The sequence below is a fragment of the Durio zibethinus genome, chromosome 6, assembly GCF_047325235.1.
Source record: "Durio zibethinus cultivar Kanyao isolate XHJ-2024 chromosome 6, ASM4732523v1, whole genome shotgun sequence".
NCBI classification, from domain to species: Eukaryota; Viridiplantae; Streptophyta; class Magnoliopsida; order Malvales; family Malvaceae; genus Durio; species Durio zibethinus.
This window is the reverse complement of record NC_143167.1, coordinates 6,513,464-6,633,647: the sequence shown is the minus strand read 5'-3', so window position 1 is coordinate 6,633,647 and position 120,184 is coordinate 6,513,464. Positions and strand designations below refer to the sequence as shown.

The following is a 120,184-nucleotide window of genomic DNA, read 5'->3' as shown; positions in this document are numbered from 1 at the left end:
TGATGGATCCTTTTCTTTTATCATATGATCCAAATCCATTTGAATCTTAAAATTTACAAATATATAATATATAATTAAATTAAATAATAATTTGTTCAATATCAAAACAAAGATTATAATTGTAAAATTTTATAATAAAATTAAATATTACAAAATACAAATTATAAACATTCACAAATTTATTTTTTAAAAAATCTCTATATGAGTTGCTCAATTGAATTATAATTAAGAAGTGATAGTGAGTTTATCAATTGTGTTATCATCTTTATTTTCATCAAACTCAATTGTTTAATGGATTGCTAAATTTGTTCTTGAAATTTTTATTTGAAAATTTTTATAGTAAATTTAAATTTTTTGACCTTATTATAAGGTCATTGAATAATTATAATTAGATATAAAAAATTAATATAAACCATAATTTTTTTAATTGTAAAAATAATTAATTCCCTGTTAACATGTTAATCTAATTTTAATTAATTATATTAAATATTATTTATTAAATAAAATTTAAAAGAAATTTAACAGATAACTACAATCTATTTAAAATTCTTAAAAAAATAGGACAAGATAATATAATATTTTAAAAAAATTAATTGAAAATTGGTTAGCGTAAAAAAGTAAGAATTATCATGAAATTAGTATTATTTAACATAAAATATGTTAAAAGTATTGTTATACATTGATAGAGAATTGTAATAATTTTAAACGTAATTAAGGTAAGAATAAGGGTAAAAATATATTATTGTAACGTAAATAATTAAGTTTACAATGTAAAAAAATTATTACCTGAAACCTAAAGAATAATTTTAAACCAATAAATAAATGTTAACGTAAAAAATTGAGAATAATCATAAGATTGATGCTATTTAATATAAAATGAGTAAAAATTATCATAACACCCTAACAAAGAGTTGTAATAGTTATAGACATAATGAAAAGAAATAACACGTATAAAAAGATATTATTGTAACAAAAAGAATTAATTGATAACAAAAAAATAAATATTATTACAAATAAAAAAATAATTTTAAACCAAAAAATAAAATTCAATGTAAAAAAGTGAGAATAATCGTAAAATTAGTATTATTTGACGTAAATAATTATAAGTATCGTTACACCTTAATAAAATATTGTAATAATTTTAAATATAATAAAAAGTAACAACAAGTGTAAAAAAAATATTATTAAAACATAAATAATTACATTGGTAATGTAAAAAAACTAGCATTCTAAAAAAAAAAAATAATCTTACACAAAAAAATAAGTGTTAACATAAAAAAATAAAAATAATCATAAAACTAATTTTTTTTAATGTAAAATGATTAAAAATATCGTAACACCTTTAAGAAAAAGTTATAATAATATTAAACATAATGAAAAGTAACAACAAGCAAAAAAATATTATTATAATGTAAATAATTAAGTTAAAAATATAAAAAATTATTAAATAAAAATAATTCTAAATAAAAAAAAAGTGTTAACGTAAAAATGTATGAGTAATTATAAAATTAAAATCATTTCACATAAACGTGTATTAGAAATGTCGTAACGTAACAAGTATAAATAGTTGTAAAATTTATGTCCGTCATAATGATTTTGGGACAGTCGGATGTAAAGTGTTTTAAAATAAAAAAAAATAAAAAAAAGTCACCACCAATCTTTGTTAAGGTGTGATTGGCTACCCAAAAGTTCATCTTTTTTAATAAAACTGTAAAAACGAGTTTAAAGTTTATCAAAAAGATAAATTTTGGTTTACGAAATCAGGTTGAGTTCGAGAGTCAGTTACATGTGGGGAATGATTAGCACCCTCATAACGCCCATAAATTGGTATCATTTAATCATGCGCTATTTTCGGTATTAGATAAAATGGTTTTGACTTGAAATTTAATACTAATTCCCTTCGTTTAAAAAAAATATTTTTGCTAAAATTTGTATTGAGAAAATCTTTAAGTTAAAGAATTATCTTAAAATTCTCTAACATCTAGGCAGAATTTAAAATGACTCTTTTCGCTTAAGATTTAACACAACAATTCTTAAAATGAAATAACAATCTTTATAGAATATAATTGTTAGTGACTCTCCAATATCTAGGTAGAATACCAAGAATTATTTCTTTCAGAATGTTATTTTTATTTTATTTTATAATATCACAAATTTTTTAAAAAAATGTATTATTCTTTTTTATTATAAAATATTTTATCATCAAATAGTAAATAAAAATTAAAGAGAGAATAATGCAGACAATTATCGATGATAACACGTCAATGTATGTATGCTAATGAATATCATGTAAAATGAAATGCAATTTAAAAATTGGGTTCTTAAGTATAATGAGACCACCCCGACTGTTTATATTTAAGATCTCAATTTACTATCATACTTTTTATTTATTAATTTGATTATTAATGCGAATTAAGAATTCATGTGAAAAAACTTAATGAAATAAAGTTTTCTAAATATCCCATCATCTAGGCGGCATTCGAGAACAAATTACTTCAAACGAGATTTTTACACATGTCTTTAAGATTTTCAGAATGTTTTAAATAAGAGCTTGAGTAGAGGTTTTAAAGGTTAGGGTTTCAAGATTTTGAAGATTCGAGTTTTAAGGTTTTGGCTTGAGTTTTAAGGGTTTTAGGGTTTGATTTTTTAGGGGTTTAGAGGGTTTTAAGGCTTGGATTTTAGGATATGGAAAGTTTAGGATTTTGATTTTAAAGTTTGGAGATTTTAAGGTTTTAATTTTAAAATTTGAGGTTTGGAGTTTTGATTTAAGGGTTTGGATTTTAAGGATTTTGGGTTTTGGGGTTTGGATTTAAAGGTTATGAAGTTTTAGAGTTTTGAAATTTAAGAATTAGCATTTAAAGTTTCGTTTTGTTAAGAAAAAACGAATATTTCTAAAAATTTTCAACATCTAGGTGGATTTTCGAAGCAAGTTCGATTTTAGTGATTTTTTAAAACTAATTAAAAAATTTTTATATTTTTTTATGAAAATTTATTAATAATAATTTTCCAATATCTAGGCAAAATTATTTTTAGGAATATGTTTTATTCCCTCCAACATCTAGGTAAAAAAAATAATAAAATTTTATTACTTTTTTAAAGCATTTTTAATTATTTTTTACTTGTTTTCATTTTTATTATTAAAATAATTAAAAAAATTACTCTAAATTTTTTTTAAATTTATCATGCATAAATATATTAAAAAAACTCAAAATAACAAAAATAATAATATAAAAAAAATTTAAAAATTCAAAAAAAAAAATTTTTTACTTGAACCGAACCGATCAACAGCGGTTCGATTGGACCAAAAAGGGTTTCGTTTGACATGTGATTCGGTTAAGCCAGTTGAGGAGTGGTTCGGGTTGATCTGGTCAAACTGATTTAGAGTTGCTGAAGAGCCAAGTTGGCAGGTCATTGCACGGACCCCGAGTCAGGTCCGGGTCCACGCGCGGATCTTCTTTTACTAAAATGGCGTCGTTTTGGTTTGTTTAATTTTTTATATATAACAAAAAAAAATTGGTTTATTTATCTTTTATTCCAAAAAAAAAAAAAGGGTTAGAGCTCTAGGGAGAGCTCCAGAGCTCTAGCTGTCTGGTCGTCGAACCGTCGCAACGATCGTCGCTTGGGTCACCATCGATGGTGATTGTCGGTGGTCACCAGTGATCGAAAAATACCAAAAATACCCCTAAAAGTGCATTTCAATGCACTCTTCATGGATCTGACCTTCTTTTTATCGAAAATAACTCTGATCAACGTAGATTAAGGCTCAAAGTTTTTGTTTCTTTATTTTTTTTATGAAACAAAATTGATGTGATTTTTTTTTATTTTATAGGTAGCTTTGGCATTGGGTTCCTTCCTACGGGGATGACTGTTTGTCTTTATTTTTTTTGTTTTTGTTTTTTTGTTTTTGTTTGGTATAGGGATTGAGAAAATGTTTAGGGTGCTTACATTCTTCTGATTGTAAAAGCCTAGGGATTTTTTTGTTTTTTTTTTTTTTGGAATAGATGAGTTAGGGTTTCGAGTGTTTTTGAATTTATCCAAGAGAGGTCTTAAAAGGAAGAAGCCGAACGATTTTTAAGGAGCTTCAAAGGGGGGGACAGTTGGTGGTTGTAGGAGTGGCAAGGTAACTGTAGGGTGACTGTATAGTCTGGTGGTTGGAAAAGGGGCTGGAAAAGGGCGGCAGCGGTGTCGTACCAACCTTTTATTTTCTATCTCTCTTTTTTATTATTTATTATATTATTAATAATATTTTTTAATATATTTTATTATTATTATTATTAAAATTATTATTGTTATTATATAAAAAAGAGAGACCGGACAAAATCAGTGTCTATAGTGTCACTTGACATAAATTGGATTAAAATTATCATAATACCCTAACAAAGAGTTGTGAAAAATTTAAACATAATAAAAAGTATAAAAAAAGTATAAAAAATATTATTATATATTTTTAGCAATGTAAAATAATTATTATTACAAATAATTAATAATTCTAAACCAAAAAGTAAGTGTTAGTATAAAAGAAAAAGGTGATAGTAATCATAAAATTTGTATTATTTAATGTAAAATAATTAAAAATGTAGAACATCTTTAAAAAAAAAGTTGTAATACTTCTAAACATAATTAAAGATAACAACAAGTGTAAAAAAATATTATTATAACATAAATATAATTAAGTTGGCAATATAAAAAAACTATTATTACAAATAAAAAATAATTTTAAATAAAAAATTAAGAGTTAACGTAAAACGATGAGAATAATTATAACATTGATTTTATTTAATATAAAATAGTTAAAAGTATCATTACATCTTAAGAAAAAAAAACTATAATAATTTTAAATATAATAAAAAGTAACAATAAATGTAAAAAGATATTATTGAAATGTAATAAATTGATAACGTAAAAAAATTAGTATTATAAATAAAAAATAATTCAATCAAAAAATAAGTATTAACATAAAAATATAAGAATAATTGTAAAATTTATATCATTTGATGTCAAATATATTAAAAGTATTGTCATACCTTAAGAAAAACTTGTGATAATTATAAATATAATAAAAAGTAAAAACAAGTATAAAAGATTTTATAGTAACATAAATATAAGTTTACAATATAAAATATTATTATTATTATAAATAAAAAATAATTCTAAACAAAAAAATACAGGTTAACATTAAAATATGAGAATAATTGAAAATTTGGAATTATTTTGTATAAAATATGTTATAATGTCATAATGTAAAAGGATAAAATAATTATAACATTAGTATCATTTAGCGTAAATTAGATTAGAAGCGTCATAACACCTTAACAAAAAGTTATGATAATTTTAAATATAATAAAAAATAAGAACAAGTATAAAAAAATTATTCTAACATAAATAATATTTTTGGCAACATAAAAGAATTATTATTACAAATAAATAATAATTCTAAATAAAAAAAAATAAGTATTAATATAAAAAATGTGAAAATAATACTAAAATTAATATTATTTTGTGTAAAATAATTAGAAGTATCATAACAACTTTAAGAAAAAGTTATAATAATTTTAAACATAATGAAAGGTAACAACAAGCATAAAAAATTTATTATAACGAAAATAATTAATTTGGTAATGTAAAAAATTATTATTACAAATAAAAAATAATTTTAAACAAAAAAAAAAGATTTAACATAAAACGATGAGAATAATCATAAAATTGAAATTATTTTATGTAAATGGTTAGAAGTATCGTTATATGTTAACAAAAAAATTATAATAATTTTAAATATAATGAAAAGTAACAGTAAACGTAAAAAGATATTATTGAAACTAATAAATTTATAACATAAAAAAAATTAGTATTACAAATAAAATTAATTCTAAATTAAAAAATAAGTGTTAAAGTAAAAAGATAAAAATAACCGTAAAATTAGTATAATTTGACGTAAAATATGTTTGAAGTGTTGTAGTACTTAAAAAAATTATGATAATTCTAAATATAATAAAATATAATAACAAGTGTAACAGGTTTTATTGCAACATAAATAATTAAATTAACAACATAAAATATTATTATTATAAACAAAAATAATTCTAAACCTAAAAATAAGTATTAATGCAAAAATGTAAAAATAATCGTAAAATTAGTATAATTTAATGTAAAACGTTTTAAAAGTATCATAATGTAAAAATGTAAATTTTTAGAAATAATATTATTTGGTGTAAAATAAGTTAGAATTATTATAACACTCTAAGAAAGAGTTGTAATAATTCTAAATATAAGAAAATATAATAACAAGCATAAAAAAATATTACTTTAACATCAACAATTAAGTTAACGACATAAAAAGTTATTATTATAAATAAAATATAATTTAATTAAAAAATAAGTATTTGCGTAAAATGTGAGAATAATTATAAAATTTGTTTCATTTGACATAAAGTGTATTAAAAGTGTTGTAACCCTTTAAGAAAAAAGTTATGATTATTCTAAATGTAATAAAATATAAGACTAAATGTAAAAATATATTATTATAATGTAAATAATTAAATTGGTAACTCAAAAAATTATTATTACAAATAAAAAATAATTTTAAACAAAAAAAATAAGTGTTAACGTAAAACATAAAAAAATAAATAAATAGTAAAATTGATATCATTTGATGTTGTACTATCTTAAAAAATAATTATGATAATTTTAAATAAAACAAAAATTAAGAACAAACATATCAAAAAATTAAAGTAAATAATTAACTTGACAATATAAAAAAATTGATATTTTTGAATTAAAAGATTATAAATAAAAATTTGTTAACTACAAAGATGAAAATAATTATAAAATTCATAACATCATATGTAAAATGAATTTAAAATGTTTTATTCTTGAAAAATATTTAATAATTTTAAATATAATGATAAAAAAGTATAAAAATATATTATTAAATATAATTAATTAAATTGATTTTGTAAAATAAATTGATATTATAAAATTAAAAAATATATTATTTTATTTATTAAATTAATAAATAAAATAAAATGATGTATACTTTTTTTAATGTTTACTTGTTAACATTTTTTTAAATTATATTATTTTCACAATTTATCATAATATGTAATAAGATACCATGATATTTCATACTTTAATATAAAATCAAATTATAAAACAAAACCTTTTTATTTTATTATGTAAGTTTGATTTGTTTTAGTTTTCAATGGGTAGCTGATAGGGTTTCGAAATTTTTGATATATGAGTTTTGATATTTAGACAACAAAGCATGATTAGACAAAAATCAATGAATTGATTTTTTAAAAAATAATTAAAAAAAAAGGTTTTCCAATGTGTTTGTGAAAGCGAATCTCTCCTTGGCCTATCAGATATTAACATTTGTCCATCATGAAGAGAAGCTATCCAATATAGTTCCCTGTTACAACTCCAAATCTAAATTCACTTCTCAACAACAAAAACCTTATCGTCTTAGTTATTTTTCTAATCAAATAAATTAATGACAAACAAGTTATTTCAATCCAATAGCTAATTAGGTAATTAGGACATAGATGTTGGAAATTAATGAGACGAAGTAATAATCAAGATAATTTGGCATGGGTTTTTTTTTTAAGCTTTGACCAAACAAAGTTTCAAACTTTGGCCATGATGGTATTGATAGTAGTATACCTGTGATTTGTCATGGGGAAATTTCAATGGGTTGAATATGGAGGCAATGCTCTCAAAAGTTTCTCTCCTATGGTTGTATGAAATTCAAAAATCTTCTCTTTATTTGAGGTCATCTTATGGTTTAGATCGCAAATATACAAAGAAAATGGGTGTTTTGGCATCTACACAATACGAATATTATTACATACTCTTCTCTTAAGAATCATTATTATTATTATTATTATTATTATTATTAAAGTGGGGTGAAACCGTTCATGACCCACTTCTCTTGAGACAGAAGAAAAGATTCTGTTTTTACTCGCTTGCTTACCAAATCAATGACGACCAAACACAAAATACTTAAAAAAAAAAAAAAAAAAGTCAGCGGTCGGCAGCTACGTAAAACTATCCTCTTTCCTCGAATACTCCGACGTCGTTCCTAAAAACCCAAAAGAAAAGTTAATACTAAAATCCCAACTGGAAAGTTTTTCAGTTGATAAAAAAAGAATGGGCAACTCTAAAGCTTTATTCGGCCAAATGGTATGTGGTCCACGCTATAATTCGCTGGCTATTCTTTGCATTTATTCTCGTCGCCATCACAATTGAATTTTCCTTTTTAACCCAAACTCTGACGCATCCCTTATATCATTCTAATTATCTTCCTTCCCGTCTCTTTGTTTTCCCAGAAAAAGAAAAACATAGTAGTTTCTTTTATCTCTGAATTTGCCTGCAACTTCCAAGGAGTTTTATTGATTATTCAAGAGAAATGGTTCAACTCAAGGAATTGTATCCTTTTTCCTAACCTGGGTTTTTCTTTTTATTTTTTTGGGTAACTTTCTTTTATGAAGGTTTGGTTTTTTTTTTCCTTAACTGATGATTTTTTTTCTGTGGGAATAACTTGAAGTCGAATTGTCATGCCTATGTCTTTAGAAGAGGTAAACTCTAGCAAAAGAGTTTCAAAATTTGTGATTCAAAAATAAGATATTGAATTCTGGGGGTTTCTTTCTTTGTTTGCTGATCAAAGTTTTCTATGTTTGATTTGCAGTATCAGATAGCTCAAATGTACATGGTAATGAAGATGCAGCAGCAGAGTACTAATGGGTCTGAAGGTGTTGAAGTCTTGGATAATAAACCTTTTCAAGATGATATATTTGGAAAAGGTCAATACACTTCGAAAGTTTACCGTTTCCAGAGGTAATTCTTTACTTGTTCTGCTAGACTGCTTAGGGACGCTGAATTTTTACCTTTGTATTGTTAATTAAAGTAATTCTTTACCATTAGCAATGAAAATATAGATTTCTTAATCCTCTAATGTTTCTCTACATTGCTACATGACATCGGTAAATTTATCTAAATTACTATGTGTGTATGTATGTATGCAAGTTATGGCCTTTGCTTTATCTGTTTACTATTCATTGAGATGAAATACTGGATTTGTTGTTTTCTATTTGATTTCTTATTTTTGCACTAATTTATGCAGCAAAGCACCTGTTTGGCTTACAACTATTGCACCAAAAGATGCTCTCGTCATGGAGGAGGAAGCATGGAATGCATACCCAAGATGTAAAACAGGTTTGCAATGTCCTTTCGCTCATTTGTTTTTTTTCTCTCTTTGCTTGAATTCATTGTATAAGTTGTATTAACAGTTATCTTTCTTCTGTTGTCTACAAATTGGATCTCATATTTCTCAGTGATCAAGGTAACTATTTTGTTTTCCTCAGACATAATTTCAGGACGTTTCTGACTAATGTTTTTGATTTCCTGGATTGTATGCTCATAGATATTAAATTCTTGCAGTGCCCTTACTTTACCAAGTTCTGTCTCACAATTGAGACTGTCCATAGGGCAGACAATGGAACATCGGAAAATGTAAGTTTCTTTGAAAGTCGTTTTAATTAGCTCTTTTGTAAGTTTCTTCAGTTTTTTAATTAGGATCCTCTCCAGTCAGAATATAATTTTTGTATTAGTAACTTGAATGTTTTGAAAATGGTCATTTCAGGGGAAGTTGCTTTGTATCCTGTTATTCTTTCTTGTCACTTCTTTTCTTTTTTGTGTTTTTGCATTTCTTAACTGTGAGGTTTACAAGCAGGTGCATGGTTTAAATGAAGAACAACTGGCAGCTAGACAGGTAGAAATCATTGATATCGCTTCAGCTGCAACAGATTACTGGAGTTATGCTATTGGAAGTAGCAGTTTTGACTTTTCCAAATTCAAATCAGAAAAATCTGGCCGTGGTCCACTTTTGGATGGATGGCAGGTTGGTATCTTATCTGCTATGAGTTAATCATCTAATACATACATACATAGATGAATCTACTCAAGGCACCTCTCCACTTCCAGTTCTATCAATTAGTAGTGCTTCTTGCTGTAAGCTTATAGCCATGTCATTCTCTTCAACTCGACATATCATAGCTTTTGTGCGAATTCCAATCATTACTTTAGAGAACTTATGTTTGCCCCCCCCCCCTCCCCTCACTTTCTCCTTTCTCTTCCTCCTGCTAAAGACCCAGTCACTAACCTTACTTGTAACTAATAATAGTATTCATGAGGTCTTTCATATGGTTGTGTATAGACAAGATGTTCAGCCTCATTATACAATAATGGATCTAAGTGACTGGATCTTTCTTGTCATATCTATTAAATCTTCAACCAAATTTAATTTGTCAATGATTACATGTGATATTAATATTTGCAGGACAATTGCAATCCAGTAATGACAGCATATAAGTTGGTGACAGTAGATGCACCATACTGGGGTTTTGGTTATCGACTTGAACAAGCTTTGCTAGCGGTAAAATTTCTTAGACTCAATCTTTAGATGTTAACTTTAAAGTACAGACCATTCGGTTAAAGTCAGGTGCCTTGTAGATACCATAAACACTCTGACAAAACTGGTGCATTTCAATGTAATCATAATTTTGAGAGTGCATTTATTTGGCATATAATCATGTGAGTCTAGTTTATGATTTTACTGCAAAATCATTGAAGGGAACTCAACTGTTGGAAACAAAAGGCAAGGGACTAAAACTTTCATCCAATCTCTGGCATTGCATTAAGCATGCATCATTTGCAGGAGTGGACATTGAATGAACATCTTGCCTTGGAATATTTGAAAATTCAATGCCTGGAAAAGCACCATAACTTACCACCACTCTACTAAGTTTTAAGATGAAAACAAAGAGGGTCGACACTGGGTATTCCTCTCAGTGAAAAGGACATGTAAAAGTCACTGTTGATGAACTTGCATGAGGGATTCTTTTTGATATTTCATGGTTCTAACACTGTTGTCAATCACAAAAGCAGCTGCCTGGTTCCTTCTTCGTTGGGCTGTGCATTTGAAACACGTTGGGTTCATATGCACCTTCACATCGATAGCACAAACCTGTTGAGCATTGGATTTGCTGCTCAAATACTCATTTGGGCCCGTTAATGTAACATGAATGAGGCCTTAATTTGAAAGATATTTTCAATATTAACCTAGAAGTGACTTCCTTATAAATGAGCATATGCATCCATATACTTCTCTCCCCCACCTCCCCAACCCACCCTAAAACACAGACACGCTAACACACTTGTTAATATGCAAAGCTGGTACCAACTTTACATCATTTATCTCTTATATAGGGTGAAAGGGCTCTCTTCTTGGAAAGTCACCGGAATTGTTTTGGTTGGATTGATGAATGGTTTGGGATGACAATGCAACAAATGCGTGAACTTGAACAACAAGGTGATTGCTTATTAAATGAGGTAAGACTCCTCTACTTTACGGTGCTTATTGATAGAAATTTCATAAATAATAAAAAAACTATGCTATAGCATTCGTCAAACATGTGCATGTGTCACGGACCTAAGGAGGAGTCATAAATCCCACATCGGCTGTATACTAGAGTTGGTCATGGGATATAAGGATTCACACATTCCCCTCCTTATGAGGCGTCTTTTGTGAGATAAAACTGTGAGGCTAGAAGGGTCAAAATGGACAATATCACACAAAGTGTGAATCGTGACAGGTAGGTTGATTTGGGATATCGGATGAGTGCATGCCCGGGTCTTGGAGCCTCGTGGGCCTGGAGGTTTAGTGTCAGCCCGTAACACATGCATGTGCATGTAGAAAAAGTGAAAAACAGGTTAAGATTAACTTTAAAGCTCCATTTCCGTTACAGTCTTACCTTATATGTTTGTTAAAATGTCGAATGAACAGTATGTGTCAAAATTCAAGTGTTTGTTCCGCGAAGATGTCAAAATGAATTTAACGTAACAAGCTGCGCAGAATTATTATTATTAGCAGCAGCTTGCTTATGGCATGTCTGTATGTGTCTTAAGTTTTTCTGAACTCATGGGTAACATTATTTGCTGGGGCAAATTTGAACACTACAGCATGAAGTTTTTCCACTCTTTTTGTAGTGGTCATTAAAGGCACTTTTCTATCCTTCAGATTGTACAAATGAATATGATACAAAGCAGAGATGAAGTTGTATCTTTTAAAATTTTAGTGATGCTCAAGTCCTTAATATTGAGATTGAGCTTTTCGGATTCATGAGAAACAAAAGGGGGTGATATGTGAAGGAGCAAATAAATTCTTAAGAGACCTCACAAATATAATCTAAGAAAGGATGGCCTCCTCCAATGTTTTTGGTGTGTCATTTCTTTTGACTTTTAAAGACCTTTCATGTGGGAAATATATTTGAATAGTGCTTCTATGTATCAATTCAGAGAAGCTTTCCTAAATTCTGCATATAAATTTGTGTATATTTGGTTGGCCCCTACATCTGCATTAGTTTATAATTTAATCTTAAAAAACCTAGTTATCTGCTACTCTAGCAATTGTTGTTGTGTTGAGTTGAATTTGAATCTGGCCTGGCTTGTATTGATGTCTGCTTGATTTGGAAACTGAAAGACCACATCCCATTATCTCTCACTTTGTTTTCAATTTTTAACAATTTCATATCATCACTCTCTGCATATGATATCATTTCCACTTTCATTCATTGACTTCATTGGATTGACTGGTTTCCTTTGCATTAACAGAAAATTAGCAAGCCAACTTTGCTGACAGACACAGAGGATTGCGATCAAACGTTTTCCCACAACGGCGAAAGATACGTACAGCAAGTGGTCCATACATGATTTTGAAGTAGAATGATGTTTCTTTGTTGGTAGTATAGGCATGAACCAAGTTCTATTTGGATATGCATTACAACAGCAGAGTCAGGATCAAAGAGCCAGAACCCAACACTTGGATTCTTACACCGTAGTGACCTTATAATTTAAATATTTTTTCATTCATGTTTTTGTTTAGCATAAAGTTGTATTAATGCGAATATTATTTATCAGAAACTGTCCAAAATCTCTTCCTTACTCAAGTTTGATCGTACATTAGTTGAGAAGCAATGTTATCTTGACTGCGTACCAGCACTCACAAGCCTCTTTAATGAAACATACAGAATGGTCATTAACACGGCATGCACAGTTTCTTACATACATATATACATGTGTTTATAATATATATATATATATATATGTATGTATGTTTGTATGTACGTATGGTTGTATGCATGTATATGTAATTATGTGCGAAAATAGATGATCAACTATGGATCTTGTGGTCCTCTTAATATGTTATATTTAGAGATGACATTGGGTTGTGGCGAGGCGGGTTTTGCTCAATCGGAATCCGATCCGTTTTTATATTCATAATATTTGAATTTGATTTGATTTAAATTTTTTTTTATACTCAATTTGATATTGTATAAATTCATATATGATTTAACTTAAAATTAATAAAATATTATTTTTTAAAATATAAAATATTATTTTTTAATATAAATATAAAATTAAATAAATAATTAAAAAATAATTTTATATATTGGGTCTGATTAAAATGTGTTTATCTAAAATTCGATCTTAACTCAACTTTGAATTTTTTTTACTATTACTTGATCTGAAATCCGATTTAAAAAAAAAAATTACTTTAAAAGGTTGGATCAAATTGAAACTCATTGGGTATGGGTAAAGCTGTCATCCCTAGCTATATTAGTTATGACTATTTGATATGTACTAGCATCTCTATATTAAAAAGCAAGTAAATTCTTTTCTTGGTAATATTGTAGGATTTATTTAGGTTAAAATAATAAATTTTTTTTAAAATTTTATCATTTTATTTAGATAAGTCTATATATTTTTATTGCATTCAAATAAATTTTTAACTTTTATTTTACATCCAAATAAACTCTTAAACTTTAATTTATATTCAAATAAACATTTAATATAAATCAATTTTATGTTATTTAAACACAAGTAAAAAAAATGATTTATTGGAGTGTAATAAAAATATAAAAAATTATTTTAAAAAGGTGAAATAGTATAGGGATTTTTTTAATATTTTATATCATTTATTTATCAAATGATATTAGCGTATATATATATATATATTTTATATATATATATATATATATATATATATAATCATTTAATGTCAATCTCTTTAATTTATTAAAATCAATAATTAAAAAAAATATGTAAAATTAAAAAAGTTTTACACTATATATGTTGAAAGGGAGAAATGATCAATTTACCTAATGTAAAACTAAAAAAGTTTTACGTATTTTATTAACCATTAATTTTAATAGATTCAATAGTTGAAAAAAACAAATAAAAAAAAAAAATAATTTAATCTCATCCATTAGATTTATTGAAATCAATTATTAAAAAAATATGTAAAACTTTTTGTTATTTTATACTATATAAATTAATCTTTTTCATATATATATATATATTTTAAGGGGGTGTTTGGTTTTCAGAATTTTAGATTTCAAAAAAAAAAAAAAAATTTTCATGACATCTCGTTTTTAGATTCATATGTTTAGTTTGAGAAAATATAAGATTATTTAATCATATACTTTTACTATAATGTCTTTGTCTACATAATAAATATAATAATATGTTAATTAATGCGTTAATATCATCCAAGAAACACATGAAATATAGTATTCGAGTGGCCAATTAAAAAAAAATTAGTTTTTAATACATTAATTTTATTCAAAAAACATTGTGTTTAGCTTCAAATGAACATAATAATTGACAGACTAATAATAAATACTCATTAAATCAAAAGCTATCAAGTCAAACAAATGAAAAAAAAATAAATGTCAAATACTATATTTATGTTTAAAGAAATGCAATAATTGCCATATTTATAATAAATGTTCATTAAATCAAAATTCATCTAATCATGCAAAAAAAAATTAAATGCCAAATATTGCATTTATGTTAAAGAAATCAATAATTGTTATACCTATAATAAATTCTCGTTAAACCAAAAGCCATCAAGTTAAATACTATGTTTCTTTGAAAATGCAATAAATAATCATGATTACTGTATTTCAAAACCTACAAATACAATATTTGAGCGAAAAAATATATAAAAAAATTTTAAATTAAAAAATTTTTAAAACAAAAACAATTCACAATTACTTAATTTTTAGACATTAATTTTCATGAGAGTAAAATTTAAAGAAAATATTTTTTTAATTAAGATCAAATATAAGACAAAAGTCACTTCCTCTTAAAATTTTAAAAGATTATGAGAGTAATGGGTTTTTTATTCCAAAATTTTTGATATTATTGAGAATATAAAATTATCTTCAAGAATCTGATATCCTCAAATCAAATATAAAAATTTAAATATCTGACAGTAACGTTAAAAAAAAAAATAGATTCCTTGTATACAAATGCCCCCTCACATTATATTTTAGAGGATGAAAAGTAAAAGAAATCTTTTTTTTTCTTTTCATTTGCTCGGTAGAAAGCAAATAAAAAAAATAGTGGATTTACGTATTTTCTTTAATTTCTACTTTGATCTTTTCAAATGTGAAAAAAAAAATTCCACTTAAATTAATCATTTTAATTATAATTTTACCCCTAATTATCTCTTTTTTTCTTTATTTTCCCTATCAATCATAATAAAGGGAAAGTAAATTCCAAGACTCCATCAACTCAACAAGAACGGCACCGTATAAGCTGTTTGCATGAAGCTGGAGTTTTTTCCTTGCCTCTGCTCCGTTAGACTTTGCTTGAAAAAGAAGATGAAAACTGTTAAAAGATTAAAATTTTATTAATTTAATAATTGAATTATAAAATAAAAAATAATTTTAATTTTAATTATTAAATTAACAAAATTTTCATTCTTAATCTTTTTAATCCTTTTCTAAGTTTTATCATACCAAACCTTAGTCATAATTAAAGGCAAGTAAAATGCAAAGCATTTTAGTAGTTTTTGTTTTCTCTTTCCTAACCCAAAAATTTTTTTTATCTTTTTCTTTAGAGTTTAGACTAAAGGCTACTTGAACTGTTTGCGAGATTCCATCTTCTTAGTTCGGCAAGTGTTCGACGTTATTTCTCAACGAGCAAAAGCAGAAGCTTATCATCTCTTTCTATTGTTTGAAGCAACCGTCATTCTCTTTCAAGTAAGAACAAACTTAAAGTTGTCTTCTTTTTATTTGTCTTCTCTCGCTCTATCATCTATCTTTGTTATGGCAATTTAGAAGCACAGTTATGCGTGAAAATTAAAAAAAAAATGTTTTATTATATTATTAATTCAGCAAGTAGGCGAAGAATAAGAAAAAAAAGACCCAGATTGTATATGGCTGGTTAAATCTTCCATCAATGGGTTTTAAACTTTTTGTCACTTGTAAAATTTCATTACCAGTAATGAATTTCTTTTTGAGTTATTGCAGCTGTTTAATTTGTAAAATCCTTTGTTTCTTGCAATTAGGTTAAGACTTAAGAGTGCATGAGTCTTTACTGTGATACCTCGGCAGTTAGAACTTATGTTTCTAATTTAGAGGTCTCATATTGGAATTATGGAAAAGGAAGAGTTGGGTTTATAGGAAGGGGGAGAATTACTCCTTTTTTTTTTAGCTCAAAGCTCAGTGATTTTCCACATTTATCAATAATCATAAAGAAAAAAGTTTCAATGAGCATGAACCCTAATTATTTTAGTTTTTGATATACTGAAGGATTAATGAAGCCTAGATGGAAAGGAAAAGGCTCAGAAGCCAAAGCTATGGCTGATCCCATGTCAATGATAGTCTCACAGCTCCAATCCTTTTTGATCCAATCTGAGACTCGTGGTTTACTCTCAAGCTGCAGTGTACTGGTTGAAGTAGATGCAGAACTGGCTGATCTTCTCAACCGTGCATGCTTTGGAAGACCTAGAATTACCGCTGAGAAGGATAAACAATGGTTTCAGTTGGATATGGAGGAAGCCTTTTATTTGTGCTTTTCACTGAAATGCCTCAAGGTCGTTGGTGAAGATGGTTGTATAAAGAGTAACGAAGAGCTATGGGAGCACTGGAAATCCAAAAAGGTGGTGTTTCCTGTTTCTTTCAAGGCTTATTCTCATCTTCGGCATAAAAATTGGATTGTGAGATCAGGATTGCAGTATGGTGTGGACTTTGTTGCCTACCGTCACCATCCAGCTCTTGTCCATTCTGAGTATGCAGTGCTGGCAGTATCAGAAGGAAATAATGATCAAAATGGTAGATTGAGAGTGTGGTCAGATGTTCATTGTACAGTTCGACTTTGTGGAAGTGTTGCAAAAACATTATTGATTGTTATCGTAAATAATAATAGCCAGGGTGCTATCTCTCCATCATGTTTAGAGCACTACACTGTTGAAGAGCGTACAATCACAAGATGGAATCCAGAACAAAGCCGTGAGGATCAGGAAATTCTTGAGAATCGAGCAAAGTAAGGTAAAATTGGAATCATCTTTTGTGCATTACCCTTTATTGTCGTTGTATGTGTAGTTTACTTGCTCTAATAAAGCTTTTACCATTTCTAATATCTTCTTACCAACATAGCTTATTCTATGCAAAACAGATCATGAAATAGAAATTCATTTTCTAGTTGATGCAGGAGAATGATTTCCAGTTTCTGAAATGATCATCAAGACCACTTGTTTTACATGGTACTTGGAGGTTGAAGTACTTTGTAGTTTCTTGAAATAAAATATACCTGGCGCCAAATCAAGAAAATAGTTTATGGTGGTTTAATTCACAGTAGTTATTTCTTATTTTTGTATCCGGCTAATTGGACTTTCAATTTTTATTTATATAACCTACTGTTCAATTGATATTTGGGTGAAAATTGATAAAACCACTAGAAAATTGAAACTAGTTGTTGATATAGGATAAGGGGCTGGAGTTGGAAGAAATCCTTTGTCCTCAACAGAAAAATAGTGGGAGAAATACCCACATATAAAGAAAGAGGGAAAGTGATTTTATCATAATTTTTGAGAAAAAAATAAAAAAGGAAAAGAACAAAACTAAACAGAATGTGCTTGATTATAGGAAGAATCAGCTATGTCAATTGAACTGGCACAGCATCTTATGATGGTGGATCCTTTCACAGCAAGGTTATCGGAGGCAGGAATACAGCTTTAAACACATGGGAAACATGCTAGAGTATTCTATTGATGAGTGAAAAGGATAATCATGTTGACTGAACTGATGAGGCCATAAAGATATGTTGATATGGTTAAGTACTTGGAGAAAGTTATATTACCTGATATTGTAGCTAGTAGTTATAAACATTAGACACTTATAGTCCTCCAAGATACTATCCATTGCCTTTCGAAACTATGGTTCTGGATGCAGAATCCTGTAGCTATAGCGAAATAGGTTAGGTCATGAATACAAATCGAAGTAGGATAAGTAAGAAACAGGATAGTTATAAAAATATGCCCCAGTATGGATTCCTATGGCCATAATGTGCTGGAAACTGATCCTCCCTTCTGAAAGAGAAGTTCAGTCCAAGTATGCAGGGTGTTTTACTTGTATGCGTCACCAGAGTCTATTTTGGTCTATATCCATAGCGAAAACAGGTGGGAATAATTCATAGAAAAAGAGAAGAAACTTTCCACGTTTTCAACAAATTTTTTGTCAAAGCAGGGAGCTTAGGCAGCAAGGCAAGAAACGGTTATTAGGGTGACATCACCAAAAATTTAACCTTGATTGACGCGGCTAAGTTTTCAGAGTTTTATCTACTCAAAACCAGTAATCATTTTCTCTGCCTTGCTAAATATATTCTGTTGCATTAATTGCTTTTGTGTCATGTTGTGTACATCTTTTGGTATAGTGATTTATACAATTTTCTCCATTTCTTAATTTGCACTGACTTGCTGGCATCTTGTCCTTTCATTTTAAATGGACTAGATCTGCATTTGATACTTCTCTTTCTCACTTATGTCTATGGTGTTGAAATGAGGAAAACTATTTTTTTTAAAATTATAAATAGAAGGAAATTTACAATCATAATCAATTATTACATTCATATATAATGTATCACTGAATGATCAATCAACAAACTCAAAAAATTAAAATATACCTAAACAATCAAATTTATACATAGTGAGACTTGAACAAAAGGTTTCAGGGTCTTTTCTTTGTCACTAAGCAAAGGCTTTATCGGCAGGAAAATGAAATGTTAAAATCACATAATTTGTTTATTATAAATTTCAGTTATATTATTTTGAAAATAGAGTAGAATTCATTTCAACATAAACCAGAGCATTCAGCTGTGATTACATCATGAATAGGAGTTGGACATTCCCTAACCAACACATGGTGTTTTTCAGACTTTAAGCAAATCTAGCTAATGAATGAGCAGCTTCATTTGCTGTCCTCCTCACGTGGACTACTCTCACCATTTCCATACTGTCCTTGATCAACTGCACATCTGCTATCAAGTTCCCTACAATTGACAGGTCCGTCCTTGCATTGATACTTTTAATCACCTGCAGAGAGTCCCCTTCAATGATGACTTGAGCGTATCCCATTTCTTTCGCTATCTTGACAGCTTTGAGGGCCGCCAGAGTTTCTATCACTTTTGGGTCTCATATATCCTCTAACTGCGCTGCAACAGCACCAAGACAGTAGCCTGCATGATCTCTTATCACAACACCAATACCTCCTCTAGCTCTCTGGGATTTGAGGCTCCCATCAAAATTAATTTTAACATGTCCATAGGGAAGTGGTTGCCAACAGACACCTTTCACCAAATCGTATCCCACCGTTTGTTCATTTGCTTGCTTATATTCCTGTAAGTAGTCTTTTGCAAACTTTACTGTCTCTACTGGTTGACATTTTGTTGCTGACTTGACTTCCACGTTCCTGCTGTGCCAAATTGACCAGCAAACCGCCAACCCAAATTCCAAGCTCTCATAATCAGAGCATCTTCTATTATTCTTGCCAACCATCCTCTGTCGTATCCTTGGTCCGCAGTTCTCCATTTGTCTGGCAATGAGGTTCGTTCCCATACTTTCATAATGTCAGGATCTACATTAACCTGTGAGGTATTATTCATTTTGATCCGTTGGTCTCACGATTTTATGAGATATTATTCGTTTTGATCCGTTGGTCTCACAATTTTATCTCACAAAAGATGTCTTACAAGTTGAAGGGGTGTGAACCCTTATATCTCAAGATCAACTCTAATACACAATTGATGTGAGATTTATGACTTATTTTTAGGACCATGAGATCTTTTCTCACTCTAACGGAGTGGCATATCTAGTACCTCAGAGTCAGTTTTGATATCAAATGACATGATTTACACTAACTTATAAAGTATTATCCGTTTTAACCCGTTAATCTTACAGTTTTGTTTTGCAAAAAATACCTCACAAGTTAAAGGGGTGTGAACCCTTATATCTTAATATCAATTTTAATACACAATCGATGTGAGATTCATAACTCCTGTCTAGAATCATGACACCTGGCATGCTCACACGTCCATACTGCGTGAGTAATCGTTTCATCATCTTTCCCACATCTCACACACACCGGTGAACATCTATGTGTCTTTTTCGTAGGTTGTTGAAAACTGGTAGGAAACCATTATTCAGTTTCCAGCCAAAAATCTGGACCTTGCTTGGAATTTTTGTCTTCCACAGTTTTTTCCAGAAACGTTTTTCCCTTCCCCTGCATGAATCTTCCCCTTGATTTCCTGCCCCCCCCCCCCCCCCCCCCGTTTCTGTGCATAAATATCGATCGGCGCTCCTGACCGTAAATGATCCATTTTCCTTCAAACTCCATTTTAAAATGTCCTCATGTTGGCCGCTGCTTAATGGAGTAGCGCATATCAGTTTAGCTTCCTCCCCAGTGAAAGTTCTATAGATGACATCTTTCTTCCACTCCCTTGTGCCGTGATCAATTAAGTCAGCAACCAGTACTACTCTGTCATCTAGGCTATTGGTGTCGTTTCTTGGATTGACAGTCCTGTTCAGAGGCAGCCATTTGTCTTCCCACACTCTAATCTTCCTCCCATCCCCTACCCTCCATCGCAATCCAGCTCTCAATATCTCTTGGACTGACCATATACTTTTTCACATGAAGGACGGCCAGTGGCCAATTGTAGCTTCCAAGTAGGACTTGTTTGGAAAATACTTTGCACTTACAACCTTGCATACCAAAGATTCATTGTTCATTTGCAATCTCCATGCTTGTTTGGCTAGGAGGGCTCGATTGAATAATTCAAAATTTTTGAAGCCCATCCCTCCTACACCCTTGCGACGGCACATCTCTCCCCATTCCATCCAATGCAATCCCTTCCCCTCCTTATTAGACCTCCACCAATAATTGCTGATCAAGCTATTAGCTTCTTGGCAAAAGCTTTTTGGGAACAAAAAACATCACATTGCATATGATGCGATAGCTTGAAGAATTGCCTTGATGAAAATTTCCTTCCCCCCATATGATAACATGCGGCTGCTCCATGTACCTATCTTTGATCGAATCTTGTTCTTAATATCTCTGAAAGCTTTCTTCTTGTTTCTACCCACCAGTGTTGGTAATCCCAAATATTTTTCCGGCCTGCTTGTGACCTGGATCCCAAGCCTCTGTTTGATGTCCTCCCACCTCGCCTCGCCAGTATTACTGGTGAAATATGGCAAGGATTTTTCTAGGTTACCCTGTTGGCCTGAACCATTTTCATACCTCTGTAACAAGATCCTCAACCGTTCGCATTCGGCCTGATTCGCTTTTATAAATAAAAGGCTGTCATCTGCGAAGAATAGTTGGTTGATTCTGGGCCCGTTCTTACTGGCATACACCCCATTAATCAGTCCTTCCTTTTGGCGTTCAATCAGCATTGCTGAAAGTCCCTCCACACATCGCAGAAATAGATATGGTGACAGAGGGTCGCCTAGCCGTAGGCCTCTCTCAGGATAGAACTTGTCTGTGATTTCACCATTCACAAATATAGAGTAAGAGACCGTGGAAACGCATTTCATTACAAGAGACACCCACTGGTCATGAAAACCCAACTTCCTCATTATGGTATCAAGAAATATCCATTCGACTCTATCATACGCCTTAACTCGTATCTAGTTTGAGGGCCACAAATCTCTCTCTCCCCGACCATTTGTGCCTAAGTTTGTGTAAGAGTCTGTTTACTATAAGTGCATTATCAGTAATCAATCTTCTAGGCACAAAGGCGCTTTGGTTTTCACTAACACAATAAGGCAGAACTTTCTTGAGTCTATTGGCCATTGTTTTTGCTATAATTTTATACACCACATTACATAAACTAATAGGTCTGCAGCTAGTGATTTTCCTTGGGGATTTCATTTTAGGAATAAGAATGATATTGGTGTTATTGATCTCACCAATATTCCTTCCCCCATTCAAACGTGCTAAACACAATGTAACAACATCCTGACCTACAATATTCCAGTATTTCTGATCGAAAATTGCAGGCATGCCATCCGGCCCCGGGGCTTTTGTTGGGTGCATCATCCTCACAGCATCATAGATCTCTTCTTCCTTGAATTCAGAGATAAGTGCCTCATTCATCCCCACCGTGACACTACCATCAACTGCTTCAATGATGTCTTCCAAAATTTGTTGGTCTGCTTGTCATGAACAGGGTCTTAAAATATTGCATGGCAATTTCTTTTATTTGGGTCTCATCCTCACATCATATGCCTCCTTCATCTTCAAGTCCACTGATTGTGTTGATCCTTCTTCTGGCTGAGGCTTGTGAGTGGAAGAAACTGGTATTTTTGTCACTTTCTTTGAGCCATAAAATCCTCGACCGCTGGGCCCAGTACTCTTTCTCTTGTTCTACGGCTTCATTTAGCTCTTCTTGCATGGGGCGCGACTCCCTTAGCGTTTCTTCATTTGGTGTTTTGCCCATAATATTCTCATACCTCTGTAATAAAATCTCCACAGTGCGAGGCGCTCTATTCGTGGATCTATCCCAGCTCTCAAGACTTTTCCTCATGCATTCCAACTTCTCGCTAAAACTCCCCTCCCTACATTCCTCTATGCATTATTGGATGATGCGGCCACGTTCTTTATCTCTTGACCAGGACGCTTCAAAATGGAAGCGTTTCTTCCTCCGTGAGCCATTCCTATTCTTTTTTCCTCCCTCAATGTCCACTAATATCGGATTATGGTCCGATATTGGGCTTACCAAATTAATCACTGTGTACCCAGGAAAAAGCCTTGTCCACTGCCTATCTCCCAGCCCTCGATCAAGTCGTTCTCGTATTATTGACTGTTCATCCTTCCCCCGTTCCCAAGTATATCAAACCCCCTAAAAACCGAGATCTTCTAGCCCTGTTTCATCCAAGGTCCTGTGAAATGCTTCCATCAATCCTTCAGCCCTCATGCATCCTCCTACCTTCTCTGCATCCCTAAGAATTTCATTAAAATCACCAAGGCATAACCACGATAAGGAAACCTTCTTTGCCAACTGTTTTAGTAGCTGCCAAGTTCGGTATCTAAGATGGGTTTCCGGCTCTGCGTAGAAACCTGTTAATCTATCATTTCTTGTTAAAGAGAACATTAATTAAATAAGAAAGAATTATAACAAAGGTTGGTAATCTTGATGTACATGTTACATACTTAAATTTATGTCTGTTGTTTGTTGTTTGAGGTGCATGGTTTCTGTTCCCAACGCCTACTCTCATCGATGGCCGCTTTCCAAGAAAAAGTATCCATATGCAGTTGACAAATTTTCTCGTTGGTTTCTGCAATATTTCTGAGGGCATGCATCTTTGTTTTCATTGACAAAGTTCTAGAAGCACTTTTACTCGTACCTAAGAATTGATTATTAGTGATCTTGTAATTGAAATTAACAGAATTTAAAGTTGAAAGTAGTCTCTGTTCTTTCACTAATAGTAAGTGAATTGAGATTTATTTTAGCATTCAGCTAATCTGCAATATCTTGTTCACAACATCCTAGGAAAGTTGTTTCCATGAGAGTAGGTTTTGAAGATTTCAGATTCTTTCTGCTATACAAAAAGTACTGTTAAAGCCACCATGAAAGCCAACATATACAAAAACAACTGTTAAAAATCAAACCAAATTCAAGTTCACTTGTCTCACACAAACCAGCCCTAAAATGGTATACAAAACCTAAAACATACATTCTCCAAAATAAAGTACAGCTTCCATTTATGTCTAAAATGTTCTTGGTATCTTTCTATAGCTGAATCCTACTTGGTTGTGCTTTTGTCATCCTTGCCTCTCCGTAAGGTTCATCATTATCAATCCTCTTATTGTTTCTGAAAGCAGCACAGCCGATGACATAAAAGATCACTAGGAGGATCAGCACAACTATGTTGATCACCGAGACCTTCCCCCAGCTCTTCTTGAGGCTGCCAAGCACACCAGCCTTGCAGGAATCACATTGATAGCACAGCAGCTGATGGTCATTGCTCCATCTAGAGCAGTCGGAGTCAGTTCCGGCTGCCCCTCCTTGGTCCCATTGCGTCTCGTTGACATAGACAAAGCCACAGTCTGTAGGGGGCTTGCAGCAACCAGACTACAAAGACAAATTCAGAAGTTTTGCTGTCACTGATTTTTTATTTTTTTTTGGCCACCCTCTCATTAGTTACTTATGGGACATTCTTCTGTACATTGCTCGTAACTTTTTCTTTGGTTAATATGATGGGCATAGCTACGGGGGAAGGAGCCTTGGTTCGAAACCATCTCCTTCTAAGAACTCCTTAGCTACCAGGTTAAAGAACTGAGGACTTGCTAGTAACTTGCAAATTATATAAACCCTTGGGATACTTTGTACTTAATTAACAAAAATTAATAATAAGATTAAAATTTCTCGATATACTTCAATTTCCTTATTATTAGTAACAAATTTGATTGTCCTTTTTGTTCTTTTAATTGATAACAAGAACTTGGAATTCTAGTTGGCAACAATAATTCCTCACAAACATTAGCAAATAGCAATAGCTACCAAACCAAGTGGGTCCAATTAGTTGGCAACCCACCATTAATTAAACTTGATAAGCATGGTGTGTTGCTGTCCATTCAATAAATGATATTCCAACAGCATTTAAAGGGACCTTCCCACCTAACTCTGCCAAAAACCAAAACCAGAAGAAAACCCACTGAAAGCATTGATTTTACTTATGTTTCCACCTATCCCTCCCGCTGTCATTCTTCTCTTCACGATTTACTATTTCAATTAAAATATTTTTTTAATATATTGAAGAGTATTATTATGAAAATAATTACTATATTTACTACTAGTATTTTCACAAACTATATGTTTCAGTGAAAGGCAATTATTTTTCTTGAATCAAATATTTTGTTTTAATCAATAATTATTAATTTTTTTATTGGCCAACAAAAATAATTATTAATTAAAATATTATTTAAAAAAAAAAAAAAACTCCACAAAAAAATTCTGAGCATGCGAACAATGAAGGATCATTATAGCGGGAATCATTCCATAAACTTCGGTACATCAACTAAAAGCATTCAGCAAATAAGTCAAGGGGGTGGGGTTGGCACCCAAGAAAAAGAAAATGAAGAAATTTAAGATTCCAAAATCTTTTAAGATAAATATCATAGAATTCCATCTTTTCTTTCGTCTTTTTTCTCTTTTTTAGGTAGGGAGCATACAAAATAAAATTAAAAAAAAAAGTGATGAACCAACAAAAAACAAATCAAAGTATGGATAAAGCAATATGAGCTAACCCCAAACAGAACATTCTGTCTTTAATTATTTGGCACCTATGGTTAAAAGGCAAATAAGACAACCATTGCTACTTTATTCATAGGAAAAAAAATATTCTAGTCTTGTGGTATATTGGTTAAATTTTATATAAAAATTAATAGTTAAAAAATTTAAACTTCAGCCCAATTAATTCATATAATTATTTTTAATAAATGAAATTCGATAATTTTGAATTCAAATACTAACCCCTATAATTTATTTTCTTATCATCAAATTATGATATCTTTTATATATAAAAAAAAAAAGATTTACAAAGTAATTATTTTTTAATTTGAGAAAGAGATTAAAATCCAATTTTTAGAGTAACAGATGCATTTTTTTTTATATTCAAAAGATGGTGCAGTCTAGGAGAATGAGTTGTAAATGATAAAATTTAAATTTTAAATTTATTAAATATTATATTTTATTATTGAATCAAAAGCTCCAATAATAAAGTTTAGTATTATTATTATGATTAATTAATTTATATCCTGATATAAAGAGGGAACCGACAACGTTTTGGGACGTTTTCATATTTTTCAAATTAAAATAAAATTCTGCTGGATTTTTAGAAAAATAAATAAAAATGAGATTGTTCCCACTTCCCATTGTGAGAGTGAGATGAAGGGTGAGACAGACACAATTATTGGGTTAAGCACCATTGCCAACTGAAGCCACCGTCCATTGGGGTTCTATTCAATTTTATATCATTACAAAAATAGGAAAAAAATTTTCGGTGTTTGTTGGAACAGTGGATTTTTAAATAATAATAATAAAAAAGTTACTGCTACTACTTTTTAATTTTAATGAGAAACATTGAAATAATTGAAAGTTGTTTAGGATACGATTTTTTATGAAACCTATCAAATTGGAAAAAAAATATATATTTAATTAAAAAAATTTTATGAGGCCAATGAACCGCAATAGACGGGGCCTGAATTCAGCTGGGCTTGGCCCCTCAGGCTCACATGCCTTGGTTTCTTCCATTAACAAAAATTACAGATTAAAATGGATCTACTTTGGATCAAACTACTCAATCCAGAAAGAACTATCCCCTTTTGTAAAAATATAAAACCATGAACTCTTTTTTCGAGCCATTATTAGAAAGAAAACATGAAAGGTTTAGACAACATAAAAATTTCTAAATTTATCTTATAAGGTCCACCAAAATAATTTTGCTTAAAATGAATTTTTGTTTAACTAAAAGATGTTATAATTTAAAATAAAATTTAAAATTACAAAGGTTGAAATTTAAATTTTAAATTTATTATATATTTATTGGGAATGATTGTTGAGATTATTTATTATATATTAAAAATTGCATGAACTGATTTAATTTAACTTTTTTGCTATATGGATTAGTAACATAATTAAACATTTAATTAAGTTCTTCAAAATTCAAATTTTTTAAATGAATTCAGATCACATCGCTTACAAAGTTGAAAAATCTTTTAATTAAGGGAAAAAATTAAGAAAAAATAGAAAAAAAAGGGGGAAAATTGTTTTGTTGTTATTAGATTTGAAATATATGAGTAAATATCAAAACCATGTAGTAATAAAAGTTTGAAAAATTGCATACCTGAATAGGGTTGAGCTTCCTCATAGAAAACATGTCATAAGTTTCAGGAACACCATTATAAGTTCTTCCCATCTTGCTACAAACTTTAGAATCCCTGATACAAGAGCTAATCTTTGCCCAATACTTCTCATCCACTACTCGATCTTTGAGCCAGCCTGAGTAGTCCTGCAAGTAATACTCCGAGTAACCTTTGTTCATCACCGGCCGTTTTGACCCTTTATCGGTCACAGCATAGGCAAAGATTATGAACCCGATGAGCGCAGCAATGATGAAGAACATTACAAAGAGGTAAAGCCACATCAGGAACGTGTTTCTGTAACACGCGCCCGCGAAACCTGCTAAGGAAACGACCATGATTGAGGCTCCTATGACGATCAATGGCCACTGTAAGAACTTGAGACAATCTGTGCTGTTGGCTCTGCTGCTTAGCCATATTCCACCACCCAAGATTACTATTGACAACAAAAAAGTTAAGAAGTTTAGTAATCCTATCAAATGGTTGCTGGCTCTCATTTTTCTGGGTTTTTTTTTTTTTTAATCTCTCTGGTAGTGTAATCAGTTTCTTTTACAGTTTTATTTTGTAGTTGGGTTTTTTTCTCTACTCAGAGGAGCTGCTTACAAGTTGATGTAATGATATATTATGGAGTTGTTAGAGACAGGTGTTTTTATCATGTATATATATAGGATTGGTACTCGCTTTGGGTTTTTGACACGTGTCTTATTTTATGAAATGGCAAGAACACCCTTAGATTTCTTATATAATATTATATTTTTTGAATAATAAAAGATTGATTGCTTAACTTTGGAGTTTATTGAGTTGTCAACTTGTTATGTAGTTTGAGTGAAGCTACTGATTACTTATTAATATTGCAGTTGCCAGGAAATTGCTCGAGGAATGATGAGAAGTTATCATTCCCATGTGAGCTCTAGGTCATGAATAGTGAAGCAATTGATGTTTTGAAACTTGAAAGGTTTGGTTCGGCTCAATTTCTCTCTCATGTTGCTTTGACTATTAGTGGTAATTAATTTGAATTCAAGGCTTTTCTGGCATGTGCATTGTGGTGGACGATTGTAATTGAAAAATAGCTAAAACTGCTGGCAAAAACGTTAAAAAAAAAAAGAAAAAAATACTAACAAGTCCTTTTAGGAGCAGTTGCAGATATCTGCAAAACGTAAGGCCAAGAAAGGGTGTTTAGGCATATAACCTTACCTCAATTTTGCTCTTCACATATCCCTGTCAGTGCCAATGCCATCACCCAGAGTATTATTAAGGAAATTAAGCATCAATCTCAAGATATCATGCATCAATGCCCGCAATCACTCATGATTAGTAGGGATGGGAATTCAACCCGATCCCGGTGGGTTTCGACTCGACCCGACCTTATGAGGTCGGGTTTTTTTTTTTTGAATTTTGGGTTTCGGGTCAGGTCAGATCGGATAATGTTAGGAAATAATCGGGGTCGGGTCGAGGTCGGGTTTTAGGCATACCCGACCCTACCCGACCCGATATTATTTAAAAAATTATTTTTTAATTAATTATATATATTTATATAATAATATTTTTAAATATTTATATTTAAAAAATAATATTTTTATTAATTTCGGGTCGGGTACGGATTATATAATATCGGGGTTGGGTATGAAAAAATAAAAAAATTTCGGGTCGGATCGGGGGTCGGATTTATTGATGATAAAGTCGGGTCGGGTTCGGGGCGAGCAAAACCCGCCCCGAACCCGACCCGATGCCAACCCTAATGATTAGAGATATCAAAGTTAACATGCATAATTCATGCAAGTCAACCTGCATCACCTGCATTGACCTTTATTAACTCGAAATATCAAATCCCTGATCCTTTGTAAATCAAATCATAGACTTTACAACTTTTTACAGGCTCTCACATTGCACAAATTGGTTAAATCCTTTTATGGTATCAGAGCTCCGAGCTTAACAGCATCTCGACCATGTTCTCACCAATGGCAGCTGAAAGCAATTCATCCATAATCACCCTTACAAACCAGACTACCACCTCTGTTCTTATATCAATTAATGTTGCAGCTCAGCTGCCTTTGAAACTGAATTCTATGAATTTCCCCCTTGGCAGATTCAACTCAATTATCTTCTTGCAGGCTATGATTTTATTGGCTATCTGACAGGTAAAACTCCTTGTCCAGAAGCAATGATCACTTAAGAAAACTACACAAACACTGAACTCTGCATATGCATTATGGCAAAGGCAAGATAAATTCATCTTGCATGCCATTGTTGCCTCAGTAATAGAATCCATTGCCCAACAATGACAATTAGCGAGTGTAAAAATATATTTATATATTTTGTTATCATGCATATTCGAATTAGCTGGAATTAGAGGGAGCAGTTGTATAAGTAAGGGTTAGCTAAAGTATAATCCCCAAGAAATATGGCTTTAAGATTCTGTCCTGTTGTGTCTGTCTTCCATAGCTGGATAAAAAAAAAAATACTATTAAAAGAAAATTTTTTAAAATAAAATTGTTTTTTGACTCTGCCCTGCAGGCTGTAGCTGCTCCTTCATATCTGGATTTTAAAAAAAAGTAATGATTTAATAACTCAATAATTAATTAGAAAAGAAGAAAATAAAGGAATTGAAAAAAGAGATGGCCAAGTGATGGGAAGCCCAACTTTATCCAAGTCTTGTGGACCTCATTCCATGCTGCTTCCCATTCCCATCCATCTTAATTTATTCAGCATGCACAACATTAATCAATTTTATCTGCTCTGTTTTTTAATATCTTACTTAGAAGAAGAAAACTGTATACTCCTGTGTTTTGACTTGAATCAAAGGATGCCCAACAATTTTTTTTCTCTAAACATTATGTCTGAATCTAAAATTTTTTTCCAATAGGAAAATAATTTTAATTTGATAGTATTTTATAAAAAAAAACTATATTTTTAATTAGATTTATTAGAATATTATCTCATGTTCTATTTTATCATAATAATTCTAACTTTTTGACATTCTTTTATTTGGAAGTTCAAAAACCCCAATAATGATGTATTAGATAATTTTTTATGCATATTATTTTTAGAGTAGAAATTTACTTATATTAGTATAATTCTTATTTTTTTAAAAAAATTTTAAATCAAAATTAAATTTATTAGTTATTTGAATTAAAATAATATTTTAAATTTAATAATTTTGATTCAAAAATTCAAAAAAATTAAAAATTACATTAATATAAGTAATTTTTTTTATTTTTAATTTAATTAAATAATATTTTTTATATCTGTTAAATTTTAAATTTTTATAATTTTATAATTAAGTTATGGTGGACCTTTCCTATTATTTAAAACGGATACTTAGCCATTTCTATCATCAAATCACACAAATTAGCCCAGTTTTATTAAAAAGAAAAAAGTTAAAAAGTTAGAGATTGAAAACAGCAATTTCTATTTGGTGCGATTTGGGCGGTTACCTTGAAGTATGAAAGAAAAAGTTTGTAAAGGAGGGTAGCCTGACTCTTGTGGCAGTTTGGACGGTTAAGATTCGGACAGGGGTGTATCTGAAACCGCGGTTGTCTAAGGAGAGCCAAGGAAAAAGTTGATATGACGAACAAATCAAAACGTCAGGATTGGAATCAATGAACACCGATAGCGGACCCCATTCCTAACCTACCCGACAAACCTGTCCTGTCGGTGTTATACTCCTTTTAACACTTTTGCTTGCCGTTGGTCAAAGGTCGGTTTATTTTGCCTGTCGCTTGCTCAGTTGCTCTACCTAAAGTAAAGGCGCTGCAGGACGCGGCAGGAGCTTCTCACAGTTTTTTCTTGGCTCTTTCCCTTTTTTTTTTTTTTTTTTTCAATAGAGAAGATTGTCGGTTTAACATTGTCATTGGAATTAAAAAAAAGTTAGGAAAAAAAATTGTATTTAAAAAGTATGATTACAAATTTAATTTTTTTTTATTATTGTGAAATATATTTTTTATATCAATTTAATGAATTTAAAATTTTATTTTTTTAATATTCTTCATAATAATAATCAAACCTAAATTAATTAAAATTAAAAACTCATTTTTAACCAATTTGAATAACTCTTATGGATATTTTAATTATTTAAATAAATTCATATTCATATAATAATATAAAAAATTAAACAAAAAATCAACATATAATTAAGCAAAATTCAATGAGAAATTAGACAAACTCCATAGGAGAGGAGACTTGAACTTTAAATCTAGGAATTTCATAAACTCCTTCGTATATGTTATTGAGATCAATGCCTCGTCGCCATCACATAATCTGTATAAAATAAAATCAACATCACCTCTAAATCATGCACCTTTGTATAAAGATAAGAATCTCATAAGTCACAGAGGTCCACGGATCAAAAGATATCATAATGCATGTCTAAAAAGATCAATATTCTTTCCTTGTATCTTAGCTAATGTTGTCCTATTAACAACATTAACCAAACATTACATTTAAATTTATTTGGACCTATACAGCCAAAGCAAAGACATGAAACTTGCAATATACATGCCTATACATGGATCATGTCGAATTAGGTTGAACATCTAAAATTCTTGCTTAAGACTCGATCTAATTTAATGTAACAATTGGGAGGTTCAAAAATTTTAAATTAAAATTATTTTTTATTAATTACATAATAATTCAAATTAAATTGAATCAAGTTTGAGTTTAAAAAGTAATGTCTAAAGTCAAGCTCAAATTTGACTATACTCATGAATACGTTTATATTTATATTTTCATTTTTGAAATCATATGTTATAAACAAATAAACAAAAAAAAAACTCATAAAATTATTGTTTACATTTTTTTTTATGATCTCATCCAAAGAAAAGTCATTGTTTACTTTCTATATTAAGAAGTAAGTATTTGTTAGGTTGGTTGAGGATTTGGTTTAGTGACAATGAAAAACCTTTAGAACTTTAAAGTTTTAAATTTAAATCTTATCATACGGGGATTTAATTGTTTGATTATATTTTAATTATTAAAAATTTAATCATAAATCACAACTCCAACGGATAAAAAGTGAAAAGGATTTCTACCACGGCACGGTATCAAAGGGATTCGAAATTCTATTTCTTGTCTTGAATTTTCATTGCTAAAAAGGTGTGGCCTTTTTCAGGAGATGAACTGAGACAGGCCAGCCCAATTACAACAGTCCAAAACTGGAATGCAATCCTCCCTATGAACTTGAAGGCTCACAAAAACAAAAATACATAAGTAAAAACTTTTGAAGGCCAATTAATTTAGGAAGCCCACTCCATAAAAGGTCCATTAATTCCAAACTCCGAAGCATTATATAAAAGTTTGTTAAAGGTTTTGATTTATGATTTTTTTTTTTTTTCAAAACCTGGCAAATAAGATAGTAGTAATAATTATTAGATTTTATTATTAAGTGGTTGATTTAATCGATTAGATTTATTTTTTTTATAAAAAAATTTTAAATTTAAATTTTATTAATGATTATTTATTGAGATTATATCGAATACACGACTTATAATTATTTATTTTATATTATTAAATATGACACATCTTGTTTTAATTTAAAAATTAATCAGATTTAAATTTTCAAAACCTAAAAAAAATTATTAGATTTTATTAGCAAAATTAAAATATTATCACCTATGTTTTAAATTTGTATCATATTAATTATTTATATCTAAATGTAGGTAATTATAAAAAAATAAAATGAGCAACATAGAATAATATAATTGCAAGAAAAAGTTTTCAAATTAAAGTAGACTAGGGGCAGTTGTCCACACGCTTCTGTAAGTACTATACATTCTTGAAAAAGAGAAATTGGAAACACTGAAAGGGGAGAGAGAAGAGTCAGTGTCAAAAGTTTTCAAGTTTGAGGCAAAAAAATTGCAATAATAATAATAAAATTCAAGTAAATTTTATCCAATTCACAGAGTAAAAATATCTTCCAGCTCCAGACAGGGTGAAACGACAAATCAGTACACACTCTGTTCTCTCCAATTTTCTCTTTTGTTTATGGATACATCTTCTTTTCCCCACTGTGCAAAAGAAACTACTACCAGCTACAAAACAAAACCATAGACCATAACATCTGTAGCAAAGAAGACCAACACTCTACTAACCCAAGGAAGAAAAGAATACAGCCTCTCCACGACTTCCATTGTCGGCTTCTCACCCCATGTTTTCTTCTTTGCCTTTTACCTCAACAAAAGCACTACATTTTCTAACAACGCTTTAAACTTTTCTCATTTCCTTAATTCCTTTGCTTGTAGTTGTAGTAGTTGTGTATTTACTTCACTTGGTAAGTTAACTTTATTTTACACTATGCTTTTGCTTTGTTCTGTTCTGTTCTGTTCTTTGGGATTCCCAAGAAAATGCTGTAAATAAAAAGACAAATTTTTCCATTGTATGTTTCAAGTGAGGGTTTTGTTTGTGTTGTTGTGTTTTTTCTGTTCTTTAGGGTAATGATGTTACTTTTGAACTTCTTTTGTCCCTCTGGAACTGATGAAAAAAAGGGTTTCTTTTCTAAGTCGATAATAACTTAGCTCTGTGTTCAATTCAGGGGCTTTGTAATGCCAGACTGCCTGGCAGACTTTATTCGATTCCTTTAATCAGATTTTATAAAGGAAATCGAATCTCAAAAAGGTTTTCTTTTCGGTTTCTTCAGTCTTTTTTTTTATAGAAAAATGAGTAATCTTTTCTTTGTTTTATAAGGTGCAGTATATCTTGTTTTGAGGGTGCTTTGAACAGTCTGAATGCTGATGCTTTTATCTTCAAAACTTGTTTCTCCTTTTCTTTTGCTGAAAGAGTTTTCCCAGAAAATATTTTCCTGAGAAACAAACGGGTTAATACTTAATATTTGTGTTTTTGGCCCAAGATAAACAAAGGTTTGAGCGGCATTTGAAATCATTATTTCCTGTTCTAAATTTTGAACCCCCAAGTTCTGTTCTTACCTTTTTAGTGTCCTCATTTCAAGGCAACAATGGAGGAGGAAAGTTCACTTCCTAGATTACAATAATGCCCCTTTTTAGTGTTGAAATGCAGTGAGTTAGGAAAACATGAAAAAGGGTACTTTATGGAAATTTGTCTGTTGTCACTGTAGCCGTAGGACCCTTGTGAATATAATAATGTCCGATTGACCATGAACCAAGGTAGAATTTGTTGGAGCATTGAATGGAGTAAAGATGAAGAGTTGCTCTTACTTTCTGGTTAATTAGTCATTAGTGGATAGCTTCTGCTTTGACCTGTTCTTGGAGATATTCTTTTACGATTGCTTTGATTCTTTGGTTGGTCTTTTGCCTTTATTGCTTCAATGTGATGATAGAGAAGTATCTGTCTTTCATATGAGCTCATTAAATTTTTTCACGCACATTCACATTGGATTCTTCTGTCTCAGCTTGTGATATATTTTTTTTCTGATCTGTTGCAGGCCTTGTGGGTCTGGGAAGCATTGAAGTGGTGGAGGATAAATAAACTTAAACTTGTTTTTAACTTTGTGACAGGGGTCTTTAAATTATGCAGACTCCAAAAGCAAGGTAACTTCTATTGCCTTTATGACTGCTCATTCTTCCCTTATTAGAGGTTTCTTAGGTTCTTTCCTGGATCCATTTATGTATTTATTATTGAAAAATGAGCTTAATTGGTAGTTCTGTCATTTAAAAGTAATGCATAGGTGTAATGTTTCCAACTAGTCTTAGGTTGTCAAACCTAATTATTTGTTGCCATATATGATCATCTGGGTTGTCTGGGTTTTAAACAACGCCTAAAGGGCACAGTGAAGATCTTTGTTGGAATTTCTTTCTTCCGAATTTTTATCTTTAATTTTACCTTTTATATTTTGGCACTGGGGTTGTCTTCTTTGGTTAATTTGTATTGCACTGATAAATAAATTATAGGAGTTCCACACTGTAGCTACAATTGAGGGCCATATTGTCTGTTAACCATTTTGAGCTGCAGTCTCTTTCTGCATGGAAGTAAATTTTTTCTGTCTCCTACCTTAAGGATAGGAAAAGCCAAGGCCCTTAATGGGACCACCAGATCCTGTAAGTGAGGCACTTCATCCTTCCAAAACAAAACTTTATTTGTGGTTTATCATCTGTTTGAGGCCATTGCCTGATTTGTTCCTATGGTTAGTATACTCTCAGTAATCAGCTTATTTCACAGGAAACATGATAGTGTAGAATTTAAAGCTTTAGTAGTTTTGTTCAGATTTAGGACATTTGTGAGCAAAAGATATATTATTCAAAAATTGGACAAGGATAGAACTAGGACGAACTATAGTTTTAAAAAATTTAGGTGATTTAGGATTTGATTTTTACCTTCTAGAAAATTGTTGTGTGGCTACATTCTCTCGGGCTCATGGCTAAATTTTAACTGTTTGGTCATTCATAATCAATTGGTTTTAGTTCTTAAATGGTTCATAACTACTCCATGGACAATTAGATTAATCAAACATTGGGTGGTCTAACTAAGGGATTGTTCTTGTTCTTGTATCCTTTGACTTGGACTCTAGTAGAATGTATCTCACTTTTATGTTTAATGTGAAGTAACATTTTGCTGTCAAAGGGAAAAAAAAGAAAAATTCTTACCCCTTTTTATCAGAAAAAACACTCTTTAATCTTATATCAGAAAGCTGGTCTTTCATTTCTGACTACTTATATTCAAAAATTTGCCTGCCCGAAAGGATAAGGAAATGATGTTCTCTAAAAGTTTTAAGTTTGTCACAAATGTTGGTTTGGTTGGTCCAGCCACCTGGTGGTTAGAAATTTAGGACCTTAACCATTTGCTAAGCTAGATTAATATACAAGCATGTAGAGCTCTCATGAAATTTCAGGTGATAACTGTCAGTTATCTTTCCTAAACTGGAGGAAGATGAAATGTCTTCTTGAGGTTTTTGATTTTAGCATGCTCTTTTCATCAGTACCAAATTATTGATTAACTAATGTTTAGCAGAAATGGATCTTCGGAAGTGCCACGAAGGGTCTCTCCTCGAGCTGTTCGTCAACTCAAGCCAACTACACTAGAGACTGAAGCTGTATCTACTTCAAATCCAGCTAGTAGAACTTCAAAAGAGAAAAGCCCTAAAGTTGTTGAGCGCCGTTCACCTAGAAGCCCAATCTCTGAGGTATACAAAGTAGAGATCATTATACAAAATATGGCTTTGTTGATAATTGCATAAAAATCCAATTATTAAGGCCTTTTGAGTGTTAAAGGCTTCATACAGGGCCACAAAGTCTATCTAGATGCCTGTTCCAACTTAGTATTTATACAACCATTTTCCTCCTTTTTCTAGAAGCATGCCTATAGGCAACTTCTTGATCTCATGAATGGTGCTGGGCTTCTTTTCTACCTTTAAATTGTGACCCATTTTCTGTAAAAACTAATGGTTTGCTTTGTTCATTGAGATCTTGCATTCAATTCATTTTCTAAGCCTTTGTTATGGTGATGGTATGATTGGGTGAAGCAATTAATTTTGGTAGTTAGAAAAGAGATTTTTAATTCTTTTAGAGTGATTCTTTCCAATTTGCTTGTTGATGCAGACACATTAGCCTCCCATAAACATTGCCGTTTTTAATTAGAAGTAGAGTTTAGCACTTAGAATGATGGCTTTTTGATTCCTACGAGAATATTTAAACTTATCCTTTTTTCTTGCTTCAGAAGAAGCGCCCAAGCAGAATATCTGAATTGGAGGTACAGATTTCACAGCTTCAAGAAGAACTAAAGAAGGCAAAGGATCAGCTAAGTTCATCTGAATCATGCAAGAAGCAAGCCCAGCAAGATACCGAGGAGTCCAAGAAACAACTGTTGGACGTGTCTGCGAAGCTCAAAGAGTCTCAAAAGCAGCTTCTTGAGCTGTCTGGTTCTGAGGAAGCTCGTGTTGTTGAGTTCCACAAGATATCGCAAGAACGGGATCAAGCATCGCAGTCAGAGCTTGAAGCTATCCAGAAGCAGCAGTCTCTCGACTCAGCTGCTCTGGCCTCAGCTGTGAATGAGATTCAGCGACTTAAGGATCAGCTAGAAATATTGGCTGAATCTGAGGCTGCACAGACCAAGCAAGCAGAATCAGCACATTTGGAGCTCCAGAGCTTGAAAGTAAACCTGGTTGAAACTCTTTCTCTTGTAGCGAACATGAAAAACCAGCTAAAGGATAGCCAAGAATCGGAAACTCAGGCCCAAGCATTGGCTAGTGAAACTCTGCTACAACTAGAAGCTGCAAAAAAGACTGTTGAGGCACTTAGGTCGGAAGGCATGAAGGCCATTGAAGTTTACAACTCCATTGCTTCAGACTTAGACCGGTCAAGGGAACGTGTTTATTCACTGGAAGGACTTGTTAACAAACTTAAGGCAGACCTGCTTGATGCTGGTGGCAGCCTCTCTCTCGAGTCTGATGGTGATCGTATTGTTGTTGAGCATCAAGCTGAAGAAAGCAAGAAACCTGAGGAATCTCACCAGCTTGAAGCAGAGATTTCTTCTTTGAAGTCTGAGGTGGCATGGTTAAGGTCTGCTCTTGAAACCGCTGAGATTAAATGCCATGACGTACAAATCCAAAGCACTGTACAGATAAAGAGTGCTCATGAACTGGTGGAGAAGATAAAATCTGAAGCAAGCTCGAGAGAGGCTGAGCTGTTAGCTGAACTAGAGAAAGCAAACTTTGATATTACTGACTTGAAAGCAAATCTGATGGATAAGGAAACTGAGCTGCAGGGTATTTCAGAGGAAAATGAAGAGCTACACATGAAGCTTGGAAAAAATCTGTCATGCCAGCGAGAATCAGAACTTGAAAATGAGCTAAAGGTATTGAAGGAAGCTGTTGTTGATCTGAAGGCAAATATGATGGATAAGGAGACAGAACTTCAAAATATAGTAGAGGAGAATGAGATGCTCAGGTTGGAAGTCAGTAAAAGGGATATGGACAAAGGTAAATCAAATGATAAGGCTGCTGCTGAGCTAGAGGTAGCAAGGGCAGCAGAGCGAGAAGCTATTATGAAGCTTGGGCTTGCAATAGAGGAGGCAGATAAAAATAACAGGAGAGCTGCCAGGGTCTCTGAACAGCTTGAGGCTGCACAGACTGTCAACTCTGAAATGGAGGCAGAGTTGAGAAGATTAAAGGTGCAATCTGACCAGTGGCGCAAGGCTGCAGAAGCAGCTGCTGCAATGCTTTCAGCAGGTAATAATGGGAAGTTCATCGAGAGAACTGGTTCACTGGATAGCAATTATAATCCAGTTACCGGAAAGGTTAGCTCACCTTATACCGAAGATATGGATGATGATTTGCTGAAGAAGAAGAACGTGAACATGCTAAAGAAGATTGGGGTCTTGTGGAAGAAGCCACAGAAATAGAACACCATGAGGCATGCTAAATATATTTTTGCCAAAATTGCATAGATTCTTCTATGTTTTCCATCTTTCGCCCTATTTTTCTCTAACCAAGTTTTCTCCCCTTATTTGGACAGATACTTGGGTTACTGGGACCAAGCCAAGTCTTTTTGCTGTGAGGCTCACGGTAGGCTCTATTTTGAAGCTTCCTAGTTATCATGATATGATGGCAGAACACTGGTTACAGCAGATTTTCTTTCTTTTTTCTTTTCTCTTGTTCTGTGGATATGTAAAATGTGGGTGTCAACTGTCATCACCTTGTGCTTACAGTATCAAACTTTTTCCTCTTTGACGATGCAATTTATGGTGGTGTTGGATTTGGATTCCATAGTTGATCAGTTAAGCTGCTTGCTTAATATAATCATCACTTTGTCAGCTGCCCCAACCTCTTCGTGTAACTTGTAACTACAGTTTACTTACAGTTGTCCGACATAAATTTTGCTTAAATCTCCAACTTTGTCTTTTTCATAAATGAAAATCTTAATAGAGTCCATTTTTAACCGCAAGAATTTGTTCAAATTTGGTTTTTTTTTTTTTTTTGGTCAAACAAAAAAAAAAATTTCATAAATAATCTAAAAAATGAATAATATTGATTTAAGTTAAAGCGTGTATTAGGTACCGGGAACCCAAGTTACAGAGAGTCCAGGACTACAATTGCTTTTCATTTGGGTCAGACTTAGACAATTTTTGAACAAATACCATAAAAGTTAAATGGATTGGTTTTAGGGCCTAAAAAAAAACTCCTTTGAAGAAAAAGAAAAGCCCAAATTTACTTGGCCCATGGAAACTGTCCTAAAAAATTTCCTCTTTCATTAAATAGTAAAATATTGTCTAGTCAGATCCATTATTGCTGTGAAAAAGACATGTAAATATACAAGGTTACATGCATGTAGCATTTAAATGAATTTGATATTTTACTTCAAAAAAAATGTTAAATCTTGCCAGTCCAACCTTCTACTCGGAAGAAAAAAAAAAACTTGTCCATATGATTACCCTTCCTCAAGCCAAATCACTATTTGTTTTACTTAAAAAAAGGGGAAATTCAATCCCTGACTTTTAAGAAAGAGCATGCATCAATTATTGTGTCAAATATTCGGGTGTTAAGGTTGAGTAATTATTTGATACTCCTTCAATTTTTATTTTCTTGGCTATAGTTTTTGAATCTCCTCAACATGAAGAAACTGAATCGAAAATTGCAGTTTTAACAGCATTGGAGTGTGAAAGTAACATCAAAATTGCTGTCATAAAAGTGAAAGTAGGCTTGCTCCTCAGACAAGAAGACATTAGCTAATGACCCTTTTTCCCCCCTCTTGTGGAAGAGGAGAAGCATATTGTCAAAAACTGCTGCTCGAAATGGATATTGAACAACAAACATCAATTCATATTTTAATCAAAGTGCATGACATCAAATTCCCAATTAATTATATATTAATAAATTAAATCCTAAATCTAAATTTTTTAAGACGCAATTTCAAGGGAAGATACTCAAAAAGATGGGCATTGTCCACACTCCTATAGGCAAAGACAAAAAGAGTATGTAAACTTGACAAAAAGAATCAAATGGACAGTAATCTTGAGGGGTGAACAGCATTATATAGTAATATATTTATATACCAATTTACTTTCTCTTTTTCTCCATTGTAGAAATTTTGATTTTGTCTTCTTTGGAAATTGAATGATTTGGCTTTATTTACATTACCTTACATATGAATAAAAATTCTTAAAAAGAAAAACAAATAGGTTGGATAGAAGTTAGAATTAATATATATTTTTTCTCAAAAAGGCAATTTAAAATAAAATTTAAATTATGATAATCTTGATAAGTGACATTAAGATGAAAAAAATGATCTCTTATTGTATAACTCAATAATGGCTTTAGATTAAGATGTATTTTTCCAATAAACCCATTATGACATAGGGCAGAATTGTCCTTTCATAGGAAGGCAGAAACAGACATACGGCAGCCAATAGCTTATGTACACTGCAAATATTCAAAGTGTACAAATTGATTGCTTTCTCAAATCCCAAATCCTAATGTCACGGCTCATATAAATCTAAATAATATAGTGGTGAGCTATACAACCATAATCCCACTCTTATTATGTCCAAATGTCAATGGACAAAGAATATTTTAGTACAATGTTTGATCTAATTTCTGACAATTTCCTCACGCCCATATCTTAAGTTAGATTTGGTCTGGTAAGAGAAGAGGAAATTTAGAGCTTTCCTTGTCAATTTAATAATCCGGTGTTATATTCCTAGAATCTACCTGAAAGTAATACGAAGCAGTGATGATAGAATATCTAGGAAACCGAAACACTAACTGGTTCAAAATCCAAAGTCCTGGAACTACCAGGAAACATCACTCTGACTCTTTCATTCTTTTCTCTGAAATGGAAAATCGCAGATGAATATTATATTTTCTTCTGCAACGGCTTTAACTGGTTAGCAAACAAATTTGAAATATCATTAGCTTATCAACCCATGATAGAATGAAAAGGGGATAAAAAACAAGGTAGAAAACAAATGGGAAATACTGACGATTCTAGCGAATCAAATCTCCTAATACAAAAAACTCAAAAAGAGATTAAAAACTGAGATACTATCAGTTTTGATATGAGAAGAAAACTCTATGCCTTTCTATGCTGCTTGCAGACATTAAGAAAAAGAAAAAGAAAAACACTCCATTTTTTTTTCTACATTAGAGGGCTATTAAGAAGTCCATGCCAAGATGAATTGAGTCCATTCCAGCTTTCTCTGCCTGAATCAAGATCACCCATGTTATAACCATCTCCACCAAGCTGCCAGGGTAAACCCCATAAGACTCTATTCTCACTTTCTCTACCATAACCATTACACAACTCTTGCTTCATTGTTGTCACCGTCACAGCTGATGTTGTTGTTGCAATGTTATTCATTTCTTCATTATTGTATGGCAGCGTCATTTCCCCATTAATACGTACACTTCCACCCCCATTATCCACCTCCCCCATGTTCTCATTTCCAAATCCATACTGAAAATTCTGAAAATTGTTCTGGGTTCCTAGAAAGTTGCTTCTGAGTGCATCAAGAAAGGCAGGATTGGCAGCTGAAGCGGTACAGTTAAGGCTAGGGTTTCCAAGAATATCACAGTGGGTATTAGTGGGGTTTCCAAGAATAGAAAGGTCATGATCATCAAACCCTAACTGCCCACTAGATTGTTTTTGGAGCCTAGCAAAGGCCAGGCTGAGGTCATTGGTGTCGTAACTCAAAGGTGGGAGGTGGCTAGTGAGTGGGTTGGTATGGGGTGTTAGTGGTTGATCTTGGCTTCTCTTTGATGATGATGAAGATGATGATCTTTTATTCTTCCTGCACCCACCACCCACTGGAACATTTCTCAGTGTGCCTCCTTTGGTCCAATACCTCCTGCATGACTTGCAAAAATACCTTGGCTGAGAAAGGCTGTAGTTGTTGTAGTAACAGAATTTGGTGTTGGTGGAATCACATCTTGGGCACTTGAGAGCTTGTTCAGGTTGAGGCCTTGGCTTTCTCTCTTGCTGTCCTTTTGAGCAAACCAGCATGTTTTCCAATGAAGGGTTAGACATCTCCTGAATTAATTCACCAAAAAAAGACATTAATTGAAGATATATATTAGACCAAATTACAAGAAATCAAAGATGCCCTTAAATAGATGATTAATTGCATACTTATTTGAATGTGCCGACACTTCGGATATACTATGCACAGATCAACACATACATGATGGAAAATTGCCATCATTAGTGGGGTCATCATACAAGGGATAGTTTAGAGGCTTTTCTTCAATCTTTTCTATTTAATATATTCACTTAACTACAAAAGTTGATTGTAAGCATGAATTATTGAGAAGAAATTCAGGGTCAAGCTGTGGTAGGATTATATGAGATATTATGATTCTTTCCCCTTTCCTATAAGTTTCTTAATTACATCCAAATGAAGCATACGTCTTGAAGAAAGAATCTTATCTTATCAATCAAGACATCAAAACAATAGTAAAAACGGAAAAGAAGAAAGAAATCAAAAACTAAAACTGGTTCCAATTTAAATCAAATCAGAAGAACTGTGACATAGAAAAATAATAATAATACTTATTTTATGCAAGAACATACATAAGCAAAAAGCTTCACAATCAAATTTTCTTTTTCATCCCTTTGCTAACTTTGATCTTGACAAAAAGATATACTCCTAATTAATATTGTATAACTGAAGATCACATCTTTTCGAATATTCAGACAAAAAAAAAAACAAATTGAAAAAGAAAGGGGAGACACCAAAAAATGGGTAAAGTTCACATTTCACAAAGCATTAATTACATTATCATAACATATATATGTGTGTACACTATGATCATATATATGTATTTATACCTGGTGTTGTCCACTTGAAGGATCCATCCATGCAACTAAAAGAAAGCAAAATACCCAACACTCCTAAAGGAATTACAACTTTTTTTTTTTTTTTGCGGGGGGGGGTTCTTAAATTCAACAGGAAGAGAAATAGTAGTACAAAGAAAAGATAGTGAAAAGGGTAGTATGAAAGAAAAGAGAAGAAGAGAGATGGAGCTTGTTTTTGCTAACAGTTCAAGTCATGCAGAGAGCAAAGCGAAGACAAAAGTAAGGACAGCACCTTCCCCCCCCTCCTAACTATATAAAGCAAAAGCTAGCCCCCACACCCCAAACACTCCCAGAGAGAGAGAGAGAGAGAGAGAGAGAGAGAGAGAGAGAGAGAGAGAGTAAAGAAATGAAATTAGTTTATTTGATTTTATTTTATTCAAGGGACAGAGACAGAGAGATATACAGAAGTGTAATGATAGTTTCCGGTACGAGATGGTGGATGCGATTGGCTTGCGCCTAGAAAAAGCTTTCATTAGTTGAACAAAAACCGAAAAAAAAAAAAGAAATGGAGAAATCAGCAAAGATAGAGGGAGAAAGAAAAACCTAGCAAAGCTAAGCTAAGGTATAACATTGCCGTTGGCGCTTGTCTTCGTGGGACCCTTTCTCGCGTGGATGCAACTATGCTGTGGGGTCCACTAGAGTTAGGGGTCCCCACCCTCCACCACCATCATCATGCATCATCTCCAGCCACCAGCCACCAGCCACCATCTCCTTCCCTCCCCTAAATCATATCTGATCGCCAAAAACTCTGCGACTCAAATCACTCCTACGACACACCAAAACATGAAAACACTAGCATAAACCTCGTGTTTCGAAAACACCGGGACAAAAAGCACACTTTTTTTTTCTTTGTTCTTAATAAAATAATCCACAATGTTACTGGCCAAAAAGATCTACAATATTACAAATTAACTTTAAATTCATTTATTAACCTCTATTCTACATAATTATTATTTTATATACATTTTATATTTTCTTATGTCTCAAATTATTAATCCTTTATTGATTTTAAAAAAAGTTTAAAATTTTGATTTTGATGTAAATAATATCAATTTTTAATTTTTTTAAAATTATTTGTTTCATAATTCCTAATATTAAAAATAAAAATTTATGAAAATATTCTTAAAATATAAAAATAAAAATTTAAGTGTTAAAAAAAATAGTTTAAAAACATCTAAAAAACTACTCAAAAAATAAGAGGAGAATATTAATCAATTCTATAATTAAATATTATTAGCTTTTTAATTAATTAATTTTAAACTAATCGAATACTATTACATAATTTTTTATTATGATTGATTAATTATAATATTATAGTAAAGAGAATTGTAAATTAAATATTTCCATTTGATTGATATTTTTACTTTTTATTACTATATATCTTTTGTTTTTAGTTCATTTTGTTTTTTTTTTCACTTTTCATTTTTCTATATTAAAAATAAAAAATAAAAAAAAAATGAAAGCAACAATTAGATGGAGCTTAAATGAATTAAATGATGTTATAACAAGTTCATAAATTTGATTTAAAACAAACTTGCATATTCCCTTTTATCTTAATTATCTATAAAAGAGTGCATCAAACTACACCCTAATAAACAAGTTGTCTTTTGAGTTGCATTAATCACATTCATGAGCTAGGTACCTTTAAATTCAAACTTGAATCCCTATCAATATTAGTTTCATTTATTGGTGTTTTTATTTTGGTCAATAAATGAATTTGAACAAAACTTGATTGATCATTAGAGTTTAATTCGAACAATTTAATTTGGTGATTGCATCCCCAAAAGCTTAAATCTAAATTCACCTTCACATAGCATATCTAGAATAGAAATTAAATCCATACACATTTTGAATTAATTAGCTGATAAGAAAGAAGATTTATTTTTCCATCAACAAAGATTTGATTTTTATGAAAAATTCTTTGAAAAGGAAATTAAATGCATCGAATCATGTCCAAAAGTGCTATGATGATAAGACTATTTAACGAAACAACTTAGATTTGGATTAAATTTGAAAGTATTCTTAATCTTATAAAAATCAAATTCATTGAAGAAAAACACTAGGAACAATGACAACAAACCATGCAAATTGCAACAGAAAATTTGATCACGAAGTTTGAAGAAATGGGTAAGTTATAACTCATGAATTTATATTTAATACATTATTAATATATTTTATATACAATAAATTATATATTTTTAATTTATTATCGAGTAAATATTAATTTTTAATATAAATATATAAAAATTAAAATTTTTTAAAAAAATTATTTATTAATAAAAATGATATTATCTTATTTATTTTTATTAATGATATAAAACCATCTAATTCATGAATAATATAAAAACCTTACACACTTAGAACGGATGAAACATAAACCCATAACTCGTACAGTAAGGTAAGATAGAAATCTAAACAAGTTTTGTCATGGATGAGTGCGGAATTGAAGTGGAGGTGGTGGTGGGGTCCCGCTGCCGGAATTGATTTTGATTGTAATTTCAATAGTTTTTTGTTTGTGTTTGTGTTTGTGTTAGTTGAAGGTTCTGATGACGTGGACTTATAATGATGGCTAGGGACATGGGCAGAGAAAAAACAGTACTACTGGTTGACAACGACAAGGGGATCTTCCATCCTCATTTCTATATTGATGCATAACGTATTTTATACATTACACAGAACTATTACAGCAGCTTAGGTAGCCCACCATGGAGTTTGCTTTTTTTCCCCTTTGCCTCAAATGTGGTCCATTTTTGGAACATTTTTTATATGTATTGTCTCACTCACCTTCAAATATTTAGTAATTAAAATTTAAAATCTAATTCAAATGATTAATTTTTTTTAAAAAATAAAATTTACAAGATTAAAACTTATTTTTAAACGTTTGTAATTTTAAAAAATATTATTCAAAAAAATAATTAAATATAATATTAAATTAAACAATAAAATATAATCCATTCGAATATTTGATTCAAAAATTATACATGAAGCTTAAGAGTTGGATTAAACAGATAATTTTACGATCTTTAATTTTTTGATATAATAATTAAATAATATAGAGTGAAAGTTTAAATTGCACCATTTCATTTTCTTGTCCCTTTGTTAAAAAAAAAAAAAAAAACAGATAATGTTATCTAACTTCATTAAATTGGTCCACAACATCATTATTTGCCAGGCTAGGGTCAAAAATCAATATTTACATAGCTAATTATGGATGCACTGGTCTAAAAAATGACACGTTTTTTGAGCTCAAATCACACAACTTACTGCATTTTGTGGAATCTTATCCTTTTCCTATTTTAATGCATGCATTTCTTTTGGCATTCGTTTGGATTTGGAGACCCCATAGATTGTAAATGTGATTTAACTAGCAACTTTTCACTGTAAATGTGTTTAATTAGTTTATACATTTACTTTTAGAAAATGATAATCTAGTAAATATTACATTTAAATTTTAATATTTATAATTTTTTTTATCCTCAAATAATGAATTCTTTTATATGAAAAAAAAAATTCACATTCGATGTATAATATAAACATTATAAATTCACAAGAGATATTTTAATGGTTGTTTTGAGTTTAAATCTTAAAATAATTAGGATATGGTTTATAATTAAAGATAATATATCATCTTGTTATATACAAATTAAGCAAAAAAAAAAAAAAACTTACATAATTTAATGACGTATGTACTTTAAGTGAATTTGTATGTGAAAATAAGACTTTGTAACTATGTCAATGATATTTAAATGCAATTTTATAGGTTATCTACAATCTATAAAACACCGTTCTTATTTGTTGCCTTTAGTCCAAGGGAAGTCATTTTATAAAGAAAGAATTAGTCACGACAACGGGCAAAAGAGATTACAGCACGAAAATGAATGATTAAAAGATGAATTCTATACGCTAAAAAAAAGAAAAGAAAAGAAGAGAAGCTAGGAATCCACATGCAATCCACTGAAACTGATGATCAGTCAATCAAGGGAAGATCAAATGGCTAAAATCTAGGTATAGCCTAACCCTTTTCCATTTTCTTTTTCCTTATTTATTTTTCCATTTATGGGCCTAGATTCTTGGATTGGCGAGAAAAACAATGTTACGAACCAAAAATTCTAACTTGTCATCATCTGTCGGAAGCTGGAAAATAATAAACAAGACAATGATTGATCCCCACTTCCATGATATCCTTTGGATCCTAAGAAAAATTTTCTTTGGCTATGCTCCATAATCTAAATGTCTAAAATAGAAGAGAAATGTGCATATATGAGAATGTGAAATGTCTTTTTGTTGGATTTATAATTTTTTTATAATTAAAATATAATTTTTAATAGTTTTAAATATAAAAGATATTTCTAAATTCATAAATACTTACATTTTAAAAATAATCAAAATATTAAACACTTTATTAAGTTGCATGTAAAAATAAAATTATGGATTAGTGGTAAGTTTGGTAATTAGGATTTAAGAATAATTTGATGATGAGAAGCATTTTGGGGGAGGGGAGAGGCAAAGATTGAGGTGGGGCAGTGGGGGAGATGAGGTGATGGAAGTGGATATTTCACGTTCATAGGGATGATCCGTCTAGTTGTTTGACTGGTCAAATTTATCAGTCAAAGAACACACTGAATAATAAAAAAAATATATAAATTTTTTTTTTTAAAAAAAGTGAAGGTAGAATAGAAAACTGTGCCAAAGCATGTTCGGTTAAGAAAAGAATCCAGCAATCAGCATTCCCACTGCAAAGAATCCCTATGGCTGTCTAAGATGAATTTTCTTTTATAAAACTCTTAACAACTAACTAAATAATTATAGGTAATGATTGGAATGGGTCAGAAAAGAAGGAATTTTGTTTATTTTTATTTTGATTTGATTTTATAAAACATATATTTTATTTTGATTTTTATGTTAAAATATTATTTTTTATATTTGATTTATATATATATAAAAATATAATTATCTTCATCTGCTTGATTTAATAATCAAATAAACCTTAAAAAAGACATAAGACTGGGGTTCGACCTCAGCCTCTCTTCATCCACTTCTTCTATTGATGTAGGGCTTTATCTCTCTTGAAACAAAAAAAAAAAAATATAATTGATTTAATCTTAATTTAGTAATTTTAATTTAATATAATATTTATAAATTATTATTTTTAATGTAAATTATATTTTAATTATACATAGGTATAATATTTTATTAAGTTAATATTTTTAATTAAAGTATTAAATAATAATTTTATTAATATAATATATAAATATAAATATAAAATTAAATAAATAATAAAAATATTATATATATATACCAAGTTTACCTATTATATCTCAATTTTTTTTTTATAAAAACCCTAATCTAACCCAAAAATTGAATTTTTTGAAAAAAAATTCAATCCAATCCAAATTTTCTTCTATAAAAACTTGATTTAGCCAAAATTTAATTTAATTTTTTTTAAAAAACTCGATCTTATAAAATTAGATCAAAACTCAATAAGTTCAGACCCATTTGCCATCCCTAATTATAGGCAAAGTTTAGGCATTTTGATGCCTTTTTAATCTTCGGAAAAGAAGGCTTCATAGTAGACATGCCTTATCTCCCCAAATGTGTCAATATTGGAAATTGGAACGCTAGTGAGTGTTCCTACCTATTTGCCACCAAATGCATGGCTTCCCTGACAGCTCATTAAAATTTTGCAATCATCATCAGATTATTCTAGTAGAAAATTAATATAATCGATAGTAATTGCTCGAATCTACAAAAACTCTACCCAATTAACTTATTACCTCTTTACCACTTAAATTAAGCCTAACAAGGTCATTTATCTTTAAGTTAATTTTTAAAGAAAGTTGTTCACCCTAGACTTGTACATGGGTTTTCAACTTGAGTTTTTAAGTCTAAGTTCGGCCTAGTTTAGCTCGAAGTATTATTTTATTAATTAAAAATATTTTTATTTAATTTTAATTTTAAAATATATTTAAAATTAATAATAATTTATTTTAGATTTTTAAATGTTTTAATATATTTTTAAAAAAATGACTTTATGAATCCGTGAGTAATATTTTTAATGGCCAATCAAACTTAACTCATGTCTAATTTAACCCATAGACGGGTTTAGTCCATACTTTTCAATTACATATGAAAGTTTTTGAGGTGAAACCGAACTTTGAACCTTAATTCGCTTAATGAATGACTATAATTACTCTTTTGAAAAGAGTAATTGCTACCCCTAACAATAGGTGTATACATTCCTTAATTTATGGAGTTTCTCATGTTTAAAAGGTACTTGTGATCATGTCAATTTTAAATTTTATTAATAATGAATAAAATAATTTTTTATATTTATTATAAAAATATATACACACATCATTATTTTAAATAAATGATTGGTTCAATCGGTTAGAATCGTCCTTTTCGATGAAAAAATTTTGAATTTAAATATTATCGATGATCACTTATTGAAAACATATTGAATACATGACTTACAACCATCACTTATCTTAAACTAATAATATGATACATTTTATTTTGATTTAGACAATTGAACAATCTATCTACTTTTAAATTTTTTCTTACACACATCACCATTAAACACAAGAAAAGAGGTGTGGAATGTGTTCATAAGTTGGTCTATCATAAATGTGAACCTCTCGAAATCAAATTCTAAACTTTTTTTTTAAGACAAAAGAAAATAAAGTAGTAATTAATAAAAAAATAAAAATAAAAGACAATTGGTTTGAAAGCGAAAAGTAGAGGAGGAAAAAGAGAGAGGCAAAAGCAAAGAAGAGAGGACAAGAGGCAGGGGGGGTCCAAACGGCAGATTGTAAGACCAAAGTCGTGGTATATGGTGTGCGACTACGATACGAATATTTCGGTTTACGAGGAAACCAAAGCAACCTCATTTCAACTCAATCCCAACAAAAGAACAATCATCATTCCCTTCATCCACGTTCCAACATATTCCAATAACACATTAACCAAATCAAAGCACTTTCCCTTAGTCTTACCACACCACTCCCAAGTCCCAATCCATCATCCACTCTCCCAAAAGACAAATCCCATATATATGTATCCCTTTCTTCTTCTTCTTCTTCTTCCTCATCAAGCAAAGCATAATCTTTTCTTTTACTTTTTTAATTTTCATTTTTTTATATAATTTTACCATATAAGTAATGAACTAGTGATGATCCTTCAGATATGAATTTGTAATAATTATCACCAAGTTTTGACTACACACAATCAACTACAATCACAAGTATATATCATCTTCATTGATTTTAATAAATTTTTTAAGAAATACTTATGTTTCATTATATTTTTATTTTTAAAATTCTAAATATGTGAAAATACAAATATTCATTTTTAATATTTGTGGATTATAGATGTGTGTGTTTGCATTAGAAAGATTGATTGCCTTAATTTGAATATTGCGTTTTCAAAATTAGATAAAAAAAATCAAACTAAATTTCTTTTTTTATTTTTAACGATGGGTTTATTGTAGATAAAATTTTTTATATTAACAAATAAGAAATTGAAACTCAATTGTTCGAAATTAATAATAAATTTTAAAAATAAATGGATAAAAGTCAGAAGTACGTACTTCATTTGGCACGTTAGGGAGAAATGAGAGAAGAAAGAGAGAGAAAGGTATCACGTCAGATTGACGTCAAGGTCATGGTTGGTTGGTAACGGATTTGATTTAGTCTTGGTTTATAGATAAAAAGACAGAGATCCAGTAACGGAGCTACAAACAAACTTCCGTTATCAAATTATAATTGGTATGCTGCTTTAACACTCCAAAACAACTCATCATCCCTAATTGCTAACGTACGTACGTGCGTCAGATATTGTGCTTCCAAACCTTGTAAGTGCATGCACGCAACTCCAACACATGATTCCAAACTTACGTATAAAATTCTTAATTTCTAGTTAATGCCACGCAATTATCAGCTATGCTATGCGGACATATATATATATATATATTAGTAACGAATTTAATTTTTTTTTTTTAAATTTACTTATAATATATATAATTATCGATAAATTTATTAATTTTATCGACAACACATAATTTCAATTTTTAGAGATATCTATAAATGTCTTAGTGTTACATGTGGATCCCCCTCTATCAGCTTGGCACATGGTTCACATTGTGGCACTTTGTAGATCCAAGGCGATCATTGTGAGTCATAAAGGTGGCTAAGACCTAAGATTAGCATGGCGGTGTAAGCTATGCTAAGCTAATAGCGTGGGCGCAATGTGTTACAAAAAGATATATATGTGCAAACTGAGCCATTGTCGGCATTTTTGGACGAAATTAATGCATAGGATAGGGATCCCGCTACCTTCAAATTTACGACTCTTACATTCTAAGTTATACGTAGTTCAAATGATGGAAAAAAAATTTCAGGAAATAATTCATATTTGACCTAATGGGTTATCATCCCAGTTAAAAAGATTGAGATATAAGATTCAAATTCCCGCTCCCTTTCTACTTTACCATATGAATCTAACAAAAATTTCAGAGACGAAAAGATGGGAAAAAACATGAATTTATATATTAATATTTTTTAAAATTTTTTTATTTTTTAATTTAAGTATGTGTTGTAGGAAACTAGACTTTGATGTTAGACATACAATCTAAATTTGACATATACAATGAACTTGAAGTTTAATTTATTCGATGTATACAGTTATTTTTAAAAAATAATATTTAATAGATTTATATTTATATTTCAGCACTTGTAATTATTTTTTTTATTATTAAATTATAGTCTCTTTAAAAAAAAAAAAACACTGGTGAAATAAGTTAGAACAAAAAACTTAGTAGTGCAAGATTCTTGAGAATAATGAATGTGAAAAAGAAATTTTGTATTGAAAATAACACCCATGCATGTAAAAGGTTTGTTAAGAATAGCTTCAAAATACTAATTTGTCGGACTATGATGTAATTATAACATGAACAACCAAGAAACCTCAGATTGTGTTGGACCAATTCATTTGTCTTGAAAAAGATCAGTTGGAGGTAAGAAGTAGATGGAAGTTATATAAGTGTGAGAATAATTTTCAACTAGACTTTGAATTGGGGGGAAAAATAGAGAGAACATAGATCATTTCAGGTATATTACACATCCACCTTTAGTTAGGCTTTATCTAGCTAGAAAAGTGGTGAAAAAAAAAATAGTATTGAAAACCAATTAATATGCATTTAATAGGAGATTTTCAGTACACAAAAAGTGATCAAGAGGTAAATTGAAATTTTAAAGCAAGAGGACCCAAATGAAAGTTGATGGCTTTTTCATCTACATTTGCATTGTTATTAGAACTAATTAATAACAAAGTGAGATTTTTATTCTGAACTGGCAAACTACATATAAGAATGAGCCATCCTCGATTCACTAGCTAGGGAAGGGGGTGACCAAATTTGTGTAGAATTGGCAAAGCAGATTCTAGAACTTGCTCAATTCGTCCAAATCTAAATCCAACTCAACCCAAATTAATCTGAATTTAATTAACATATATGAGTTTCTTCGATTTAAAATGATACGGCAAAAACCCGACCATCTCAATTGCCACATTCTGATTTATGATGTTTTATTTCTGACTTCACAGCAAACGAATCTTGAGATTTTTTTTAAAGGTATAGAGGGGATTGAAGAAAGAAGGAAAGTTGGGGAGAGTACCATTATCATAACTATTAATAATCTTGCGTTGTCAAAGTGGACTGGACGACGGGCAATTTTGAAATTAGGATTAATGGGCAATGGTCAAGCATTTCATTAAGGCAGGTGGGTGGTGGCGATGTTATGGGCAACAGACTAGAGTTTGAAAAAATGAAATTTGTGATGTTGTGGGTAGGGGACTATTATTGGCAGCCCCCTGGGTTGGCAATGGCGTGCAGTTGTCGGTTGAAAATGGCTCTGGCCGGTGGACCATTAACCCCACCAATGTTGTTCAGAGACTGAGAGTGTGGTTGCTTTTGTTCGAAGCAGATGAGGTAGACCCCTTGATTCTTCTGTCTTCTTCCGAGAGAGTTGACTGCCAGATTCTTGCCGCCTAGTCTACTCTCGTACACATGCAACCATACATATCCTTTCCTTCGTTTACGTTATCAGAAAAAACAAGTGTTAAATACCCATGCTTACTTTTGTTAGCACTTTAATAACTCAATGAATTAAACAAGTGTATAATTGTCAAATTTACTGAATTAATGTCAAGGATTTATTTGGTTGGTATTTGTATAAATTATTTTTTAATTAAAAATGAATAAAAATGTAAATAACAAAAATCTTAATAACACGAAATCTAAGTAAAAACTGTGTTAGTCTTAAAAGCCATTAATTTAAAATAAACGTGTATATATTATAATTCTGTCGCAACTCTCTCTCATATGGGCACACACTCAAACACACTTAAATTCAGACTTCATGCACGAAAGAAATCAAATAATTGTGTAACCTCAAAGCAGTTTTCAGAAGAAAGGACAAGAATGAAAACAATAACTAAGTATACCCACTTAGACCAAAAAAAAAAAAAAAAAAAACTTCTATTGCTTAATCACAAAATGGAAAATTATAGGCTGTACAGCCAAAGTAGGAATGTATCACCATTCCTCCACAGCTCAGTGGCTTTGCTATCAATAGCAGCAAAATGAAAGCCGATTCAACATCTGTTTTCTTATATTAAAAAAAGCCACCTTATGTAATGTGCAATGTAAAATTTTGATCCATGTAAACATATTGACACTTCATATCGAGTTCTGCATCAGCATTATCAAACAAGTGTCAGAAAGAAAAGCTCACTAATTGCTTGACCAAAAGTTAAAAAAAAAAAAAAAAAGCATATTTACACCATTTTAATATGCATATTACTCAGCAAAGTTTTCTAACAGAAACATGAAACCTTAGACAGAATCTACAGCGGATAAAGGAGAGATGAGACTAATGACTAGCAACAGCTACCATGTTTGTCAAGTAATTGAGAGAATTGGGAAGATACAGGCAAAAGGGAAGGTGGTAAGGCACCAAGGTCACAAAACTCCCCTAACACTCTCCTTAAAATGCATCAATAAAGTCCCAAGGACTATACACAAAATATGCCCTAACATCCTTCTGGAATGTTAGCGTACTAAGGCACACATCTGTCCCTAAGGATAATGTACCTTGTTTTAGCAAAATACAAAATATCCACTGCAAAGATCTCACTATAGACTACATTTTTAACAAGGAAGTTGGGTATTGTGTTTCCCAAAAGTGTGTTTAGGTCACAAACGCAAAAAGAAAAAAAAAGTTATTTTTGCCAAAATTTAAACAAACACAACTCAAACACAGATAAGGTTGGCTAGCAGCTTTTGAGGCCTAAACTTGCACTTATTGTCATGTTTGGATCCAAACTACATTTTGAGTATAGCCAAATTAGCATTTAATATTTTATTCAAATTCAAGCTATGCTAAGTTTATTAAACAATTGTGAGTGAAAATATCTTTGAATTCAAGCTAGATTTAGGCTCATTCATTTATAAAAACCCCAATAAAATAGCTTGTACGAGAAATCAGAAAAGGATAGTCTCTCAGACCTTAAGCTTCACATGCTTAGAGGCCCAACAGCAATATCTTCCACAGGAAAATATTTCTTGAGGGACAAAAACTAGATAATCACCATTTATCCTAGACACATATAACATCAAGCATCCATCAATACACACTTTATAGTTCCAACATTCAAGCAGCAAAAAATAAATAAATAAATAAAAGGGAAAAAAAGCAATGTAGATATTCAAAACACTATTGGCTTCAGTTCAAGTGACTGACTGAACATGAATCAACAATGGCTTGATCAATTAATATGCAATGGCAGCATTTCAAGGTTTCAGCGCATTGTCCAAGTCAATTATTAAAAATTTGAGCTCTGCTGTTCAATTGAAACAAGGATATTACTGTATTCCCTCTGCCTTACTCCCTCCCTCCAGCTCAATCGTAAAATATACTCTTTCTTAATGCTGCCACCCATTTTAAAAAGACTAATTCTTATTATAGTCTACCTTTCTAGACAAGAGTCAATGACTTAGTGATTATGTCTCAGGTTAATCAGTAACAAAAAGTTCATGAAGGAACTGAGCAGACATAATGCAGATGATCTTCTTTTTAAGAGATCCAAAATTGTCTTAGTTCTATTACATCTTCAACAATAGTCCTAACAACCTCATTTTAGTCAGCATTTTATTAAAGCTCTGAAAATTAATTTGAATAAGATATATATACAAAGTTGTACGAAATGATAATGATCTAGCAACATTCTGCCATTGAATCATCTTATAGAAGTTGAAGCCTGCCATTAAACTATCCCTCAAAATTTGTTCACATGAATACTTACCATGATCAACAACTTGTTCATATCATGGTAGTATCCACTGGATAACTCCCTAGAACTCGCAAGAAAGTTGCAAACTCCTGCAAAGGAAACATATTATTAGATAGATATCTAACATCTAATTCTCTTGAAAGGTCGTGGAAGAGGAAGAGCAATATACCTTTAGATGTGTTAGGGCATTCTGCGCTCTCTCTTCAGCCATTGATGCATCGAAGTCCACATAGAAAAGGTAGTCAAAGTATCTATTAAAAGACAATGACACAATCAAGATGAAATCTGTTTAAGCGACCCAAATGATTGGTAGTAAGAATCAAATAATGGTGTATATAATTGATCGGTTTTACTAAAAGCCATTTTTAACCCGTCTTAATCTTCATTTAATTGCAAAAAGAGATACATTTGATATTTTACTAAAATTACTTTGAACCATTGTTGCTATCATCAGATGCTCGTAAAGGCTGGTTCCTCAAGGGACGACTTTCAATCTGATCAAAGGTAACATATAAACAAAGGATGTTAAACAACCTAGAAAAACCTTTCAAACACAACTTTTCAAAGTGACTTGAAAAAACCACAGAAAGGAAAAAAAAAAAAAGACAAATACCTTTGTAAGGTTAATCTGCCGAAGAGCAAAAACAGCAAGTGCCTTGAAAAGCACACCAGCACCCTCCTCTAATGAGAAAACTATACTCGTCTAAAAAAATTGCATACATCAGAAAACCTTCATGAGCAACAATGAATTGTAAATGCAGCACAGCATAGGAACAATTATAACCAAGTATTTTGACTGCAAATGATTTTCTGTCATTGAAAGGCAAACCTTGAATGGCTTCTCCATGCCAGGAATAATGGGTTCCCTGGCCAGCATTAGAAATCGAGTAACATTATCACAATAATCCTGCCAAAAAGGGGAACATACCAAACTCAAAGTTCTGATAAATATCCAACATCAAACCACTAATGATCAGACAAAATCGACATAAACCTGAATATCTTGGGCAAGAATGTTCAGTCCATATATCTTTGCAGCCGAACAACTTGCAACAGCTCCTGTATCTTTTAGTTTGTGGAAAGCCACATACTACATAAAAACAGCCATTCAATCAGTCAAAATTGGAAACCATTCATGCAACAGCAGCAATTAATTACAAGAACAACCATGTAATACAAATTCCATATCTTTGATACATCCACACGAGAGAATAAAATACATTTCATCAAGTTCAGATCATCAGGGAAGCCACCTAACCTGAACTAGATAAAATGGCTCAGGCCAACCTACCATATGCATTGCTATATCAAAAAAAAAAAAAAAGGACAAAGAAAAGACCAGAGGGTAAATAAGATCATCTACCATCCTTAGACAATCAAAGCACGTCATGTACATCATATTGTACATTCAGCTACAAAGCTTATAAAACCTTTCATATCAGATAAATTTCTATGCTCCAAATCAAGACTCACCTTTGCTGCAAGGGCAGTATCATCAACTGATTCTCTACTCAAGCCTATCTTTGTTAATGTGTTCTCACACTGAGCTAGAGCCTGAAACGTGATTTGCGTTCAGAAAAAAAAAAAAAAAAAGTCATTCCAAATAACAAGAGAAACTTAGTCAAGAAGCATGTTAAATCTTAATGCAACATACCTGAGGATGACTAAGAACCCTTTTCAAGTCCTCGACTTTAACACCATGATTGGCTATTAAACAATGACGAACAGCAAGCTTAACTTCCCCAACAATATGCAAGCTATGACGAAGCAAGAGATCATAATTCCTATGAATACTACCACCTAAGGAATTCTCAATTGGTAATACTGCTCTATCTACTATCCACTTTTCAACTGCCTAATTAAAAAATAATAATTAAAATCAGTTCTTAATGAAGACTAATCAAAGATGCTAAATGCTAAAGCATTCAAAATTAACCTCATTTTCTAACATAAAAACTAAATATTTATCAAAATGAATTAAAAAAAAAAAGAGTTGAAGTAATTACTTGAAAAGCAGCATCAAATTGATCACAAGGAACAGCTTCACAATTCGGATAGGCCTTCTCAGCTGCTGCTTCGCTATAGGCTCCACGAACTCCCTTTTAAATTAATCAATCAATCAATTTCATTGAATTCTAGTAAAATTTTGTTAATTTAAATTAAAAAATAACCTTGGCCCAATCCCATTCGTTTGAAAAAAATATAAAAATTGTTGTTATAGATGAGTTTTTCCATAAATAAATACTACCTGATATGCAACGCGAAGGCGAGAGCCATCAGAGACGGGATTAGAGAACTGAGTTGACGTAAGTGGCTCTGAAGAAAATGACAAAATAGCCCAAGTAAAATTACAATTTTTATTTAAAATAAAAGATAAACCCTAAGAAAAGCGAAGACGGGGATTTTCATACTGGGATGCAAAGGGGAGTCCTTGGAGACGACGTCGTAAGGTGAATCGACTAAAAGCTTCTCCAACCCGACGGCCTTCTTAATCTTATTGCTTCCGTCGCTGTTGTCGTAGTGGAGGGAAGCGAAAACAGCGGTTAAACGAGGGCGCTTCAAAGGAAATTGCGAGATTCGAACCGGTGGCGTTGGTTTATGATCGGAGATAATGACTTCGCCGGAGAGTGGGGCCGTTGGGGACCGCACATTGGAAGTGGTAGCCATAAGGAGTCAGCTTCAGATCCTGACAAGAAAGGCCGGGGCGATATTTTGAAGACTAAATAAATAGCTCAACAAAATGTAAATTTTTCCATTTTTGGATGGGGACTGTGCACTCACCGTATCGAAGAGATTTCATTTTGGTAAAACAGATATACAGTAATACTATTTTTTTCTGAATATTAATTAATTAATTTATCGAACACTAATTAAGAATCTGGAAAAGAAAAGTTGACATTTTTTTAATATACTCTCTCATCTCAAAATTATTGTCTATTGTTTTTAATAAAATTAAAAATTTTATATAATATTTATAAATTTTGAGTTATAATTTTTTAAACATATTTTTAATTCAATATAATATTTTATAAAATAAAAGTAAAAGTTGAGTTATTTTTAAAAAATTATGCTTGAAAGAAAAATATATATTAAAAAATAAAAAATTTAAGAAAAAATAGATGAAAGAAATAAAAAAAGTAACTATAAAAGGTTAATTAAATGAACTTAAAATTTAATTCGATTAATTCATGTATTTTTTAAATGATATTTAATAAAATTAAAATTCATGAATTTATTTTTATTTATAGGGTGTGATTTTTTTTTTTTTTTTTTACAAAAAAATTACTATTAGGTGTGCGACTAATTTTAAAAATAAAATTAACTAAAAGTATATTTAAATTAATATATTGAATGACATCTTTAACCTTTATTTTATTAATTTATTATAATTTAATTCGAGTTTTGAGTTTATTTTTCAATTGATTTGGTGTCTTGATTAGTAACACCAAATTCAATCAACCAGTTTATTAGTAGTATAAATAATTTTTTTATTAATCCTTTCCTTATATGAAAAATAAGATATATTACATAATTGTATAAATCAATGCGTGGCTTGGTAGGGATCAAAAGATATTTCAAGTTTTTGTTTCAAATAAAAAAGTTAAAATATTTCCAAAATAAACCTTTTTGCATATAATTTATGATTTTATTAAATTTATTATGCAATTTAAATCTTATCTTATCTTATATAAATATATAAAAATCAAAATTTTGACTAAAAAATTATTTCCAATGTAAATAGCTTATACCATTCCCATTTTTGTTTTTGCTAAATTTCTCTTACCAAAATATATAATACGCTTCACAAATGTTGCTTTATTAGGTAAAAAAACTTTATTAATTTTAGGTTCTCCCTACAACACATGACGATAGCACAGATATTGATAAATGATAACCTATTCCAGGTTCTTTTTACTTGATTTTTTTTTATTATTATTGTTTATGGCTTAGGGCATCTCCTAATGGCAGCAGAGGGTTTGACTTTTGAGGCTACAATCTTTTAATTGAGGTAGATAGAGAAATTGTCACGCATTTAGAGGAATAAAGTTGATAGAATTATCGACTGGACTTATATTATTAAATTGATATAAAAAAAAATTTGATTTTTATGAATTATATGGAAGATATTAAATTTTGAATTATAAAGACTGATCGTGTAATTATATTTTACTCAAACTAAAATTTAAAAAGAAAAATTAAGTTGACAATCAAAGATTAAATATAAATCAATTTTAGATTTTACTTGATTTCTAAATGAATTGTTCAAATTTAGTTGTGTTATATGTGCATAAAGCAGTAATGTAAATGAATTTAAGGCTAGAGTATAACAAAATATATATTTCCTCTTTTATCCAATTTATATTGATGGTTTGTACAACTACTCAAAATCCCTTCTTTCTAGGAGTTTTTTTTCCCAAACTAATGTATTTTATAATCTTATTATCTTAATTGGAGTAGTATTAAACTTTATTCCCAAAAGCAGGATATATGTGATTTTGAATATCTTACTGCTGTGCTTGCTATCCCAGCAACTCCTACAAGACGGGATAATTCTCCTTCGTAATAAAAAAAAATATCTCAAGAACTTTCAAGTAAGAAAAATGGTTATTGGCTAGATTATTTGGATCTTCTTGATCACAAGATTTTTTGGATGGTAATGAAAGTATGTTACCATTCACCAAATTCTTCGCCCATTATCTCAAACCAGAAAAGTGCTTTTCAAATTTTGTTCAACAAACTTTTTCTTGTCTCAAAATTTTTCATTCTTTTGTTTCGTTTAATTTTTTGGTTCTAGTTTTGAATTTGATCTTTCTCACTTATTTTCTGTAATGTGGGTTTTTGTATCAACAAATCTTTTAGATTTTGTAGGTTTTTGGTGAGCCATGGGATCATTTCCTTCGCTTAACTCTTCTCCAAATCTCTCTTTAAATTTAGATGGAGAAGAAGCCAATCATGCAATGAGTAAAGGTTTTAAAGCGGTAAAGTAAATTGTATGAAAAAAAAAGCCAATTAAGTTATGGTTTGATTAGCAAATACCCCATCCAATCTAAAACGAAGAAGTGCGTAGCCCCCATCGTCAGTACTTTAGCCACTTTAGTGCAAGCACGAAACACTTTTACTCTCTTTATTAAAGAACTTTCTTTCCTTTACTTTCCAACGTTGGATTGATTCCCACAGATATTTTCTGCCGTTTTAGTTTAGACGAGGCAACTCAAATTAAGGATAATGGCTTCTTTGTGCTTGTTATTTCAAATTTGCTAGCCACCACCTTTGAGCTATTCACCATCATTTTCAAGGTTTATGATTATATTTTTTTGTTTTCCTAATTGATTAATATACCAGTGTTGTTTTTTCATATAGGCTGTTGAAAGGTTGCTTGTGGATAGATCTGTTGCTCCGCCACAATTTGCATATCGTGGAGGAAGTAACACTCGCTGTTGCCCATTGCTTGCTAGCCAACAATGGTGTTAAACTTGAAGATTTGAAAATGGTTCTCACCCATCCTCAGCTATGATATATATAGTGTACTTAATTGGTAGCCATAGACATTGCTAAAACTTCAATGTTTTCATCAAATGCTATATATGCAACTATCTTTCAGGCTCTTGCTCAGTTCGAGAAGACCTTGAAAAAGTTGGGATTGGTCAGAAAAGCAGTGGATAATACTGCTGTTGCAGCAAATGTAAGTCTTAATCGAGTAGTTCTTAATAAACTTGATTGAGAAACTGACGATTTGATGTGATCGATCATTCTAAACATATGTAGCAAGTGGCTAGCTGTTCAAAATAAAAGATATACAGGAGCAATTGCTAGTACATCTGCTGCAGTGATATATGGACTGAACGTTCTTGCTCGAAATATTCAGGTTTACACATTCCAAAAATCTTCTTTGGATCAATTTTCTTGGCTCGGTATTGTTGTAAATATATATGTACACACACACACACACACACAACTCCTAGTCTTGTTTTCCTTATATACATATATTTTTGGCTGGATGATTGCAATAGGGAACCCCTTAGTCTTGGCACCGATCGGCCATTCAAGGTCAGAACTTCAGTGACAGAAAAACTGCATTTGCTGCTTATTATTGTTGAATCGCACATTGCATTGCATGCGTCGGTTAGTACTTATTGTCAAAAGTCACTCCCCACCTAGAACTTAAGCTTGGAAGGTGCCCATATGGGCAAGGCCATTAGGCTGAAAGTTTTAACAAAACCTAATTCTTTAAGATATATTTGTGTTCATGTCGAGGTAAATCAAACTTTTAAAGATACGTATATCAATTTGCAATTGCCTAAATTCTTTAAGATATATTTAACTAAGTCGTAATTGACAACCTTTCTGTATTATTTCCTTTAACCAAATTGAAAGTCGTCCCTTGAGGAACCAATCTTTGCAAGCATCAAAGTATAATTGTAAAACCAATTGGTATATATCCACATAGTTCAGTGAAATAAGTTGTTTAGTACTTGTTTGTTTCCTACACGATTAAATTTGAACATTGATTTCAGATCTTTTACTTTTATCTAGCTATCAATAGGCAGAGGTAAATTTGAGCATATTTTGGCCTGATTTTGTGGATCTTTTCTTGGCAGTTGCTTGGATTACGTTTTCTATACAGACTTTGAAGCATCAATGGCTGATCAAAGAGACCAAAATGCTCTCAGACATCTAAAGGTTGCTTCTCACTTTCTCTACATCAGTCATCTAATGGCTTTCAAGATTATAGATGTTAATGTTAAACTATGTTATTCATTTACAGGAATTTGCAACGTTTTTTCGAGTACAAGGGAGCTATCCAGCGGACACAACTGCGATATGAGTGAGTTGTTGTTTCTAGTTACAGGAGTTCAGTAATACATTCACATGGGAGAATCAGAGAGCTTTTCTTTTTCTATTTTAGGATTGAATTTTAAGCAGATGCTTAATGTTTGACTGCATCGAAAGCTTCTAAAATTATATGTTTGACATCGATGTGGAGCAATGGGGCATTGCTCTATCAATTTCCCACCTCGTAAAATTTTATGTTTCTTTCCTTAGCATTTCCATAAATTTAATAGATGGAATTACATTCAGAGCTCTTTTATTCCAGTGAGCAATTGCCAATTAGAAGGTTGAGATATAGATCATTGAAAGGTCATCTCCATCAAATGTTGGCAATCAAACACTGCCCTTCGGTGTTCCATGAGGCCCCGTCTATGTTACGATGACACGTCAAGCCTCTAGGAAAAAAAATTGTATGAAATAATTATTACATGTTAATATATATCACATAATTATATTATTGAAAAAATCAGTCATTCAATATCCATCATATGTGATAATTAAATGATAAATATTTATTTCATTATAATTACGTAGATTTGAATGAAGATGATGAATTATAACGTGATTCTCAGCCCCGACAGGATACAGGTTTTTCCAAGGGAAGAAAAAGGCAATACAAAAATCTTGAATCGCATCAAAATACATTTCAGAAGATTAATAGTAATTTGCAATTTCAAAAGTAAGAAATTGAAATCCTGGAATCATGCTAATTGAGTTCCTTCACCGATTGATTTATGCAACCTAACACTGGAATTGGATCTATAACTAATGACTGGACTCCATCCCTTACGGCTTTTCCAATATGTGTATAGGAATGTTTGCTCCTTGTAAAGGTCGTCCATCACCCTACCTAGATTGAGATTGCACATAAGGACAAGAACAGGTACAGCTACAGGTCAGAGGAACCCCTGGTTTTGAAAGTACACTAATAAGTCTCAGATTTTGAAAGGAAACCTGAAATTCAAGATCTGTGGAATGATGGAACTTCATCTTCTTGCATGATGACCCCATTTTTTTTTTGGGTTTTAACTTCCGAATTAAGATATCTCATTTCTTCGACATTAGATCTTTAATCAGCCCCAGTATCTCCTTCCTCATCTCACTGACCACTGGTGGAGTCACCTGCTCCTTTACTGCAGAAAAACATAAATCAGTAGCGTCTTTGTTTTCACTACTTTCATACCAGCAGCATATAGTTCTTGTAGTAGCTGTAACGTATAAGCCGCAATCATAGCCATTCACTTGCTGTGGTGTGCCAATGCATTCTAGATACTTGGCGTTACCGGCTGAACTGGAACAACCGATATAACCAACAACAGATTTAAACAGCCTCATAGCATGCCTCTTATTCGTCTGCCCATTGCTATCATGATGCACAAAGATGTTAGCACTTCTGTGGTATGCAAGTAAGCTCCAGTGACTTCCACCTTCAGCTATGCTTACATCATCGTTATTATTAACAGGAAAAATCACCAGTTTCTTGTCTGGCAATTTAAGGGGTTCCAAAAAATCTTTGAGACCACCAACATCAGGGCAGTTAGTTATCCAGAAAGCAATTGATGGTGGAATCAATAGGATGTCCTGTGAAGGATAACTTGAAGATAGGAGACTGAAATAGAACTCTATGATTCTATCATTCAGATAATATGGACCACTGAGGATTCCCAAGTCTGATCGCCTAAGTACAACATCATTGTAACTCAGAATCTTTTCATCGGCTGCAGATTTTCCCATGCTCTGGATATCAATAGGTATTCCTGAAAAAAAAAAAAACTCCGTACAGAAACGAACACAATGTTTGAGATGCTATTAATATAATAATGAAACTAAAATTATATCTTAACTTTTCAATCTGGAAAGTAGGGAACATCAGCAGCAAAGAAAATAAGAAAGAGATTTATTAGCTATTCAAGTGCTAGAAAATTGATTCTGCTCTAAAAGTTCTATTTAGTGATATTTAACCAAGTATTCTTCAAAACGGTAAAAGACACATGATCATAATCATCCAGCAACTTGCAACAAATCTTAACATTTTCCTTTTACTTTTCTTAGATTAAAATAGCTTTATAGAGTTCTCAAAGCCAGCCCCTCATAAGCCACAAAAAAAAAGAAGGAAAATGGAAAAGGGGAGAACTTCAATCCCTTATGTTTATCAATTTGTCTCTAAATTTTATTGTCAGCAGAAAGAACCCTTTTCCTCATAGACAATGGGACACTTACGACAGAAGCAAGAATTTATGACTAACATGCATACAAAAGAACATCTGATGAACAAAACCAACCCTAGTAAGAACTGTAGTTCAGTACTGCATTACTTGTTTTTCTAGAGCAATATAAGCATGGCATGACCATTGCTACCTGCTAAAGATCATGAATTTGCATTATAATTTTACAACCAAGTAAAGTAATCCAGATATTCAAAGGCAGCCCCAGTTAAGGTCAGCTCATATGTACTGCACTAACTTATTGAGGCCAAAGGCAGCTGTGATAATGAGAAGCCCTTCCCTTTAATATCCACTATACCATTTCTGAATAGACTCTTGACTGTAGCAAACCTTTGTGAAATTCAACTCCTATGTAAAAAAGTCAAATCAAATACCACCCAAAAAACCCAACCAATTACTATTTCTAAACTTTGGGGATTACTAAAGAGACAAAAGAGGAAACAACCAAATCATATAATCCTTTAGTTCTCACTAAGAAAGCGAAAAAGAAAATCCCCCAATGGCTGTATTTTAGTTTATTGATAGTCAAAGGTTAAGAATCCCTTTACACATAATTTGTTATTCACAGTTAAGAGGACGACAAAAAAACCCTTAAAAATCCAATGATAACAAATCATAGCTAATATATGTCTGCAATACTAACTAATTATTCACGTGGAATTAAACCTTCTGATCCATTGTAAAACTGAAAGTAGATAAAGGCGTATAGCATTACCGTTCGATGTTGAAAAGCAAAGAAAATCTTAAGAAAGAAAGGAAGCAAAACAAAATTGGGACGGTAAATGAACATTACCCAGTTACAGAAAACGATGACTGAGGATAAAGCGAAAGTGTTTGTCCTTGGATTATCACCGATAGAACAGAACTCTAATGCTCCAAGTTCAGATGATTCTGAGGATTTTATTTCCCTTTCCCCGTTTCCAGAAAAGAACAAAAAAAAAAACCTTTAGAGATAGACCCAAGGCCCAAGGCTGAAAACCTAGGAATGGATTAGGCTTCCGTTGTTTTTGCCCATTAACTTCAATTCTTTCGTTTTGTTATTTTACTTATGTAATTATTTTTTACATAACAAAAGCTGCATTAAGGAATAAAAAAACAAATATTAAGAGTTAAACTCTAAACTTAGTAAATATCACTTTTTAAAAATAATTCCAATAATTAATCGTTATTTTGTCCAAATTGTTACTCTTTATAAGAGATTTACAACTAAAATTACCAAAAAAAATGGAACAATTGAAATGTTTGCATAACCTGTCCTTTTACGTTTCAATAATAATAGAATTGTTATCATTGCTGAAAGGGGAAAGGAAAATAACAGTACAGAAGTAATCAAGGGAAGATTCTGCAGTGTTTTGAGTCTTAAATGGCAAGGGAACAACGCAAGTACTGAACTTTCAACAACCATCCTACAACATCAGTATGATAGCTGAAAATAGAGGAAAACCATAAGGAAACAGTTCCCGGTAAGACATCAATTTATTCAAACCATTTGATTCAATGGCAGCAATATATTAGGCTTTGTGGGATGCCCCTGCTTTCACAAGGTCTTCTAGAGCCTTCAAAATCTGTGGCTCAGTCAAACCTTCCAACCGAATGCCCCTTTCGACACCCATATCTGCATTGAAATCAAATTGGATCAGGTGGATCTGATACCACAAATTTATTTATGTCCAGACAGCTCAGAAATAAAAGGCATGGGGAAAAAATGAGCTCGATAGCACCCATGAGACTCCCCAAGCCAGCTAGCTAAGGTCTTGCAAATACACAAAAGTAATTTAGAATAAATAAATATAAAGCAAGATTTCACACAAGCTTCTACAATCATTCATGTAGTAAACAATGCAACCTCAATAACACAACCAAATGCTAATAAAATAAAATCTATCCACTATTGTTTAGACCTTGATGCACTTTCATAACCCTCAATGAATATGTGCACTGACAAGGCTATAAGAAAATGGATAACCATGAACTCAAAGGTTTCTGCAGACTAGTATTAGTTTAGTTATTATCAGTACAGAGAACAATATTTCAGATGATCTCACAGCACAAATACAATGATGGTCCGAAATAGAAGGCCAAACAATATAAGCATCATAAACTAAACAGATACAGAAAAGCAAGCAACAACATAGCATTGCCTAACATGAATATGTTCTGCAAACACTTTCCTTTGCCTGGTGCCTACACAATGAAGTCAAAACACCCTCATGTTGGAACAACACAAATGTTAATGGTGAGAATAATAGAATATAGCAATTAAGTAATTTATTCTGAGTATCCTGTCCACAACCAAATGACCTTACCAGGCAAGCTCGCAATGTCATGCAACATCGGAAGGTAATCTCAACAAAGAGAAGAAAGAGAAATGAATTCATCAGTCTACCACAAATTCACATTGAAGGGATCTTTAAGTATCTTTTGAATCAAGCAGTTTAACCAAACATATAAAGCAATAACTACATAAATATTCTAGATTTGACAACCATATATATTTTAAGGACTCAATATCAATGTTTTCTCCTTTTAATAGAGATGACCCTCATTGATAGATTACAATAGCTTGTTCAGATAAGAAGGGCTCTTAAAAAACAATGAAGTCTGTTCCGCCCATCCGTTTAGGTCACTAAATTATCTATTTAATTGGGTTTTCTTATTCAAGTTTAGCAAATTGTCCTTTCTGATGGAAGGGGCCTTAATTGTGGAACATTGGGTCTTATTTTTTATTCTAGTCAAGTTGTTAGGGTTTTATCTGTTTTTTGGTGTGTTTAATTAGGTAAATTGTAAATCTAATGATTTTAGAAATTCTAAATTTCTAGTCCAATTAAGTTCCGCTAATCCACACTTCTATCTATATCCCTCCGTATTTCAAACTGATTAAAGTTTATTTAAGTGGAGATTTGAGTTATTGACAATAGATGTTAAGTGACTAACTCCTTTCTTTCTTCTCTCTTGCTCTCCTAAATTTCTCCACCTATGCCCAAGTACAGTTCACAGAACCAAATATGCACATGCAGACAACTGAAGGCCACTGCCCTTTTTTTCTCTTATCAACTCCAAAACCTTATCCCTTGTATACACTCTTTCACAGACCTTAATTTTACATGTTTCCTAACCCATTTCCACTAGAATCATTCAGCCAAATCGACCCAAAACTCACATCTAGCAGCTGCCAGGAAATTCCTACAACCTCAGGCCTAGTTTTCAGCCACTATTTTGTGATCATATCTATAGTCTATACCAAAAACTAAAACCAAAGTCCTACTTTCTACCATAGCTACAAGCCTAAAAAGCCTTAATTTTCTAAAGCCAACTAAATAAATACGGCATATTATCTCAAATTTGTCATACATCACCCACTGAATATTAAACTTCAGAACATATCACTTTGAATGATGATAAAAACCAAATTTTATCATAAACAGAAATCTGTCCCCACCAAACAGTTTGTTGTGTTTCAACAACAACGGACGAGAGCACAATAATTTTGTATTCAAAGGGCTATTAAATTAGTGATTGCGTTGTTAAAAGTTATCTCTGGTTTCATAGTTCCTACATATATCCAAGATTCCCCTGAAGCTCATTTTCAATTACAATGTATTACAAAAGTTATAATTGAAACTACCTTTGGTTCAAGGAAAGTATACATTAGCGATCTTATGTTAGTAATGCTTGGAATACCTTGACCAACATTCGATTGCAGATAGTCGGTAGAACAAAATGACCAAACCGGAAATGCAGCTAAGCCGATGGGATTTCTGATTAATTTCATCTAATGCTTATAAGTTAAACCACAAGTCATTTTCCAATAGTGCTCTTAAATCCCTAAACCAAAATCAGAAAAGCAAGCTACAGGGGAACAAAAATATTAAACATAAAAAAGGGGAATGAAGAAAAACGTAGGGCAGAAAGAAATTACCATATCTAGCCCACAACTGGGGTTCAATCCCACTGCACTCACGGATGAGGATTGGTAATTTGGGGTTTAAAGTCTTGAGATCCTTGTAATTTTTCTCCACGAATGATCTATTACAAAAAAAAAAAAAAAAATTAATTACATGAAATTTAAAGAAATATATAGAAAAGATGTTAAATTTAGATTGAGAAAGATAGGGAAATAAACCTCGCAGAGGCACTGGAAGGGGAAGTTTGGCAAAACAGAATTCGCAGTTCTTTGAGGTTTCGAGATAACTGGCTTCTCCACGCCATTCTTCTTTCTTCCCTTTGTATCTGATTACAAAACAGATTTGACGATTGGGTTCGAACTGTCTTTGAAATTGTGGTGGAACTTGGAAGCGATTGAAAGGGGAAAGGGCCAGAGTGGGGAACGGAAGAGACTGAAAAAAAAAAAAAAAGGGATTGAGAGTGTGCAGGGATACAGATGTAAAATGAATAGTATATACGTATTTTTACTTTTATATACTATTCACATAAGACGCATAACCATTATAGAATGAAATAAACAATTAAGTGTTTATAAAGTTATTATTAAATAAAAATTAGTGCCCTCGGATTTTTTAATCAGTTAATATGAAATTGAAATTAACGTTTGAAAGTTGTGAGTGCGAAGAAATTTATGTATTTTAGATTCAATAATAGATTAAATTTTATTAAAAGAAGAAAAAATTAGTTATTTTTAAATATAAAAATAAATATACAATTATTTTTTAGAATGGATAAAAATATGGTAAAGTTGTTTAAAAATAGCACTAATTCTATTTTAAAAAAACTAAATTGTTAATACGATGTTATTAATATATATTGTTTATTTTAAATTTTAGTTTTTATGTATTTTCTTTAATTAAGTTAATTTCACTTGACTCATGATATTATTTATTATGATTTTTTATATGTTTTATAAATTATTATTAATTTTTAAAATTATTTTTAATTTTCTACTCAGATATTATTTATTATATTTTTTAAGAGACTATCGATTTTAGGAGAGTGAGTTATTTATTAAGAATATGATTTTGAGAAAATTAAAATATAATTTGTTGTGAGGATTAATAGTTTTGAGAGATGTTCAATTTAATCAAGTAGTGTTTTATATTTTAAGTGTTGTTTCGAATTTTCAAAAAAAAATTCTATTAATAAGTTGTTAGTTTAATGATATTAAAATCATTTTAAAATTAAAGTTTTGAGTTCAAGAAAAACAATAGGTACTTTATAAATGAATATTTTGTACCATTCAATTTAATTAAATTAAATTAGATTATTTTATATCGGGTTTAGATAATATTTAAATAATAAAATTATTATCTGTCATGAGTTTGAATAGGATCTAAGTGATGCTATTTTAAGGTATTTATTATTCAAATTTGATTATAAATAATAAAATTTTTAATATTATATATTTTATTTATAAAGAATTTATTATTAATTTAATACTTAATCGAATCAATCTATTAAGTGTTCTAATTATAATTTTTACCTTTAATTTATTTTTTATGAGTAAACTTTACATTGAATAATTTAATTTTCTAATAATATTTTTAAAATCAAATTTAAATTTTAGTTTAAAAGTCAAATTTTAACTTAATAAACAATTATTTAATAATTTTGAGTAATTAAAGAATATTCTATATATTATATGAGTGAGTTCGGATAAAAAAATAAAAAATATTTAAATAACTATCAAATTTAAATCTTTTTCACAAATAAACAAATTTAAGAATGAATATCTCAAAATTATATGGGATACCTTATCCATTATCATCCTAAACTCCAATAATAAAAAAAAAAAAAAAAAAAAAGGATTTGTTATGACTTATCAATGTAGTTAGTTTTTCATTGAGAATTGTGAGGTGTAAGCCACCATAATTTAATATGAATGGGTTAAATTTTTATAATGTATTTCATGCATCACACTAATATTTATTTTTTATTTAAATACAACTTGCAATTATACAAAAAAAAGAAAATTACAAAATATTTATTATCATGAAATGTTTACAAATCGTTTCATTTTTTTTAATAATATAATTTTTAGAATTATATGCGAATCAACCGACTATTTTATTTTAGGTATGTCAACAATTAAAGCTCTATTTTATAGATTTTTTTTATTTTTTGTTTTCAGCATATATTAAGAACATGAATCAAATGAATTTTAAATGAAAAATCGAACCAATTATTTTTATAGAAATCAAACCAACTTAATCAAACATAATAATTCGATTTCGATTTTTGGCTTTTTTATTTTTTTTCCACCATTCAAAGAAAATATAGAAGAACCTTTAATTTTTTAATTCAAATCAACCATTATAAAATTCAATTGCTTATTGCGTAAGGATCCAAATTCTGGCAATATTGGGCCCACCAAACTCCTTGGTGGACTCTGACGGCCTTGAATTACCTCCCACTTAGCTAATTAAAAAAAAAAAAAACGAACGCGAATTTCCCGATTATGAGATTCCAATTTTTCCAATGACAGTTGCGATGGGGAAACTGAAAGCAAACGCACTGACTCTGTCGTAGACACAACCCCCCTCCCCAAAAAAAAAAAATCTTCAGATCTAAAAAGTCAAATCCAAACTTCATTTATTTCCGTTTGATTCTTGAGAAAGAGAGAGAGAAATGGAAAGAATGGAGAAGTTTTTAGATAACCTGCCGCCCATGGATCTGATGCGCTCGGAGAAAATGACGCTTGTTCAACTCATTATTCCCGTCGAGACCGCTCACCGAGCCGTTTCTTATCTCGGTGAACTCGGTCTCCTCCAGTTCCGTGATGTATGTCTTTCTATGCTCAGATCCGATTCTTTTTTTTTTTTAAACTTATTTTGCTTTAGTTTTAAGCATCTCTCGAATAATTCTTGTTAAGGAGAATTTAGGATTTTGAATTTTTTGTTTTGTTTGTTTGGCATTAATTAGAAATGGAATTCGACTTTTTAAGTAGTTGAATTTTACGTTCAATTGAAGTAAGAGAGCTTGTTATTCGATTTCTTTTAGTTGCTATTGTTTTCCTGCATTTGGAAAATTTGTTGGAGTTGATGTGAATATGATCATTGATTACGAGTTGTTTGTGGTTGAATTTGATGAGGATGCGAGATATTGGCTGAATTAATTTTGTGTATCACTCAACTGTTTTGATTTGAGATTTCTTGGAATTGCTGGAACTAGTTAAGATACGAGACATGTTTGATCAGTGCAAGGAAGTTATACTAGTAATTACTTTCTGGTTAAGGAATTTTTGTTTCTGATGATTACGTGGCAGTTTCTGGTTTGGTTGGAGAGATTTTGGAATTTGAGCTCACTTAGGACTTGGCTTGAACTTATTGAGAAGCTTGTACTTTATGCTGTTGTAGTTAATACTGTAATAGCTTTAGACCCAGCTTTAAGTTTCCCTATAGAGGAAAGTGACATTCAATATTTCAATGAGCTTGCTCTATTTGGAAATAGAAAATATTATTAGCTTTTGATGTGTGTATTGATAGAAGTCTTAAGTTGGCAGGTGTTATAGGATCAGTTGAATTATTTAGAGGAGCAATTTTGCGCCAAAATATTGAGGGATTGTGATTAGGTAATGACTCTTAGCTTTTTAGTGGGTGTACTATGCTAACTTAATTTGAGCTACAGTATTAGCTGCAAGTCTGATTTGGGATTTAAATAACTTTCTATCTACTTTTCTATTCAAGTTATTTTGATTTCATTATGCATTCATGTTTAGTTTTTTTTCAAATGGTTTCATTTTTTCTGGTCTTCTGGATTATAATATTGATAATGACTGTTAATTATTAAAGATGCTGTTTTTACTATCATTTAGGATGGAGAGTTTTTAAGAGTTGGGACCATGATCCACCTAAATATAAGCACTATTAGCTGAATTGGTTGTAATCCAAGTGAAACAAAGGATGCTTTTGCTGATTTTATATGAATTTGGCATGGGATGCAAAAATATGGTACTTTGGCTGGAAGAAATGCTTCTATTATGAATCAGTTGTCAACACTGAAACAGTTCTTAAAAAATATTTACATAGATTCTGAAATTAGAATCTTCTGGTTTCATGTGTGAAGGGATGAGTGTAGGAGTATGGATTTAGGTGCTAACTGACAAAGGGTTGAGTCTTGCTGCAAAGAGGCTAAAGGGTAGCACCAAATCGTATTCTGAAAGATCCTGCTGTATTGAAACTGTAATTTGGAAATAACCATTTTCTGGATTTTTTGTAGTATTGCATAAGATCTTATGCAGTCTTTCTAGTCTTGAAAAGAAACAGCTAGTTTCACATGGAACTCCGTGCTCTGATATCATGGAATTTCTTTTGGAATGAAAATATGTCCAAATTTTAATGATCTTGAATGTCTCTAAAGTCCTGAGTGGGTTTTGGTTTTGTACTCTCAGCATACCTATTATGGTAGATGGTTGGCTAAGTTGTTTTTTTTTTTTTTTGGTTTTAATAGGTGTTAAGACTATTTTTCATTCATCTACTTATTCTGGTAAAAAAGGGCCTTTGGTATTATAGCCATAGGGATATCTGCTAATTACTAAATAAAATTGAGGACATTGCTTTTGTAATCATCAATTGAATATGCTAATGTTTATATATTTTTGTCTCCCTTGGCAGCTAAATGCTGAGAAAAGTCCTTTCCAACGAACATTTGTTAATCAGGTATCTACTAAAGCCTTAATTTAATTTTGCGCTATAGGTTGTGACCTAGTTTGCAGTTGTTAAATATGTATTGTGATGATCAGGATATCAAGTATTAACCAATAACTGTGCCAGGTCAGTTGAAATAAGAGAATCTGCCCATTCTTTATATATTCTTTCCTTGTTAAGTGATTTTATGTGCAGCTTAATCTTTGAGAGAATCAAAGAATAGACTAGCCTGTTTGTTTGATCCTTTTGTGGTTGTTATATCAGTGAATGGTCTGGATAAATAAACTGATGGTGCTAATTAAGCATCAATTTGGATTTCTAAATTATTTTCCTTGTAACCATGAGATAAGAAAACCAATAAGGCAACATTTTTGTTATCTCTAGTGTCTGGGCTGTACAATCAGAGGCTGGCCCTCCCATTTGTTTCAGTTAACCTACCCATCCATAATGAAGGCTGGATTTGTCCCTAGTTCTTGGTGTAACAGCCAAATGACTTTACTAGCTAAGCTAGCTGGCACCTTTCTTTAAGATGACATTGTGAGAAGTGATGCAGTACTTTCTTTTGGTGCAATCTGACCCCTTATCTACTCTGCTTTTGTGGATTGTTAATTTTGTTATGCTTGTGGTAAAACCTATTTAAGAGAACACCTTTCGTTATTCAAATGACAAAAGTTTGAATGTGATTTGCATGGGTTTATGTTCAATTTTTACCAAGACAGAAGGAAATTGGTAATCATGCCTCATTGATGTCTAAACTTCATTTCTGATTTGTCTCTTTTTGAGAATGACATTAACTACAGTTGCTGATTACCAAGTATTGTAGTTGCTTTAATTTCTGAGAGGTCTTAATAGGTGAAGCGTTGTGGGGAAATGTCAAGGAAGCTACGCTTTTTCAAAGATCAAATTAGTAAAGCTGGTCTACTATCTTCAGTACACCCTGTTGTGGAGCCAGATGTAGAATTGGAGGACTTAGAGGTTCGTTCCCCCCCCCCCCCCTTCCCCTCCAACTAAATGCATTCCTTTCCCCTTTGACTTGCCTTGAGGTTTTTGTTATTCCAGCAGTTAGATAAAGTGATAGTTTATCTAATGCATTAATAGTTAATGTAAGTATTAGTGGTCTTTTCTGGAATCAAGTGTATCATTTTTTGTGTTTGTTACAATTTCAGATACAACTTGCCGAGCATGAGCATGAGCTAATTGAAATGAACTCCAACAGTGAAAAACTTCAACAAAGATACAATGAGCTCCTGGAGTTCAAGATGGTTTTGCAAAAGGTGAATCTCTTGGCTCATTGCTTTCAGTTATATAATTATATTTAAGTTCTAGGGACCATTTGTCTCATTTGTTTATCGATTTCTTTCCCATCTTCATTGCAGACAGTCATTTGAGGGTTTTAGTTTTCTTTTCTTTTCCCCCTTAAATTTCTTCTAATCTTAATTATTCCACCATTTGGTTGATTTTCTGAACCATTGTGTTTCAGCCTACTGTTTACAAAGTAGTACTTGTAAATTTTGTATCACGTTCATATTCAAGCAGTTGTTCACAAGCAATTAAGCTCTTTGAAGGTCCTGCTGTGCTTTGCTCATTCAAACATGATAGGAAACTACTGGGTAAACCAGAAGGAAGAAATAAAAAGAAAAATAATAAGATAACAAGGGAAGTAACAATATGAAGTGAATATTTTTGTTGTGGTATTGATATGTAACGTTATCAAAAACACATAACCTATTTTCAGTTTACATTTTGAATGCTACATTTTTGGGAAGATTTGCGTTTTAAAACCTTTGCACGGTTTTACACCCACATGTTTATGTTGAATATTGAATGCCTTCTCATACATATTACTTAAATTCCAGGCAGGTGGTTTTCTTGTGTCAAGTAATAACCATGCAGTTGCTGAGGAAACGGAATTAAGTGAGAATGTATACTCTAATGATGATTATGTTGAGACATCTTCATTACTTGAACAGGTATTTGGTGACCCTGTTATTTAATTATGTTTTTTTGCAAACCTATTTCTTTGGTTCCATCTACCATATGATTATTCACTCTACAGGAAATGAGGCATGCAGACCAATCTGGGTTGAGATTCATCAGTGGGATTATTTGTAAATCCAAGGCTCTTAGATTTGAGAGGATGTTGTTTCGTGCTACCAGAGGCAATATGCTTTTTAATCAGGAACCTGCTGGTGAAGAAATCATGGATCCTTTATCTGCTGAAATGGTTTATTTTCCTACTCATCACCTTCAATTATGTTGCTAAATCTTACTTCAGTTATCTTTTCATTTGGAAATTGTTACTGTTATTTGGTACATTCTATCTCTGGCTTGTCTACTCCCAAAGATGTTTTTGGTATTGCTTTTTGATAACTATATTTTTGCAGTATTTAAAGCAACTTTACAATATTTTTTTCTGTTCATCTTTGCAGGTTGAGAAAACAGTGTTTGTAGTTTTTTTCTCCGGGGAACAGGCAAGGACAAAGATTTTGAAAATTTGTGAAGCATTTGGAGCTAATAGCTATCCTGTTCCTGAGGACATTAGTAAACAACGGCAAATAACTAGAGAAGTAAGTGCAGGGTCATGGAGTTTAACTGTTTTATTTTTCCACCTGAAAAATTGAAGTGCAGTTGTCTATATTTCCTTTTTATGTGGCTTGTGTCTATTATACTAATTGAATCATCTTTTGAAATTTTTTATTCTGGAGTACACAAGAGCAAATGCAAAGTTTAATTCAATTCGGCACTGTTTTATCTTCCTCACTGGTCTATCAATATGTCTTGCATGCTTGTTATTAGTTGGAGTTACAGTGGAAATCTATATTCCTCTGGTTAAAAGTTTTGGTTTTGGTCCCAGGTCTTGTCACGCCTTTCTGAATTGGAAACCACATTGGATGCTGGTGTTCGCCATCGAAATAAAGCTCTGACCTCAATTGGATACCATCTAACACAATGGATGAGCATGGTAAGATGCCTAGTGAATTTACTTTGTCTTGTATATTTGTTGCCCTTGCTGGTGCGATGACCATCGCAACGTGCTAAATATCTAAACTAGCATATGAAAATCCCATGCGTAATTATGTATGGTATGGGTGATGCTATGATATCATCAACTAAGATTCTTGTGATTTCTTTTTTCTTTTAAACTAGGTACGAAGAGAGAAAGCTGTATATGATACATTAAATATGTTGAATTTTGATGTTACAAAGAAATGTCTTGTTGGGGAAGGATGGTGCCCTATATTTGCAAAAGCTCAGGTATCTTATTATTTATCATCATTCTAAATTCTTTGTAGCTAACATTTCTCACTTTTTTCTCTGCCCTCTTGATCTTCTGTTACAACTTTGTACCCTTAGAATTGAGGAAATATGTTTCTTTGCCTAACAGATTCAAGAAGCACTGCAACAGGCAACATTTGATAGCAATTCGCAAGTAGGTGTAATTTTTCATGTGATGGATGCTTTTGAATCACCTCCTACATATTTCAGAACAAACCATTTCACAAATGCATATCAGGAGATTGTTGATGCATATGGGTGAGTTCTAGTGTCTTGCCCAGGGCGTGACACTATCATGATGCTATGCTGCTTTAACTTATGGCTGACATGCTTTGTGTTGATACTTTTTAGAAAAATGTATAAACTACTCACTTTAAATATGATGGTTTTCCATTGTTAAGAATCTTGTTGTATTCATCTATACCTGTGTTCACACTTTCAAGTATATGGATAATTTATGTTTTAGATGGTAAATATACGATGTTAATGGGGGACTGCACCTTCTGTTTTTTGACCGACATGATTTGCTTCCTAACAGTTAAGCTAGTTGTCAGAAGATTTATGTAATGACACTATAGTGTGTCAAAGATGAGGTATCTCCTTATTGTAACAACCTATTTTATGTGTTCTTGATCAATTAAATGAATCATAGTGACTTCAGGATGAGCTGTTTACATATTTAGTGGTAACATTTTTATTTCTTACCTATATAACTTATCAGAATACTGACATGAGAACTTTTTGCAGTGTTGCTAGATATCAGGAGGCAAATCCTGCAGTTTACACTGTCATTACTTTTCCGTTTCTTTTTGCGGTGATGTTTGGTGATTGGGGTCATGGAATATGCTTGTTATTGGGAGCATTGGTTCTTATAGCTCGAGAAAGCAGGCTCAGCACTCAGGCATGTCTACAAACATAACCGTGTAGAGTTGAACCTAACAGGCTAACGCCATATGTGCATAATACAGAAACTGTTATGATTATAGTAGGAATACAGGACAGGATATTGTTCTTAATGGGTAGGATTTCGTATTGGAACTGTTAGGCAAGGCATTAACACTGACATGGTTGCATTTTATTCTACTTAATTACTATTTCCTATTTCAATGATGTTTTCAATAGTTTAGTTCACTTAATTATTATTTCCTCTTTCAATGATGTTTTGAATAGTTTAGTTCACCCATTGATAACCCAATACTGTGGAAACTGGTCTGATTGGATAAAAATCTAAAATACAAGTTTATAAATATCTTCTAAATGGATTTTCCACATTTCTGATGTCTTCCTCTGTTCTATTCTAGTGCGACTGATCTTGCTACATGTCATTTACCCTCAATGTTGGCCTAGTAGTCAAACTATCCCGGTTAAGGTTCCTTCTAGGCCTGGGTTCTTAAGAGAGCAGAAGACAATAAGATTTCATTTTATTTTTCAGTGAAAAAGAAAAGCATCTGATTTAAAGTGAGAAATGATATTGGTGTGGGATCGATACGCTGGTACTAATTAGTTGTTGTGGACTTGATAGTGTGATAATTAAATCTTTTTTTCTTATTCTTCTGTTTGCATGCTTAGATTGATAGAGAAGTTATATTTGTGCTTTCTGTGATCTGGATTTCTTGATATGATAACAATGCATTCTCTATGCTTTTGCTGCAAAAAGGGTATGGTGCTTGTATGACTTGTAGCCCTGGGTAAATTTATCTGTAGCATGTAATTATTGTAATCTAATTTGATCATTTGATACCTCACAGAAACTTGGAAGCTTTATGGAGATGCTATTTGGGGGGCGCTATGTACTCCTTTTAATGTCACTTTTTTCAATTTATTGTGGGTTGATTTACAATGAATTCTTCTCTGTTCCCTTTCACATATTTGGTGGTTCTGCTTACAAATGCCGAGATGCTACCTGCAGGTTTGTATTCCCACTTTTGGATCTCTAAACAAAGTAAAATCTCATTAACAGTGTTTACTGGAAAGATAAAATATGTTTTTTTTTAATTTTTTATTTGATGTCTGCCTCTGTCTCACAATTTTCTCAAAAGCACCTCCTTTTTAATTTTTCATAACTGCTATTATGGATATAATTTCTTTTTCTTGGTTTTGATTTCTCAGTTGCTTTATATTTATTTCTTTTATGTGAGTATATATTGGGTACATAGTATTTGCGGCCATCTTTACACCGCAGTTGAAAGAAAATTAGATTTTTACACATTTGGTACTGCACCATTGAATCAACCTCCATAGATGTTTTAGATATAGCTTTATTTTTATTCGATAATAGCTCAATTTCAAGGCATTCCATAGATTAGTAATTTTCAGTTATGTGCATCTTTCATAGTTGTAACTTTAACATGTTAACAAAGGGAGACTAGCCCAGTTTCCTCCTCCTACCTTAAAGCATTGGTTTTTATCTAATGTTAGAGGTTGAGATTTGCAATGGTCGGGCAGACTAACAATTTCCCATATACTGAAAAAAGACTGTTTTATTCAACTAATTTTGTTACTCCACTGTTTTGGTCAGTGATGCACATTCTGCTGGTTTAATCAAATTTCGTGATCCATACCCATTTGGTGTGGATCCAAGCTGGCGTGGAAGTCGTTCAGAGTTGCCTTTTCTTAACTCTCTTAAAATGAAGCTGTCAATTTTGCTGGGTGTGGCCCAGATGAACCTAGGAATCATATTAAGTTATTTCAATGCACGTTTTTTCCATGACTCCCTGGATATTAGGTGTGTTTTTCTTCCTCTGACTTATACCCTGTTTTCCATTTGTTTTGTTAAGTGATGAAACTGGTACTTACTTTGCATCTTGTTGTTAGGTATCAGTTTGTGCCACAGATGATATTTCTTAACTCCCTTTTTGGGTACCTTTCACTTCTCATTATAATCAAGTGGTGCACCGGTTCTCAAGCAGACCTTTATCATGTGATGATCTATATGTTTTTGAGTCCTACTGATGATCTTGGCGAAAATGAGTTGTTCTGGGGCCAGAGACCCCTTCAGGTGTTATTTTCTCTCTTCTGGCGACTGAGGCAGACTGTTATTTGCCATGTTGTTGTGTTTCAAGTCTTCATAATGGTCTATTGTTGCTTAACTTGTGCAGATCGTATTGCTGCTTTTGGCATTAATTGCTGTTCCATGGATGCTCTTTCCTAAACCTTTTATCTTGAAGAAGCTTCATTCTGAGGTACTACGTTTGTTGACCTTTCTTGCTTCTTGCTTTCTTAATGCCTGCTAACTTTTTTTAGCTTCTTTGACTAACATTTACTGTTTATTGTACTTAGCATTTGAAATCAGTATAGTTCAAAGAATTTGTTGTGCTAAAAAGAAGAAAACCTTTAAAATTTGCCAACCAGATTGCCTAACTGAATTGCTGATATGCCACGTGAATCTTGTTGACCTATCTTCTGGTCCTGAAAATATTTTGTTATTTCTCAAGAGTTTCCTCCTTCTCTAGATAATGGTTTAAACGTAAATTAGTGTCAAGAATTATGTGTCTATGCATGGTAATCAAACCACCCTGGTGTAAACATTCTCATCAATGTGGGGCATGTCCATTCCACATGATAATAATGTGCTTGCTGCTAAGTATTTGGATTACCACAACCTTTTCCAGTGTGTGCAAGCTTCTGGTCCAACAATAGTGCTATAAGTTAGAACTGAAAACTTTAGTTTATGGACAGGAAATGATTTGAAAAACTCTTACTTCAACTTACTTTGATGAGTGGTACCTATGATGCTATGATGCAGAGTTGTGGTAAAAGAGTACCTCGATTTAGAATTGTGTATGTTACAGTGGAACCCACTAATGTCTGTTATATAACCAGTTTGTCTGTTCCGTCATCTTTTGCTAGGTATTATGACAGGCTTCTAAGTTAGGGCTGCATGATGACAACTAAGAATTTTCAGATTCCCTTTTTGCACGTTTGAATTGTTTTTGGATGCTTTATGTGCTTAGTTATTGCACTACTAGACCTTGCTGTTTCCAATTTTCACTATGAAGAGCAAATATAAGAGCATATTCTTACTTGATCTCAAATGCTCCTTCTTTTGTGGGAAGTTTAGTTGCTATTCTAATGACTTTGAAGAGCTAAGCATTTAATTACTCAAGAAACTTGTTTGAAAGTTATTATTATGATATTATCTGAAATGCTGAACTCTTTGGTTACCCTTTGGAATATATTCTAGGCCCTTTTCTATTTTTGTCTAGTATTATAGTAGTTCAATTATTAGAATAAATTTAGATGAGTTCACATGAATGTCTTGTTAGTTATTTGGTCTTTTTCCTTCAATATGTTTTAGAGATTTCAAGGTCGCACCTATGGCATGCTTGGAAGCTCTGAGTTTGATCTTGATGTGGAACCTGATTCTTCATGGCAACATCAGGAGGAGTTTAACTTCAGTGAGGTTTTTGTGCACCAAATGATACACTCCATTGAGTTTGTTCTAGGTGCCGTGTCAAACACAGCATCATATCTTCGACTTTGGGCTTTAAGGTAGACCTATGGTTTTCTCAGTTTGAATGTTTTCCACTGTCTCTTAAATAAATGTTTAGTTAACGGCTTCTTCTAATACATTACAGCTTGGCACACTCTGAATTATCGACTGTTTTCTACGAGAAAGTTCTACTACTTGCCTGGGGGTGAGTTTTTTTAATGTTCTACATGGTGCATGCTAGTCTTTATGTATATTCCAACTTCTTAGTTGTCCATGTTCTCTTCCTAGCTTATGGTTTATATATTTAAGTGTTGGATGCATGACAATGAAACTAAACCACTGTACAGGGCCATAAAATAAAAGCACTTGTATACTGTAGTTTTTGTTTCTTTTGTGATATAAGAAATTTCAAGCTATTGCTAGACTGATTGCTACTTAGTCAAGCTAGTTAAAACATATCATGACCCATATGGTTTTTGATTTCGAGCTGAATAACTTCAAAAATAAATTCTCTAATTGGAGCCCTGTCAAAATGTTAATGTTATATGGACTATTATTTTTATGAGATTGAATCTAGAATACATGTGCTTAATTTTCGGTTTAAGAATCCTAGAAGTGAGATTATACAGTGCTCGTGTGCCTGATGTGTATTAGCATATTGGTAAAAGGTAATGACTCCATGAGGAATTACTATTACAGGTATGACAACATTGTTATTCGATTAGTTGGGCTAGCAGTTTTTGCCTTTGCTACTGCTTTCATACTACTCATGATGGAGACCCTTAGCGCTTTCCTTCACGCCTTGCGTCTTCACTGGGTGGAATTTCAAAATAAATTCTACCATGGTGATGGTTACAAGTTCAAACCTTTCTCATTTGCCTTGATAACAGAGGACGACAATTAGCTAAACCATCATCCTGCTTTCTGTTTTTGGATCGAGCATGCAAGAGAAGAGATGAGAATATTATGATGAGGCAAGCTACACATATTCTATTGGCAGACGCACAATTTGACTGGTTAGAGTTACGCACAATTCTATCAAGCATTTTGTGCTGCATATTTTTTTAATGTCTTGATATAGCAAGACTTTGCCGATATTGATAGTCATAATTAGCACATTGACAGGTAGTATTACTTTTTTTTTTTGTGTCCTCAAAATAGGAGAAATGGGTTGGGAGGGAGGGAGGGAGGGAGAAGGGGGTGTTTGTTAGAGCTAGTTGTAAAAGAGGAGCTGTAGATTCATTATACCATGTAGCTTTGCCTTCTTTTTTGTTTCTTCAATTGGTGAGGTGGTGGGTGGGAAGGCCTACGTTTATAAAATTTTATATACACACACTAAATAGTGTGGATTTTGAAAGGTAATATTATAGCCTTTTGTCAAATTCTTAATGTAATGATTAATGACATTCTTATAGAATTCAAAATTTAATTTTTTTGTCCTTGATATGTTACGTATAGAATTCCAAGTATAACTTCATTTTTCGATTATTGTGGTTATCATCTTTTTAAAATTTTTAAATGTAGTGTTCACTATTTGTGGTGAAGAATCTGCAGATTTTACTGTGCACACGTTTTAAATGAAGATGAGATGCCCCCATCTGACGGCAATTTGTCTCACGAAACTTCCAATTACATTTCCCTAGTCAACTGGCTCTTATTCAAACCAAAACCAACATGTGAAAATTAAGTAGCCGCTTGCATTCCACCGTCTTATCTTATTTTCAGTGAAATTTAAACGTTGATTTTAGTTAAGCCAATATAATTTTTTATTAAAATTTTTATTTTCAATTGTAATTATAATAATTTTTTTTAATGACAATTATAATAAATTTTATTATTATTTTTAATTTTATTGTAATTAATTTTATCATTTATCCAAACGAAACTTAAATCAACTCGAAAGTTAGAATTTTTCTTACTCTTAAAATCTGTTTAAATATGAATATAATAATTTATATATTTATATATTTTTAAATTAAATGGGTAAAATAAAAATTATTATATTATAATTTGTGTGTATATATAAAATAGGAAATATATATTTTTTATTTTTATTAAATTTATATATAATAATTATTAAAATTTTAAATTATGTTTTTTTTATATTTTTTTTATTATTTTCATATTACATTATCATATTATATTTAAAATTATTAAATTTTGTCAAATTAATCGCCTAAAAAAAACCTATACAATCATGAAAATTCCACTACCTTCCGAAACGTGACAGCAACACAAGATAATAGTTAACAGATACTAACCAAAAATGAATTTAACCTTCCGACTTTCTGAGTTTCGGCTTTGAGGTCCTTTTTTCCATTCACCGCCAAAGCGAAGGGCCACGTATTCTCTCCCTCTCTCTATGTGGTTGCATAAAGAATACGCCCACATATCCACAGTCACGAAGGAGCTGAACTGAACTGCTGAGGCGTGAGAATTCTGCTGTTTGAATATGGAAGCTACAAGTTTGAAGAGAATCAAACATGGTTTTACTGAGATCGTCAACCGAGAAATGGGTCTCTCTTCCTCCAAAAGCTTTTCTCGCCATTTCTCTGCTTCTGAGGTTTCATATTTTATGGGTTTTTTTCCCCTTCTTTTTAAATGTTAAAATCTTCTCTTTTTCTTGTTTCCAGATCCTATTCCATGCTCATCTCTTTTTTTAATAAAAATTTTACAAACTTTATCAAAGTATCAAATGAATTCGGAAGGAATAGGCTTTTATAGTAAAAAACATGAAAAGCTGCTGTTCTATTCTTGTTCTATTTATTGGAAAGAAAAAATGGGTACTTCTTTTATGTAATATATTGGATGAAATTCTACATGAACTGGGTATGAGCTGTTTTTTTTTTTTTTTTTTTAACTGCATGAACTGAAACTTGCTCTAAACGTGCCATAATTAGGATTCACTAGTTTTCTTTCTATTCAATATGAGATACGGCTATAAGTCTTAATTGTCTGTATTTTGGTACAGGTTCTAGTAGAAAAAATCAACCTTTATGGTGAGCTAAATGGCCATGAGGGCTGTGTGAACACTGTTGTGTTCAACTCTACTGGTGACCTCCTGGTATCAGGTTCTGATGACAAACATGTTATGGTATGGAACTGGGCAACTAAATGCAAAATACTTTCATATGCTTCTGGCCACTTAGACAACATATTTCAGGCCCGAGTTATGCCCTTCACAGATGATAAAAGAATAGTCACTTCTTCTGCTGATGGCCAGGTGAAATCCTATGCATATATTTATCCTTTCTTTGATTCTTGATGCCATTAGGTTATGGTTGCACATTCAAAAAAATTTCTTGAGGCTCATCTCGGTAGAGAAATATCTCTTACTTCCGTCTTACCAATCGGAACTAAGACAGATTTCCCATCATTACGTACTTCCTACATTCTGAAAATTTATCCTCTCATTTCAGGTGAGGCTTGGAGAGATTTCAGAGAATGGTCAAGTCAGAACAAGAAGGCTGGGGAAGCACCAAGGTCGTGTGCACAATCTTGCTGTGGAGCCAGGAAGTCCCCACATATTCTATAGCTGTGGTGAAGATGGCTTAGTACAACATGTTAGTTAATTTAATACAAAGTGCAGTTTTGAAATTTAGCTTCAATTGTTGTTTGGTCTTGTTGTTAATCATGTTATTTTGTTTTGCAGTTTGATCTGCGAAGTAGTTCTGCCACAAAGCTATTCCAATGCTTCTCATACAGTAACAGGGAGCCTTTAAACTTAAGGTTAAATGCCATTGTATTTGATCCAAGGAATTCAAATTACTTTGCCATAGGAGGTTCTGATGAATATGCACGTGTCTATGATATCAGAAGATGTCAGTTAGATGCATCTAATATTTCAGATACACCAGTGAACATATTTTGCCCTCGTCAGCTAGTTAACTTTAAACATGTGCATATCACAGGATTAACTTATTCTAACACAAGTGAACTACTTGTCTCTTACAACGATGAGCTGATTTATTTATTCCAAAAGAACATGGGGCTGGGTCCCTCCCCATTATCTCTCCAATCTGAAGCTCTGCAGAGACTTGAGGAGCCACAAGTTTATGTGGGTCATAGGAATTCACGGACAGTCAAAGGAGTGAGTTTTTTTGGCCCCAAAGATGAATATGTGATGAGTGGTTCTGATTGTGGGCATATATTTATTTGGAAGAAGAAGGGCGCTAAGCTTGTTAGATTAATGGTAGGTGATGGACATATAGTAAATCATCTTGAGCCGCATCCATATATGCCTTCTTTTGCTACTTGTGGAATTGATAAGAATGTGAAGCTCTGGGCTCCCATGGTCAGTGATGCTCCTGCACTGCCTAAAAACCTGGAGAAGGTATCATCTTATATTTTGTAGTTAATGAGATGATTAGGATATTATGTATGCATGTTTTCTCGTACTTATATTCTCTATGAACAGATTATGGAGTCTAATAGGCAGAATAGAGAAGACCAGTCACGGGTAAGCCTCACACCTGATGTTATAATGCATGTTCTCCGCCTACAGAGGCGGCAAATGTTTGGATATGTTGAAAGGAGGTACAATAGGGCTGATCTAGACAGTGATGAAGAAGATGGAGGGGAAGATTACTTTTCAGGGCTCTCAAATGACAATGTCTCTTCTGAAGAGGATCCTGCAGACAGCTCAGGAGAGTGCAAAATCAGCTAAAGTCTTGTAATTTAGAAGTAAGCAAAGTTATAAGTTTTTTCAGTTAAGCAAAGTTAAAAGTTTCTTCAGTTTTCTTTCTTCTAGTAACATGCCAAATAATTTGTCATACCATTCTTTACACGATTAAGATGATATGGAATCAGATATTTATCTTAAAAGTTCTCATCATATGAGCGTCAACATGATCTTTTTTTAAGAATGTGCGCACTAATTATTGAATCACTCGTTAGATTCATGACTTCGATGTGCAAAGATCATCTTCTGTAACATTTTATACTTCAGCATTGACATTTTTTTTTTACGAAGCGTTCATTTGTGGCGATTCATTGCTGTTTCAGTCACTATGGTTCCTGTTTCATAAGATGGGAAATTGGTTATCCCCTCAGCAACAGGAAGTGGCATGGAATGATATAGTTAGAGCATGAAAGTGCCTCCGTCTGCAAAACAAGGGAATGTTGCTCTTTCTTGGCTATACTTATCCTAGTGAATTTCCTGGTTTTTCAGGAATCAAACAGGATTCTTTCATCATTATGTGGCATGTGGACCGACCAAAAGTATACATAGCTACTTTTTTAGGTTGACTAATTAACCATATTGTAGATGATAGTATATGCTTATTACATATAAATGGTAGCCTATATATTTTTAAGTGATTGAGCCTGGTTGAACTGAATCATAACATATCAAACTTAGTTTTATTTGTTTTTTGAACTGAGTTTGAATTTGAATAATAAAATTTAATTGAATTTATGTTCACATTTGTGATGAGTTTTGCATATTTTGTATCGTATTTACTCAACTTAATTTGATTACACCCTTATTTCCTCAAGTTGATTCAATCACATCCATGATTCATTCATGTTAAAAATCTCAGTTTAATGAAAGAGAGAAAAATGTTGATTTGGATGGCATTTATCAGTTATTTAAAATCTAAACATGTCCATGACAAGATCTTTTGAGTGGTATGTGATAATAGTTTATTATTAAATAATTGTTTTGTATTTTATTCTAATTTTAAAATATATTTAAAATATCAATATATTAATATACAATTTTTAAATATCTTAATAGTAATAATAAGATTTAATCTTCCCCTTAAGGCCTAGGTCCAAGATGCGTAAAAGGTGGGGCAGAAATGGGCTGGGCTACTTAATTCCCATGGGTATTTACGTAATTTAACAAAAAGCCGAGTCACGTGATCATCCTCTTTATCTTTCTCCCTTTCCCGCTTGCCGAATTCACTGTAAATATATATATATATATATATATATATATATATATGTATACGGTCATCCAAAGTCCAAACTTCTAAAAAATCAAGTTCATTTGCTTTTCGACTTTCATATTTCAAGTTTAACAGTTGAACTCTAACCGTCAAATCTTTGTAGGCCCCTCCTTCCTATTAGGCATAAATGCCTATAATCCAATTAAACATTTAATACAATGAAAGAATAATTAAATGATTAATTAATCATATAAAAATAATTAATGTAATTTAATTTAATTAATTTATATCTACAGATGAAAAAAAATCTATTAATTATAAAAAATTATAAATATACAATTAAAATTAAGTACTCATAATTAATACTCATAAATTTTTTTAATCTTTTTTAATCTTGTAAAGTATTTTCAATCCAAGCATATACATACTCGTATACACTTATGCATTATATTTATGTGAATTATTTTAATCTCTTATAATCTACTCATCAATATCCAAATATATATACTCATAAGACGTAAATTTTTAGTAATCTTATGTGGTATCTATCCCATAAAAGCTTATAACTATTTTTTTTTCATACCTAATCCTATAGAGAGTTCACATATTTATAAGCATACAAATTTACTTATTAAAAATTTATTTTTTCTTAAAATTTATTTTTTTTTAAGTTTTTTTGTCCATAAAATAATATTTAATCAATCTTAAACAAATTACTTTTGGGATTTGGGTTACTATTCATAATAATCTCTACCTTGATTTAAATTATATTACTTATTTATCTTCATACTAGACATGCTTAATTTTACTTACAATGAAAATTTCACAATTAACTTTTTTCATATATTTTCATGCTTCATACAAATCAATCCTTAAAACATGAATTTGATCTATTTCCTTGAATTGAGCTCGTCTGAACTTGTCTTTTCTCATATCTCGAAACTTAAGTTCTTTTTATATCTTGAACTTTTAGTTTTAATACTATTGTTAGGCATAAAAGCCTCTAATCCAATTAAACATCTAATACAATGGAAGCATAATCAAACGATTAATCAATTATGCATGAGATAACAAATTAATATAATTCGACCTAATCAATTTATATCTACAGATAAAAAAAAAATTCATTAGTTATAGAGAATTACAAACATATATTTAAATCAAGCACTCACAATTAATAACCATTAAACCTTTCAACCTTTTTTATTTTTTAAGTATTTTTAACTCAAACATATACATTCTCGTATATACTCATGTACCATACTTATATGTATTCTCTTAATTTTCTCTAGGCCACTCATAAATATTTAAACATACAACTTATAAGACATAAATCTAAAATAATTTTATAAGGTGTTTATCTCAAAAAATTTTATAACTTTTTTAGATTTTTTTATACCAAATTTTATAAAAATTTCATCTATTTATAAATATACAAACTTATGAAATTTTAAAATTTTATTTTATAAATATTTTTATGTATCAAATAATATTTAATTAATTTCAAATAAATAACATATATTATTTGAGACAATATTTCACCACTTCCTTCAAATTATCAATTTTCACTCTTAAAAATGAAAAAAAAAAATCCCATAAACTAAATGAGTTTTTGAGATATTATACAAATGGAGAGCGATCTCTTGGAGATCTTTGGAGAAGACGACGATTCCTTGCTTTTACAGCACCACCAACCTCAAAACGGCGACGTTTCCTCATTTAATCCCTCTTATTTCTTTTGCTCTCCTCTCCATTTCCCTAGATCTAATCCCCAGGTTACTTCCTTTATTTATTTTTCTTTATTTTTTTCGTCCCCTAGAGTTTGTTAGTCTTTGTTTTGCCAGATTCTAATTTTTGTATTTTGTAGATGAGAAAGCGAAAATTCCTTGCCTTTTGATGAATGCTAATAATAATGAGAATAAATCAGAACTCTCAAAGCCAAGATTAGAGCCACATCAAATGAAGAGGAAGAAGAAAGGTGGAGGTTATAATTTGAGAAAAAGCTTAGCTTGGGATAGCGCTTTTTCCACTGAAGAAGGTATAATTCTTTTTATTATTATTATTATTATTATTTGCTGGTTTTGTTGATTAAAAAAAACAAAATTGAAGGTTTTTTTTTTTTTTTTTTCCGTATTTTCTTTTGTGTCAGGTGTTTTGAATTCGACCGAATTATCTTTGATTAATCAGAATTTTGGTAAGTTGAGCGGGGACAAATTGTCAGTTATAGAAGAAGACACGACAGACTATTATCCGGTGATTCCCTAGATTTGAAGGCACTTGAGAATAATTTGTTCAAAGAGTTGCCTTTAAATGATAGTAGTAATAAGAAAGAGGAGAAGATTGGTCGTAGCTTACTGCGGAAGAGTTCCAGTTCAGCCCCATGTTCCACGGTCAGTTAGTCCTTGTCAAATGTATATGTGTATAAAAAGTAGTATGGATTTCCTTCTTTGTGAAATGAAAGTAATTTATCATTCTGTTAAATGTGAAATTTGGTCAGGTGAAACAAAATTTTGTTTCAGTTCTTGGTTTTAATAGAAGTGGTTATAAGCGAAGTGGTTGTTCAGGGCCCGTTGCCTCATCTGCATATCCTTTTTTAGTTATTTGTTTTATTGAATTGTTACAAAGTTGTGGCTTGTTTTGGTGAAAGCTTACATGATTTGCTCCTTTATTTGTATATGGCTTTATAGAAGAGTTTACCTTATCTTTTTGAAATCTTAAAAGACCTGCAAATGTGAGTACAACAAAAGCAACTGTTAAGGAGCCAAAAGTTTCTAAAATACCTGCCCTAGCTAGATTCCTCGGTCCTTCCTACGACTGTCAAGAGTGCTCCAAACATAAATAAACCAAAGCAAAATCAGAGTGCTTAAACAGGTAACTGGCACAAGTAAAATTTTTTGGAATTGCTCATTGGTTTGTATTTTTATGTTTCATTATTTTTCTTTTTTATTTTTTTTTTTGGGGGGGGGGGGTTGTGGAGGGGTTAAATTAACCTACATTTGATAAATTTATTTTGGTCAAATTTTAGCACAATTTGTTATCATGATTATCTTTGTTTCTTCTTCATTTTCGGTTGCATGTTTATAGTCTGATATATCATATTATTGTTAGAATTTAAATTATGCATTAGTGTAAGATGCGATTTGATATATTTGTATTTGGTTGGTTTCTTTTCTCATATTGCAGTCAATGCGCACTGAAGCACTGAATTGACGGGTTCCAACAGAAGTACTAAAAGTATTCAAAATGATGCAAAATCTAGTGTTTCTGGTAGATCTCAAATCACAAAACCCTCTACTCAACTGGCTGAAAGTAATGTGGTGAGACTAAATCTTTGGTGGTCAGAGTTTATCTCAAACTTTGTGATATTTAAACATGATTAACAAATTTATCCTCCATTAGTTTTGCTTTCGAAACTGAGAAACACTTGCTTCTTATCTTCAATTTCTCTATTCTATGTACAGGGAAGCTCAGCATTTACAAGTCATTCATCAACCTATTCACAGCATCCATTAGTTACTAAGGCAGATAATGGCTTAAAGGTCAGCCAAGAGCCTGTTATGGCTACTGGTCATGAATCTATTAATCATGAAGCTCATTTGCATCAATGAAATTTTTTGCTCAGGTATATTAACCTCACTTGCATCAGCAGTAAATTTTGATGTATTTAGGAATTTTTTAGAAGCACCAGTGGGGGTTCTTCCCTTTCTCTTTTTGATTTATGATCTTTTTGCAGTCAAAGACTAATGCTGCAAATAATCTACAGAGCAGCAGTCAACCATGCAATAATCCAAAGTCCAATATTCCTAATTTTTGGAAGCTTGGTGTCTTAAATTCTATCTATGAGAGCCCCACTCCAGCTATGAAAATACATGTAGTGGCTAATGATATAGCTGCAATCGCAACTGGAAGGATGTCAAGCACAGAATCGTCTGTTCCGTCAAGAGCTAGTTCTTTATGCAAATACATAAGACCCAATTCAAGGGCAAGTAAAATGCCAAAGGTGGAAGTGAAGGTTCCTTGTAATTCTGACAATCATGATTTAACAAATATTCAGCACCAACTGCACACCAAAGACAATGATCTTAAGAAGCAAATTGAGATTGCAAGATTGCAGTGTACTGATAACAAATTACTCTTGCAAAGTCAATCCTCTGAACAAGTGAAACTAGATTGTAAGGGGAGGGCAGATCCTGTTATTGCTAGAAGTCCAGATCACAATTGGATGAGTTTAAAGATCCCCATTTTATCTCTCTACATACTTTGAAAATAAAAGGTGCCTTGAAGGCTGATGATGCTGGCAACCAACTTTCAGGAAATGATCAGCATACTTCATTGATGGAGGATTTTGATCTTTTTCCACAGTTGCATTTCAGTGATGTTTATAGTAGTAAAATATACGTGGTTCTCGAAAGATAAATTATGAGCAGATAAGCATTCATGACGGCCATGAACAAACAAGCAAACAAGCTGAACAGGCAAAACCTTGCGCCTTTGATGATGATCAGAAACTTAATGAGATTGAGAGGTCACATATTAATGAAGGCACCTTGCTCGAGGAGGGTGAATGTTCCGAAGAATTTCTTAGTGTGGAAAACACTTATTCATAGTTGGTTGTAATTTTATAATCTGTATATTTATATTTGTATCTCTATAATTAAGTATTTATATCCTTAGAATTAAGGGTAAAAAATTAGGATAGACAATCTTTTAATTATATGATTATTTTTAGTAAGATTTAGTTTTCTAGTTTCTCACTAGCTAGTTGTATATAAACTTAAGATATTTGTATAATTTTTAATGAGCAGTTTTTAATATATCTTCAGTTTTTCTTTTAGTTTTTCACGTAATTTTATTTTTTAGTTTTTTTATATGATATCAAAGATTTAGGCTCTTTCTGGATAGAAAAAATTTTCAGCTATTATTGTTGAATTCTATTTCAAGCTTCATAGCCAAATCTTATTAAATCTTTTAATTTTATTTTTTCCTTCTTTGGCTTTTGTTGCCTAGAATTGTCTTTTATTAAACTTTTACTAGTAAGACTCGTTTTAGTTTTAAAAAAGATAACCATGCCAAAAATAGGAGAATCTGTCACTACTATCTGATTTGAAAAAGTGATAACTGATAAAATCACCAAAATATTACAAAAGTCTTGGGAACAAAGAGAGTTGGACAAAGAAAAGATTGAGAAACTAAGAAACTTATTGAAAACTTTTGAAAAATCTATCGGGGTATGTTATTTAGATAAGGTCTTTAGTTCAGGTAAAGTTTTAATTCTCATGGATTAAATATCTAGGTTAAGCCTATTATGAGCTTATAGGTAGTTGACTTAGGAGTCAAAGATCATATAACGCATTCCTCACAAAAATTTAGTATATATACCTTGTACCTAATAATAAAAAAATTGTTATTGTAAATGGTTCATTTACTACTATAACAAATTAGGAGATGTTCAAAGTAATCTCTCGTTTGTTCTTAAAAATATTCTTTATGTTTCTAGATTGTCTACTAATTTGATATCTATACTTATTAGAGATATGAATTGTAAAGTGACTTTTTATCTTTTTTATTATGAATTTTGGGACAAGAGTTTGAGGAAAATGATTGAACTTGCCAAAGAGAAGGATGAACTATACTATCTTGAGATATCAAACAATACAAGTAATATAAAAAATAGTTTACCTTTGTCATTTCTTTCTGAAAATTTTTTCAATAAAGACAAAATCTAGCTTTATCATTTTTGTCTTGGACATCCTTATTTAGGAACTTTGAAAAACATGTTTCCTTCTTTGTTCAGAGGATTAAATGTAAAAAATTTTTATTGTGATGTTTGTGAACTTGCAAAGTATTGACGTGTGTCTTTTCTAGTTAGCAATAAAAGAAGTTTTACTTATTTTTACTTGATTCATAGTGATATATGGGGTCTTTCTACAATTTTTAATATTTCTGGTGTAAGTTGATTTATTTTTTTCATAAATGATTGTACTAGAATCTTTTGAATATTTTTACTTAAAATCTAAATCATATGTGAATATTTTTTCTTAAATCTAAATCAAATAAGAATAGTATATTTTTAAGCTTCCAAAACATGATCCAAAATCAATTTGAAGTGAAAATAAAGAGGTTTAGGTCTAATAATGTAAGAGACTATTTCAATCAAAATTTATCTACCTATATTCAAAATAAGGAGAATATCTATGAGTCATCTTGTGTTAATATTTCACAACAAAATGGAGTGATAGAGAGGAAAAATAGCCATTTACTAGCTATAAACTGAGTTTTACTTTTTCAAGCAAATGTATCCAAATTTTACTGGGAAAAATTGTTTTCACTACCACACACATTATAAATAGATTATCTTTAAGGTTTTTGAGATTTAAAACTCTTATGAAAGTACTTTTACAATTTTATCCCAACTTTAATACTACAAATAACCTCACACCTAGGATATTTGATTGTACATCATTTGTTAATGTTCACAGTCATAATAGTAGGAAGTTGGATCCTAAAGTAATTAAGTGTATTTTTGTATGATATTCATCAACTTATGAAGGGTATAAGTACTATCGTCCATCTACCAAAAATTTTTATGTATCTGTAGATGTCACTTTCGAAGAAAGTAAATTGTTTTTTACTCAACCTTATCTTTAGGGAGAGACTTCATTCATGAAAGGTAAAGATAAATGCTTTTTTTTGCTTGACTTGTTATGCTCTTCAATATTTTCACCCATTAATTCTTCTGAGTCTAAACCTATTTCTTTTAAGCTCAAGTCAAACACTAAATTTGAATTTAAACCCATTTCAAACACAAAAGATGTGACAAAAGATAATATTATTCTTGATTCTATAAAAGAATTACAGGTATACTCAAGAAGAAAAGTTTCAAATCTTGAACCAGTGTAAGTCTAAAAATCTTATCCTAACTTTGGAAATGAAGTAATTACAATTTTTGACTCTGTTTCTTCAAATGAGCATGAATCTACTAAAATTATAACTAGTGATTATGATTTGCTTATTGCCTTTAGGAAAAGAATCAGAGAATGTGTTAAGCATCCACTATATCAATATCTAATTTTGTGTCATTTGAAAAATTTTCATCATCTCACAAAAATTTTCTTGTGAGTCTAAATACTATTTCTATTCTAACTACATTATCCAAGGCATTATCCAATGAGAAATGAAGGCAAGCCATGAAAGTAGAAATAGATGCCTTAAAGAAAAATAAGACATGAAAAGTGGTAAAGTTGCTTAAAAAAAAATCAATTAGGTGTAAATAGATTTTCATTGTAAAATACAAGGGGAATGATATTGTTGAAAAGTATAAAGCTAGGTTGGTGGCTAAGAGCTACACTCAAATTTATAGAGTGGATTATCATGAAACTTTTACTCTAGTTGCTAAGATGAATACAGTTAGGATTTTATTATCATTGGCTATAAATTGTAATTGGTAGCTTCAACAATTTGATGTAAGGTATGCTTTTCTATATGATGATTTGAAAAAAGAAATATATATAAAGGTTCCACTGAGATTTGAAGGTCATCTAGAAGCAAACAAAGCATGCAAACTAAAAAAGGCTTTATATGACCTTAAACAATCTCCTAGGACTTAGTTTAGGATATTTGTCAAAGTGATGCTAACAATGAGATATAAGCAGAGTCAAAAAAAGCACATGTTGTTTATTAAGCACTCTAATTCATGGAGAATCATAGTTCTATTAATGTATGTTGATGATATAATTATAACCAAAGATGATGAAAAAGAGAGAGAATCTCTAAAACAGTGTTTAACTAAAGAATTTAAGATAAAAGAACTAGGGAGATTGAAATACTTTTTACGAATTGAAGTAGCTTTTTTACAGCATGGTATTTTCATCTTACAACAGAAATATGTTATGAATCTTTTGAAAGAAACTAGGAAGCTCGCATGTAAATCTATAAATAGTCTTATAGATCCTAAACTTGGAAAAGTTAATAAAATATTGCTGTATATAGAGAGATAAACCAGAGATTAGTTAGAAGACTCATTTATCTCTCACATACTAAACCTAATATAATATATAATGTGAATGTGATAAGTCAATTTATGTATAGTACTAAAGAAGTGCACCTACAAACAGTCTATAGGAATGGCAATGGATTAAGTTGAGGTTTTTTTTTACTTGTTTTGAACCTGACCCGACTTTATATCCATAATACCCAAACTCGATTCGATCTAATATTATATAAAATTATACTCGACTTGACTTGAAATTAATAAAATATTATTTTTAAATATAAAATATTAATTTTTAATGTAAATATAAAATTAAATAAATATATAAATATAAATATAAAAAAAATAATTAAAAAAGAATTATATATATACCGAGTCAAGGCAGGGCGGGTTTGCCTAAAACCTGACCTCGACCCGACTCTGACTTTATTTTCAATTATTCGACTCGACCAACCTGAAACCCGATTTTAAAAAAAATCGACCCTAAGAGGTCAAGTCGGATCAAAACCCATCGAGGACGGATTGGGCTACCATCCTTAGCTGTCTATCGTGTATTGCATTATTTAAAAGTCAATCTTGGGAAATGTATCCTACTAAAAAAATTTAGGGTTGATTCTAGAGGCATATATAGATACGAATTATGCAGATTCAATAACTGATAGAAGATCCACATCAAGCTACTACACTTTCCTAAATGATAATCTTGTGACTTGAAAAGTAAAAAACAGAATGTGATGGCAAGATCAAGTGCTGAAGCAGAGTTCAAAGTAATGACTCAAGGATTTTGTGAACTACTATGGTTAACTATTATCCTTAAAAATTAAAAGATCAAGTGAGATAGACCAATAAGACTCTACTGTGATAACAAGTTGTAATAAGCATTACACATAATCTTGTGCAACATGACAGAACAAAACACATTAAAGTAGACCGACATTTCATAAAGGAAAAACTAAACAGTAGGTTGATTTGTACAACGTATGTATCAACTAAAGGTCAACTTACATATGTGTTGACTAAATGTCTCAGCAGTACAACATTTCAAGAAATTATTTTCAAATTGAGAATGAAAAACACATATTCACTAGCTTGAAGAGAAGTGTAGAAAACACTCATTTACAGTTGGTTATAATATTATAATTTGTATATTTATATTTGTATCTTTATAATGAAGTATTTGTGTCCTTAAAATTAAAGAAAAAAAATTAGGATAGATAATCTCTCGTTTTAAGAAGATTTAGCTTTCTAGTTTATCCACTAACTAGTTGTATATAAATATAAGATACTTGTATAATTCTTAATAAATAGTTTTTCAATACATTTGGTTTTTCTTTTAGTTTTTCATAGTTTTATTTCTTAATTTTTCACACTTAATTACAATAGTGTGCACAATATAGGTATCTATCTAATAGTCAGAGATTGCAGTGATAGTAAATTGAAAAGGACCAATGATCTGTCTCACTATAGAGTTAGAATTCAAAGAAAATAGAGCATTGGTGGGGCTGATGATTTGAATTTGCAATCATGTATGAGAGATGAACAAATGCATGCTTTTAAAGGTAATCTATCTCTTAAAAGAAGTAATGGTCTTCGAAGTGCTTCCAAAGTAGATAATCAGCACACACTTGTCAATGATCTAAACAAAACTAGTTGAGCAACCACCTCTTCTTGATCTAGACGTTGTACCAAAAAGAGTTTTCAAGGATAATGATGGATCACATTCAACTGACTACTTATTACACGAAGAAAGCTTTTTTTTTTAAAGAGTTGCTCACTGAAAGTAATCTTAAAATTGTTAAAGATGTTGCATCAGAAATAACTGATGCCTATTAAAGTAAAATGGAAAATTCTAGTGCTACTTACTGGATACTGCTTGCACTGTAGAATTGTGTTCATGAGATGACGTAAGCAGTTGACTGCCTACATGTAGAGAATGTGTAATACCTTTAATCCTACATTGAAAGAATGTGTAGATATGGTATGATATATATGTAGAGATCTAAATTCAAAACATATGAGAAGTCTTTTGTGGGATAAAATCATAATACTTTCGGGTCAAAACAGATAATACCTTACAAGTTGGGTGCGGATCTCCATAAATTGTATCAGAATGGTCACCAGTTATGGGAACTAAGTGCTACATCGTGGGAGTCACTAAGTGCTATACAGTAGAGTCGTGAGAGTCACTAAATACTACACGATAGGGAGCCACCTCTGGAATCCTAACATTTTGTGTGATTTTGGTCATGTGGTTAGACTTGACTTGACTGAGACATCAAGCTTTAAAGGTGAAGATATTGTAACTCTCTCAATCCCATATTGAAAGAATATGTGGATATGGTATGATATATATGTAGAGATCTAAACATAAAACTTGTGAGATACCTTTTATGGGACAAAATCGTGAAACCTTTGGGTCAAAGCAGACAATACTTTGCAAGTTATGTGCAAGTCTCTACAAATGATATCAGAGTGATCACTAATTGGTGGGAACTAAGTGCTATATCATGAGAGTCATTAAGTGCGTGCGGATCTTCACAAATGGTATTAGAGCGGTCACTAATCAACGAGAACTAAGTGCTACATCGTAGGAGTCAGTAAGTATTAAATGGTGGGAAGCCACTTTTAGAATATCAACATCTTGTATGATTTTGGTCTTGTAATTGAACTTGGCTTGACAGGGATGTTATGCTTTAAAGGTGGAGAGATTGTAATACCTCCAATCCCATATTAAAAAAAGTTTGTGGATATGGTATGTATATATATATATATATATATATATATATATATCTAAACTCAAAACTTGTGAGCCGCCTTTTTTGAGATAAAACTATGAGATTTTCATATTAAAATAGACAATACTTAGCAAGTTGGATACTGATCTCCACAGAATATGGTCTCAATTTCTACTGGTACACAGGGCAACCATGACCTTGAGATACTTTCTGAAGTTGCATCCAAAGGATTAGAAAGGATCAGGGAGGATCAAGTGACTGGAGCAATAACTGCTTGTGATATTGGTGTGACCGGAGCAATGACTACTTGTGATATTGGTGTCAGAATTGACCGACAAAGCAGTGGAGATCTGAATGGTAGTCAAATGGATAATTCCCATTCAATATCCCACCTTAGCCCAATCGTGCAACTTGAAGGTTAATCTGAGGTAGATGACATCATTGACCTAAATAGTTTTGAAGGCAATCAATATTGTTTGTCAGCAAAATGTAATTCTTTCATCTCAGAGCCAGGAGAAAAGATTGTTTTTCGTCATGTTGATGCAACAGTCTTGCTCACAAACTCATTGATTGATAAGCAAAATGATTGTGAAAAGTCTATTACCCAAGCTGAGCTGATACAGCCATCCTTTGTAGCTGGTAAAGCATTCCAAGAGAATCAGATACCAAAGACATGTCTCAGCCTTTTGTCTGTGGAGAGAAAATATTCTGAAGAGTGCCAAAATTTTGATAGTGACAACCATGCAGGTGTTAGTCCCAAAGATAAAAGTTCTAGACCAGCAGTGGCTCCTTCTGATATGTCTGAGGTTGAACACACAGACGTACTAGATGAAAAGTGTGCTGCTGGAGCTATTGAGATGACTATGATATCTTTTGGGGAAGATGCACACTTGCAGCCCTTTGATGATGGTTCTTCATTTGATAGCTGCAAAAGTAACCTTTTGACATCAGAGGAAAACAACAATTTTTGCAGTGGTTGAGGATTTAAATGAACTTCCTGACCTTCAAAATGTTGTACCAATTATGTCAAACAAATTTGGATTGTCTGTTAATGAGGAAGTATCAAGTTATGTCAAGATTAAGCTGTCAGATAACAATCATGATTGTTATAATGATATGATCAGGCCTGACAATGAACAAAGTGGCCAAGCAACCTCTTTGAATGTTGGGTTGTCTTCATTGAGTGAAGATCAAATTTCTAGGGCAGGAATACCTGCAAGTCACAGGCATTTTGCTCTTTGAATGAGGAATCAACATCCTCAGATTCAATTAAAACAAATCATACTTTTTCAACTGGAAGTGGCTTACACGAAGAAAACAGATTGGAGAGTGATGTGCGGTAGGAATTAAACAGTGTCATGATCCCTGTGGAAGCGAAGGGTAGAACAACTTCGCTGTAAGCATCTAAGACCAATCTTAATACAGATTTTACATTACACTTGTTCATGGTTTCTGCAAACTTATATGCTTTTTAAGAATTTTTAAATGTCATAACAGTTTTAGAAATATGCTCAAGTCTGACTTGTTTTATGGCAGTGAGAAAACTGGAAATGACACAAAACAAGATGCTCCTTTAATAAAGCCCCCTCTGGGTGCTGTTTCGTTTTCAGATGAACGGTTAGCTGCTTTTGAAGCTGTCGGAGAGGTAATTTTATTAATTTTATTTTCATTTATTCCATGAAGCTGAAGATTGAAGTTGCTCTTGTCATGATACTCGATCTAGAGTAATTAAGTTGTTCGGTTTAATAACCATCAAATTTACCTAAATTGCAAATTGAGTATGAACTTGAAAATAAAAAAACTTCACTTCTAGTTTGATTGACAATTAATAGCAAAAAAACATTTTAAGAATACGTGTTTTCTTCTTTTGGCCAATTTCAAGAATGAGTTTAGCCATGTCTAAAAATGCCGTTGTATCACTCAGGAAATCCTAACAATGAAAAGTGATGCTGTGCCAAATTCACCCAAGGACAAATCTCTTCTTGAACCTGGTCCATGGTCCCCCGTTTAGGAATAGTAACTTAAGAGATTTATTTGAAATTGATTAAATATTATTTTATGGACAAGAAAATTTACAGAAAAAAAATTTTATGAAAAAAAAGATTTTTAATATTAAGTTTGACTTGCAGAAGAATAATTTTAAAAGAAAATGAATTCTTAATAGGTAAATTTATATGTTTATAAATAGATGAAATCTCTATAAGATATTAGAAAAATATGTAAGAGAATTGTATGATTTTATGATATAGATACCCCATAAAATTACTAGAAATTTACGTCTTATGAATGTATATATTTGTATGTTTGTTAGTAGATTAGAAGAGACTGAGAGAGTAAACATACGTATAATGCATGTGAGTGAACTAGAAGAGATTAAGATGATTCATTTAGGTATGATATATAGGTGTACAAAGATATATGTTTATTTGATGTGAGAATATCGATAGGAATAGAGGAGATTGAAAGAGTTTATGTGTATTAATTGTTAAATAAGATTGATTTGATGTTTTTATATAATTCTTTATAACTAATATTTTTTTTTTTTATTTATGGACATAAGTCAGTTAAATCGAATTATATTAAATTATTGTATCTTATGTGATTGATTGATTGTTCGATTATATTTCTGTTAGTGTAATTGAATTAAGACTTTTTAATCCAACAAGATCTACTTCTTTTTAAAGATTAGACATGCTATGCAATGTTGCCTTGTTTTTGGTTGTCGAAGCTTAAATAACTGATCAAATATAATAGCGGTTGTTTTAAATATGAAATTGCTAAGAAGTAATGAAAGTATCGGACTTATCTCATTGGTAAAATATGTCCTCCGCCTCCTTGGAGGATGGACTTTCTGTGGCTGAAGCCTAAACCCAAGATGAAGAGGCCTCGTGTAACTGATCTCAATCTTTGGGGATTAAGGCTTCATTTCTGTTGATTGTTGGTATCTCCATTTTCATTCTTTTCTATTTCTCATATTCTTTTGCAACTCTACACCATTTTGTTCCAGGAGATATGTATTTGACGTTTGTTTAGTGATTAGTGTGCATATTGTATCGATCATTGTTTATAGTCATGGCTTGAGACCTACAATTTTCACTTGTAAAATGTGCAACTAATGCCAAAAACTAACGTGATTTTCAGGTGGGAAAGAAAAACAATCAAGGGATTGGACCATTTGACTGAACAAAGTTCCCAAACACAAACATCCCGCCTGGTTCTGATTGACGGAGACCTAGATTTGCATAATCATTTTTTTTTTACCGCTAACAATAATGATAATTGTACCATCACGCAACACCTAACAAAGTTATGACGGTTGAAGCACATATAACTGCAGCAATTTTGGCCACATCTAAAAACTGGTTCAAAGTCCTTTTGTTTTGTTTCAGTTTCGTCCGTTCTCAACTACGCTTAAAAGCGCAGATTTATACTGCTGATAAAACAAAATTTTCTATCATCTCTAGTGGGAGATTCTCAACTTCATCTTTCTCTGCCTTCCTACCTTTTTTTACTATTTATTTGGTTTACATATAAAAGCATTATGAGTTAAAATTAAATAATCCTTAGAGTTTTTATTGTTTTATTATAATTAATTAAATTTTTTAATTTTTATTTTTGTTTAATTAAGCTTTTAAATATTTATTTTTATTTAATAAAATTTTTAAATGAATGAATATTGATTATGGTTATAAATAAATTTTTCTTTAATTAAGAATTCAATTAAGTGAAAATAAATGTTTGAAGATTTATTTTATTATAATAAAATGATACTGATTTGTATGATTATTTAATTTTAATTGCATATTTTACAAAAATTTATCTTAAAATAATCAACTCACACATTATTTATGGGACGTAAGAAATATATGATTGAATTTTTTTTTAAACAATTGGGTTTGAATATTTCATTTTTTAAGTCTTAAAAAAAAAAAAAAACCATAACCATATAATTTTCTCTATTTGCTTGGATAAGAAGATTTTAGTTCTGTTGTGGTTTGGTTTCATTATGATTAAATCCGATCATCAATCAAAATGTAAGTAAAAAAGAAAAAGAAACCTTGGCTTGCATTCTTGACAGTTTATGTGGGTTTTTTTTTTTTTTTCTTCAACTTTAGGATATTTCACCTGAAAATCGTCCTCTTTTAGTATAAACTCTCTCAAGTATCACCTTTGAATTTACCACGTATGAAAGTCCACTGCCTTTCTCAATATATGATTTTCCCAACGGCAAAAGATTTTTCTTGATTTCTTTCTTTCTTTCTATTTAAGTATTTCATTGTCTTTCAAGTCTTTCATTCTTCCTTTCTTGATTTTCCAGTTGTCTTTTCCCAATACGCAAACCGCAAAACCTTTCTTGTTCAGAGTTCGGACTGTTCTAAGCAATTGCCTGCCATGACATTGGCTTCACAACTTACCCTTAAACAGCTTCAAGAATTTCACAACATTGACCGCAAGGCATATTCTAGACTGGTTATAGGCCTAGGCTTCGACCCTTTCCCATCCATGAAAATTGTTGGCTTTTGGAATTTTCTTGAAAGAACAGGCTTTAAAAACTTTGTCAACAACCTCCAACAATTACCTGATGCATTGCTTTCTTCTTTAGCCAAAGAGGCCCTAATGTGCTTAGCCTGCTTATATTGTTCTACTCAAGAAAATTTTCCATGGGTCGATATGGATTTCCCAGTGATGAGCAAACTTGTTGGTCAAGATATCTTGTTGGGTTATCTTTTTAAGAACAGGCCAAGTGCTAGAAGCATGATTGAGGACTTTGTGAAAGATGTGTGCCAAATAGCGTTTGTTGATATAGTTCTAACTCACTTGGCTTCCAAGAAATCTTCAAAATCTAACAGTGAATTACAATGCCAAGTTTTTTATGGGGGAGACAATGGGGAGCTTTTAATGCAACAGAAGTTGGCTACAGAGGATAAGGCCAGAATTGACTCAGAAGACCGAACATTGTTCATGACTTTCTCTAGGGGACATCCTGTTTCAAACCATGATCTTCATGGTTTCATCGTAGGGAAATTTGGCAAATGTGTGGAGGCAATCTATATGGATCAAAACCCACAGCCGCTGTTTGCTTGTGTCGTTTTACGGTCACTTTCAGACATGTCAAGGATTCTTGGGGGTAAGAAGCTGGTGAAACTCTTCATTCATGGGAAGCAAGTTAGGGCTAGAAGATTTGTCCCAAAAAGTTTGAAGCAGTCTCAGTGCACAGCAGCAAGATCAACAGTTTTTCCTATGAAAGCTGCTTAGCAGTTTTTCCTAGAGGGATGATCATGTTATATTGTACTAATTTAGTGCTAGTCTCTAGCAGGTGTAGTTTCAGGACATTATTTCGCTTTTTTTATAATAAAAAAACTGTTTATACAATGAATTGCAGATTTAGGACAAGGTTCCTAGGCCTAGGAAGAGAAAACACAAAAATTGGGCAGAGTTGTATCTGACAACCCCACCAACTTGCTAATACAAGCGGTGTACTTTGATGTTTTCAATTAAATTTTAGTTGGATAATCAATATTTGGAAAATTTAAATTTCTCTTGTTTCCTTCATCATCATCATCATCATCCTCCTTTAACAGCATTATAACAACTAACATTGTTTTCTTCCATCTTATGATCGTGTAAAGTGAAGGGTCCTTCACGATTTTCAAAAATGGAACATTCGATATGAGGCCTGTCAACGCAATCATACCTGAAGCTGTCTGTTTCTTTGCACTGTAATGGCTTTTGGCTTGATGGCAATAATGTAGCGTCCAGATATTCCTGTGACCAAAATACTTCTAAAACAGATAGGCAAGGCTAGCTTGGCTACCCGATTAGCCGTTCCTTGTAGAAAAAGAAACAGGAAAATAGTGATATATATCAATGCAGTTTGACTTTCGAAATGAAATGCTTTCTGTATATTTGGATATGATTATCATTACACATTTTTAATTGCATCTAATATTGCATATTCTTCCCCATCATCATTCTTTTAAAAGCTGTGAATGGTCATTCCCATCCTTTACGGTTCGATGTCCCAGAAAAAAGTTGAAATGCTTCTCGAATTCCAACAAATCTTGTTCTTGAAATAGGGAGAGGATGATATAGGCTTACACCATGACCATGTTCTAAGTTCCTTCAACTTCAGCATCATATCTCTGCGTTAGAACTCTCATTATTAATTTTACTCCCTTCCTCCACACTCTGATACTTGTAACACTTGGCACAGAATAGAAAATAAAAAAAGTTGAACATTTGCATCATTGCAAACATCAAATAGACATTCCCTAGCCTTCCTTTGTTTATATTGTCCGGTAACCATGTAGTAACCCTGCGAACTAGATCAATCACGGCAGTGCTAAAATAGTAGGCGATTCCCACCACTACTGAAATCATTGCAGTTGCTGTGCTTCTCAGTGGCTTTGGAAATTCTTGATAGTACAGTGTGACTTGTCCTGGATAATGGAATGCTTCTCCAAGTCCAACCAACACTAACTGTGGCACCAACCACAGGACAAACATAGGAACAGTGGACCCTGGCTGGTCTGAAAGATGGTGGATTTGAGCTAATTTTAACCTTTTTGATTCAACGAGGGAAGCAACAGCCATCCCTGTCATGTTAAACAAGTGGCCAAGTCCTATTCGTTGGAGCGGCATTGGTGATCTGCGAGTTATCTTCTGCCACAGGGGAAAAAGGAATCGGTCGATGAGAGTGAGATTGATGGCAGTTGAGGTTAGTATGAATACTATCATAGACCCTGCTGGGACTTTTAAATTTGGCCCAAGACGGCGATCCACGGTTAGAGCTTGGAGGATTGTCAAGGAACTTACAACCGGTAGTGTGATGCACAACAAAATACTACTTGACAGCAACGGGAAAATTCTTAATAGACTTTTAAGATCCTCAACTTGTTGTACTGAGCACAACCTCCATGATTTTGCAATTGATCCATCCACCTTGGTGTCTCCTTCAGTTTCCAATGCGGCATGGTTTAAAAACCTGCAATTCTTAATTGGTACAATGTTACAAATATGGCAATCAAGGCACTTCAATTGATATACTAAATAAGAATTCTAAAGACAGAATTGAGATCTCTGGCTTCTGTTAAATTTGCATAATTTTAAACTGAAGTTTTGCTCAAGATATTTTAAATGAATAATTAGCATCTTTGATCAATATTTAACTTTTAGTTGTGGAATTTCAAAATGTTGAAAATAACTCATACCGGAAGGTTTTAGTTGGCATTGAAGCTCTGTTCTCCATTGGTCCATCTTTCTGATGGTAGTAATCTTCAGCTCGGGATGAAAGAGGAACCTTCCTCTTGAGAATAGTTGCAATGACGACTTGAGCTAATCTTGTGAAAGGACTCCCCTGAGGTTTCACATTTCGATAATAACGTCTTCCTAACAATAGAATGGCTAATCCAATAACGTTGACTGCAACACATAGGCTGTATCCTAATGCCCAACTTATATTTTCCTCAACATAAACAATTACTGTAGCACCTAATACCATAGAGGTGTACAAAGTGACAGCAAACCAATTGAAGAAAATCCTTTGATCCTTGGAATTATCAAATTGATTAGCTCCCATAGCTGCAATGGTGAAGCGAGTGCCTGCCACCCCTATACAGGCTAGTGCTATGCCTGAATAAAGGACCGAAAATTGGACTTTTGATGGGGTTCGGCAAATGCTTGATCCAATTTGACATGGTTGAGGCCTTAAAGGGTCAAGCATAGCAGTTAAGGCTATAACGAGAATCCCCTGCAAATGCAGTGGCAATTGGTATTAAGAAAGTTTGTCATCGGAGGATTACATTTCAGACTAGGAATTTAGTTTGAATAACTATTGCTTCTTTTACTTTGTTGTTTCTTTTAGCTTTCATGCTTTACAACATTGCATAAAGAGGAGAAATAGAAGATGTGAATGTATCGATCCAAAAAAAAGATGTGAATATGGGCAAAAGATTGCTGTACAAAGTGCTATTCTCATCTTTATTAGTGGGAAAGAAATATTGCAAGGCTACTGCAACATTTTGGCTGCATCTTTGGCTATTAACAGGCAAATCACCCTACTGTGCTCACAGAGTCTATTCCAACGGAAATGGTATAACACCAAAAAGTTCTTAGAGGTGTAGCCATTTAGGTTTGCTCTGAAGGTTCTAGTTATTAGGTGGCTAAGTTATGATTGAGACCTACATATAGACCAGGTGAACTGGCTAATTCAGGAAAGGATTCGAAGATGCCAATGCTAGAAACATGACATCCATAATATCAAGGTTGATACGCCGCCATCGTGTCGACAGAAAAAAGAAAGCAAGCTCTAGACATATTGTCAGACTAATAAAGTTAAGTTAATGATGAGCTAAAACCTTGTTTCATCCATTTTCCAAGAGAAACAGTAACTATTTTACGTTAATATCCATATGTACCATATTGTCAGACAAGTCTCTTTTCTTCATTTGTACCAATACCTCAATAGCATGGTATGCGTTTGAAATTGTGTAATGACTGATATATAGTATGCTTAGCCAGATACTGAAGAAGCCATTCTCATTCTTGTTTCTACTTTAACTAGTATAATTGTTTTGTGTAAAGGAAGGCTATTACCAGGATAGAGACAAGAGAAGACATCCAGATGACAGAATAGCATCCTAAAAGGGAATCAGCAAGAATTGCTCCAATTACTGGAAGTAGACTAGTGGACGCAGCTGCAATGTTAAAAGTCTGAGTAGCATCAATGCTCCTCACATGGAATTTTTCTATCATATACACAATTAAGTTGTTTGCCCATCCTGATAGAGCTATGCTCGATCCCATCAGGGTCCCTGGTTTTAGTGAAAAAAAAAGAAAAAAAAATGGTTTTACTTGTCAGTACAAGGTTGGGTGACACACTTCAACAGATAGAAGAAAGAGAGGGGGTGGGAGAGAGACAGACCAGCAATGAAGGGGAAAGCCGTCCAACCGCCTTGTTTTCGAGCAGAATCTGGCAATATTTGTGCCTCTCCATTGCCAGAGAGTTCACCACCCATGTTGCTGATGAACAAATATTTGCTGAAACTTTGAGCTAGATATGTATGTTCTACTGAATGGAAGTCATTATATAGAATGCAAGAATGCTGTTACATATTCTCCACCAGCTGAGTTCTCAGCTTCTCTCCTTGTCAGTGAAAAGATAAAGTCATCCATGAACTCCTATGGTTGCGCATCAAGCCAAGATATGGGGCATAAAAATCAAAAGGATTATGGTGGCTCACAACATCAACAGTGAGCAGTAGAAGTTGCAATTTAGAAAGTTGGTCTTCTGTATGGTTGACGATAGAATTTTGTTGGGTTTTTCTTATCAGAATATATGTGACAACTATCATACAATTACTTCACCATTTTTCTATCCAATGACAAAAGAGATGCCAATGCAACTTATAGAATCAGATGCCTCTCAAAGCAAATTAGTTTTATTCTCACCATTTCTCCAATTATTTTTGTTATTTTAACAAATTAAAAACGTTTCAGTGATGTCAATTCAAAATGCAGTCACATTTCTATTATGAAAAGGAAAAATGTTTTCCTCTTGACATCCTATCCTCTTGCATTATGGATTCAACTAATTTTAGATTTTTTTAATGGAACACTAAGCAGACATGTTTCTCTAGTAAGTTGCAATCCACAGTTGTGAACATTTGTTAATATGACGACTTAAAAAATTAAGTTGGAAGCAGAAAGATCATACATACGCTAAATCGCTCGGTTGCAAATCCTGCTGGATTTCATTCAAGTTCGTCCCTGCCAAGATACTTGAGAGAAGATCTAACAATTCATGTGTCTATGTCTTGTCTGTCTCAAATTATATTACAGTTAAATATAAAACACATTTTTTTAGTTTTTACCTAATTTATATCTAGTTTTTGTTAAAATTTTTTATCTAACTTAAAAAATTTTGGTTTTTGTATAATTTTTTATAAGCAGTTAAACATTCAATTTAAAATTGATTGACAGTAGGTGAAGAGATCTAAATTATAAAAAATTTGATATTTATTAGATGTGAAATAATATCAATTTAACAGGTCCAATCACATGGAAGTGAATATAAAAGAAGTTTATCATAATAGAAAATGAAAGAGTCCATTTTGATTGAATATAAGATTACAAAAAATTAGATATTTATTAAATATAAATAATACCATGTTAACGTAAGTGATAGAACACTATCACTATACTTTTAATTTTTATACTAGAATAAGGATTTAGAATATTTCACAGAATATTTGTTAATGTAAGCGACAAATTTACATCAATTTTGTTACTTTTTGTTCAAAAGTTAATAAAATTGAATTTACAATGACTAATTTAATCTTAATTCCATGAAATATTGATGTGAATAACATGAAATCAAAGAGAATATTAGAAGTATAAGAAGCAGTAAGATAATAAATTGAAGTTTCTTTGCTGTCAAACATATATTAATCTCAACCAGAACTATCAGCCACTGCTTTTTCAACATTTTGATACTTATACAACCTGGCACAACCAAGGTAATAACCAAAGTTAAGCACCCCCACCACAGTTAAGATCCAATACACATTATCTAGCCTCCCATTGTTTATATTATCGGGTAACCAGCTTGTAACCCTCCTGAGAAAATCAATTATAGCAGTGCTTAAGTAGAAAGAAATCCCAATGATCAAGGCAATCATAGCAGTTGCTGTGCTTCTTAGAGATGCTGGGAATTCTTGATAATAGAGTGCAACTTGTCCTGGAAAATGAAAGGCTTCCCCAATTCCAACCAAAACTAGTTGGGGAAACAGCCATAAAGCCAGCATAGGCACTATGGAAGTTGGTTGAGACTGGAGGTGGTGGACATGGACAATTTTGAGCCGTTTTGATTCCACCAATGCTGAGACGGCCATTCCTAGCACGTTTAACACGTGGCCTACACCGATTCGCTGGAGGGCTGATGGAGATTTCCTAGTCAGCTTCTGCCACATAGGACACAAGAATCGATCAATCAGAGTCAGAAAAACGGATGTGGAAATTAACACTACGACTAGGATAGAGCCGGCAGGGATTTTGAAATGTTGTCCAAGGTGACGATCCATGCTTAGAGCTTGGAGTATTGTGAGGCTGGCCTGGATTGCTATTGGAGTGCCTAAAAATATACTCGAAGACCATAACGGAATAATTCTGATCAAGGTTTTCAGATCTTCTACGTGTTGCACTGTGCAAAGACTCCATGGCTTTGCTATTGAGCTATCTGATCCAACGTCTCCTTCAGCTATTAATGATGCACAGTTGAGGACCCTACAACAAAAGATTGCAACTTTGCATTTAATTAACAAAAGTAGAAGGTTATTTTCGATTGCCAGTCATTTTTTTCATGTCAAACCCACATTTTATTGCCCACATTGACCACTACCTAGATATGGAATTGATGAATCTGATGTGGGTCACTCATGAATTGGTGATCTTCCTTGTAAAATGTTAGCAAAGATTTGGCACGATATGTGATCATGGCACCAGAAAGACTACTATTGTTATAACCAGACTAGGCTAAATTTATTCACAATCATGTACAAGTACATCATGTGCGCCACCTTGGACTCTAATATTTCCACTTATCTGTCCAACCAACACCACCACCAGGTCCTAATCCTGTACTCTGGATGAGTGCTATCAATATATATGTACGCAGACTCTATGAAATCATGAAGATCAAAGACTTTGCCCACCCAAAAGGATAAGAAAAAAAAAATTAGACAAGAAAGATCTGTCAGAAAAAAATATCTAAAGAAACGGGAAACCCGACAAAACGTGATGGCTTTAAGGAACACGGTGGGGCTCTCCACTCACTAAACCCTTTTTTTTTTTTTGAGTGAATGCATAGATTTTGACGGAACCGTTCAAGTTGACTATATACAATGTATAAAGTGGACGTTGTCCCCTAAGCTAGAAAAGGAGTCTTCACATTTTATTATTGTGAGTTTGTTAGTGGTTGAAAATATCAGTGAATTTTATTATTTATATTAGATTAGATAAAAAAATTTATAAAATAATTTTGGTGAATTAAGTATTTGATTGGTGACAAATTATTATAGCTAATTTTCATAAATTAAAATATAAATTATAAAACATAAAGTTTTGTTTGTTCACAAAAAATAGTTATAATTTTTTATGAATAAAAATAGTTATATTTAATTATTGATGAAATATTACAATTGATCACACAGAATAATAATGTTTAATTATTGATGAAATATTACATTTGTTCATCAAGAGTTATCTTATGAAATAACATGATAAAATGACATATATTTTCTTCAACTATATAAAAAATCTTTTTATAAAATCATTTTCATTATTTTTGCTTAAAATGTGTAGGGTTTTGTTGTATCCTTAGTATATTAAACTTTTAAGGAAAATGATCTACATGCATTAATGACATTTTACTTTCTTAATTTTTTTTCCCTTTTCTTCTTTCATTCTAATTTTCTAACGTTCCTTAATCCAAGACTTTTTATTTCTCAAATTTTACGAGAAATAGGGAAGATGAGGCTTGTTAGATTGCTGCTTTCAACTAATAAAGTCACATTAATGACATTAAAAATGTTTCGTAGTGAGAAAGAATATATAAATATATATATATATATATATTTGTATATAGAGAGAGAATTTATCTGTTACTTTTCTAGGATGTAGGAGGAAAGGCAAATCTAAAGAGAAAATGACAGGAGAGGAAAGGAAAGAGTAAGAAAAGAAAGGAAATTGACCTGTTATATATAAGCAAAGGAACCTAGGAGTAGGAGCCCACATCCAAATTTGCTTCTTCTAGTGTTAATGTATGGAAGTAATGTTAATATGTGTCATACCTGAAACTGTTTTTAGGTGCTGCAGCCTCCATTGTCATCGGATGATTATGTTCATTGTAATAATCCTCGCCCATGGATGAGAGTGGTAAATTTCTTTTCTTAAAAGCAGCCACTATTACACGAGCTATATTCATAAATGGACTCCCTTGGGGCTTGTCATGCAAATAGAACCGGTTTCCCAACAAGAAAATGACTAAGCCAATGAAATTAGCAGCAACACATAGTCCAAAACCCACCCCCCAACTCACGTTGTCCTCAATATAGACTATAGCTGTGGAACTTACAACAGAGGCAGTGTATTGAGTGAAGAAGTACCAATTGAAGAAAATCCCTTGTTGTTGGGACTTATGGAATTGGTTTGCTCCCATTGTTGCTAAAGTAAAACGCGTGCCTCCCTGACCAATAGATGCCAGAGCTATTCCTGCATAAAGAACAAGGAATTGAACCTTTGATGGGGCTTTGCAAAAGCTGGATCCATCATTACAGGGTTGAGGGCTCAATGAATTGAGTGTTGCGGTTAAGGCAAGAAAACCTGTGCCCTGAAAAGGGGAAATAAAAAAAAATGGATAACAGCAATAGATCTATCAAAAATGGACAAATCAATCACATGTTGAGCATGATAATTAACTTAGAATTATATAAATAGATCTATTTTCTCTTTGAAAATGCAGCGTGAGGTCCTGAGCTTAATGTATGATCATAGAAAACACATGCATGAAGGCAAACTTGGATATTGTAAAGGGAATTGAAAGGATTACCAGTAAAGAGATGCAGGAAAAAATTGAGACAACAGAGAAACAGCCCAAGAAAGAGTCAGCTATGATAGCTCCAACTATAGGAAACAGACTTGAGCCTCCATTCACTACATTCGAAACCTGAGCAGCATCAATGCTCTTTAAATTGAATACTTGAATCAAATATACGATGAGGTTCGCCACCCACCCTCCACCAGCCAGTGTCAAGCCTGCCAATGCCCCTGGATTGACATTATAGAAAAATTAAACATTATCAGCTACCATCACGCATGCATTTACAAAAAAATGACACATCTATGAATGGTGAAACAGAGTTAAGGGCATGCAAGAGGTGAGAAAGAGACCACTAATGAAGGGGAAGGTGATCCAGCCGCCTTGTTTGCGACCTGAATTTGGAGTTTGGATTTCTCTATCAAGGGTATCCATTTTAGTGGTTAAAGTCTAAATTGTATAACTATTGGAAGAGATTGTTCTGTGCAGGTGCAGAGTAAGGGCTGGGAGCTTAAGACAAGTCATTTTCAAGTCTTCCTATTTCTATATATAATGTTGAATGTAGCGTCCGCATAATAGTCTAAAGTCCAAGTTCCACTCCATTGGAAGAAATTATTTAAAATCCATTCCATACCTTGAGAGAGACAGAAAGTTGATAATAGTCTTGGAAGTATCATATTTCGCTATCTAAAACCACCTCAGAATAAATAATGTATACTTCTACTCTACTCTTTCCCCACCTTTTGAAGACGTCTAAATGCACTTTAAAACTCCTCTATCATTGAAAGAAAAGATTTCTGTTTTTGGTGAATAAAATGAAAAAGTATTTCAAAGAGAAGAAAATTACAGGCAAAAAAAAATCTCAACGGTACAATCTGCCAGAGCAAATTATGAAACGTTACTGTAAACAAATACAATAAAATAAAATAAGAACAGCCTAGAGGTCCAAGATGGCCCACCGGCCAGCCTAGTGCTCTCTCTCTCTCTCTCTCTCTTTACTAGAGAAAACACTACCGATTGAATATAAAGATTTCTATCCATACGGGAACTTAGTTTACCGGTGTAAATATCTCATTTTATTTAAAAACTTTTTAAAATAAAAAAATCATATAATGGATCCGATTGAGAAATTTTAGATTTAATAAGATAAAGATTTAAAATTTTTAATTGAAATTTGATTTTAATTTTTATTTTTATTTTGATTTTGATTTTAATTTTGATTTTTAAATTTAGTTTGATTTTAATTTTGTGATTTATTTTGGTAAAAAAATAAAAAAAAAGTCAAAAAACCAAAAAGGAAAGAACGATTTCATTTTGAATAATCTTGAAATTTTTTATCTCAATCTTCATGAAAGTGAAAAGTTACAAAAAATTAAATCAAATCAAATCACAAAAAACTCTTATTATGTTGAATTTTTTTCAAATTTAAAGAGATTAAATCTTTATAAAAAAAAATACAAATAGCAAGCAAAAGGCAATAAGCAAATTCTAATTGTCGGAGCATACAAAAATTTTTTGGGTTTGGATTTTATTTGGAGATTCATTTTGAGTTTTTTCTTTGGGTTTGGATTTTATTTGGAGATTCATTACGTCGTTTTTTGGTTTTTTGGGTTTTTAGAATTTTCATTTGAGTGTTTTGAAAATTTTTTGGAGATTTTTTTTTTAGGTCTGGATTATGGTTTTCTTCTTGAATTTGGTTTTTGGATTTGATTATAAAGCTATTTGAGATTTGAGAAAGTTGTTTTAAATCTAAGCATTATTTGTTTGAATTTTTTAATTTGATTTGAATTTTTGGATTTGATTTGAATTTTTAAGTTTTTTTTTTTTGGATTTTGTTACGAATTTTTCGTTAAAAATTTGAAGTTTCCTACTAGGCTTACGACGGTTGGAGGGATTTCAGGGCAACCATCTTCTGGAATTCACAGTGGTTTATAGGTTATATTGAGTTTTTCTATACCCTTTGAATTTTTCAACGCCGATGCTGGAGTTTGGTTAGCCGGTTGAGTTTTTAGGTTGAAGTGTAGATAAAAGGCAGAGGAAACTAGTTTTAGAAAGAGAGAAGGCGTTGAGTTGTTTTGAGGAAAATAGAAGAATTTTGCCTTTTATACCTAAGCCAAACGATGCCCTTTTGGCAAAGGAGCTGACCTGCATGAACTCGTGGGATCCGCACCTCAATTTGTTTCACGATTCGACCTGCAGCGTAAGTTTTTCTTTCTTTTTTTTTTTAATTTATTTTCTGCTTTGATTTTATTTATATTTTATATTTTATTTATATTTTAATATTTATTATTTTAAAAGGTTGATTGAATTAATGTGGTGAGAAAAGAAAAAGAAAAAAAATTATTTTTTGCATGATGTTTTTATGAGTTTAATAAAGTTGCATGATTTTTTGATATCTAATTGTATGTTTTTATATTTATTGTATGATTTATTAAATATATTTTGTATAATTGTATGATTATATTTAATTACATAATAATTAATATATTTGCATGATATTATATTATTGTTGCATGATATTTTTTGCATAATAATTTTTACAAGATAATTTTTGTTTATTTTAATTGATATTGCTTTTCAAATTTAAGAGAAGGGTTTTCAAAAACAATAAATTTTTAATCCTATCAAATTATTAGAGGATTTAAATTTTGAATTAAATTTTATTAAATTATTGAAAGATTTAATGAATTTTTTTGAAAAAAATATATTTTTAAATTCTATCAACATATTAAAAAATAATTCTTGACAAAAAATCTTACCAATATATTGAAAGATATTTTTAAAAATAAATTATTTTTAAAAATAAATTATTTATTTATAAAATTAGATTTTGATTGATTATCACAAATGAAATTTTTTTTCACAAAAATTAAATAAATTTGATAATGGAGACTCTTTATAGTGAGATATTAATATCTGTGAATACTCTTATATTAAATTGTTATCAAACTATTGGAGTAATTTTAAAATAAATTTTTAATAATTACATTATTTGGTAAATTATAAAAGTATTCTAAAGTTTAAATAATTTAAAATCAAACTAGTATCATCTTTTAAATGAATGCTGTGAGGATATTATAATCTTCTTTATGCGTAAACGCATGTTCGAACTTAAAATTTGACTTCGTAAACTAAAATTTAATTTTTAAAAATGCCTGATTCAAATTTGAGATATCTCTTTAAAATAGAATAAATTCAGTTATATGATCAATCACATCTATATAAAAAAATTGATAATGATTCTTTAAATTTATGTCTAGTAATAAGATTATTGATCTATACATTATAATAAATAGTGTATTTTAATATTTTATAACCTCAACAAATATAAGAATTCTTAATTGTAAAATTTCTTTTTATTTTGTTGTATAGTTACCATTGCTTGGGGTTTATGGTTGGAGGAATAAGATTTGGTTGCCTAAAGTGTGTGGGAAATGCCAATGAGAATGAGGAACATATATAAGTACATGACAATTATTAATTATTACACTTTTAAATTTCCAATTTCTCTCAAATGCTTTTGGATGTGATATGCAACATGACATAAATCCTACGATAGTATGTGCTCATTCAAAACAGGTTTCACACTATAATATTCCTCTAACAGGAAATTCTTGGGTGATTAAATTTAGTATAGAATCTTGTGATCTTTCTATGAGTTAGTGTGAAGATTTAGGGTGATTAAATTCTTGGGTATTGATTAAAAATTTAAAGTATACATAATAAATTGTCCTTTTTCAATAATTCTAATAACGTTTCCATACCAAAAAAAAAAAAAAAAAAAATTTGGTTCGCAATCAAATACTCTAACCTCGCAAAAATCTGCAATAGATGTGGAAAATCATTTGAACTCTGATTTAGTTTCAATAAATTCCACAAATTTAAAAAAGTTTGTCTAAATTTGGTTCTTTTACGAGCTTACTTTACTGGTCTTAGTCTTCAACTTCAATTTTAATAAAGTTTATATATTTTTTTTTGTATAAAAGAGACCAAAATCTAAAACGTATAAGAGAAAAAAAATTATGAATGTTGAAAATCGAATTTTAGCTTTACGAAAGAATTTGCCTCTTAAGTGGATAAATAATTTGGATTAAACCCTAATTTCAATGAATTACAATGTTAAATTCCAACGGTTAAAGTTGAGTGATGTTTTCTGTCTTAGACACGAAAAAAGATTCAGCCAAGTGATTCTTTTTCTTGATGGCGCAATTGAAAATATATCAATCTAAACCTTATTTTATCATGTAGCACATATTAGTAAAAAAATATTATTTTTTAAAAATACTAAAAATTTTTTTGGTACTGAAAAATACTAAAAATTTTGTTTCTTTAGTTTTAGAAAATATATTAATTGTTATTTAATTAAAAAAACATGATTTTTTTATAATAAAAAAATTATTTCATGCCAACATTTTACGCTATTATAATATTGTCATATCATCTAAATTAAAGGTAAAATTTCAATCCCGTTATTTATTGTCCTTAAATTTTTTTAATAAAAATATAAGTATTAAATATTTTGAAATTCAGGGATTAATACTATCAATGTGGGATAATAAATAGACTAAACTCGAATTTTTGGATAAAAAAAATGTTAAATGTTTAATTTGAAATTAAACATTTAGATAATTATTTAATTTTAAATTAAATATTTTATTTTATACAAATAAAAATAAAATCTTATCGATTTATAACAATATACCACTTTTATTAACAAAAGTATGATTATAAAAGACATGCATCTTCGTAACAAAACGCATAAAAAAAGGAAATTCAAGCTGACTTAACATTTTTATGCTAATATTAATCAAAACTCAAAAAAAAAAAAAACCAAAATAATAATTAAAATAATTAATTTCATAAAAACAAAAACTTTTCAACTTTCTTTTTTTATTATCATAGCTTCAGATTTTTTTTCCTAACTTTTCTTCCATCATTTCGTAGATATGCACAAGATGACTCCCCTTTCTTTTTCTTTCAATTTTTTTTTTCTCTATTCAACTCCTTTCTTTTAGTATCTACTTTCTTTCTTTAATTGTAACTTTCTTTTCCTTCCAACAGCTTTATTCACAACACAAAATTTATCCGCTTTAGTCGTGTGTTTTTGGATATAGTGTGTTTTATAGTCTTGAGTTTATGATTTTTTTTATTTAAAGTAATAGTAAGTAATTGAAAATCTGTTCGTTGTAAACCAAAAACACCAAATGAATCAAAATTCTCTCACAATTTTCCAAAAAAAAAAAATTCACCTTCTCTCTGTCATTAATGGCTCAAGTTCGTATCTTGAAGGCATTTTTGGTGGCTTTGTAAATTTTCTTCCAGTCTAGCACTCGTAACTTCACTTTAGGAGCAGCCTCAACAAAAGTGGAAGATAAGGAGTTTGTTGAACAACACGACTTTCTCTGAGTTACTAACACTAGCCTAGAGACATCTGAAAATAGGTTAATTGGGATATCAACCTAAGGGCTAAATGATGATGCGGCAATGGCAATCTTACAGATGGGTTGAGAATCGGAGAGGAAAAGCGTTTTGTTAGGTGAAAAAAGGAAAATTAGTTTTTGAAGATGTGTTTGGATTTAAGAAAATTATTGTTCGGCTGTAATTTATTTGTTATAACATGGTGGCTATGAAAATTTTGAAAAATTAGAGAAAGAGGGGTGTGAGAAAGAATTGATGAGAAAAGAACACAGAGAGAGAAAGAAAAAGAAAATACAAATGGAAAGTTAAGCATTTTAATCTTATTTTATTTTTATATTTTTTTTATGAGTTCAACAACCAAATTTGATTTTTTTTTTAATTCTAACTTAAAAACAAATTTGATTATTTCCAGTTCAATTTATCGACACGTGTTTTTGATAATTTTATTTTCGTTTGTAAAAATTTCAAATTATTAAAAATAAATAACATTTAATCTTTATTCATATAAAATAAAAACATTTAATACTGAATTGATTAACTATCTAAAACATTTAATCCCAAACTAAATATTTATTGAAAAAGATTAAAAAAAGAAGAAGAAAACAATAGTTTCAATCAAGTGAGATGAGAGTTGGTCAAAACTCAGCAACTTGGGTCTGATCAAAATAGCAGCCGGTAGGACCTCCATCGGGAATGAGAGCACATTTAATAGGACCTTTAGCACCCTCTTCAGTAGTTATTATCCCTGTGTGCCAATTCAAGTCGGTATTAACATACCCAGGATGAACACAATTTATGCGCATGTTGGGATACTTTCTGGCAAGAATTCTTGTGTAAGCATTAAGCACTGCCTTTGAAATGCTGTAAGCTGGCAGCATAATCGACCAACCATTGGCTTCAAGTGTATTTTCTCTAAAATCCTTCAAGAATCTTTGCAATATGCCATTCAGTTTCTCTTCAGTCAGATTCTCTATATCACCAAGTTCATTTCTGATGCTTTCGCTTGGAATCCTCTGCAAAATTTGAAGCTTTTATTATGCAATTTGTGATGGCATTAAATTTCAAGGCCTCTTCCTAGCCCTTGAGAAAATGCTTCAACAACAGTTACTTTCTTTAGGTGATTAGTACTGAAACTTTCTATGGATTAAAACAAGAAAAAGTTGAACCGAAATTTAATCCGATTGATTCATTCAGCTCTTTTAAAAGTTAGCTTTCAACAGGTATCCCATTAGCTGCAATCAATTGCACTATCTTCAAACTGTAGCCTCTGTTCTAAATAAAAATTCCTAAAAATTATTATTATTGTTTTTTAACAATCATGATGGTAGAAATAGGGAGGGAGGAAAAGAGGATGCAAGTACCTTTAATTCGCTTCTAAGAGAAGAAACATTAACAATCCTAGCTCCTGAACTGGAAAGCTGAAGCAGAGGGAGGAGGGTCTCCGTCACTCTTTGGACACCATAGTAATTAGTATTCAAACATACTTGTGCCTCTTCATATGTGTACTTAATCACTCTTTGAACCATCTTGGCCACCTCGCCAGAGAGCTGAACCAACAATCAGCTGATTCGAATAGATGATAAAGCAACAAGAAAGATTTTTCTTTTAACCAAAAAAAAAAAAAAAAAACTCATGTCTGAAGAGGCTTGAACTTGAGATCTAAGGTTCTAAGACCTTTTTCTTACCAACCAAACAAGACTTTTTGGCAAGCAACAAGAAATTTGAACATATAAATAATTAGAAGATTTAACAATTTAGCCATATCATTAGATTTTAACATAAAAATAATTATTAAAATGAAAAATTATCACAAATTTTAAACTTCATTGTAATTAAGAGATGCCACAGATTTCTTAAAATATAATAAAAAATAAAAATAAAAATTAAAAAATATATATCAGTTTGTTAGATCCTTTTATGAAATTATAGAATTTCACTATCAATATATCAAAATCGATCTCTATTAAAATACCCCAAATGTCTTTTTTTATCAAAAATCATAATCTGAATTAAGTTTCTACTTACCCATGCTGTAGGATCTATGCCTAAGGCTCTAAGGCGGTCTTCATCAACTATAGCGCCGCTAGCTCCTGCATTATTAACCTGTTAACAATTGAAATGATCTGATGAGCAAATCCAGTACTTCCAATTAAGTTCATGGAATAGAAACTAATTGCCTAATTCGGATTTAAGAGCATTTTTTTCCCTAACTGGTTGGTTAGGAAAAAAATTGTTATTGAAATAGAGTTTTATTTTTTTTTTAACAACTACTGTCAAATTACAAAATTTTGAAATAACAATCAATTTTTTATTTTAAAATTTCATTATATTTGTCTATTAAATTTTCAATATTCAAAAAAAAAAAAAAAACTCCAATTTAACATCTCAACCTTAAATGTTGGCTAATCAATAAATTGGATTAGAATTAATTTTTGCAATTTTTTTGGCAAAATTTTTCAGCATTTTATACCATGAAAAAATTCTTTCTTTTTTTTTTTAATAAAAAAATTACATAAAATTTTATATGTGAAATTTATAAAATTATTTATTAAAAATAAATAAATAAAAATTAAAATCGATAAATTAAAAAATTTTATTACATAAATCAAACATATAAAATTTTTAAAAAATTTAATAAAATTTAATATATTTAGTAAATAAGTATTTTAAGTAAAAAATATTGATAAAATATTGATAATTAAATAAATATTCATTAAATTTGAATTATAAATATATTATAAATAATTTTTTTACATATTATAAACTTTTTTATTAAATTTTATTAATTTATTAATTTAAAATTTTTATTTACAGAATTTTAATAAAAAAACTTTTATGAATTTCACTTGCGAAACTTTGATTTTTTTTTCTTTTTATAATGGCTAAAATCATTTATTTTGACTCATATTGGAGGGTAGATCTCAAAATATAGAAATAGAAGGAAGAAACTAGAAATTTGATGAGGAATATTACTATATATATCATCCTTACCAAGATATCAAGCGCCCCAAACTCTCGAGATATGAAATCTGCCAAGGATTCAATGCTAGCCTCATCCAAAACATCAAGTTGATGGAAAACTACATTTGACAATCCCATCTGGTGGAGCTTTGCGGTTGCCTCCTTTCCTCTCACCTCATTTCTAGCTGTTAACACAACCGTTACGCCCTTTGAAGCAAGTTGCCTTGCAATCTCATATCCGATGCCCTTGTTTGCTCCGGTCACTACTGCATACCTACAATACCAACATGGAAAAATCCCAATTAAATGACAGCCAATTTTAATGCCTGGGTGGGCTTCAAAATGGACCGCGACTTAACCTCTCAGCTTCAAGCTTTCCACGGTTCTCCATTTCTGCGACTCTTGAGGGCCTGATAGAAGTAAACAGGGCAATAGCAATAGCAAAATCAAGGTTTTAAGGGCAACTTTGGAAACCAGTTAATAACACTTATTGTTACTGAGTTTTTTATGCGCATCGAAATTCGAAAAGAAAAGAAATATTCTCTCATGCTTTGAGATTAAAAGCTAAAGAAAAACATAATAATTGTTTAAGATGTGGTTTTGATATTACCAAAAAAGAGTGAACAGCTGTCATACAATCACTCTGTCCTATTATTTTATTTTATTTTTATAAAAAATATAGATATTAAAATTTAAATTAAATTTATTAAATATTATTTTTTTAAATATAATTATATAAATTTATTAAATTAAACAATAATTTATTTATGTATATTTGTTTTTCAACTATTTAGTGTATAGATGAAGAAAATATTCTTTTTATTACTAAAAAACTAATAAAATTTTTTATTATTTTATTTAAAGGTGAATATCT

At 31.4% G+C, this 120,184-nt stretch overlaps 15 protein-coding genes, 1 long non-coding RNA gene and 1 pseudogene across 38 annotated transcripts; 8 read left to right on the top strand and 9 right to left on the bottom strand.

Moving 5' to 3' along the window:
- Positions 1–8,138: 8,138 nt before the first annotated feature.
- On the top strand, positions 8,139–13,053 carry LOC111285418 (uncharacterized). Of its 2 annotated transcripts, XM_022874867.2 has the most exons (11): positions 8,139–8,178; positions 8,325–8,424; positions 8,543–8,573; positions 8,684–8,832; positions 9,119–9,210; positions 9,285–9,337; positions 9,436–9,507; positions 9,728–9,895; positions 10,334–10,429; positions 11,263–11,385; positions 12,667–13,053. In XM_022874867.2, exons 2-11 carry the CDS (start codon positions 8,405–8,407, stop codon positions 12,763–12,765), a joined length of 903 nt encoding a protein of 300 aa, XP_022730602.1. In that variant the 5' UTR covers positions 8,139–8,178; positions 8,325–8,404; the 3' UTR covers positions 12,766–13,053. The 2 variants fall into 2 exon arrangements, with proteins under 2 accessions (XP_022730602.1, XP_089618124.1); XM_089761998.1 differs by lacking the exons at positions 8,139–8,178; positions 11,263–11,385 and having other exon boundaries at positions 8,203–8,424.
- A 2,677-nt stretch (positions 13,054–15,730) lies between these two features.
- LOC111286478 (tRNA-splicing endonuclease subunit Sen2-1-like) lies at positions 15,731–19,618 on the top strand. Of its 6 annotated transcripts, XR_016342764.1 has the most exons (4): positions 15,731–16,103; positions 16,656–17,393; positions 19,277–19,405; positions 19,498–19,618. XR_016342764.1 is itself a non-coding variant. In XM_089761997.1 (3 exons), the coding sequence occupies exon 2, from the start codon at positions 16,661–16,663 to the stop codon at positions 17,390–17,392; it is 732 nt and encodes a 243-aa protein (XP_089618123.1). In that variant the 5' UTR covers positions 15,731–16,103; positions 16,656–16,660; the 3' UTR covers position 17,393; positions 19,277–19,560. The 6 variants fall into 6 exon arrangements, 5 of the variants coding, with proteins under 5 accessions (XP_089618123.1, XP_022732207.2, XP_022732203.2 ...); XM_089761997.1 differs by having other exon boundaries at positions 19,277–19,560; XM_022876472.2 differs by lacking the exons at positions 19,277–19,405; positions 19,498–19,618 and adding an exon at positions 17,991–18,252.
- A 2,395-nt stretch (positions 19,619–22,013) lies between these two features.
- Positions 22,014–22,923, bottom strand: LOC149518390 (uncharacterized). The gene is made up of 2 exons (XM_089761557.1): positions 22,626–22,923; positions 22,014–22,549 (listed from the first exon to the last, which is right to left on the bottom strand). The coding sequence occupies exons 1-2, from the start codon at positions 22,921–22,923 to the stop codon at positions 22,014–22,016; spliced, it is 834 nt and encodes a 277-aa protein (XP_089617683.1).
- Positions 22,924–23,981: 1,058 nt separating this feature from the next.
- LOC111285589 (tetraspanin-3-like) lies at positions 23,982–27,899 on the bottom strand. Its single transcript, XM_022875108.2, has 2 exons — positions 27,245–27,899; positions 23,982–24,471 (listed from the first exon to the last, which is right to left on the bottom strand). Exons 1-2 carry the CDS (start codon positions 27,755–27,757, stop codon positions 24,130–24,132), a joined length of 855 nt encoding a protein of 284 aa, XP_022730843.2. The 5' UTR covers positions 27,758–27,899; the 3' UTR covers positions 23,982–24,129.
- A 5,153-nt stretch (positions 27,900–33,052) lies between these two features.
- LOC111286312 (interactor of constitutive active ROPs 3-like) lies at positions 33,053–38,985 on the top strand. Of its 4 annotated transcripts, none has more exons than XM_022876217.2 (5): positions 33,053–33,525; positions 34,654–34,759; positions 36,177–36,348; positions 36,882–38,575; positions 38,678–38,985. In XM_022876217.2, the coding sequence occupies exons 2-4, from the start codon at positions 34,740–34,742 to the stop codon at positions 38,562–38,564; spliced, it is 1,875 nt and encodes a 624-aa protein (XP_022731952.2). In that variant the 5' UTR covers positions 33,053–33,525; positions 34,654–34,739; the 3' UTR covers positions 38,565–38,575; positions 38,678–38,985. The 4 variants fall into 4 exon arrangements, with proteins under 4 accessions (XP_022731952.2, XP_022731954.2, XP_022731955.2 ...); XM_022876219.2 differs by lacking the exon at positions 33,053–33,525 and adding an exon at positions 33,644–34,510; XM_022876220.2 differs by lacking the exon at positions 33,053–33,525 and adding an exon at positions 33,659–33,869.
- A 2,131-nt stretch (positions 38,986–41,116) lies between these two features.
- LOC111285777 (dof zinc finger protein DOF2.1-like) lies at positions 41,117–43,518 on the bottom strand. Of its 2 annotated transcripts, none has more exons than XM_022875378.2 (2): positions 42,986–43,518; positions 41,117–42,187 (listed from the first exon to the last, which is right to left on the bottom strand). In XM_022875378.2, exons 1-2 carry the CDS (start codon positions 43,010–43,012, stop codon positions 41,297–41,299), a joined length of 918 nt encoding a protein of 305 aa, XP_022731113.2. In that variant the 5' UTR covers positions 43,013–43,518; the 3' UTR covers positions 41,117–41,296. The 2 variants fall into 2 exon arrangements, with proteins under 2 accessions (XP_022731113.2, XP_089618122.1); XM_089761996.1 differs by lacking the exon at positions 42,986–43,518 and adding an exon at positions 42,728–42,922.
- A 9,538-nt stretch (positions 43,519–53,056) lies between these two features.
- LOC111285535 (arogenate dehydratase/prephenate dehydratase 2, chloroplastic-like) lies at positions 53,057–58,061 on the bottom strand. Of its 5 annotated transcripts, XR_016342763.1 has the most exons (13): positions 57,772–58,061; positions 57,609–57,676; positions 57,367–57,459; positions 57,015–57,215; positions 56,834–56,914; positions 56,355–56,450; positions 56,190–56,267; positions 55,974–56,063; positions 55,790–55,854; positions 55,530–55,611; positions 55,373–55,449; positions 54,576–54,666; positions 53,524–53,759 (listed from the first exon to the last, which is right to left on the bottom strand). XR_016342763.1 is itself a non-coding variant. In XM_089761995.1 (12 exons), exons 1-11 carry the CDS (start codon positions 58,025–58,027, stop codon positions 55,390–55,392), a joined length of 1,170 nt encoding a protein of 389 aa, XP_089618121.1. In that variant the 5' UTR covers positions 58,028–58,061; the 3' UTR covers positions 53,057–53,097; positions 55,373–55,389. The 5 variants fall into 5 exon arrangements, 3 of the variants coding, with proteins under 3 accessions (XP_089618121.1, XP_022730757.1, XP_022730756.1); XM_089761995.1 differs by lacking the exons at positions 53,524–53,759; positions 54,576–54,666 and adding an exon at positions 53,057–53,097; XM_022875022.2 differs by lacking the exon at positions 54,576–54,666 and having other exon boundaries at positions 53,429–53,759.
- A 2,437-nt stretch (positions 58,062–60,498) lies between these two features.
- On the top strand, positions 60,499–62,439 carry LOC149518389 (uncharacterized). 3 transcript variants are annotated; one of them, XR_016342762.1, is made up of 5 exons: positions 60,499–60,851; positions 60,963–61,043; positions 61,127–61,483; positions 61,960–62,041; positions 62,127–62,439. It is a non-coding gene; the product is annotated as an uncharacterized LOC149518389 (long non-coding RNA). The 3 variants fall into 3 exon arrangements; XR_016342761.1 differs by having other exon boundaries at positions 60,512–60,851; positions 61,127–61,408; XR_016342760.1 differs by having other exon boundaries at positions 60,519–60,851; positions 61,127–61,226.
- A 366-nt stretch (positions 62,440–62,805) lies between these two features.
- Positions 62,806–65,517, bottom strand: LOC111285441 (NEDD8-specific protease 1-like). Its single transcript, XM_022874904.2, has 2 exons — positions 65,210–65,517; positions 62,806–63,948 (listed from the first exon to the last, which is right to left on the bottom strand). Exon 2 carries the CDS (start codon positions 63,923–63,925, stop codon positions 63,239–63,241), a length of 687 nt encoding a protein of 228 aa, XP_022730639.2. The 5' UTR covers positions 63,926–63,948; positions 65,210–65,517; the 3' UTR covers positions 62,806–63,238.
- Positions 65,518–65,657: 140 nt separating this feature from the next.
- Positions 65,658–68,800, bottom strand: LOC111285442 (NADH dehydrogenase [ubiquinone] 1 alpha subcomplex subunit 2-like). The gene is made up of 3 exons (XM_022874907.2): positions 68,540–68,800; positions 68,336–68,442; positions 65,658–66,031 (listed from the first exon to the last, which is right to left on the bottom strand). The coding sequence occupies exons 1-3, from the start codon at positions 68,623–68,625 to the stop codon at positions 65,928–65,930; spliced, it is 297 nt and encodes a 98-aa protein (XP_022730642.1). The 5' UTR covers positions 68,626–68,800; the 3' UTR covers positions 65,658–65,927.
- A 2,001-nt stretch (positions 68,801–70,801) lies between these two features.
- LOC111284635 (V-type proton ATPase subunit a1-like) lies at positions 70,802–82,160 on the top strand. Of its 3 annotated transcripts, none has more exons than XM_022873418.2 (18): positions 70,802–71,148; positions 72,981–73,025; positions 73,837–73,988; positions 74,180–74,287; positions 74,870–74,983; positions 75,070–75,237; positions 75,443–75,580; positions 75,868–75,975; positions 76,161–76,268; positions 76,399–76,547; positions 77,037–77,190; positions 78,038–78,198; positions 78,808–79,014; positions 79,104–79,287; positions 79,388–79,471; positions 80,587–80,780; positions 80,867–80,926; positions 81,421–81,875. In XM_022873418.2, the coding sequence occupies exons 3-18, from the start codon at positions 73,884–73,886 to the stop codon at positions 81,623–81,625; spliced, it is 2,247 nt and encodes a 748-aa protein (XP_022729153.1). In that variant the 5' UTR covers positions 70,802–71,148; positions 72,981–73,025; positions 73,837–73,883; the 3' UTR covers positions 81,626–81,875. The 3 variants fall into 3 exon arrangements, with proteins under 3 accessions (XP_022729153.1, XP_022729152.1, XP_089618120.1); XM_022873417.2 differs by having other exon boundaries at positions 70,822–71,148; positions 73,866–73,988; positions 81,421–82,160; XM_089761994.1 differs by having other exon boundaries at positions 70,865–71,148; positions 73,866–73,988; positions 81,390–81,518.
- Positions 82,161–82,939: 779 nt separating this feature from the next.
- LOC111285260 (Transducin/WD40 repeat-like superfamily protein) lies at positions 82,940–86,137 on the top strand. 4 transcript variants are annotated; one of them, XM_022874600.2, is made up of 6 exons: positions 82,940–83,284; positions 83,693–83,944; positions 84,141–84,284; positions 84,374–85,054; positions 85,139–85,404; positions 85,726–86,137. In XM_022874600.2, exons 1-5 carry the CDS (start codon positions 83,174–83,176, stop codon positions 85,385–85,387), a joined length of 1,437 nt encoding a protein of 478 aa, XP_022730335.1. In that variant the 5' UTR covers positions 82,940–83,173; the 3' UTR covers positions 85,388–85,404; positions 85,726–86,137. The 4 variants fall into 4 exon arrangements, with proteins under 4 accessions (XP_022730335.1, XP_022730334.1, XP_089618118.1 ...); XM_089761992.1 differs by lacking the exon at positions 85,726–86,137 and having other exon boundaries at positions 83,025–83,284; positions 83,693–83,815; positions 83,885–83,944; positions 85,139–85,555; XM_022874599.2 differs by lacking the exon at positions 85,726–86,137 and having other exon boundaries at positions 85,139–85,555.
- Positions 86,138–88,168: 2,031 nt separating this feature from the next.
- LOC149518388 (uncharacterized) lies at positions 88,169–100,577 on the top strand (annotated as a pseudogene). The gene is made up of 12 exons (XR_016342758.1): positions 88,169–88,387; positions 88,480–88,650; positions 88,762–89,002; positions 89,110–89,483; positions 89,796–89,929; positions 90,074–90,234; positions 90,346–91,199; positions 95,979–96,537; positions 97,493–98,733; positions 98,874–98,982; positions 99,262–99,342; positions 100,479–100,577. The product of XR_016342758.1 is annotated as an uncharacterized LOC149518388 (transcript).
- A 1,010-nt stretch (positions 100,578–101,587) lies between these two features.
- LOC149518387 (uncharacterized) lies at positions 101,588–102,664 on the top strand. Its single transcript, XM_089761991.1, has one exon. It carries the CDS (start codon positions 101,730–101,732, stop codon positions 102,591–102,593), a length of 864 nt encoding a protein of 287 aa, XP_089618117.1. The 5' UTR covers positions 101,588–101,729; the 3' UTR covers positions 102,594–102,664.
- Positions 102,665–103,203: 539 nt separating this feature from the next.
- LOC111285766 (protein NRT1/ PTR FAMILY 2.7-like) lies at positions 103,204–106,480 on the bottom strand. Its single transcript, XM_022875365.2, has 4 exons — positions 106,261–106,480; positions 105,933–106,150; positions 104,549–105,087; positions 103,204–104,322 (listed from the first exon to the last, which is right to left on the bottom strand). Exons 1-4 carry the CDS (start codon positions 106,352–106,354, stop codon positions 103,473–103,475), a joined length of 1,701 nt encoding a protein of 566 aa, XP_022731100.2. The 5' UTR covers positions 106,355–106,480; the 3' UTR covers positions 103,204–103,472.
- A 1,262-nt stretch (positions 106,481–107,742) lies between these two features.
- LOC111285977 (protein NRT1/ PTR FAMILY 2.7-like) lies at positions 107,743–111,449 on the bottom strand. The gene is made up of 4 exons (XM_022875720.2): positions 111,285–111,449; positions 110,944–111,161; positions 110,186–110,724; positions 107,743–108,620 (listed from the first exon to the last, which is right to left on the bottom strand). Exons 1-4 carry the CDS (start codon positions 111,364–111,366, stop codon positions 107,789–107,791), a joined length of 1,671 nt encoding a protein of 556 aa, XP_022731455.2. The 5' UTR covers positions 111,367–111,449; the 3' UTR covers positions 107,743–107,788.
- A 5,383-nt stretch (positions 111,450–116,832) lies between these two features.
- On the bottom strand, positions 116,833–119,842 carry LOC111285458 (short-chain dehydrogenase/reductase 1-like). The gene is made up of 5 exons (XM_022874931.2): positions 119,670–119,842; positions 119,341–119,584; positions 118,375–118,452; positions 117,711–117,896; positions 116,833–117,362 (listed from the first exon to the last, which is right to left on the bottom strand). Exons 1-5 carry the CDS (start codon positions 119,699–119,701, stop codon positions 116,985–116,987), a joined length of 918 nt encoding a protein of 305 aa, XP_022730666.2. The 5' UTR covers positions 119,702–119,842; the 3' UTR covers positions 116,833–116,984.
- Between the last annotated feature and the right edge of the window lie 342 nt (positions 119,843–120,184).

Excerpts from the sequence above, each read along its gene's own strand:
- LOC111285535 (XM_089761995.1), bottom strand. The coding sequence starts at position 58,027 with ATGGCTACCACTTCCAATGTGCGGTCCCCAACGGCCCCACTCTCCGGC. Across the intron at positions 57,677-57,771 it reads GGACTCCCCTTTGCATCCCA|AGCCACTTACGTCAACTCAG; the intron begins GTATGAAAATCC and ends CATTTTCTTCAG. Across the intron at positions 55,612-55,789 it reads GATAGCAACAATGGTTCAAA|ATACTTTGACTACCTTTTCT; the intron begins GTAATTTTAGTA and ends GTCTTTTAATAG.
- LOC111286478 (XM_089761997.1), top strand. The coding sequence starts at position 16,661 with ATGAAGCCTAGATGGAAAGGAAAAGGCTCAGAAGCCAAAGCTATGGCT.
- LOC111285260 (XM_022874600.2), top strand. The coding sequence starts at position 83,174 with ATGGAAGCTACAAGTTTGAAGAGAATCAAACATGGTTTTACTGAGATC. Across the intron at positions 84,285-84,373 it reads AAGATGGCTTAGTACAACAT|TTTGATCTGCGAAGTAGTTC; the intron begins GTTAGTTAATTT and ends TTTGTTTTGCAG. Across the intron at positions 85,055-85,138 it reads TGCCTAAAAACCTGGAGAAG|ATTATGGAGTCTAATAGGCA; the intron begins GTATCATCTTAT and ends CTCTATGAACAG.
- LOC111285589 (XM_022875108.2), bottom strand. The coding sequence starts at position 27,757 with ATGAGAGCCAGCAACCATTTGATAGGATTACTAAACTTCTTAACTTTT. Across the intron at positions 24,472-27,244 it reads GGAAGCTCAACCCTATTCAG|TCTGGTTGCTGCAAGCCCCC; the intron begins GTATGCAATTTT and ends TTGTCTTTGTAG.
- LOC111284635 (XM_022873417.2), top strand. The coding sequence starts at position 70,996 with ATGGAAAGAATGGAGAAGTTTTTAGATAACCTGCCGCCCATGGATCTG. Across the intron at positions 74,288-74,869 it reads TCAAGATGGTTTTGCAAAAG|GCAGGTGGTTTTCTTGTGTC; the intron begins GTGAATCTCTTG and ends CTTAAATTCCAG. Across the intron at positions 79,472-80,586 it reads TGAAGAAGCTTCATTCTGAG|AGATTTCAAGGTCGCACCTA; the intron begins GTACTACGTTTG and ends AATATGTTTTAG.
- LOC111285977 (XM_022875720.2), bottom strand. The coding sequence starts at position 111,366 with ATGGATACCCTTGATAGAGAAATCCAAACTCCAAATTCAGGTCGCAAA. Across the intron at positions 110,725-110,943 it reads TTTCCTGCATCTCTTTACTG|GGCACAGGTTTTCTTGCCTT; the intron begins GTAATCCTTTCA and ends TCCCCTTTTCAG. Across the intron at positions 108,621-110,185 it reads GCACCTAAAAACAGTTTCAG|GGTCCTCAACTGTGCATCAT; the intron begins GTATGACACATA and ends CTTTTGTTGTAG.
- LOC111285777 (XM_022875378.2), bottom strand. The coding sequence starts at position 43,012 with ATGGATCCTTCAAGTGGACAACACCAG. Across the intron at positions 42,188-42,985 it reads CTTCAAGTGGACAACACCAG|GAGATGTCTAACCCTTCATT; the intron begins GTATAAATACAT and ends GAATTAATTCAG.
- LOC111285442 (XM_022874907.2), bottom strand. The coding sequence starts at position 68,625 with ATGGCGTGGAGAAGCCAGTTATCTCGAAACCTCAAAGAACTGCGAATT. Across the intron at positions 68,443-68,539 it reads CCTTCCAGTGCCTCTGCGAG|ATCATTCGTGGAGAAAAATT; the intron begins GTTTATTTCCCT and ends TTTTTGTAATAG. Across the intron at positions 66,032-68,335 it reads CCAGTTGTGGGCTAGATATG|ATATGGGTGTCGAAAGGGGC; the intron begins GTAATTTCTTTC and ends ATTTCAATGCAG.
- LOC149518390 (XM_089761557.1), bottom strand. The coding sequence starts at position 22,923 with ATGAGGAAAAGTCTTGAGAGCTGGGATAGATCCACGAATAGAGCGCCT. Across the intron at positions 22,550-22,625 it reads TGGACTTGAAGATGAAGGAG|ACCAACAAATTTTGGAAGAC; the intron begins GCATATGATGTG and ends CATGACAAGCAG.
- LOC149518387 (XM_089761991.1), top strand. The coding sequence starts at position 101,730 with ATGACATTGGCTTCACAACTTACCCTTAAACAGCTTCAAGAATTTCAC.
- LOC111286312 (XM_022876217.2), top strand. The coding sequence starts at position 34,740 with ATGCAGACTCCAAAAGCAAG. Across the intron at positions 34,760-36,176 it reads ATGCAGACTCCAAAAGCAAG|AAATGGATCTTCGGAAGTGC; the intron begins GTAACTTCTATT and ends AATGTTTAGCAG. Across the intron at positions 36,349-36,881 it reads CTAGAAGCCCAATCTCTGAG|AAGAAGCGCCCAAGCAGAAT; the intron begins GTATACAAAGTA and ends TTCTTGCTTCAG.
- LOC111285766 (XM_022875365.2), bottom strand. The coding sequence starts at position 106,354 with ATGGGTGGTGAACTCTCTGGCAATGGAGAGGCACAAATATTGCCAGAT. Across the intron at positions 106,151-106,260 it reads GGCTTTCCCCTTCATTGCTG|GGACCCTGATGGGATCGAGC; the intron begins GTCTGTCTCTCT and ends CACTAAAACCAG. Across the intron at positions 104,323-104,548 it reads ATGCCAACTAAAACCTTCCG|GTTTTTAAACCATGCCGCAT; the intron begins GTATGAGTTATT and ends TAAGAATTGCAG.
- LOC111285418 (XM_022874867.2), top strand. The coding sequence starts at position 8,405 with ATGGTTCAACTCAAGGAATT. Across the intron at positions 8,425-8,542 it reads ATGGTTCAACTCAAGGAATT|TCGAATTGTCATGCCTATGT; the intron begins GTATCCTTTTTC and ends AATAACTTGAAG. Across the intron at positions 10,430-11,262 it reads TTGAACAAGCTTTGCTAGCG|GGTGAAAGGGCTCTCTTCTT; the intron begins GTAAAATTTCTT and ends TCTCTTATATAG.
- LOC111285441 (XM_022874904.2), bottom strand. The coding sequence starts at position 63,925 with ATGGGAAAATCTGCAGCCGATGAAAAGATTCTGAGTTACAATGATGTT.
- LOC111285458 (XM_022874931.2), bottom strand. The coding sequence starts at position 119,701 with ATGGAGAACCGTGGAAAGCTTGAAGCTGAGAG. Across the intron at positions 118,453-119,340 it reads TTGGGGCGCTTGATATCTTG|GTTAATAATGCAGGAGCTAG; the intron begins GTAAGGATGATA and ends AATTGTTAACAG. Across the intron at positions 117,897-118,374 it reads GCATAGATCCTACAGCATGG|CTCTCTGGCGAGGTGGCCAA; the intron begins GTAAGTAGAAAC and ends TTGTTGGTTCAG.